The sequence below is a fragment of the Thermobia domestica genome, chromosome 1 (genome assembly GCF_964235325.1).
Source record: "Thermobia domestica chromosome 1, izTheDome1.hap1.1, whole genome shotgun sequence".
Lineage (NCBI taxonomy): Eukaryota > Metazoa > Arthropoda > Insecta > Zygentoma > Lepismatidae > Thermobia > Thermobia domestica.
In genome coordinates, this window is record NC_137454.1 from 120,841,421 (window position 1) to 120,985,599 (window position 144,179).

Genomic DNA, 144,179 nt, shown 5'->3' on the forward strand with positions numbered 1-144,179 from the left:
AAAGTTTAACATTGAGAAAGCACTTGACTTAATTGGTTGATTAGTTTATAATCAGCAACAAGGCTATATAGGAAGGAAGCTACAGTTTATAGTGGGATCTGAACTATTGAAAATCTCGATACTCTTCCACTGGAAATCGTGTATCAACGGCATACTCACTAACCACTAGACCAGGAATGAGGGCTCTGCTTTCAACTACCTGTAAGTAACTTAACCCTGACAGAGTTCCCTATAAAAGTCTCCCCCTAAAAGCATTAACTATGTATTTTGTGTACGTCTTATTTAGGACAGCGAGGCACTGGAACTTGATTCTGCTGCCACAAAACAGTCAAGGTCTGAATTTCGTCTCGGAGAAGTAGCAACTTCCTACCTTCAATAGTACAAAAGATATGCATTAGGCAACCGTATTTCTGACCTCGTAGGAGTACTCTTAATATTATTATACCTACGGCTAACAATGAGTATTTACCTATGTAAAGAAGACTCAGCAGATATTGCTGGACATTATGACGTACTGCATATATTAGTAAAATTTGTTAGTGTCATGTATTTTGATAAATCGATATTGCTCAAATGGTGAAGATTTTGTAGTTACCTAAACTTTAATACTATTTTTTATAATGATTTATGAATAATATTGTTTAACGAGTTTCTAAAAGTTAAACAGTAAACTCATTTTGCAATGTATTTAGAGATATGAACTAGTTCGTTTTAAGATACTACGACATATTGCGATAAAGCTACAGGTAGGTAACAGAAACATCTATTAAAGCTATTTAGACTGAGAAAATTAGCATCTAGAAAAGTGTTAGTGACGGATTCAGATTTTCCATTTCATTCATGATGTTGGAAGGCTTTTTCACACTATATATTTTTTTCGTGGTGAATACAAGGTGGTCCAAAGACGCAGAGGTAACCGAATAAAAGTTAATGAAGTAAAAATGTTGCAAACTACGGATTTGTAAGAGGGGCGGAGGAAATTGTTATACGGCAGATGACAATGACAGCCACCACTCTTGAAATCAGCCGTCTTCAGTTAATTTTGAAAATGATTGGTGGAAACCATAGCTCATGCGACTTCATTCTAATAGAAAATTTGAGTGATGTGCTTATTTTTCCTTTAGCATCAACCGTAACAAAATTAGGAAGCCTTTTAACAATATCTTTGCGAGTGATTTTCTAAGACAGAATGACTTTGGCGAACGATAGCGAACTAAGATCATGGTGATGCGAGGATGATTGCATAATACAATATCAGTTGCCTTTAATTACCTTTTCGAGACGAGGCTACTCCAAATTGCGTTTTGTGGGCAACACCACTCGTCAAATAGCTCAAGAAAGTTGTGTTAACTACCTCCACTATTCGCATTTGGTCTTGAATAATCTCTTACTTTACCAGCATCCTTCTAAAGATGACTCTGATCGGAATTGTCCACATATCAATAATGCAATATTCCTGCTTTGCTTACAAAGTACCAGACACTGGAGAGGCAAATTTTTATGCTTAGAAAAGGTGAACAACCTAAACAATTGATTCTGATCGGATAGTAACTTTCATTGGTGCACGAGTATCTGATGGTGTAAAGGGGACTCGTATCATGGGCCATCTCTTCGTCAACAGAACCTTAATGGCGGTAGAATATCATCGATTGTGGAAGAGGATATCTTGTCATCATTGTTGTCAGAGAATAAGTCACTTCCTGTATTTTACAAACACGATAGCATCCTTCCATATTACGATAATCGTATGCAGTTTCTAAACGTTTAGACGGCGAGGTGTCCTGGTGTGGCTACTTCGTTAACTTGAGCTTACTTCGCTTGACTTCTACCTATGGAGACTTGACACTCTCATGTATGCCATTAAAACAAAAGAGGTACTAATGCATGTGCTAACATTACCGCGGACATTTTAGGCAGAGTTTTCCAAAAATGTGCAACAAGAATGACATTAACACTTATTCGAAATGAATATCACATTGAATACATAATTTAGATGTATTAGTTTTAGGTTTATGAGTAGCCTATTTTGAGGGGACAAAAACAAACAATCGTAGTTTCGCCACAATTGGTGCTAAGAGTTAAGTTAGCATATGATTCAACTGGTGACAAAATTTACGATTAGAGTGATTTATCACAAGCTTTTGTTGTCAATAAAACATTCAAGGTGGATTCAAGATGGTGGATTTTAAAATGTCACAGTCCTGTCTTTATACATCATTCAACCTTTTATTCTGTTGTCCCTACACTTTTGGACCACTGTATACATAAAATGCATTGCATGTTGAAGAAGAAAATTTTAGAGTATACTCTACTATTGTTTCTTCCAGTTGAAGGTTATACCTGGAGTTGGACAACAACTCCCTCCCAGAGCTAACGTCAATTAAATAATTATCCAGTGAAGACCATTGATGACGCCAGAGAGGGAGTAAGAGGAAGAGCATCCCCTTTTCCTGGAAGCTAACACTGCTCCCAAACATGATGCATTTTAATGTAATTTAAGTAATTTAAGTATAAAACTATCCTTTTCAATGCATAATAAAATAGCTGCCCCCCCTCAAAAAATATCGCTTGCCTCCGAAAAAGTAAAGCTGGTGTCGACACTGGTGCAGACTCCATAATTTGGTCCCTCCTTGTACTAAGTTTTCTGGAAGAAAGCCTGCATTCTGGATACGTAAGTATTGCACTTGAAAGTTGAAATTGTGTGCAGGTATATTTCTGTGTATTTATATGTTGACCTTCACTGAGTCTTGTGTGTGGGTTTGTTCTTAATTAACTTGAAGAGGATATTTGTTTCTAATTGAATGAAACGTTGGCGACTACGTACAGGATATGTGAAACTATACTAGTAAGCTTACGTAAGACCAATGAAGATGTTTATCTTGGGAAAGCACGAGGAGATTTATGTACTCACTTAGGTGAATTAATTGTTTTTGTTGTTAAACATTTTTCATTGTTCATCACTCGCTTGGGAAAAAAGTTGTACTAAATTCAAGCCTAGGCTAGGCCACAATGTGTGGCGGTAGACAAACCCATCAACAATGTTAGTTATTTACAATATTATACTTTTATAAGAATTTATACCAGAATTTTGTTACAAATCAATTTTTATTGTAACTAGTGATGTGAGGTAGAAATTTTTCTGCTATATTTTCCCGGAAAATGTTCCATTCTAAGCAAATATCAGTGATCAAGTAACAATTCCTCACTAATCATAAAATTGATTGAATTCATGTATAGAAATGTTAAAAAGTGACAGATCGTTTAAAGAATCTGAAAATTTTCATGGCTCAGACAATTTTGAGGACTATGTAGGAACAAGTAAAACAATTTGTCATGAATCGAAATATTTTCTGTCGTCTATAGAAAAATTCAAGAACTTTTTATGACTCGGAAAATTTTCATCATTTTGAAGCAAAAAGTAAAACAAGTTTTTGTGAATCGGAAAGTTGTATTGCTCTGTAGAAAGAAGTGAAAGGAATTTTCATGGATCGGAAAATTTTCATTTCGGTGTAGAAACTAGGGATGGCCAGATCCGGATATTTTTGGATCCGAATATCCGGATCCACTTGGGTCCGAATATCCGGTATCCGGATATCCGGACACTGGATCCGGATCCGAAATTTCGGATCTTGGATCCGGATCCGAAAAAACGGATCTTGGATCCGGATCCGAAAAAACGGATCTTGGATCCGGATCCGAAATTTCGGATCTTAGATCCGGATCCGAAAAAACGGATCTTGGACCCGGATTCGAGAAACCGAATATTGGATCCGGATCCGAAATTTCGGATTCGAAACTCCGTGTCAGAAAATTCGGGTGTTCCGAATCAGCAAAATTTTCAAAATTATTGACAAAGTGACTTTCATTCCTATGCTTAAAATAAGATTTTAAGACACTTCTGGTATCTGATCGTGTGACAGCCTTGCGTTCTCTTCATTCTGTTGATATTTGGTTTTCGTGCCTTAATATGTCACAATTACTCCAAATTTGATTGAGTAAAACTGTCGACTTAGGTGAGAGCAATCTCATTGTCAGATTCGATTCTAGTAGAAATACTTGACCGAAAAGGTAGTAAATCTTTTTTAAAGCGGTCGTCCTGATGGAAATTTGTCCTTTGTTTTCTCTAACACTAGTCAAATGCTGGGATGAAACCTTAGTCTCAAGCCCAAGCTTCTTCATTAGACTCAGGCTGCTTACTTTTCTAATTCTTTCTGAGTTATTGTGGTCACTGAATGAGGCCATTTCCTAGTCATGATGGGCTAGGCCATTGCTAATGGAACAGCCCATAAAATATAGATCAAATCAAATTAAGGAGCAACTTTCTTTTCTTGCTCTTGGTGAGCTTTTTTTCTTTCTTTAAAAATACGTTTCTAGTAGAGATGAAGTTCTAAATGGCAATTAATGTATCAAAATCAATGTATTAATGTACTGTATGTGTATACAAAATACCATATGGAGCCTCAAGCAGTAACACGTAGCTTTGTAATTAGCAATCCACTACTATTAACTCTGCATAGGTTGTATAAGGAGCTGTATCATTCATGTAAACATAGGCGGATGCAGGGAGAGGGCGAAAAGTCGTTCGCCCCTACCCAGCGCCACCATTATTAGTGTACTTTAGTAGTAATTTGTGGCAATTTCAGATCATCTAAGTAATTTTTCACTGCTAGCATCCCCAACCGCCCCCTAAGAATCCATCCGCCCGCTCCAGGAGTCCGTTCTGGATTCGCCCCTGCGCAAACATAATATATAACTCATTCAAGAGTACAGTTTGGTAGTTTTTTAAAATTTTGATCTTAAAGGATTGTCATTTCTCGTGGCTACTTACGCAATTTTGTCCACAGGCATACATGCAATTTCCAGTCATTACGCAAATACATTTATATACTTAATAGACCTCGGCTAGTTGGGGGTTTCGCCACTAGACCCCCATTATTAGGGCCTCGCACCACAAAAGCCTCTAATCTTAATCAATTTAAAAAGAAATGTCTGGGGATTTGCCCTTAGACCCTCTGATATCTCATTTGATCGGCCTATGACCTCGTACCTCGTAAACCTACAACCATACCGAATCTCAGTTCAAATATCAAATTGTATCGAGACATACCGAATTTCAGTGCGAGTACATGGGGGCTTTCTCCCCAGCCCACACATTTGCTCGGTCTACGGCCTCGCACATCATACGCCTGCAAACATAACGAATTTTTTTAAGGGGCCGCGGTGGCTCAGTGATAGAGCGTTCACCTCCGGTGCTTGGGGTCCCTGGTTCGATCCCAGCTCGCGCCGTGTGGACTTTGTGGTGGACAAACACCATGCTCGTGAATTTTCTCGGGGTTTTCCCGTTCCTCCCACTTTCTTCATTCCATTTATTTTTCATAATCACCGTCTCCTTCAGCCTAACCGGCATATACGTGGGACGTAAAACTCAAGGATTTCATTTCATAACGAATTTTTGTTCAAATAACAAGTTTCATTTCTCTAACATTCCAGGATTCCGAGATATAAAAGTCTTTTCTCCCCGCCCCTTTTCTTTCCCTCTAAGACATACATCAAAAAACGCTTAAGTACATACCTAATTATTTCAAATGTAAAGTCCAAATACCAAATTCTATGCTTCTAACCTTCAGAGGTTCCTAGATATCGACATATTATTATAATAATTACAATCCCCACCTTCTTTCCTTTCCATCTCTTTTCTTTTCCTTTTTACTAAAACGTCAAAAAACACTGAAAGACATGTCAAATTATTTTCAATGAGAAATGCAAGTACCAAATTTCAAGTCTTTAACCTTAAAGGATATAACACATTAATACAATAATTGTAATCCCCACTTAATTTCTTCTCGCCCTTTTTCTTCCCTTCTGGGCCATATATATATATATATATATATATATATATATATATATATATATATATATATATATAGGGTCTAAACGTTGAAATACGTATCTAATTATTTTAAGTGAGAAGTCCAAATACCAAATTCCATGTTTCTAACCCTTTAAGTTTCCGAGATATAGGCATATTATTATACTAATTGCAATAATTGCAATTACCACCCGCTCTTTTACTTTCTATATCTTCCCTGCCCCTTCTAATTTAAATATCAAAAAGCACTTAAAAAAGTATCAAATTATTTTCAATGAGAAACCCAAATACCAAATTTGAAGTATCTAACGTCAAGAATCATCAATATTTTCCCCCCCATTCCCCCCCCCCTTCCTCGTCAAATTTCCCAAAGTCCTTCCTTAGTGGTATCCTACGTCACAAAGCCTATAAACTGTCCAAATTTCAAGTTTGTAACTTAAGCGATTTGGCCTGTACGGTGATCTGTCACTCACTCACTCAGGACTTTGCCTTTTTATATAGAGAGATTTAAGATTTTATGGAAAAGCCATGGATTTTGTCCTAAGGCCGCCAGTGTCTTAGAAATGTAATAGCTTTGCTATAAACTTTAAGCAATCAACTGACTGATCTGCGTCTATATGTATTATGTAAAATACCGCTTATGATATTTATTTTGCTCGTAATAAAAAAAAATAGAAATGATGACGAAAATTCAAAGACATCCATGATTTTGTCCAGGAGTCCATGATTTTGATCCAATGCTGCAGGAGTTCAGATCATTGAATTAACCATAAGAGCCGACTGTATAAGATAGACTACATTAAATTCCAATGTGGCACAAAGAAAATATGCAGCATTACTATGCAGTTTTTCAACGTTATAACTCATTCTGAAAATATTATCATAGGTCTCACAAACAATCGAATTTTAATCCTGACTCGATTCATATATAACAAAAGGCAGATCTGTACAACTACTGACTTGAGATGAAAGTGGCATACTTGTAGTACGTTTAAAGATATACTAAAGACTAAATGATGGGGTGTGCTCAACAATGGTCTAACCCCGAAAAATGTGAAAATGAGATTTTGATGTAATCTTTTGTCATTTAAATTGAATTGTCTTCCCACTAAGTTAGATAAAATTCACTTAGTAAATTTTATACATATGGATATTTTAGTTCTGGGTCTCAATCTAAGGCCTAAAATATTCAAAACAGGAGTCCGAATCTGAACTTCGAAATTTCGGTGTGGATCCAGGAACCGGATATCCGGATCCAAGATCCGAAATTCCGGATCCGGATCCAAGATATGAAACTTCGGATCCGGATCCAAGATCCGAAATTTCGGATCCGGATCCGGATCCAATATCCGAAATTCCGGATTCGGATCCAGGAACCGGATATCCGGATCCGGATCCAGGAACCGGATATCCGGATCCGGATCCAAGATCCGAAATTTCGGATCCGGATCCGAGATCCGGATCTTATAGGATCCGGATATCCGAGATCCGGATCCGTCTGGCCATCCCTAGTAGAAACAAGTGGAAAAAAACTTTTCATAAGCCGGACAAGTTTGGATATTATGTATAGTGGTATTTAACTGAACGTTGAGCTACAAAATTGAATTCCTGTAGAGGAAAGTTAGGCAATAACAAATTATAATTTTCCAATTAGCTTTCGGGAACGGGAAAATTTTCTAATATTTCAAGATGGGAAGTAAAAATTTACATAGTGTTTCTCTCTCTCTCTCTCTCTCTCTCTCTCTCTCTCTCTGTGTGTGTGTGTGTGTGTAAAGTGCAGATAACATACATGGAGTTCATAGAGTACAAATATCCCATTCTGTTATTTAAAATTTAAATTTATTACCAGTGATGAATATTTTCCGATTCATAAAAACATACTCCACTTATTCCTACATTGTTGTTTAGCCGTAAAATTTATTGGCAATAAATATTGTCTAAAAAAGTTTTATGCAGTGAAAATCTAACGGTTCTTCATTTCTTCAAAAATGTTTCAAAAATTTCAATGCATTCTTCCCTCAGAATCCACCTTTGATCTCACAAAAATCATATTTCGTCAGTTTAATACGCATAGGACAAAGTTTTCTCATTCCTTTATTACTTTTCTAGATTTACATACTTGCAGTGGCGTATTTACGATTTTGTTTCGGGAGGGGCTTTGCTAACTTTCGGGGGGGCTTTGCCTGAAAATGTGAAAATTCTGCAAGATATTTCGTATACTTTACTATAGTAAGTAAGATTTCGGGGGGGGGGCTTAAGCCAGGAAGCCCCCCCCCCCTAAATACGCCACTGCATACTTGCAACATTTATAAATAAGTAGAGATAATATAAAGTGCCTATTGTACATTTTTGACTACCCAAAATTCGAGTTTAAGTAACGCATGAAAGCAAATACTGACTATTTTCTGGAAATAAACATTTATTTATTCATATATTCATGCAAAAGAGAAAGTAAAATATAACTAATAAGGAAACTGATTTGTGTAATTGTTCTTCCAATAAAATAATAAAAGAAACGTAAAGAGCTGCAGTATTAGCGCTGCGTTCTGAAAGCAACAAGTAAATTCATTTTAGATTACAAAATAAAAATATGTTTCTTTTTTGTTATATATGTACTTGTTCTATCGAATCGTTATTATTTCTAATACATTTTTATACATAATAATGGTAGTTTTGCAATACAAATACCTGCTCTAAGATGTTGATTACACAAAATTCCAAAATTCCAAATTCGAAATTATGATTTACGAGTGTTAAACTCAATAAAATCAAAGCATTTCTTCTTATTTTTTATTACAAAAATAATCTTCATAAAGAACTTTTATGTAGTTATTTCATTACATAGGCGGGACTATATGTAAAGAAATAGTGGAATTTTCTGTTTTTGAAACAATTGATAAATTCACAAAGGTTTCTTTTCTACTTCTTGTTACATTTTAAATATTGAAATGGGATTTTTGTTCTCTACGAACTCGATGTATGTTCCCCGCACTTTATACACACCCACCCACCCACACACACACACACACACACACCAACACACACACACCCACACACACACACACAGAGACTGAGAGAGAGAGACTATGTAAATTTTTACTTCCCATCTTGAAATATTACAAAAAAAAAAAAAAAAAAAAAATCCGTTTCCCGAATATAACTGGAAAATTATCATTTCTTGCTGTCTAACTTTCCTCTACAGGAATTCAATTTTATAGCTCAATGTGCAGTTGAATATAGTGGAAAATTTTCCACCTAACATCACTATACATAATATTCAAAATTGTCCGGATTATGAAAAGTTTTTCCACTTGTTTCTATATTGCAATGAAAATTTTCCGATCCATGAAAATTCCTTTCACTTCTTTCTACAGAGCAATAAAAGTTTCCGATTCACAAAAAGTTGTTTTTCTTTTTGTTTCAAAATTATTAAAATTTTTCCGACTCATAAGAAGTTTTTCAATTCTTCCGTACAGGTCAGACAATTTTGCGATTCATGACAAAGTGTTTCATTTGTTTGTACATAGTACTGGAAATTGTCTGAGCCATGAAAATTTTGATATTCTTTAAACGATCTTTCACTTTTTAACATTTCTATACATGAATTCAATCAATTTTATGATTACTGAGGAATTGTTACTTGATCACTGATATTTGCTTAGAACGGAACATTTTCCGGGAAAATATAGCAGAAAATTTTCCATCTCACATCACGGCTAAACAACGATGTAGGAGTAAGTGTAGTATGTTTTTATGAATCGGAAAATTTTCGTCGCTGATTGTAACAAAATGCTAGTTTAAATTCTTTTTATTGTTGTGCTTGTGCTATCATGTGGCACTAACACTGTTTTCATAATTAAACATTTGACTGAGGTAGGGTTGAAATTTAAAATTAGTTTCGATGGTAATAAACTTATAACTTTCTGTTTTGAAATACAGCAATATTAACACTTGACATTGTTTTCCATTGAGTGAGTTTTTCGAGAAATAAGATTAGCAACTCTGTACAAAATATTGCAGTACATTATCGTTATACCGGTTAGTAATGTGCGTGTCGAATAAGTCTTCAGAGTAGTGTGACCACCCATTAAAAATATTTCGTACTAATCTATGAAAAAAAAATGATCTCGGGAAAAGTACTAAAATTTTATCAACTCCCGTTTTACCCTATGTGTGACATTTTGAGATATTACTATCTTATTAGAAGATTTCCAGCATCTCCCACTCCCCTGTGGGTAGGAGAGTGGCCCCCATATTATTGAAAAAACCCTCAACTTTAATTTTTTTTACATTCAAAATTCGATACAAACTGTGCAAATCACTTACATCCTCCCAATTTTGACTTTACTCCCCCAAACTAAATATTCTGGCGAAATCCCTGTTTAATTGTCGTATTAGAACTCACTGTAAAACCACTAAAGTAACACAAGTATGACAAATATAGAGGAAGTCGAGAGAAAACAACAAATACCATAAAATGGGCTTATTGAGAAAATCGAGTTTTAATTCCTTAGTGGTCTACTGTTTAAACGGATCACCAAGTATGTAATGTTGTTTACTGTGGTCATTTTTTTAGCTGGAGGAGGCGACTGGATGGCACCCATGTCCCACTTACGCTCTTGTAAATACATCTATTGAAAAAAAGCAGAAAAAAGTTACTAGAAACAGTGAATTTTCGTACATTGACAAATTTTCTTGAGATTCCTTTTTCTCTCCCAGATGTATTTATGAGAAAAGAAGAGTAGGAGAAAAGTACTAGATTTGCTGGTGAATGTACTAGAACACTAAAATATAAAAAGTACTAGATCTAGTACGAAAGTACTAGCGGGGCGGTCACACTGCTTCAGAGTAATGAAAATGCTAGAAACAGACGAAAGGAGCAGTGTGAACAGAACCTGTGAAGACAACTTGGAAAAGCTATCATGATTTCTATACCAAAATTTCTGAGAATTTGTTCTCTTCTTGATGCAGCGGGGAACTGATAGGTACCACTCTATTCTGCGCTGTTCTGGAATAGTAGCTTATGCCCTGATAATAGCCACAGGAAGGATAGTGGTATAAAATTTGTTAACAATTGAGTTACATGCAAATTAAAGGTAACAATATTAATTTTATTTATGCAGGACTAGCTGAACCAACGCTGTCTACACAGTGCATCATTCTAACATGAGCATGAATCTCCTTCCTATTTTTTCTCTTATAAATCCATATCCAAGTATGCCTCATTGCGGATATAGTCTCTGAAATTGCCATTGTACTGTACGAAAGGTTTTGCCATTCAGATTAAAGCAAAGCGCCTGTAATGTCCATCAACCAGCTATGTGTAACTCTTCTATGGTTGCCTGTCATTAGGATATCAACCTCAGCAGCATCCTAGCGACAATGCTAATCTTACGGGATACAAACGACGCCTACAACGTTGAACAGAAAAATAGCGCCACTTATTTGTTTGTTTGGAAATTCCAATGAGAATTGACAAACCTGCTCAAAATTGGAAATTTACCAGTGGATACGAATGTTTTTAGAGCTTGTGGTTTCTGAGATCTCATTGTCGATTTGATCTGATTTGAATTTTTGTTTAGCGTCCCACTCAGGCTATATGAGACATGGACCTACAGCTTAACATGGGATCCGAACCATATGAACTGCCGCCAGGAATCGAACCCATATTCAAACTATTTCTCTAACAATAACTATGTGATTCATACTAGCTTTGCTATATTCAATAACTTACACTAAAATACAAATGCTGAGCAAAGCAACGTTTTATTATAAAAATAATAAAATAATAAATGTGACAGTTTCGAATTTATTTGATAGTGTCTGAAGAAGGATATGTTAGATATCCAAAATTGTCACATTTATTATTTTATTATTTTATAATAAAACGGTGCTTTGCTCAGCATTTGTATTTAGTGTAAGTTCTCTAACAAGAATCGATTTGTGTAGGTTTACCATTCAATCCAATAAAATTCGATATTTTGAAACTCTACCTACCAATTCATGAAAAGTAGTCTAATATATGACTCATTCTATCATTTGATGAAAACCTATTCTAAGCTTATGAGGTTGTCAGAAGCTTTTGCAAGAGGAAGTTTTTTTTTATCTCCATAAATTACGACGTATATCATCATCAATTTTCCCTAAAAGTAGTACGCTACAATTTAGACAAAAGATGAAAATATTATTGATCTTCAAACTAAATTTCAATGTAAGTGTAGAGGATTTTTGGATTCAAGTAAAATATTGAAATTTATGCAATGCCAACGTTTCATAACTACTAGTTTTGTTCAAAAAGTATGAGGCTTTTATATATTTTTTAAAAATGTGTATTTGGATTACACTACCTTACATTAATCTCCTTCAAAATAATCCCTTCCTATCGGACTGCCACACACATCTCCCATCGGTTTTCTTACTGTTGGAAGCAGTGGTTGATTGCATCTTTTGAGCGCAACTGGACCGCATTCTGTACAATGTCTTCTTTGGACTAAAATTCGGTTCCTTTTAGAGGCATTTTCAGCTTGGGGAAAAGCCAGAAATCACATGGAGCTATTTTGGGAGAACAAGGAGCTTGATAAACTACGGGAATGCTGTGCTTGACCAAGAAAGTTTGAGCCTGTTGCCAAGGGCGCCGATCCTGGGGAAGGGGGGGAGCCGAATTTTCATGTGGATCCCCATGTATTTTTATGAATATGCATTTTATATGTATTTTTTACTGTTATATGTATTATTGTATGCATTTTTAAAAAATAAATCCCCCCCCCCCAAAGTTACAGAGAAATCGGCAGCGTTGCCTATTGCCTTCACTTGTATTGTGAGATGCACACGTGGTATCATCCCTGGACGCTTGCTTGATCTTGCGGATCGTTTCCATTTGGAATTCTCTAAACTTGACAGAAATTTAATGCAGTAGCTGTGTTCAAGTGTTTCAATCATTTTGTCAAAAACGGAATTCCGAGGCCGCTCACTTACATTTCCTCACTCATCGCTGGTCTACCGGCGACTAACTTCTTCTACAAAAACAGGCTGGAAAACAAATAAACAAGAGTGCGCATTAGAGTAATCTAAATACAGTAGAGCGTCGATTATCCGAACGTCGGTCAACCGAACGACCGCTTAACCGAACTGTGTACTCGCTCGCACCTGTTACTCTCCCACCCTACCGTCCATCATCCCCCTCACTCCCAAACCAAGTTTCCCACAGTAGTCGCCGCACTGAGCCACCGCTGGCGGAATATTGCTTCTAATGGGGCCTTCATAAGGCGCTGCTGACCGGCACCGCTAAAGTTGCCTTTGTACGTTACTTTGTAATACTTAAAGAGATGCCTGTTTTTATGAATAAATTTACTGTACAGTACTTCTTTTTGGCAAATAAACATGTACAGTTCGATTATCCGAACAAACCAGTTTTCCGAACACCCATGTCCCCCAATTACTTCGGATAATCGACGCTCTACTGTACATGCATCAAACCACACCTCCCTAATTACACTTGTTTACGTAAAAAATTAAGGTGAGATACTTTTTGAACAAATCTCATAGATTATAATGCCTGTAACAACTGAAAAATATTCAAAATATCTATATTGTTCAATCTTATGTTTGTGTATGGTATTTTACAGTCTGTTTTGTATAACAAGGTATGTTTAATTTACACATTCTAATTCGTCAAAATATCCCTTTGGTAAACTGTATAGACTGAATAAATCGTCCCTCTCGAGACAAAGGGGCGTATCTAATTTTTTTCAACTTTTCAGGAGACAATTTTAAAGATATCACAAGTTTATTTTATTGTGTTCTGTTAACATTTAATTTGATATCCTAAGTTGCATACCTGACACGAAGGATATCAAACTAAATTTTAAAATAAGACGCTAGAATAAAAGAAAAGGTTTAAACTTGTCTCCTGGAAAAGTTAAGAAAATGAGATACGTCTCTTTGTCTTGAGAGGGGACGAAATGTATAGACCAATTAAATGAGACAACTATTATAATTCCATTGTATGTTATTTTCATGGGCCATCTTCTGTTATGACCAGAAACGAATAAGCACAGAAATCTCTAAGAGAATTGAAACTTTTGATTTTTAAAGTGTAACTTATTTTACCCGCCGATTTATAACCATCGATGAAGCTATGTTACATTACAGGAACAAAACAGCAGTCAAAACACTAAAAACATATTGATTCTCCACTTTCCATGAAGATCACATGTTGTAAAGACAGCCGAAAAGATGGAGCTATCTGTCTTTTGCAACAGAAAAGGTATACCACTCACTGACTATCTTTCACCTGGTAAAGCTATCTCTGCTGAATGCAATGCAAAGCTTTTGGAACAAATATAGGGAAAAAGTAAAGGGGAGAAGGCTCAAATTTATTAAAGATGTAACTCATTTTGAATACTTATGTCATTACAATGGAAAGAAACAATGCGTCGGGACATAATTTGCTGTCACATCCATTTTATTCACTAAATTTGGCTCTATTAGCTTTCCACATCTTCCGAATGTTGAAAAGTACCATGTTGGGTTTTGATTTTCTTCTGACAAAGAGTTTAAAGCATCTGAATTAGAATAAATCTAGTTCCTTTGATGGTATAAATATTTAAGAGCATCGTTGGACCAAGGTATTGTTATTGAAGGAGACTATGATGAAGAAAATAACACAATTCTCAAGAGGTGAACCCGGGGTTTATACGTCATCCCGAAAACTCTTGAAGTGACCTTCGTACATGTAGTTATCTTAATTTTATATTAGACTCTCTTGGTCTCTCTTTTAAGTCGATAATAATAAAATATTGATTGTTTTAATATAGTAATCCATTTTTTGTTTGTGTCTTGTTAACAAGACTCAGACAGCACAATGTACGTACAGTACAAGTATAGTACATGTACAATTGCACAGATGCAACATGTGCATCATCTTTATAAATGCTCGCCTGTAAATCTGATGCACATAAGCGTCACAGGTCCTATTCAACATCTTGACGTGCGCAGTACATGTGCAATGCACACGTCCTGCACAAGTGATTTACACGTAGCAAGTATTCGATTTACATGTAGGACAGAGGTGATTTACACGTAGCACACAGGTGATATATACGCAGTACCCAGGTGATTTAGATGTAGGACAGAGATGATTTACACGCAGTAACCAGATAACTTACATGTAGGACACAGGTAAAGCTATCTCTGCTGAATGCAATGCAAAGCTTTTGGAACAAATATAGGGAAAAAGTAAAGGGGAGAAGGCTCAAATTTATTAAAGATGTAACTCATTTTGAATACTTATGTCATTACAATGGAAAGAAACAATGCGTCGGGACATAATTTGCTGTCACATCCATTTTATTCACTAAATTTGGCTCTATTAGCTTTCCACATCTTCCTCGTAGTGCAGAGGTGATGCAAAAGCATATTGAAGATGCTACGAAAAAAAGAGTTTATATATTTGGTGCCTTACGCAGTAACACCATCTATAACACCAAAGACATCACCTTCCAAGTATATCAGAAGTAACTAATAATTGTCAGTGAGAATTTTACTTCTGGAGTTGATCTTATATCCTAGCCCAGTGGACGTTACGGAGTTTTTACAGTCATTGAGCTGTCATTCGTTGAAAAGTCTCTATAACACCGCTTGGAGGAAAAACGACAACTTTCAATTAAAAATACTATAGCCATATTGCATGTTTTAAATACCAGGAGAGTGAAAGTAAAAGTATACACTTGTACGGTATTATGGACGTGTCATACACATGTGCAGTAGCCTATTTAAATGTGCTTCATCCACGCAAATGCACATGTATATATAACGGCTCAAGGACGGGTTATGTACGTGTGCTTCATCCACGCAAATGCACATATGAACATAACGGCTTAGGCACGAGTTATATAAATGTGTGCTTCATCCATGCAAATGCACATGTGCACATGCATGACTTAATCACGAGTTATGTACGTATGCTTCATTCACGCAAATTCACATGTATGGCTTAAGCACGGGTTATGTATGTGTGCATCATCCACACAAATACACATGTGCACAAGTACGGCTTATGCATGGATAGTGCACATGTGCCATACACGTACGTGTTGTCTGGGGACGTGCATTTTTTAATGCAGTACTCTGTATATCTATTACCCATATAGGAATCTGAAGTTCCAAAAATATGGCAATTTCACATCAATAGAGACGAAACTTTTTCGCAATAATTTTGATATTTAGTAGCATTAATTATCACAATTTTCGCACTTACGTCGCATTTATTTTTTTAATGTAGCACAAGTTTTTTTTTTTAAATATGAAACTTGTAAACAGTATATTTTTGCTAGCAAGGTGCAAAATACAAAAATGCATACTTAATCTAATACAAAAATGAGGATATACTTTGATTAGGTGCATATTCTAGCTAATGTATTCAAGAAATTAATGCAAAAATCTAAACACTTCCTCTAACCTCATCCTTAGTTAAAGGATAACAAGCAACAAGACATTACCAATTCTTCTTTTAAGATTGTTCTCCTATCATATTATACTTGGAAAAGAATATCTCGGCATCAACACCCGAGACTGGCAACCATATTGAACGTAACTAACTGACAGCAAAAGGACCGGTGATTAACTTTTAAACTGTTTAACAATGATATAAAAATATCAACTCCCTTGTCCTCACTGTTCAGAACTTCAATAACCTTACTTTTAAATTCACAGTAAGCAACCAACAGATCATGAACATTTTCATCACAAAACACAGTCAACTATTTAAACAACAGTTCAGTTTTGTTGATGTCTACATCTTTATGAAGTGAAACAGTTTCTGGATCAAATGACTCGTGGAGCTTTTTCGTAAATGCAACGTTTTTAAAGTTAAATAATATTAAGAAATGTGCTTTTTAGTTATTATTAACAATAATTAACAAGAATTCCACTTTTTCGTTTTCATTCGCAAGTAATGCCAAATTTCGCAAAAATTCGCTATAATATAAACGTGATTTCTGGCTCTGAAACGAAAAGTTTGAGGTTTCCTGAAACATATAAGAATTTTTAAAAACGTTTTGCACATATCGCATTAACGAAAAAGTTTCGTCTCTACACATCAATGATAGAATGGTCTCATATGTAAGATTAATCTTTTGTATTGTACATTGTTTCTTTCCAATGCACTTGAGAAGTTTCCTTAACACATCAAAATCATGTGAAATGTTTTCGGAACGCGTGCAAAAGTGAATTGCTTGTAAAAAAAAAAAAAAAAAAAAAAAAAAAAAAAAAAAAAAAAAACTTAGCACGTACAGTCTACGTGCTTTCTGGCACATTAAGCCTTATAAAAGCATTAATTCGAAACGCTAGTTGTAAACTATTCTTTTCCACTTCTGAAGATAAGAGTAACTAGATTTCCAGGACTGTGGATTGAATAATTCTAAGCCGTTGCCAACTTCCATCTTCGAGATTTTTAATTTATACATAATTTGAATTCGATTGAAGTATTTAGCTTCAAAATCTACAGTGGTAACATAGAAAATAATATGAATACGAAACAACTTTCAAGAAGGGCTATAGTTTCAATCCTCACATTTGAATTGAAGTGTGATTTTTTGAATAGAGATATTATCCAATGAGATTGTATTCGCCCATATGCTGTAACGGATCAGGATTTAACGTACTGTGAATGAAGAATGATATACTGGGAAAATAAATGTAAAAAAAAAAAAATGTGTATATGGGACAAGAGTGAGATCAATGAAAACATTGCACCTCATTTTTACATTTTGTTCACAGGAATGGCTACATAAAATCTTTGAAAAGTACTAACTTTGCCTTGTTTTTCCATTTTGAACTCTTCTATTATGAATCATAAATAATGAATCAAACTTTCTCACCTCATTGATTGTGCGAAGCTGTCGAATGCATGTGGTATGATGTGTGCCTAACCTGTCTACAATTGCTTGAATACTATTACAAGGGTCCGCTTCTACGGTCTTCCTGATGATCTCATATGAACTTGGGGTTGGTCGGTGGCTACAAGCACATTTTTCAATATTGCGTCACCGACACGAAATTTTGTCAACACACGGCGTATTCATTAACTATTTTTATTCCAAAGGCACTGTTGATATTTTTTGGGGCTAGATTTGCAGAATACATAAGGGATAATCACTTCCAATCGTATTTTCTCTATAGTGCACTTTCACACGACTCTGTTCAGTAATACAATGAATTTTGATTCACTAGATACCTCAGTATATCTTCTGAACACGCATGGAGGTGTGACGTCATACGTGAGACAGGACGACATCTCAGTCTATCTATTGGTTGCAATAGACTTCGTATCAGGCATAAAATTGGACATTTCATTTGCACCAATCCAATTTTGTATGTTCTTTTTTTTAAGTTAAATATTTATGTAGTGCTTGAGATGATATGTAATGTTTCATAGCTGTTTTATTCTACTTCAAATCCACACTTAAATGTTTATTGCGTGAAAAACTTCAGTGGCACCGGGTGTTATGGTATTCTATGCTATTGGATTCCGTGCCCGTTCGCATTTACTACACATTGGCAGGTTTCTACTCAGCCCTCAGTATATCAATGAAATGTTTGACCCGGTAGGTACTCTGTATTGTAGGTTTTGCATGGCATTCCAACAGGATAACACATGACCACATGTTGTATACAATGACCTACAGTTTCTGGATGGATAGGGACGATGTTTCACTGCTTCCTTAGCCTGCGTGTTCACCTGATCTTTACCGATTGAACATATCTTAAAAGAGCATATTACATCGTAAATGTTGGGAGTAAAATGTATCTATTTATTTTACTCTTAAAGATGTTGATAGACAAACTACATTATTTGACATACAGTTTGTGTGTGTATATAAAACAAGACTTCAGTTTTGACTAGTTACATGATTAATCTGGATAAAACCAAAAGCACAACACACCGCTAAAATACTCATGTAGGAGTGGAACATATCAATTGATTTAATTAATCGACTGTAGTATTTCCATTGCACTACGTAATATGTACAAACCGGGGTAAAAGTGAGGGGGAACGCGGGGGACGTCATCCTCCCACTTCCAGAAAATATATGTGGCGTCTCCAACTTTCCAAAAAATAAAAAACAATAACCAAAGATAGGCAATGCTTCCCCCTACATTTTCAGATCCACTTTTTCCCCTGTGTACAAAGAAAATTAAATAATAAGCATTTTTTTTGACACATTTAGAACTTCAATGGATATTTACGATATTTACATTACTGTATGTCTATGCTTCTTTTAAATGCGTAAATTCTTGTTTTTACACTCAATGACGCGGTACTTCAATAAAATGAGTGTGTATATGACTTACTTTTCTGTGTAAAACAAGAACACGTAAACAAAATGTTGGGTTTAACTTAGTGCCATGTTACTATTCAATTGAGAAAAATGTACCCTGAAATACGTTGTTACACCTGTCACGATTGTAACATAAATAAACTTCACAAATATAAAATATATCTGGTAAGTCAAAACAAGTGTGCCACATGAATCAGTATATGAAACAATTGCATTATAGGTATGTAGATCCACACCTTTTCATATTTGAATCTTTTTTTTTTTTTTTTGTTAAACGACACGTCAAAAAACCAAGTTTTGAGTAAAATGAGATTAACTGTACTACACAGTATAGTTTCTCCAAAAACGTCTATTTATTTATAATATACCAGGTATAGGCAACAGCTTGACAGGTGTAGATATCTCGTAAAATGTGTATCTACGTGCAGATATTGTCGTTAACTTTGTGTCTGGCAAAACTTGACATGTTTTTTTTTTTTTAATCAATTTTGTTACTTTCATTCAAAACAAAATGCCATTGATGCCACTTTCATTTCGTATGTATTCTATATGTGCTGACTAGGTAGGATGTGGTCAGGTTACGTAAAACTAGAAATATAAACATGTCCATAACAACATTTTGTACTTAACGGTTTATTTGCTTACAGTACACCATTAAGTATGAGTTCAGCTTAACAACATATATATAAAAAAGTACGAAAATGGCAAAACTAATGTGTTTTAGTAGAGATCCAGTAGTGTTGAGTATGCTTCTCATATAAATGTTTGAAAGAAATTCTTTTACGACACATTTCAAATCAGTATTGAATTCAGACTTTCGTACAAGGGGGGCAATTAAATTTTAAGGGGGGACTCTGTTCTAGATTGCAATACTGCAGCAGAAATCTGTCGCAACAAAACTTGCGACTTGTTATTGTCTGGTTGCTTGCAATAACCAACATATTGCCATTTTTCCCTAACTAACGTTGTAAAACGTTTGTGTGTGTCTCTATCTAATTTCCAAGTTTTTATTTAACTTTGACTTTATACGAGATCGTGGTTTGTTAATTAGAACAGTTAGGTTTTGCAAAAGAAGAAACTAATTTTCTTTAAAAATATCTTTGCTTTTAAGATTTTTATTTCCGAAAAAAATTAAACAGAACAAAGCAAATATTTCAATGCATGGTAATTATAGATATTCTGGAGGGGGGGCAGATATATTCTAGGGGCTCAGGCCCCCTTGAACATACCTGAATTCAACACTGTTTCAAATTTCTACTGTTAAACCAACGCATTCTATCCATCGATGCTATCCCATTCTATCTATCGTTGAATATGTCGATAGTCACTTTCAAAGTTGTATCATCTCCTATAAATTTCTTCCAAGAATATTTCTAAGTGAATAAACCATTGAGACTAGTGCTTTTTCTTCTTCAAATTCTTCCTCAAGCTCAGTCTACACTGTTTTTACAATTACAGTGGCGACTCTTGAGGGAAGTAATATTGATAAATATTTACATTTTATAGCTACATGCTAAGAAAAGAAAGCCTCACATAGCTTCAGAAGCTACATACAAGAACATCAGGTTAGCTTTCTTCCCTTCTTTGTAGCATTAAATTTTAATTTTTACTGGCAAGATAACTGAGAACCGCCAACACGTACAATTGTTTACTTTTCTTCTCCTTAAATCCAATAGTAATATTCTTATTACTTTGTTCTCTTCTAACATGTACTTACACAATACTATCAACTGTAATTATCACTATTTACTTGCTATTTCATGGACTCATTATACGTTCTTGCTCACAATTCAATTGTAACGAGTCTTGGAAACTAATTGCGGCTAGAAGTGCGTTACTACTGAAAATAACTATATACAGTAACACATTTCAATATTTTTGAAATAACGGTAATGAATAATGAGTAAGTACCTTCGTTTTGTTTGAAAGTTTGAACTGGAGAGAACGAGAACGACAAAGACAAATCTTCTCTCAGACTTTATTCGAAATGTTTTTTCCAAGATATATGATTAGAAGTTCAGTTACATTCACATTTTCTGTTTCTTAAGTAGATAAGATCAATTTATGAGTAAATATGCACAATGAAATTTCTTCTTGTTTCAAAGAACTTGTCCATAACTTAGAACTACTACTTATGATGGATGTATTCTGTTTCTCTAGTTAGTAAAGCAAGTGAAGAAAGATATTGTTTATATATTAATTTTTGATTTTTGTGAAGATATCTTGTGTAGGAAAAGACCTCGGTACAGGTACTGTACAGCAAAAGTTAGTATACAAAATAATCAAATATTCTATCTTGTCCCCATCTAAAAGTAAGAAGGTACTTTCCCATAATAAAGGACAATTCAAATGAAAAGACAATGAAGTGAAATTGTACTTCTGTATAGGCATAAAATACATAATTGTCCATTGTGAGGAATTCTTTTGTAAATTTAAGAAATTACAATTTTAATAGTTTGACTGGTACTGGAATAATAGTTAAAGAATGTCATGCAATCTTTATTTTTGCACAAAAGCAGGATCGAGATTCATCCTCCATCTTTCATCACCAATAATTTTCATCGATTTTTACATTGAACTTCCCATCATACAAAATAATGATATAGGTAACTGGGATCTAAGTCCGCACCTGAAGATATAAAACCTCAATGAAGGCTATGAAAGGAAAAAGAAACTAAGCAAAATATTGTTAGATAGATATTTTGTGACTATTAGTAGGCTTGCGTATGAAACTTCTTCACGCAATGTTGGAGATTATTCCATCTTTCATCATCTATATCATATTCATAAATTTTTACATTGAATTTACTATAATAAAAAATAATTATTAATAATATTACTTAGAGATATAAGAAACTGGGACTAAGATCTGCAGCTGAAGATATAAAACTCCAATTGAAGTTATGGAAGAAAAGAAAATTTCCTGATGGAAAACAGTACAATAATTAATTATATTATCGGCATTTATTCCGAAGTTGGGCGTCCGCTTTCGCCAGGTTTTTTCGCTGTTATCTCCTTTCCATATTTTCTGCAATTTGTTATTAGGTTCATTAATCCGTGCTCTTAACAAACTTTTAAAAGATTTTGCTCGTTGTCAACGTATTGCTTCATAAATGTTAAAACTGTTAGACCATTGCCCTTGTACTTTCGCCATGTTGATAACATAAATGCTCGTTTCTTTCCTACAATGCAACTGTTCAGTTACCTTGCGCCAAGTAGTTCCCTCAGCTCGCCGTATAGTCCCATGTTTATAACCGCTTATATATAACAAATAAACAGATTTCTCGAGACTCTTATATATTATCAAGCACACAAACGATCAAATTATCTACATCCTTCCTGTAAATTTTAAAAATTTTGCTGCAAACGGACGCCCAACTATGGAAATTAACCCATATTATCACTTGATGTATATGGAAATAAAACTATAATCTCGAAATAAAACGAAAATTACATGACACTCATCTTCCAGCCTCTGTAGCCAATCAAGCTACGTGTACTATCCAAGGATGTTATAAAATAGAGGATCTGCCCATATGCATCTTCATCCTATTAACTCAATGAAGCCAAAAAAACAACCGAGCATCCGGACATTTACTCTCATTTCCGTCACGAATGTCGGCTCAAAACATTGAGATCTTATTGGGCGGAGTAGGAGTGGTGAAACTGTGACGTATTGTTTCATGAGTTTGTTGTATGAGCAGATCCTCTATTTTATAACATCCTTGGTACTATCGTTGTAAAGTATATAAAGATAAGTTTCTCTTGAAAAGTAATCGATACATGTTTTCTTTTCGAGATGTAATGATAATACGTTACTTTCTGCGATGAAGATATATAATTGTAACGAATTATATCTTTTAAAAAACTAACTTATTCAAAATTGATTATCACATCACGAGGAAATGACCTTCAAAATGCTCAACTATGAGCAATATCTCAAAACTTGGCAAGCACTTTTCTGCATGGTATGTTGTAAGTTACGAACGTTGTCACAAGTGACGAAACAAGACTTCTCTCACTACTCTGAGACTCAGCAAAATCTTCATATTTATGAAAAATCTGGACAGCATTGGAACGGGATTTTAGTTAAATTAAACAATATTGTCCCATTCAGTTCTAAAGTTGTTGGAAAACAAAAATGCATCGATGTCCCCAAGAAATGAATCATAAGAAATGCATTTATCACATTGAGTTGTATAGTCTTTCATGTATTATCACAGCAATTTTCTGAAACATTAGATGACTAAAGAATACTATTTATTTTCGTTCACTTCACAATCGATGAAAACTATACTATCAGCACTTGTAAGTCTTTGTCTTTCAGGATCTTCTGGTAATACATTCAGTTTTGTACACGATGACTTCGTAGAAGGCGATGATATTGATGATGATGATGACGATGAAGTATAACGTATTGCTGTCTCTTTTAATTGTCCTAGAAGGTTTGTGTGATGAACACTCTCAAAATCTAATTCACACAATGAATACCGCGGAGGGGGAGTTTCTGCAGCCATCACTTTGTCGTAGCTTGGAGGTGGTTGAGAAGGCCTGGATCTTACTGGCTTCAATGCAGGATCCTGTAAAAGAAACAAAATAGTAATAAGACTCATTCCAGGATTGATTGTAGCAATTAAATAAATGGAGAGCATATTTTTAAAACAACAACGCTCATAACGTTTCGAGTCGGCGAACTTTGCTAGTCGTTTAAAACAATAACTGTATGGACTGTAGTCGTTACGTACGGTGAAGATTTAATTTATTAGCTTACAAGTATCACTAAGAAACAGGACAATTTTTGAGGTCGCAAAGAAAGGTATGGGTGAAATTTGGAATATACAATATTCCTTTTAAGCAAACTTTAAATGTTTTAAGCGAGATTATCATACTGCATCTATTAAACAGGAATTGAAACAATTTCTTTTTAAGAAGCACTATTACACCATTTAAAAAATATATTAGAAGATATTTTCATTTCCATAGATCGACTTAATAAGTATCACTAGGATCACAACACATATGAATACTAATAGAAAAACAAAGGAATATGAGATTTTTTGAAAAGCTACATATCTAAACAACAATTCACGCAGATATTCAGCGATATTTATTGGGCAATGGTAATTTTGTAATAACATTTTGAATGATATATTAAAACTAATTCTTTACCATTATTATATTTATTTGAGATAGCTGTTGTATTGAAAGAACGTTTATGTACTTTGTAAGAAAAACATAAATACATGCTCATAATACTAGGCATCAACATAACATTCATGTAGACTTAATTTGAAAATAGCTGATAATGGTCTAATTAAAAATTCCCTATATTGGAATAATACTGCAATACATCTAGAATATGAATTTCTATAACTGTCTGGTTTTTATTCTCTCTCCTTTCTACTCATTACTGCACAATGTTCCATTTTGATGAATTCAGAAAACTTGGAGGCCAGTCCATGCAAACGAGTTTTGAGTGTTCTTGTAGCCACGCCTAGACATGCATGGACGTATGCATTGCATTGTTGTCATGCATAAACACAAACTCCTCTTGGTCTAAAAAAAATTACAAGAAAGGATGGTATCAAGATCTTCCCCAAGACACCTATATATACCTGGATGGACATTCGCCCTGGCACTAGAATCAGTTCTTCTGGGCTAGCGGCTGCAATGTAGTCCTAGAAATGTGTCGCAATTATTCCAAATCACCCTGTCTGCACTACATGTTGAAGCATATACCTTGTTCCTTGTGACCTATAAAGGAGTCTTTTTCATTGATCGGACAGGAATACATCATTCCATACAGTTTGATCCCTATGTGCCTGTGCGAGTGCAATATTCCACTGTGCTCATTCTAATCGTCTCGTCTCGTATGAACAAAAGTTCATAGGAGCGCACCCCTAGTCTTTGTTGTGTGGTTTCGTGGGAATTTATCTCTCATTTACTTTTTCTGAAGTATATTTCTAGCATATTTCATATTCCTTATATAATTTGACATTTTTAACATTTTTCACTTTATGATTCTGGAAGGTCGCAGGTTCCCCATCCCTGTCCTAAATAAAAATATATGTTTCCATGATTATATAAACTTAGTTTTCATTGTCAAAATTATATTGTCGACGACAATGCCATTTCTCTACCTTACTTTAGAGTAAAATATCAAAATGTTTGGTCTATGAAGAATCGTAAAAATAAAAATGGAAGAATACTTCGAATGGGTTCGAACTATGGTCCTTCAGATTCGTATTCGGCTACCTATCATTAGGCCACGACCCACGATCACGTCGCTCTGTACACGTTATCATTGATGACTTTACTGCAATCGAATTCTGTGTCCCCACTTCAAATTTTTTATGATACTTTTCTTTGCTTCATAGAATCTTTCGCATTTCTCTTATATTGTCGCCACTTATCTACACTATGCATTACTTGTAACTACAACTTCTGCCCTCTTATGTAATTTATTCCAGACTTTCATTGCCTCTCTCCATAATATTCGGAGATAGCTTTGTCCAACTTAATTTTCATATGCTCCACGCTAGTTGGTGTTCGAATTTCAGACTCACAAACAGGTGTATATTTAAGTGTTTGATAGATAGTACAATAAGTATTGATTACAGCTGAACTTTCCATATGCGATCTCCCGCTGATCATCTTGCAGCTTTCTGCTGCGTGATATCTAAATAGAGCGACATGAAGCGCGCCTATATGATACACGCATATTGTACGTTTAAGCTTCTCTATCCACTTATACACATTCCTCTGCAAAAGAAAATTGACTCTGTGTTGTGCTACAAGTCTGTGGTCTTCGAGGGTATCTCCACTAACAACTTTTAACTATCTGTGTCACGAAGAGATATACGGAGAAAAGTTTAAAACAAAAATCCGCACTTCGCCATAACCCTCTTTAGACTGCACGTACTGCTTTCTGCCCTTTCATGTTATAATATTATACTGTTGTGGTAGTTATTGTTCCATTCTTATCTTTTTCTTTTTCTTTTAATAGCTGCTCGCTGTCAGTGTGCACTAAAGAAGAACTGATAGTAATGATACGATTTCTTTAGTAAACCTTCCATATTTTTTTAATGAGGATACGGAACACCTTTGATATCCTCCCTCATTAAAAAAAAAAAAAAAAAAAAAAAAAAACTTTCCAACACAATCCAATGAAATGTAGCTCTGGTTATGAACAACATTATAATAGACGAAAGCTCCCATAGCTGCAGCTGCCGTTCTCTCCTCGTTCCCTGAAATTAATTGTACGCAATATAGACAATCCAACTAGCTGAACCTGCGCTATTTACACAGCGCACAGTTCTAATATGAACGTGAATCTCCTTCCCACTTATCACTATATCTGTGCAAGTGCCTTTACGGAGACAAGTAAAGGACAGGAAGACTCTCAAAAGGAATAAATTGCTATAGACAAACATATAAAGGTAACATTTTAATACATAGAATGTTGGGGGAGGGGGGTTGCGGTAAACTTGGATAAGGTAATAGATGATACCAATGCAAATATTTTTTTCTTATGATTCCATATCTGAGTACGCCTCATTGTGAGTCCACAAGCCTTCAAAGTTGCATGCTTGCAATGTCTTCTCATTCAGATTAAAGCAAAGCGCCTGAAATGTCCATCCACCCGCTACACATAACTCCTCTACTGGTTGCCTATCACAAAGGTCAATACGGCCAAAACGATTTATGCCTGTTTCGCCTTATGCCTTCAAAACATATTTTGACAGACAACCGATAAGGATTGTTATCTTAAGGTGGAACGGGAATTCCCGTTTGGCCTTTTCCCGTTTCGCCTTATACGACGGAATTTTCACTCAGTATTTGTAACCAAGAAGGATTTATTTTATTCTTAACTACAGCCTCTCTCTTACTCCAAACAAGTTAAACTCAAATATCTTACAAGAACATAAATTTCATTATCACACTCAAAATAGCATACCATGTTTCTATGTTGATATAATATGAAACAACATCAATATATGAAATTACATCAATTTCACTGTTCTTAAGTCTATTATACCCAAAATATAAGATCAAATTTCTATGTGGATATAATATGAAAGAGCATCAACATATGAAATTACCTCAATTTCACTGTTCTTAAGTCTATCTTTTAGGCGGCGGATCCGGTCGTCAAGCTGTCTCAACTTTAGCTTTCTAAGTGTTCCCTGATTACTCACTTGAAGAAATACTCGCAGTCTCATTTTCACGATGCTCATCTTTCATTAATTCAATGAAAGAATATATGTCTAAGTGGTCCCTTGATGCTTTTCTTCGCAATTTGGCGTGCTACCCTTCCGCATTGTTAGTCGTTCGTTCATGATCGTTTTCAAAGTGATTTCGCAAGTCACTGACACTGTTTATGTGAGGTACAAATACAAGGCTGCATGTGCAATTGCTTCAGTGTGTAATATACAGTATGTTTGTAGTCGGTCAAATGTAAATACTACTAGCCTTACAAATATTCTGCAAAATTACACTAAATTTCCCTATCATAATTTGAAAATTCCCTTCTCTGGTGTAAGACGAAACGGGAAAAGGGCAAACGGGAATTTCCGTTTCGCCTTACAATCAAATTAACATACACTATTTTAGCATCATAGCCTGAAGTAATGAAAACAGACTTAAGGCGAAACGAGAAAAAGCCAAACGGGAAGACACCGGCTAAAACGACACCTGAAATAGGGAATAGAAAAATAAAGATAAGTTTTTGAAAATTTGAATGAGAACTGGCAAATCTACACAAAATTTTGTATCAATCAGCGGAAACGGCACGTTTCTAGCACCTGTGGTTTTCGAGATCTCACTGTCGAAAGGATTCGCCACAAACATATAAACTTTTCAAGCATTTTAATATATAGACTAGAAAAGAATCGCCTTAAAAACTCAATATGACGTCTTATAAAAATGTTTTACGGCAAAACAATATGCAAATGATCACGTTCTATTTAAATCAGTGATACAATCCACTTTCAATATTCTTCGCGCATTTAGCAATATTTATTTACATGGTTATATTTGCAAAAGTTACGTTTGCCAGTTAGCTGATTTTTCTCTTTACGTCGTGTGTAATTGTTAGGGCCGGATTTACATATTTCTAAACCCTAGATTAAAGCACAATTCTCTGCCTCTAGCCTCTCAAAAAGATTATTTATAATTCTTCTGAACTTATCTAAGAGAAAAAGTCGCTTATTTTCCCCGTGCTTTTAGTTTTAGAAGCACTCACAGCCATCTTATGTTTGCTTTTTTTTTTTTTTTTTTTTTGGGGGGGTGTTGCAGAGTGTCCTAGTTCCAACCAGGTGAAATGGAAAAAGTAGCATTGCAAATTTTGCAGTCAACTTTATAGTTGAACTTCATTGCTTGCAGAAACAGGTACTTCTTCAAATTGGAAGAAAACGTGCTCTTCAGTTTAGGCATTCTTGTTGATACAAAATTGGAACACTTCACTTGTAATGTATTACCAACGACAGCTCAGCTCGTGCACTTTTATCAAAGATTGCAAATCACCTTGACTGCTAACGGATAACTGCAACTCTGCGTTGCGAGTCTATTAGCTTGCTCACTATCAAATCGGAGAGGGTGATGTGACAATTTGCTCGAAGCTATTACATGTTACAGTTTATTGTTCATTTGCTAATTACAGGATTCCCAGCCAATGTCAGAATTTTTGATTTTTCACTTTTCGAATAAGCAGATATTGATTGCAGAAATGGGACGGGATTATAATACTGGACATATGGCTGTCCCGACGAAATTTACAGGGACGCGGAACACTCGGGCCCAAAATCAGAACTGTCCCGTTTTTTACGGGACGTATGGCAGGCTTATCTTTGGTCTAAAGGTGTTAGGGGATGAAATTCATTGGAGACTTGCAGCATAATATGTCAGTACTCTTCTGCATAGAATTGAGTAAAATTGATAGAGAATCTTAAAAGTGGCCAAATACGTGTGATGACCTAAGAAGAAGCAGAATGTCCGTCAATTTCTACTATTCATCAGACTGCTAGCACAATCAAGGCAACAAAGTTTTGAGCAGAATAGTCACAAAAGATGAATCGTGGGCTTATCATTATAAGCTCGAATCAAAAAGACAAAGTATGGATTGAGAAACACCTAGGATTATCAACGAAAAAAAATTCGAGACTTAAAATTCCCTGAGGAAAGATGTTGTTAGGCGTATTCTGGTACTCAGAAATACCTATACTGGAAGAGCATTTGGGAAATGGCATGAAGTTAACAGTGTAAGGTGCAGTGGTTTGCTTACCAACAATATAAAACCAACAATTCGCATCAAACGGCGAGGTTTGTTGTTGAAGACAGTATTACTGTTGCATAGTTACTGCCTTGTGTTTTTCCTTGATGCACATTTATGGCTAAGGAGCCTTGTTTCTCCTACAACAGAGGAAAAGTGGAGTAAAAACTTCCATAGCATTACTACAACAATATAACATTATAACATGCGAGAACAGAAGATAGTGTGCACAGTCTGAAAAGAATTATGCGAAAATGTCGATAATTTACGACTTTCCCTATTATACGATTGGAAATGCGTTGCAGACAGCACAAGAGACCAACAATATCAACGGACTTTTGAGCTTATTACAACCGTATCCTAATTAATTATAGTATGTTTTATACGCATCATTCTGCTGTGTATCCCTTTATTTAGTCGATAACAGCTCAGAATTAAGTATGTATAGCTCGTATTTTTTTTTTTTTTTCGTTAAATGAACAACGCTTAAGCGTGCACTCGACAATGCTTAAGCTTTCGCTGGTCGTATTCTCGTCTGTACGAACTCGTAAAGCGCTCTTCGAAGCACACTTGCGTGCGAGATATTTTAGGAACATGTTCTGGAAGCCGGAACACATCGGCATTCAGGAAAGCGATCGTGCTGACACAGGAAACAATCACAGGTAAAGATTCACTTACTCCATCTACTTAGCCCCCGCGTACCGTAGTCGCTAACGCTCTCGCCTTCTGTGTGAGCGGTCCCGGGTTCGATTCGAGGTGGGGGCACTAGGCCGAAAAAGTGTAAAACGCTTTTACAAGCCAGCCACCCTGAATGAGGTTTTCCTGGGTTTTCCTCATTCACACCAGACAAATACCAGGGTGGTACCTAACTTATAGGTCCCAGACCACTTCCTTCCTTCCCTAATCCTTTCTTCCTTCTCTTTCCCCGGATAGTGTGCTCGCCTACGGACGTCATCCCTTAAACGTGACGGGCTAAATGGCCTTAGATGCCGAAAGCCCAGAAATCTAAATCCTAATCCATTGAAGGATTTACTCTTTTTTCCACATCACTAACCATTTTCCTGACAGCTCTCATTGACCATCAGATGAACAAAAATTAGATACACTTTGCAGAGCTTCGTTTCAGGAATTAGCAGACGTTGTTGCGTGATAGTCATACAAATGGGATGTTCCTAGTACTTGCGTGTCGGACAACTGTAACTGACATACTTCTAATAGTTGTGAGGATTAATAGCGCTGACCGTTCGTATTGTGAGGATTATATCACATATCTGAACATTCGGCACTTTCTGGTCGAATGTTCTAACACTCAAGTATCAGGCAATGTCTTGTAGTGCCTAGCAAGTTTAGTCGGTACACAGAAGTAGATTGATTTGTGTTTAAAGTTGCTTTTTCAACATCGAGGCTACATGAGACGGGACCTATTGTTTAAAATATGATCCCAACTGCATTGCACCCCTATCGAGAATAAAATTCGGGACACGCGCACAGAAAGTACGCGCGTTAGTCACTTAGTCACTCGTATTTTGTGGTAGGACACTGTTTTCATTGTTCTGGCTTTTATTCGTAAGTATTCAGCGAGTGTTTATATATATATATATATATATATATATATATATATATATATATATATATATATATATATAAATTTATTCTTTGTTCTTAGCTTTCATTTTAGCATTCCTTTTATGCATAATATTCCAGTCATTGCCAAACATAATGACAAAAAGAAAATGGTCTTATAGGTACTTCCTTTAGGGACACACTGTTTCAGATATTCTAACAGCACAAGTTGCGCTAGGCACAAGGGCGCCGATCCTAGGGGGTGGCGGGGGGGCCGGGTCCCCCAAAACTCATGTGGGCCCCTCTATTGTATTTATGAATATACAATATTTGGCATAATTTGAATGCAATTTGACTTAAAATCCTCATATATAGACCTATACCTTCTGCATCTGAATGCCCCTCCCCCCAAATTTACAGAGGAATCGGCACCCTTGGCTAGGTATGTTACATTTAGGTGTTCTAAATTCATCTCCCACATTTGATGCATTTGTTTCTTCTTTTTCTAAGCGATTATGTACTAGAAACAACAAACGCATCAAATTTATTAGATGGCAACTGTGCCGATCATTTGAAAGTGAATATGGAAGAACCATGAAATAAAGTAAATAGACACTCGTCATTTTGTTATAAAATCACATGGCGAGTAGATTTTATGATCCCAAATGGTTATCGTCGAATATATGCGGTTAAAAGAGCACTCTGATTAGCCAAATTCAAAAGACCTCAACAATTTATCACTCTACAAGCGACATTGCCTTCACCACCTCCGTGGCCAAGTCGGTAGAGTACGTGGCTAGTAATCCAAAGGTTGGTGGTTCGTGCTCACCCTGGGTACTTGCTTTTTTTAAAGTTTTTTTAAGACTCGCCTTAATGTAAACGCATTACGCATATAGGCGATTTAACATAGTTTAGGGGTGTAATTTTGTGGTTCATTGACGCTTACGGCATGGGGAACATACTAGGGGCGGACATAGACTGTGACTATCACTTGCCATCCATGTGATTTCTCTCTCAAAGGTACATAAGGCACATACTGGACACATACCCGTGTACCTGAGGGAACATGATAGGCATATGCCTGCTATGTGATTGTGTTGTTAGGGCCTTTAAACTCTCAATCAAAAGTGTTTATATTTCATAATATGTATACTTGTATTTGAAATATGTCGCGTCATTATGGACTACTCTGTAATAAAAAAAAATCATATGAATCACATTATTCTTGGCAAAGTATTACTAATCCTGAATAGAAATACTAGAAATAGAACATTACCATCGGTCGCATGAAAAACACTGTCCTAATGCCCACTGAACACAGGCCAAAGAGTGAGATCACAGACAGAAGCATGGAAACACTGAGCAAGAAGTTGCTTCTATCTTCATCATCATCTATGATAGATCCAAACATTAAAACAAGTCCTACGAAAAAAATGATAACAAAGCCTCCCAAAGACTTTATCATCTTCTTCATTTCTCTCCCTCCTCCCAACAGGAAACGACTACACATTCATTGCTGCTACCCTAAGAAATAAACAAGGCATAGTTGTTAGAATTAGTCAGAATTAATATCAATGAACTCACAAAATATAAGACTTTCTTGAATCATTTTACGTATTTCATTATTAAGGTACACTCATGTCCAAAATTATTGTCGCATGTCTATAATTATGTTGTTCTAAGAATATAATTTGATAACGAATTCGTCCGGTATTTCTTATAATGTTAGTATGTGTATAATCGTAATCGGCAAAGAAATGTATGTGGTAAATTTCATGTCAAAAGAGCAGTAAATAAGAACAATAAACCGAAAATAAAATTTTATTCTCCATTTAGCAAGATTTTGTTTTACTCATTCGAATTTTCGTATTTATAATTCTTTCCCTGTGAAATTTACCACAAATATGCGTTTTCCGATTATACACACAGTATCAGTATTAAAAGTGCCCTGCAACATCATCATCAAATTATATTCTTATAAGAAGACAGTTATAGATATGCGACAATCATTTTGGACATGAGTGTATGTTCTTTAATAATCTAGAGTGAATCACAGGTTTGCAGTGTTATGTTAGATGTGATACTGAGTTCAATTTGGTCACATGGAAATTTTACCTCACATGCTGACACAAACATCTGTAGGCTCATCAACACAGACAAAATTATTATTATACCCATATACTTCTCTGCCATCTCTTGCTTAGGTCTATACGTTAAAGAAAGCGGACGGAACAATCTTCATGGATACGAATAGTATTCTGAATAGGTGGAAATATTTCTTTGACAATTTCCTAAACACTAACCAAAAAAGTAGGACGGAAATTTTTATTCCTCTATTTTTTTTCCTCCAATGCGGCTCTGAGGTTCACCTAGTCTATTTAAATGAATAGATTCGACAATCTAAAGAAGTAAAGGTACCAGGGGAACGTATTGACTATAGAAGTTCCGAAGTCTGAACAGTCATTTCCGACTAGTTGATGTACTGTACAGCAGTGGGCTTTTTGTAATTAGAAAAAAGCGAACAGGTTGCACAAAGAAGGGGAGGGAATGAGATAGGTGAAATGGAATAAAACTAGTGTTGTAATTAATGAATCCTCAAGCGGAGAATCTATAAAATCATTGACAACGCCTCGTTTACTAATAACCACTGTCTTCTATCAACGCTAGGTTTGTTCTCTTGTGTATAGTTTACTGAGAACATAACGAGAAAACCGTAACTTCACATATAATCCAGTTGTAAACGACCGGATGTGGATGGTATATAAATTCGTACCCTCATTCTTGACTCAATTCTACTTTAAATAATGAAGATGGCCTTACAAAAATGCCATATTCTACCATTTTTTTTGTGAAAGTAAAGTAGCACTCCTTTTTATAGAGATTGGGCTGTATTTCGTCCCTCGTTCTTGATCGATCTATCTATCTATCTATCTATCTATCTATCTATCTATCTATCTATCTATCTATCTATCTATCTATCTATCTATATCTATATACAGTGGCGGATCCAAGGGGGCTATAGGGGCTATAGACCCCCCCTTGACGCTCAGATATACACTGGATAAAATGGGCTTCAATCCTGCTTTACACTGGATAAAACGGCAAAATATGGTTTAACCCTCCCTTGATCATATCCTGGATCCGCCCCTGTATATATATATATATATATATATATATATATATATATATATATATATATATATATATATGTGTGTGTGTGTGTGTGTGTGTGTGTGTGTGTGTGTGGCATTAGATTTTTGTATGCATTTTCTTCATTCATACCAATCAGAGGTTGGTTAATTAGAGTTTGACATCTCTTTCAACAGCGATCCTATATGAGGCGTGGACTACACTACTCAATGTGAGATCCGAAATACACGAGATTTTACGGATAATCGAATCCTGGTCTCTTGCGCTCGAGAGGATAATAACAGAATAATGAACATACTTAATACCTTGTTCTCAGCTACGACATTTTATATTTATAATTCGTGTAATATTGTTTTCGTAATCAAATTTGAAAGGAAAGGAGTTGCCAAAGGGAGATTCAAAGAAATGTTATCAGTATTTGGGTTAAGTTAGGAACACACGATAAAAACAAAAAGTCGATCTACTCCAGGATTTAAACACACGAGCACATGATTAACAAAATATTCATCCAACCCGCTCGACTATTTCTTACGCTACCTCAGATCTGCTTTTGACTTTGTGTAAAGTATTTTTCTGCTGCACACTAGATTTTGTTTACGATCAGATATGACTGAGTTCGCGGCGAATAATTGGAAGTTACATTTCTTGCAATGTATAAACTTATTTTTCGCACAAATCATATTTCCTTTTACGTCACAACAACTCATTTAAAACCGATTGAATTTGTGAAATGGTGGAGCTTGAAATAATAATAATAAACAATAATAGAATTACAATAATAATTATCTAAATAAAATTTGATGAGGAAAATTAATTAACACAACTAATAATCCTCTCTTCATACGGATCCTGATATCTCATCTAGATTTTCATGAAAGCTTTTTTAACCAGCTAATAGTTTTTGTGTATCAAGTAACTAAACGCCGGAGATAAGTGATTACCGCATTGGATTTCTACCCGAGAGGCCCTGGTTCAAATTCTGCAGGTTGAAACTTACTCAGTGTGATAAGCAAGGTATTCTCCAGTACGTAGTGAAATAACATATTATACATATACATACAAATTTCTATGTCATTGATTGGTACTCTTTGGACAACACATTCCAAATAACAGAGAAATTTTTCGTGGATCATCAACTGCACAGCAAGATTATGTTTCAGTACTGCCCGTCTACTAACTATCTGCTAGAATCTTTACGTGTAAGTTGCATTGCATTTGTCCAGGCATTCCTGACATTAGTAAAAGGGCTGGATACGACTTATGGAGTTGTAGTAATCAAGAGGAGAGATGCTGCTGACAGTACAGTAACATACGAAAGTGCTCAAGACTTTGAGAGCCAAAGTGTTAATTTATGTTTAAGAAGTTTAACGAGCTTAATTTAGAGGTGAAGAATATTCGAAAATTGAGAATTTGTTGAAAACTCCTCTACTAGTTTATTCATATTTTGTTACTTAATTAACATTATTCATTCGTTTTAGGAAAATATACCAAGGATCTTTTTTTTCGAATCTAGTCATACAATCCTAGGTTAGTCGTTAGTTACCGGTATTGCTTTGCAATCGGGAAATCTTTGGTTTAAACCCCTGGGCAACTAGGCCCGTATCCAAGGGAGTCTAGGGGGGCCGGCCCCCCTAAATTTTTACAGGCCCCTCCTAACATTTTCACGGTAGTATTGCCAATGAACTATAACATAGTGATGAACTATAATATGGCTGGATCGGGGCTCCCTAACTTCAGCCGCCTTCCTACATTTTTGGGCTGGCTACCGGCCTGTGGGCAACTATGATTGAGATTTTTTTTTTTTTTAACAGGGTTCTTGGTCAGTTATACTAGGAAAATGCTAGCAGGTACTTGTATTACAGGTCTGGTTGGCTTTAGCTTCGTTTTCAATTCTTGTTGATTTAAATAATTTTTCTATACATTGGTCTCGCAGACTCAATCTGGAATTTTATTAAATAAACAATAACCATAATACACAGAGGTGAGTTCTCTTTAGTGGTTGGTGTGAGTTCGATGAGTAATGCCACTTAAGCAATAAAGTTAGTATAATGGACTATAAAGTCTTGTATTTTAAATTATATTACGCAGTTGTTGAAACTCATGTCTTGGGTGACTCAATGGTAGAGCATTAAGTTCCCGTGCGAGTGGTCTCTGGTTCAATACCAGGCTACGTGAGTTGTTGTTGGTCAACAACGTGTCCATTTTCTTGAGGCTCTCTCGTTTTTTCCCACCAATTCTTTTATAATCATTAGCACTGGTGCAAATCTCGGGGAGGATGAGGAGGATATATCCCCTCCAACCTTGGAACTGGGGGACTGACTCCCCAATAATCCGATTTGAAATGTGTTTTTTGGGGAGAAATGTGATGATTTGTGTCCGATTGCCACAAAGAAAGTGAGATAAAATTGATGTCCCCCAGAATAAGTCTTAAATCTGCCCGCCTCCCAATGTTGAAGACAACTCTGCTCCCCTGATCCTTCACAGCATAACTTCATTAATATTTTGAACATCGTTTTAAAAACAAAGAGTATGGGAACGGTCTTACCCGTCCCCTCTAATGTTGAAGACAGATTTGAGCCGTTAATATTCGTCTCCTTTAGGGTGTAATCGTGAGACGTTAACCTGGACTTTTTAAAATTTAATTCAAAGTTATACGTATCTAAATAGAAGGGTAGGAAACATAATATGATACTTTTAAACGAGAGTACAGAGCTTATTAAGGAAGATGGATGATCTAAGTTTTTTTTTTTTTTTGAACATGACTGTACAGTATATCGTGATTGAAAATAACTTTTTGTTTGCTTTAACTCTATTATGTAAAAGAATCAAACGTAACTAATACAAAGCATTCATACTTGAAACACCATATAAACACTTCATTAAACTCTTAGTATATTCAAGGAGTCGTTCCTTGAGCCACCACATCATATAATATCCAAGGTTAAGATCCTTTCCAAGGCAGTTCACTTTTCATGTCGCTCGTACAATAATACCGTATTGGACGCATTTTGACGTCCAAATATGTTAAAAGATATGACTAAAATTCCATCGTGATACAGGCTCAATTGTAAATAGATATGTAATGAATGTCCTGTAGAATAAATATTAGTGAAAATTCCGCAATTTGATACATTCGCCTGCATTATATGAATAGTTTTTCTATGCGTACTAGTCACACACGTCTCTATTTCAATTAATATGTGTGTGACACTGTTAAGAGAATGTTTGTCACCCTTAGAAAATAATAAACAACAATAGATATAACTAGACTTCCCGCCTATAGATACAATTAGACATAACTAGACTAATGCCCGTTTCTTTGCACGGGGAGAATACGTTTTATTTTGGACATGAAGGGCACCAAAACTATCACCAATCAACTTAGGAGCCCCCCAAAACCATGAATTCGACCATAATATAGGTCATTTTCAATTATTTTTACATGACACAATCCCCCTTTAGAAATATTAATGGGGGCTGAATTTGGATTTAATCCACATCGGAAGTGTCACTGTTCGTCTCGCGACCCCGAAAATTATCGATTCGACACTAACATCGGGGTTCTTCGATCATTTATATATATATATATATCCCCCTCCCCCAAGTTGCGATGCTGAATTTTGATTTAAACAGCATCAGAAGTGTCATTGTTCATCTCAGCGACCCCGAAAACTTTGGATTCGAGATTAATATAGATCATTTTCGATCATATATATATATAGAGAGAGAGGGGCTCAAAGTATGTATACAGACCTGCATCGATCAAGTACGACGTTTTAATTGATTAAGTTAATGGATTTATTTGCTTCGATTTTTTTCCGAGCTTGAGATATAAGTGAAAATAAATTAAGAGCAAATAATAAAGAAACTAAGTTAACCAAATTAAGTAGATGATATAAAACGCCATGATTCAATCAGTTGGGCCTATATATATATATAGCTAAGTTGTACCGTCAAAGTGAAATGATAAAAGCTATCCCAGCCCTAAACCTAATCTACATTGAAAATTAGATCGAGATCGGTCGGGTCGTTCAAGAATTAATAAGTCACAAGCATGTGACTTTCATTTTTTATTTATATAGAAGATAGATAGATGTGCGACTTAAAAGGTTTACTTTTGTACATATGCGGTATATAAACAAACAATTTATTCCAGTAGAATATTGCTGGCAACGAACAACATAATTTTTGCAGCCACAACAATTAGTTTTTCTCGATTTTCTCGAAAACTATGCAACTCAAGTATCTCATTTTGTTCAGCTGGATGTGATTTATCGTTTGATATGAGTCTATGCTTATCATCTCTTTGGACAATAATACAGTTAGGGAAAAATTAAGGTTTAAGATTTCAAATCATAATTTTGGCCCATTGAACATATTGTCCTTTTCATAGTATCATAACAAAAAGCTTAATGACAGTATGATTTAATCACTGTCGTAACTTGTGGGAGGACAAGGGAGCATCTGGTCTCATTTTAGCAACTCTGCTCTTCGAGCGGGACTCACTTGAAGATAAAAAAAAACTTCCTTATTCCGTATGATACGATACGAACATGAGTGTATAAGTAAAAGAAAGACTAGGTTCACCACAAATAAATAAGATAAAAAGAGATTAAAAATTAAATTAAACGAAAATGTGATCTGGGCTCATTTCAATAAAGCATCTACTATTAGGAGCCACTAGAAATGAGAGATATTTCTTAATGCCTTAAGTGGTGTCAAATATTATCTCCTCACAATTTAAGTATTGAAGCATACAATAAGACCACAATACTATTTCCAAAAGAACTGAAAATAATTTAATGAAGCCGTTCCATAATCTGAACAAAATATATTTCCCTAAACTGAAGCATAAATGTAATCTGGGCCATACTTTAGTAAAATACCAAAATACCACCTATATAACAAACAGAGGTAATAAAAGTGTTTATGTTAAGATTTCAAACCCCATGGGGGAGAGAGGGAGGAAATTTCATTTCGTATTTTATTAGAGGGGACCAACTTCACAGTTCGTATTTTTCTAAGAGGCCCAAACATGAAAGCTTGTTTCCCCCAGGAAAAGTTCCAGGTCATGGCACTGGCTTCAATATCATTTTCATTTTAATATACGGGGTGCTTATCGTGCAACGTCAATTTTTCAGTTTAAAAACATCTGTACTTATCGAAAACGACGCATGAAGATTTACAGTGACCTATATCATTTTGTTCTATCAATGAGATCTATTAATTACTATTTGTCTTATCTTACTTTTTTTTTCATTAAATGCTAATAATATTGGAGAATTAAAATAAGTAATATAGAAGCTATTTAATGTTTAATCTAAGAGAAACAATTTATTTTTAAGTTATATTATTTCCAACAATGGTGTTTGTTTTTCGCACAGTAGGTGATTAGATATTAATTTCTAATTATCTGAAAGGTCTAAGAAAACTCAATTTCGTGAGTTCGAAGTCACCGAGTTTCAAACTCCTTTCAAAGTTACTCATCAGTGAATTTTCAAGAAGTTGAGCTAAAGTTGGTTTGACGTACCTGATTTTATTTTGCACTTTACTCTATGAAATTCACTAGGCAAGTTTTGTTCTATAAGCGCCTCTAAAATGAATTTCCCCATTGCCATTTTTAAAAGTGGTTTTACCTTAAATTAACCTAAATTACTTTCAACTGAACAGCTTTCATTCCATATCATGGAAATTATTAGACAAAATCAGATCATTTGTTCCCGCTCCCCTCCCACCCATAGGCGTGCGCAACGTGGGTGCCATGGGTGCCTTAGCACCCCCATTAGACAAACTTTTTTTTATGTAGAATTATTACAAACTGAGAAGAGATTGCGTGTAAATTATTTCCCGTCTGCATGTGTGCCGTGAGTCGCCGACGCAGCGTCGGGTGCAATGACGCTATCTTTTCTTAGGGGAAAGGGAGGAGGAGGACGACATTCCATATGGTGGTACTTTAGATCTGGCACCCACATTACCAATGTCCTGCGCGCGCTAGTGCTCCCACCTCCATCTTTCAGTCTAGTTAACGTATCAGTGATGTGAACTTCTTGCAAGCGAATAACTGATTGACATATTATTATTCTATAAAACAGCGTTCTTCTAAGTCTTCTCAAGTGTGGACAACTTTTATTATGCATAATGCTCTATCGACTACTCTACTTTTGTCTCCTTTGAAAGCAAGTTATCAATTTCCTTAAGTATTTACTAATCAAGCGTTACCTTACAACACTGTAGCTCGATGACAATGTTCAGTATGGTTAATGAGACTGAGATACAACCCAAAATTATGTTGAACTCTAACTTTAATATGAGCTCCCTCATGGCTAAGCGGTTAGCGTATGCGCCTTTGGCGTGGGAGACTAGGATTTGATTCCCAGCGGGAGCTCAACTGGTCCGGATTCCACTTAAGCTTTAGGTCGACGTCTCATATAGTCTCGCTGCTGAAAGGGACACTAAACCAAAAATCAAATCAACTCAAAATCAAAGTTTAATTTTTGTTTCATTCTAATACTAGTCAAAAATAAAGACATAGTATATATCAATCGAAAGATCATATTGAGCAGAAGAAAATTATATATAGAATATGGATGGCCAAAATTTTCTGAAATCAGGATTCCGGAAATTTCACTTTCTGTATTTCGGAAAAATTTCGGATTTCAGAAAAAAAACCTGAATTCGAACAACTCCGGATTTTTTTCGAAATCCCGAATTTTTCTGAATTCCAAAATTTTCTAAATTCCGGAATTGTTCTGAATTCCGGAATTTTCGATTTAACTTTCCAGATTCCAGAATGTAAAAATTCCTGAATTGGCCATCCCTAATATAAAGGGTAAGTTTTAATGCGGTTTTCGAAAAAATAAAAAAAACTACTTTTTATGGTTTTCGAAAGTATCTCATTTACTGTCTATCATATACAATATAGTTGATTGTTTTTATTCCGCTGCAATAGTTTATTATTATTATTTATTAATTAGTTTATTTATTTGGGATATATCGCATTTCAAGGGGCCACATTTTATCATCTCTTTCAATCTTCAATAAGAAAGCAAAAGTCTTCCTTGTGCTCATCCAACCGAGGAATGTCGTTGAAAGCAATCAGATAAGAAATTTTGCAGATGTCCACTCAGCCGTGGACCCAACACTTCTTGTTATCTTTAGATCAGCGTTTTTCTTCTAAGATCACTATAAACATTCTCCAAGCAAGTGATTCCTTGTCACGCATTAAAAATAACAGGAAATCACTAACTAGTTCATTTTTAAAATACTGATTCCATTTCACAGGTAGTGAGGTATATAAAGGCACAATTATATAGGTATATGAATCTCCAAACTTCACTGCTATTCCAGTTAAAGTTGTCTAGTATATGTTTCAAATAAATATTCTTGCTTTGAATTTCTTATTGCTGATCATTGGGAATAGTTTATAAAAGTGTAGAAATGTATGGACGTTCAAGTTAGGGCTTTACGTTGATTGACATAGAACAAAAAGCGATAATACATGGCTAGAAGCTGTATTTTTAGAATTGAATCAAATTCTCAATAAAATATATCATCTCTACTTTTAACATTCTTCTAAAACCGAACATTTTTGAAATTCACTAGTACCTTTGGTTTCATTATTGATTTCCATTAAACAAAAACGGCGAGAGATACCGAGAAATGTTTTCCTGGAATCGATTAAACGTTCCAACAATACATGCTATCTACTCCGTTAACCTTCTATTGAAACAGGGAGTGTTAAAATCAACAATTTCTAATTTTAACGTTGATAGCCGTACCATAAAAACGGTAATAGATAGTTACAAACGGTTTTTGGAAATCGGTTCAGCGTTTCAAGGAATTATATCATTTGCGCTCGTAGCACTCTACAAAACCGGAAGAGTTTAATTTTTCTTACTTCTTCCGGTTTAAAATGTGATCACCGTAGATCAAAAACTGTAAAATATAGCGAGTAATGACTTTCTAATACAGGGCCGTCATTTGGGAGGGCAGGGAAGCAATTGTTCCTACTTAAGTTTGAGAAATACATTTTTTTTAATGTAGCCTATACCAATATATATCAAAAAACGTCAAGCTCTTGTCGGAGCATAATCTTGCCTCTCTGACAGAATCTGAAATGCCGCCACTGTTCTCATATAGATTCAATGTCCCAAGAAAGGATCGTATTTATTTCTCTATCCTCAAAGTTTTACATTAGTTATACTTGTCTATATGACAAGCTGTTGTGGGCCCTGTAATAAGACAAAAATATTTACTTTCACAATTTAATGCACGTTAATCACATCTCAGGTGCGTTTTAATCTAAATATATAATATGTATTGCACTTTCTAGAAATCAGTTTTCCTTAGTTTATTGCCAATTAGATTAGTGCATAAGTTTTGAGTTCCTTTTTCAAATCGAAGTATTGCTTTTTTCTTAATACCAACTTCCGTCTGCTCTTGTATTGTAGCTCCGAAAACTTAGGTCCTCTTTGATACCTCGTATTGCAATTCACATGCTTATGTCCAATCAAGTGCGAGAAGTCTTTGTTTTACGCTTCGCAGAATTTATTCGTACGTGATAGACAACATTCATTCTATGCTGACAGATATAATGCAATTACCGTTCGGTTCCTCAATTAGTTACTGAGTTCGACAAAAGATCCCCTCACATAAGTCAAAATAATCTATCAAGTCTGTCTGCTGTTCCTCATTCTTCAGTATGCTCTGCAATACGTTCTACATTACATATATATATCTCAGGCCACTTTCAACTTGGTTCACTGCTAGAAATGCTAAGCACAAATCATTTCACTACGTGTATGCACTGATTTATCTTCCTTGTATACAGCTCGTGAATCTAATGCTTGAATCTTCCTCCACACAGACTGCGACAAAAGGTAGAAACAGCCTTTCACATTTACACTCGGTCCGAAACTTTTTTTAAAGCATTTATTATCGCCATTTCGAAGCCCATCCAATAGTCAGAGTCAAGTATTATACTTAGAGAAACATATTTTTGATACTATGTATCTCTTATCTCTCTGAATAGTATAAATTTTAGCAATATTAGGTAGGGATGGCCAAACATTTTCGGATCCGGATATCCCGGATCCAATGAGATCCGGATCCGGATCTTGTCGGATCCGGATCTAGAACCGGACCTCGGATCCGAATCTCAGATCCGGATCTTGGATCTGGATTCGAAATTCGAATCTCGGATCTGGATCCGAAATTCGAATCTCAGATCTTGATTCGTATCCAAACCTACATCTGAAATTGTGATGATAAAATTGAATATCTAAAATTCGTTAAAACTTTTTTTCGTATTCACTAATATAGTAGGTTGCTGTGCTTTTAAATGTTTCCATAACACGTTTGTGCTACCTTTGTTCTTTATTTTATTTTAACCTTGTAATGTTCTTTACATGTTGCACTTTCTGACGAAGTCTAGTAAAATGTTTCCAAGTTTGATTTCTTCCCATTTCAGAGTATAGTGAACTGTCTGAAAACTGATGTAAATGGTAACAAATTCTTCTGTTTAGCTCCTCTTCAAAACTTAATGTTAGCTTCACATTGAAAATGTTTCTTTTATTCTTAGAAAATAAACTTTACTATTTTCTCACATACAAATGAAATATCTTTTAGATAAGGCCCTTCTAATCGCAGAAATACTAGACAAAACAAACTCTTTATTAATTGTAGTTTCTGACTCACTAGAGTCCAACAAATGTAATAATGAATATCTTTCACTTCGAAGGTACAACAAAAAATATAGACTGGTTGGCATGGAACAACAGTAGATTTTTAAACATACACATGAGAATTTCAGGAAAGCGATATGGTTATGTAGTAATATTAGTATTAATAAAAGTGTCTCTTGTATGACATTATCACGTACTTTATGGCTTGCCCATCTGAGGTCGGGAGTTTGTTGAAGGAGTAAATATAAAAGAGATTTCTGTTATTTTTCTTCACCCTCAAGTTTCTTTTATCATACATGGCAGGACGTAACCAAAACATATTAATGCATCGTATCATTGAAGCCTTTTGTGTTTTGTATATTAAAGTGTTCAAAAATATTTAACATATTCGCATTTGTTCATGTGATCTCAGGTTCAATTCTTGGTGGGAACATACATGAGACAATTGGAAGCTAAAACAATATAAAAATAGTATTCAAAAGTCAGGAAATTGATATTAAAACTTGAGCTATCTGTTGGGACTGTAAGGCCGTAGTTAAATTAACTCACACGTTTCGTAAAGATATATTATGTCGTTATTGTTTATTTACTATAAGCTACCAAATACATCCTCAGAGGCCACTTTACACTGTAGTAATCAACAGATGAACTCAGCATTGGAAAAGGAATGGAAGGAAGGTCTCCAGAACCTTAGATCAAGGTACTAACCTAGCATTTGCTCAGTATTTTGAAACGGAGTACTTTCCGATTCATAAAAACATACTCCACTTAATCCTACATCGTTGTTTAGCCGTGATGTGAGGTAAAAAATTTTCTTCTATATTTTTCCGGAAAATTTTCCGTTTTAACAAATATCAGTGATCAAGTAACAATTCCTCAGTATTCATAAAATTGATTGAATTTATGTATAGAAATGTTAAAAATGGAAAGATTGTTTAAAGAATCTGAAAATTTTCATGGCTCTCACAATTTTCAGTACTATGTAGGAACAAGTGAAACAATGTTTCATAAATCGAAATATTTTGTGTCTTGTATGGAAAAAATTGAAGAAATTATTATGAGTCGGAAAATTTTCATCATTTTGAACCAAAAAGTAAAACAACTTTTTGTGAATCGGAAAGTTTTATTGCTCTGTAGAAGCAAATGTAAGGAATTTTCATGAATCGGAAAATTTTCATCACGAAGTAGAAACAAGTGAAAACACTTTTTATAATCCGGACAGTTTTGGATATTATATATAGTGATGTTAGGTGGAAAATTTTCCACTATATTTAACTACACATAGAGATATACAATTCCTGTAGTGGGCCACGGTGACTCAGTGGTAGAGCGTTCACCTCTGGTGCTAGGGGTCTCGGGTTCAAACCCTACTCCCGCCAAGTGAACTTTGTGGTGGACAAACACCGTGTGCGTGGGTTTTCTCGGGGTTCTCCGTTTCTTCCGACTTTCTTCATTCCACCATTTCATTCATTACTCATCATCATCGTCTCCTTTAGCCTAACCGGCATAACCGTGGGACGTAAAATTCAAAAATTTCATTTCATTTTACAATTCCTGTAGAGGAAACTTAGACAGCAACAAATTATAATTTTCCAATTAGATTTCGGGAACCAGAAAATTTTCTAATATTTCTAGTTGGGAAGTAAAAATTTACATAGTGTTTCTCTCTCTCTCTTATATCTACTTATTTCTAAATGTTGCAGAATGTAAATCTATAAAAGTAGTAAAGCTATGAGAAAACCGTCTTATGCGTATTAAACTGACGAAATCTAATATTGTAAGATCAAAGGTGGATTCTGAGGGAAGAACGCATTGAAGTTTTTGAAACATTCTTGAAATGAAGAATCGTTAAATTTTCATTTCATGAAACTTTTTAAGACAATATTTATTACCAATAAATTCTACATTTAAACAACGATGTAGGAGTAAGTGGAGTATGTTTTTATGAATCGGAAAATATTCATGACTTTTAATAAATTGAAATTTTAATTAATAGAATGGGATATTTGTACTCTACGAGCTCATGTTCTCTGCTCTGAGCTAACGTCCCTTTCAGCAGCGAAACTATATAAGATGGGACCAACTGATTAACGTGAAATCCGAACTACATGAGCTCCCGCTGGGAATCGAAGCCAGGTCTTCCATGCCAAAGGCGCGTATGCTAACCGCTTAGCAACGAAGAAGCTCGCAGATGAAGAGAGAGAGAGAAACACCGTGTAAAAGTTTACTTCCCAACTCGAAATATTAGAAAATTTTCCGGTTTCCGAAAGCTAATTGAAAAATTATAATTTGTTGCTGACTAACTTTCCTCTACAGAAATTCAATTTTGTAGCTGAATGTGCCGTTAAATATAGTGGAAAATTTTGCACCTAACATCACTATATATAATATCCAAAATTCTCTGGCTTATGAAAAGTTTTTTCCACTTGTTTCTACATCGTGATGAAAATTTTCCGATCTATGACAATCCCTTTCACTTGTTTCCACAGAGCAATAAAACTTTCCGATTCACAAAAAGTTGTTTTACCTTTTGCTTCAAAATGATGAAAATTTTCCGACTCATAAAAAGTTCTTCAATTTTTCCATATAAGACAGAAAATATTTCGATTCATGAATAATTGTTTAACTTGTTCCTACATACTACTGAAAATTGTGTGAGCCATGCAAATGTTCAGATTCTTTAAACGATCTTTCACTTTTTTTTTTTTTACATTTCTGTACATGAATTCAACCAATTTTATGATTGCTGAGGAATTGTTACTTGATTACTGATTATTTTTTTAGAAGGGAAAATTTTCCGGAAAAATATAGCAGAAAATTTTCCACCTCACATCACTACATATATTGTTACAGATGGCTGTGGGTGCTGTTGTTCACTCTGAGAAATGCATCTTCTTAATAAATCTCTGTTAGAAATTCCATCAGACTAAATATGCTTTCCTGAGTGAGCGTCAGTGAGATGGACATACCATTTCGACGTCTAAAATGAGATAAAAATCATAGTTTAAACTGGTAGTTAAGTCAGTAGGCGACAAGAAAATTGGTCAAACGAGAAGACACCATTAGAGACACATGATCCTAGGTTTTAGCCCCTATGGTCTCACTGGCCTCACTAACTGCCTCCAATAAATAATTAGATATATTAGTACAACATGTGGTTATTTTTGATCTCTTGCGTACTATTACATCCAAAAGCTTCTTTCCTTTTACTTTTTTAATTCAAAGCTTTAAACATACTAAATGTTAGTGTTCGATTCGTGAGAGGAAGGTTGGGATACATCCGCTTGTATTTTTAGCCTACTTCTGGTACTTGAACCACATTCAAAAATTGCAATTTTTGTCATCTAGCATCTTCTTTTCTAAAATTTCATAAATCGTAAAGTATTTTAGTAATCTGTTCTATGTTTCCATTTGAACAATCTATTTATATTCTTATTCTTTAACTCTGTTTTTTTTATAGGTATTGCATTTATTTGAATCTGGTCTCTAAACTTACATTTAGATCATGAAAATTCAAAGTACGAGTATATACGTATATTCAAATGGATGTAAATGCTCCCCTAAGTCATCTCTTGGAAGCGAGAAACAGTAGTGAGAAAAATCTACCATATACTCATATAACATGATTTTTCATTTACTAATTAATTGTAGAGTTAATGGGCACATAATTATTGATGCATTTGTTCCCCGTTACGAGGAATTTGATTTTGTATGATTATTTATGTACGCACCAATTCCTCCGGATATTATTATAGAACCGTGTTAACCGGGGAAATACAAACTTGAGTAGTGGTTTAGATCCCACTTATGTCCCGTCTCGCATATCAAAGAAGGAATATGTATTTATCATATATATTAGACAATTTGAATCGAAATAGCAACTTGAGCTTTTGTTGCTTACGAGTGTAAAACTCATATAAACGAATTTTTTATAAATCTCAATGCACAGATTTTCTGTTTTAAATATCTAATTTATAATTCAATTTTGGAGATTTATATATAATTGTGTCTTCATATACCTCCCTGACTGTGAAATGGAATCAGTATTTTAAAAATGAACTAGTTAGTGATTTCCTGTTATTTTTAATGCGTGACAATGAATCCCTTCCTTGAAGAAAAAGCTGATCGAAAGATAACGAGAGGTGTTGAGTCCACGGCTGAGTGGACACCTGCAAAATTTCTTATCTGATTACTTCCAAAGACATTTCTCGGTTGGATGAGCAAGGGAAGACTTTTTGCTCTCTTGTTGAAGATTGAAAGAGATGATAAAAATGTGTCCCCTTGAAATACGTTTTATCCTTTATTTGTATACTTTATATAAAAATATACTCTATTAAATAGCACATGGAATCAATTGTTGTTTGTTTCCTCCTAAGAGTGAGACATATACTACTTATAAACTTTCCGTATCAAATTAAGCGGTTAATACAATAATTTACCTTTTGACTTTTTTCAAATATATTGAATGCAAAAAAAAAAAAAAAAAAAAAAAATCTGTTGAAACATATTACGAAGTTAAGAAGTTCACACATACACACAGAAAGAACACTATGAGAAAATGTTATTGTTTTTTGTGTTATTTGATAACTAAATAAAGCAATTGACGCAGTAAATACTTCAAGGTTAAGTGCACACGGTATTTACACATAGCCTAAACGTAAATGGCGTATAATGGCCTCGAAACTTAAGTTTAAAAAAAAAAAAGAAGTAAAACTTGTAAAATATGATGTAAGCAAATACTTATTTTTGAATTGTTGAAACACTAACAAAATTGTTCACACAGGCGTATCAAGCCGTGTCACGCGTACAGTGTTGAAGAAGTCGCTGTTAAAAATGTAAATTATCTATAAAATGATTAATATTTAGCTCTTGTCCGTATTTGACATACTTTCAGTCTAGCTCAATACTGATTATCAGTAGCATATTTAGGGGGCTATCATTCTCAAGCCCTCCCCCCCCCGAAATAAATTTGTTAGTTTTTCCCATTCCAAGTACAATAATAATCCTGACCATTTCTAAGAATTTCATTGACTTTCCATTTTCTTATGCTCTTTGTTCAGAAATAATACTGTATTTGTCACATTTGTACAAAATGTTGTATGTTGTTTACCAAAATATAGTGTAAAAATATTAATGTCCTTCTATTGTTCATAACTGTTTTATTCTTTGATTATTTCATTCAAACTTCACCTTTGTGTTTAAACGACTTACATTTATTTTCCTTATTGTGGGATCTTGCTTATTTTCCTAAAATGTGCCGCCACTGAATGTCATACCTCACCCCTGCGCACTTCCTTCTTGATAATTTAGGTATTATATCTTTCAGTTATTTCTGCTCCCTCCCCTATCTCACTCAACGTTTTCATTCCTCATATCTGGAAGTTTCATTATACAAATACTATTAAAAGAAGGAAAATGAACTTCATTAAAATTTGTCGGAGCCCAAAAGGAAAAATATAAGTGCTTATTAAAGTGTTGTGCATAGCTCCCCCCCCCCCCCCCGAAACAAAATCCTAAATCCGCCACTGCTGATTATATTAACATTGTTGCAACTACAGAAAAGAAACATGACAGAACAGTAGCAAAATAATTATTCATAGGTACGAGAGTTTTATCTTCGAAGTCAAGAACCCTAACTTTTGATGTAATATGAGCGAAATGCTAAAATTACCTAGGTATAATGCAAAAACGGCTTTTTAATTTATTTATTTATTTATTTTTTGTTCGTAATAAATCTACCTTTTACTTTGTATTTTAGGTAGTTTTCAGTGGTGACTCTTTAAACAACGTTACTGTATTGTTTGTTTGTTTGTTTTACGTTCTTATGTATTATCGATGTCCTGAAGAGTAGAACCTAGTATTTGCTTGCGTTGGGGCCACAGATCCGGTGCAGTTGGTGGGTTCAAAAACTATCATGTAAATGTATAGAACGTTCCCCACAGTTTTACCATACTAACTCAGCTCCACGAGAGCTAAATTAAAGGACCGCATCTACCAGTCCCGTCTCCCAACAAACGATTGCAATGTCACTCTCTCCACCAGTGGCGTAAGTAACTACAATGGAGCGAGTAGTGCAGTTGCTCCAGGGCGCACTCTAAAAGGGTGCAAGGGCGAAGAAAAAAGAATACAGAAAACTGTTACCTATGCAAAGAACGCTTGAAAATATTTCAAAAGTTACGCTATGACTATTAGCAGTTAATTGGCAACAGCCGATAGCGGGGTGGATCCAGGAATTTTTGAGGGGGGGGGGCATGACTGAAAAATAAACTTGAAACATTTTTCGATATTTGGTTCGCTAACTAAAAATGTGGACTGCGGTGCTTCTTAATACATATTTATCTCTGCCCTTCAGGGGGCGGCATTGAGAAAAGCCATGTTGTTCAACACGAGAGAATCCAGGATTACGGTGAACTGGAGGCGCATACATCATCTGCAATGAGTGGAGAACGCACTCAGAATCTTCCTTTTGAAAGAAATTTTAAAACTTTTTTTTTTCCCACAGCCTTTGAACAGGAACTTCATTAGGAAATAATTTATATATTTTACTCCTCATGCAGGGGCGCGCGAGCCCCGCGCCCCCTTTTCTGGATCCCCACTGGGATACCCGGACAATCGTCACTGCAGGGTCATTCCATGTCAAATCACCAAGAGCAATGTGCTTCAATGTCTCAGATTCTCTTCAATTTTTTTTTCATACATACACCCTGTTTCAAAAAGAATATACGTATTTCGAATGCATATATTTAATAAACTTTAAGACATACGAATATGAAATTTTACACACATATTTACGAACCTCTCAAGTTCAAATTACAGTTCAAAGTTCAAATTACAGATGTTCAATATGTTCTCCATCAGCGACACAAACAATATCACATCGATACTCAAATTCCTCACTTTGATGGCGCGGTGGCTCAGTGGTAGAGTGTTCACCTCTGGTGCTTGGGGTTCCGGGTTCGATCCCAGCCCCCGCCAAGTGAACTTTGTGGTGGACAAACACCGTGCTCGTGGGTTTTCTCGGGGTTCTCCCGTTTCCTCCCACTTTCTTCATTCCACCATTTCACTCATCTCTCATAATCACCGTCTCCTTTAGCCTAACCGGCATAACCGTGGGATGTAAAACTCAAAGATTTCATTTCAAATTCCTCACATATTCGGGCAAGCATGTCTTGCGTCACTGATGTTATGGCAGTACGGATCCGGTTCTTCAACTCTTCCAGGTTCTGTGGGAGTGGTGGTACATAAACGTTGTCTTTAACGAAACCTCACAGGAAGAAGTCACAGGGTGGCAAATCCGGTGACCGTGGAGGCCAGCTGAGACATGCTAAGTCGCCAGCTACTTGACGACCAATCCAACGGTTCGGTAGAGTTTCATTCAGATATTCACGCACTTGGCGACTCCAGTGAGGGGGTGCCCCGTCTTGTTGAAAAATGAAGTTGTCTTCGTGCAGCCTCGGAAACAACCAGTTTTGTAACATAGCGAGATACTGCTGACTGTTAACCGTGTTTCCATTAAAGAAGAATGGGCCGTAAACATACGATCGGAATATCGCACAAAACACATTGACTTTGGGCGAATCTCGTATATGTTAATTGACTGCATGTGGGTTCTGTAGGCCCTAAATTCGAACATTTTGTTTGTTTACCTGACCACTAACACGGAAAGTCGCTTCATCATTGAACACGATGCGTTGTGCAAAAGTGTTATCATTGTCAATAGCATGCAGAATCTCGTTACAAAATGCCACACGTTTGTGTTTGTCATTAGGACGCAGAGCTTGTAACAGCTGTAACTTCTATGGCTTCATAACCAACCGCGTCTCAAAACACGCCAAATTGTTGTTGTCGGCACTTGAAACTCCCGACTGGCATTACGAGTTGATTTTGAAGGACTACGTTGGAAAGCAGTTTGAATTCGTGTAACATTTTCTTCAGGAACACGAGGGCGACCAGGATTCCTTCCTTTGCATACACATCCTGTATCTACAAACTGTCGATATCATCTGCGAATGTTCCTCCCATTCGGAGGATCAATTTGGTACCTCAACCTGAAACGTCCTTGCACTGTAATCACGGAATTGCACTTCGCAAACTCGAGAACACAAAATGATTTCTGCTGCGGAGTAGCCATTTTAAACAATGACGGTTACCAAGCAAAACAGAAGACAACTGACATCTACCGGCTATTAATATAAACTAGACTATGTATTCGTTTTTCCAATAGCCGAGCTGAGGCGCAGCGATTGATAGTTTGGACAAAATAATACGTACCGGTATATTCTTTTTGAAACAGGGACCTATGAAATTTTGCTAAATTATTTTTTTTTTCGATATTTTGGTTGAGAAATGGGCCGGGGAGAAATTCCTTAAAACTGTATATATCCGTACATGTAAAACATTAAAACAAAAATAATAATTACAAAAATACAGAAAACACACACTATATTTTTTAACCATACCATGTAGTGTTAAGATGAATGTACAAAAAAAAAATTCAAACGTTTCCTAGTTGTAACTTTTGAGCAATGGCACAATTTATATACAATATATATATATATATATATATATATATATATATATATATATATATATATATATATATATATATATATATATATATATATATATATATATATAATTGCCTTATATGCCCATTAATGATTGACAATGTAACCTTTTGTAAGGTTTCTTAGAATCTACTCGAAGAGCAAAAATTAAGCTTTTATTTGACACCTAGATGTGCTCAATAACTTCAAAAATAAGGAAGGTATGGTAATTTTAGTTACATGATAAAATAGATAAATAAAATAGCTGGTCAAAAGAAATTATGCTGAATACCGGAAAGTGAAATTGGCGGCAAATTCACATTTTTCAAAAATTTCTCCTCGGCCCATTTCTCATCCAAACAATCGGAAAAAATAATTTAGCATAATTTAATTGGTATTTATGTATGAAAAAATTTTGAAGAGAATCTGAGACATTGAAGCACAGTTATGTTTTAAAATTAAGCGGTTTGACATGGAATGACCCTGCAATGTTTGTCTAGCTATCTGCCTGGTGAAAGTTTTGCATAGTGAGTCATTGCAATCAGCGCATATACTGTTAGTATATACTTTGTATACTGTTTATATATATATATATATATATATATATATATATATATATATATATATATAACACAGCAGCTGAAATGCGTGGGGCAGAGGCAGGGGGCGGGTATGAGTAAATCGATGATCGATCGATCCAGGCAGTAAAACTAGTAACGTCACTGTTTGTGACAGTTGCATCTTTACCATTTTTATTTCATTTTTTTAAAAATAAATCTTTTTAATTCAATTTTGCATATAATTATGAACAATTTATTTTCATTTTTGTGTGTAAAGAAGCAAAAGACATTCTTTATTTTTCCTTCACTATCCGAGAGTAAGATGTTTTCTTTTTTTTATTCTGTATACCTGTCGTTGCGGCGAGGACATTTGAAAGACCCTTCTATTGTCTCTTAATACCGCTGCCTAAGCCACATGCGTAGAAGACCACACATACAGAGGACCCTCCATGAGCTCAAAAGAAGGAAAACAAAACAGCTTTTAGCATCTTTTTGCGAAACGGGAGAAAAATAATAAAGTCTGCACATATTGAATAGAATCCAAGTGGACAATAATCTCTGAGAATTTGTCAAACGCGCGTACTCGTCACTTTGGCTCCGCGTAGAACCTAGATAAAATTTTGACACAGGTCTGTAACTTGATTCAAAAGCACGCACGAGACTACGAGGCGCCGAATCAACCCCTATAAAAAATTTCTATATAACATGTGAAATTTGAAGAAAGCACGTACGTCGGAGAGACGACGTTCGAACACCGTAAATAGGCGGAGACCAAGGAAATAAAAATTGAGGACACCAAAATAATCTGACCAATGAAAGAAAATTAGGGGGAGCAAAAACGCAGTTAGAGGCGTGTCCTAAACAATCGAGAAGGTGAGAATTCGAAATTTTCAGTCAGTCAGTGAATCATAGTCAAGAAGCAAAGTGTTCAAAAAAAACTTTTACCCGGAACACACACACACACACACACTACACTAAGTTTAACGTCAATTAAGAAACAATATGCGAGGCTAGGTTAACAAGTAGCCCGGTGGACGAATTCAGCAACATTAAGGTATAGACATTTATACTTAGATTTTCTTTTAAACATCAAAAACTTTGAATTCTAAAATCACGTAAACGTTTACATACATTTTGTGCGAGTGATATTATTTTTACGCATACATTTCTGAAAAATCTTGCACGGCACGCGTTGATAAACTGATTTTGCTAAGATGCTACAATTACCAACTAGACGTGAAAACAAACTTGAACGTTGCCTATACACTTTCCAACAGCAGTTAGACTAGCACTAGCAATACGAAATTAGTTTAAATTGTCGAGAACACTTCATAAAAACATTTAATATAATTAGTCCGTGCGACACAACACTCACGACACAAAGAGTGATGGTGCAGTGTAATAATTGGAATTTTTAGTGCGGAAAAGTGCATTGTTGGAGAGATGAATCAGCGGAACAGTGCTTATTTCGATGGACATACACAGACCAGAGCGCGTCGCCCCTGGCAGTTTCGGAGGAAGCCGAGGACAGAACTCAGGACCCAAAACATTCGTCGCGCAGGCATGGAAAGAGGAGACGTAAGGACCTCTGTGATGTGTTGTCAGCACCGTAACAACAACAAGAGTGGTCAGCACCGTAACAACAACAAGAGTGGTCAGCACCGTAACAACAACAAGAGTGGTCAGCGCAGTGGCAACAACGAGTGTGGTCAAGGCAGTGGTGACGACGAAAGGTAGGATCCATCTAAATTATTTATTTGTAGAAAACGGAAAAATTCTCAGCTTTAATTAAGAATGCAAGACGTTCTCTCTACGAAAATTAGAGTACGGAAATAGTTTAGACTTCCAAACATAATTCCATCGCATTGAGAATAGACATTATAATTCGAACTTGAGCTATCAACGATTAGATTTTTTTTACCTTAAAGTCAGCCTACATTGAACTGTAGACACTTTGCCAATTTTACTTATGTAGTATGTGATATTAGTGACCGCATCATTCTCATTCAAGAATTATTAATTCCTATATTTTTTTGTCACTTATGAAGCATAATTACGGATGAAAAGAGATAAACTAGATGTAAACAAAATATATGTAGATTTTTAGTGGCTCGAATTGTGCAATTATTGATAATATATGACTATTAAGTATTCAAATTAGAATGTTTAAATTTGTATACAGGGAAAATGCGTCTAAGCCATTGACAGGCACTCTTTTTAATGCGAGATAATTAAAAACCAAGATCGATATTTTTTTTAAAGTGTAATCAGTGTATTGTTTAAATTGTATGGAATCATTATGTCTGTAGAGTCATTTACAAAGGAGTTGGTAACTGAGTAAATTCATTTCAATCAATATGGTCATAGGAGCTTTATAAAAATCTGTATCATGTCCAGGCCCGTGCTGGCCCACCGGGACACCGGGACGTGTCCCGGTGCGCCCTCCGAAATATCACAGTATAAATAAAGGTACAAGTTTTTAGTAATAAATTCTTATAGTTTTTATTGGTAAAGAACCCGTGAAAGGTGCAGTGCGCCCTTTGCATTAGGCGCCCTTCCGAGACCACATCAAAGTAAACGATTTTTTTTACTCTTCTGCATAGCACAGTTCTGTACAATAAATACACACAGTTACTGTTGGCGAAGAACCCGTGAAAGGTACAGTGCGCCCTTTACATAAGGCGCCCTACGAAACACCACATTATAGATAAGTGGTTTTAGTTATCCTGTATACCAGCTTTGTTTAATAAATTCAAATACTGACTGGTAGTACAGAACCTGTGAAGAATACAAGGCGCCCTAAGATATCCCTGCGAAATATCACATTATTTTTTAAAATTTTATTCTTCTGTATTTCAGTTTTGTATTATAAATTCATACAGTTGCTATTGGCAGAGAACAGGTAAAGAGTATAATCACTTACAAAAATATTATAAAGTTATATAGCTATAGAGCGAAACAATGTGATACATCAAGAATAGTTCGGATAGTTAAACGTACGATGCATTTATGTAATACTACACTGACACTAGTCTCTAATTTACGATTTTTAGGGCATCGAAGCTTTCACAGTCTTAATATGCATCCATATATCCGAGCATATTGATTGTTACTGTGTGTTTTAAAGCAATGTTTGGATAATCAGTACCTGTTGTATTTCTGAAATATAGCTGTATTAATTTCCGTAAAATGTGGTCTTCCTGTCACCACGGCACGGCGCGTCCTCAGGTTGTGGATCGAGGAGAAGGCCTCTGGGATATAGAAGTTAGCTGCGAATATACTGAGTAAGCAGTCGCGGACAGACAAGGGGTGATAATCCAGCTTGAGAATTGGGTGTGAGGCTAACAACCTCATCCTATATATATTTAAAGGATTGTTCAGATAAGTTCGCAAAATCCTCGGGTCAGAACTGATAACTTGGCACGAACTCAGCAAAGTGAAATCGACATGAGATTTGGAACATGGAATATAAGAAGTCTCTATAGGGCAGGCGCGTTAAAATTTGTAAAAAAAAATGAGTTTAGAAATAGAGGTTGTACCTAGTAGGATATCAGGAAGTTAGATGAGAAGGAAATGAAGGAGTTAAGTCGGAAAATTATACGTTCTTTTACGGGGAACAAATTAAAAATTACCAACTAGAAACAGGGCTTTCCGTTCACAAACGAATACGTAATATCAGCAATTGCATAGGTTGAATTTGTTAATGATAGATTTTCTTTTACTTCTCTTAAGGGTCGGTGGAGTAATATTATTGTTTTAAATGCACATGTCCCAACAGAAAATAAGGATGTCGATTAAAAAAATAGTTTTTACGAAAGAATAGAACGGGTATTTGATCATCTCCTGCAATACCATATGAAAATTCTGTTTAGCGGTTTCAATGCGAAAGTAGGACCAGAGGGTATTTTCAAACCGATTATAGGGAATAAATGTTTGCATAAGAAAGGTTGTGACAACGGCGTTAGACTCGTGAACTGTGCAATATCCAGAAACCTTATCGTGAATATTACAAAATTCCAACATCGCGACATTCATAAATATACTTGGACTTCATCAGATGGAGAAACACATATTCAAACTGATCATGTTTTAGTAGACAGAAAAGAACAGTCTAGCACAACTGATGTTCGGTCGTTCAGAGGAGTTGATTGTGATAGTAAGAGAGAAACTATCGTTGAATAAAGGAAATATTCAATATCTGAAAACGGAGTGGTTTAATTTTTTTAAAATAAAGGAGAGTCAGGTGAGAGGGGAGCCAGATTGAAGTATCGAATAGATTCTCGGTTTTAGAAGGTTCGGACTGCACTAATGTTCAAGATACTTGGTTGAAATTAGAGATAACATTAAAATTTCAGCAAAAGAAATATTGGAGCACGCAGAAATACGTAGGAAAAAACCATGGTTCAACCAGAAATGTATTAAAGTAGCAGAGAAGAGAAAACAGAAGAAATTGCGTTGGTTACAAAATACGAAAGAAATAACTACATAAAATTTCATTGTCATTGGCAGAAAACTTCTAAAACTTTTAGAACAAAGAAACGAGACTTTTGAAAGTTAAAATTAATTAACTTGAAGATAATAGTGAAAACAAAAACATTCGGGACATGTATAAATGCATCAACGAACTTAAGAAAGGCTATCAACTTCGCGCTTATATATTAAAGAAACCTAAAGAAACTGATACAGATAGCATCTTAAATAAATGGAAAGATTTCTTTGACGATTTGCTTAACACATAGCCAAAAACTAATGCGCGTGGAGAAAGTGAAATGCATGCAGCATAACCGTATATTCCAGAACCTAACCAGACAGAAATACAAAATCGCTATTTAAAAAAAAATAAACACATATCTCCGGGTGTAGACGAAATTCTGGTTGACTTAATTTTAGCTGGAGGGAAAAATTGTAGATGAAGATACACAAACTCATTCTCATTATCTGGAACAAGGAGGAATTACCACAAGAGTGAAGAGAATCAATCCTTGTTCCAGTTCAGAAGAAAAGCAACAAAACAGATTTAATAATTATCGAGGCATTTCTCTTGTGTCAACATCCAATAAATCCTCTTAAACATTGTATTAGCAAGATTGACTCCATACGCAGATGAAATTATTGGAGATTATCAGAACGAATTTAGGTAAAATCTATCAACTATCGACCAGATATTTACCATTCGACTAATACATGAAAAGAAATGAGAGAATACAACATTCTGGCACATCAATTATTGACTTTACACTCTGGTAGGAGGGAAACATTGTACAACATGCTTACAGAAAAGGTAGATTAATTAAGATACGTTTAAATGAATCCCAAAGTAAGGTTCGAGTAGAGAAATTCTTGTTCACGAGTTTTCATGTTGAGAATGCGTTGTCGTCATTATTACTTAACTTTGTTCTGGAGAACACGATAAGGAAAATCGAAGACAGCAATCAAGTCCTAGAGTTGAATTGTATTTGCCAGGTTATGGCGTATGCTGATAATGTAAATTTAATAGAATAATAGAAAGGAATGCAGAAATCTTAATTACCGCTTGCAGGGATATAGGCTTAAAAATAAATGCAGAGAAAACTAAATAAATGGAAGTTTGTCGGGATCGTAATACTGTATTTTATGGATGCGTTAAAATACCAAATAATATTTTCTTTCGACAAAGTGGATACTTTCAAATATCTAGGATCATTATCAACAGACCAAAACCATAATTACTAAAAAAATTGATGTCAACTGAAAGCAGGAATTTCGTGCTATTATTCAGTTAAAAAATCTTTTTTGTCGCTAATTCTGTTGAGGAATTTGTAGCTCAAAATATAAAACGATAATCATTCCTGTTGTGCTGTATGGTTGCGAAAACAGTCACTGACTCTGGAGGGAATATCGCAGACTAAAAGTATTTGAAAAAAAAATCTTAAACCAATATTCGAACTCCAAAATGAACGGGAATGGGGAAAAGTGGAAACTTCATAAGGAGGAACTGCATAATTTTATACAGTTTACCAAACATTGTTAGGGTCATCAAGTCTAGGAGGCTCAAATGGTCAGTTTATGTAGCCAGAATGGAAGAAATTAGAAACGCTTTCGAAGTTGTAACTGGAAATCCAAATAGGAAAATGACCGTTAGGAAGATCGAGGCGCAGATGGGAGGACAATATTAAAATGGTTCTCCCAGAGATTGAAATATAAAGTAGAGACTGGGTTCAGTTTTCTAAGGACAGACATCAATGGAGAGCTTTTTTAAACGCAGCAATGAGCCTCCTGCGTCCATAGGCGTGCTATATTAAGTTGTTGATACATTTAGCTTCTTTTTATTTGACAGAAATGTTATTAAAGGAACTTAAAAGTTTTTCTGTCGTAAAGAGGATTTCGATTCGAGGTTAGCTATTTACGTTAATACTAAAACAAATTTGGTGGTGATTTTGATATAAAATGGCACCCATACTTTCTTTCAAAATCTCTCTCTCTCTCTCTCTCTCTCTCTCTATATATATATATATATATATATATATATATATATATATATATATATATATATATATATATATATATAGTAAACCTTCGGTAACACGAATTCCAAGGGACTGAAAAATCAGGAGTTCGTGTTAAAAGAATTCGTGTTAACCGGGGACCCAAATTTTATTATTCGAATACATTTTCTCCATACATACGCACTACAGTATACAGACTATACATACCACTACAGTATATTATGTATGTCATAGAAAACACTAGAGATGGTATCGAGACGAGACTGAGTAGTCTTGGTCTTGATACCATCCACAGAATTGTATACAGACGAGACTGAGAGTTTCGGTCTCGTCTCGATTTCGAAAAGCACTCCTCGGTCTCAAATTCGAGTTAAGATCGAGATCGAGACTAGTTTCGGTCTCGGTACCATCCTCTGAAAAGTGAAAACATTACGGTAAGTTTATTATCCTATCTTCGAAGATTAAAAAAAAAAGTTTCCACGCAGAAAATCCAGGTCAAGTTATAAAATTGATAACTCCGCTAGCAGGGTGAGTACCGCTAGTAACGGAAAGATATTTATGCTGTCACCAATTTGGAGTTACAGGGGAGAGATGTTTTGTCTCGAGCTGTCGCCAGTTCGTCTGCCAAGCACCTGCATGTTCAGCGCTTGACGGAGGACAGAATCAACACCTCATAAGAGAGGAAAGATACCTGTTTCTGGTTTTTCTCTCATTTACAAGGCAATTTTCGTCTGTATAAATACTGTATGACAAAACTGATCTGGAGTGAAATCTGAAATAAGAAAAATGATCTGGAAAAAAAAAAAAAAAAAACAAAGGATTGAAAGTTCGTTAAATCAAAACCTTTACTGACTCAAGGGACTAAAAATTAGTTCGTAGTTCGTGCTAACCGAAATTCGTGTTAACCGATAAAACTTACTATAAGGTAACGTACAGCGATGCCGGGACCGAAATTTTGTTCGTCCTAACCGAGTGTTCGGCTTAAGCGAGTTCGTGTTAACGAGGTTATACTGTATATATATATATATATATATATATATATATATATATATATATATATATATATATATATATATATATATATATATATTTATTTATTTATTTATTTATTTATTTATTTTTATTTTATTTTTTTTATTTATTTAACAATCAGAGGCCATTTTACACTGGATATCTAACAACAACAACAACAACAATGGAAAGGATTTAGGAAGGTATCGGCCAGGGCCTGTTTACTAGGTACCATCCCGGCATTTGCCTGGTAGGATTGAGGGAAACCCTGGAAAACCTCAGTCAGGATGGTCGGCAGCGGGATTCGAACCCACGACCTCCCGAATGCGAAGCCAACGCTCTACCATTTGAGCTACTTCGCTCGGTATATATATATATATATATATATATATATATATATATATATATATATATATTCCCGTTTGTATGGGCGCCCTTTTAGTAGACTTGTCCACCGCCCTCATTAGTATCCCAGCACGGCCTTGATCATGTCTCAATGAAAGTATTTGGCGTGGAGAACTTAAATGTTAATTACTAATCAGAAAAACGCGAATAAGCTCACGATTAGTCATTTTTGTTAGAGATACGGAATCCGTTATTAAGAACGGAACAGCTGTTAGATTCTATCATGAAAAGTATGTATTGGAAATAACCAGGAAGTAGGCTAAGCAAAGCCGCATTTGAACGAATTATTCTGATCCTCAAGCCAATAGAGCGATCAGAAGTCTATGCGCATAGACCAGACTAATTACGACAACCTACGGATACATGCGTATGTTACTGTTGCAACATAAGAGAAATCATAAAAAATAGATACATTTGTCTAAAAATTTCTTTCAAAAGACGTCATTGCATTTATTATGAATATTCTAGTATAAATTGTATTCTGTGTATGTATGCATGCTTATGTTTATGATTTATCTGTGTATATTTGTGTCTTCATATTTTGCTATATTCGCTAATATGTGTGTATATATGTGTTATGCATGGTTAAGTCACAATATTAATCACATTGATATTATGTATGAAATATTCTTGTTGTTTATGATGATATCAAATTTAATATTAGGTGTAATTATCTCTAATTCTCAGTGATAACTACGAACAACATTTTCTTTAGCTCATTCTGCTTTTCTCTCAATTTTCTCACTAAATTCTAAATCAAAGTCATGACTTAGTCCAACTTATTTCGACCTATTTCAACTTATTTCGATTTATTGCTATTTCAATGTATTCCAACTTATTCGGAAATATATATATTAATTTTACTTAACTTAAATCGTAGGTAATTAAATTCAGGTTCCATCACATTATACAAATCCTAAATTAATAATTTTAGGAATATAATTGATCATAAAGTATCAGCTGATCAACGCTAATCTTTTATTATTCAATGTTACGTAAATAGGTATTTTCAAATGTAAGGTCGTAAAATTAACCAGCTTGTATTGTACTCGTTATGAAAGGATAATCAATCGTAAATTTCAGATATGACTGTTTATGTATATCGATCTCACTAGTTTGTTTATGTATGTCAAGTTACTGGTAATAAGTCATTCAAGCTGGAGATCAAGAAAGAAAACAGATGTAAATTCACTTAAATTAATTTTGGTGCTAAGGCCTTCTGCCTTATTTTTCACGCTTGTTATCACATTATTCCAAATGCAGCGTTCATTTTCATCATACTCGATTTTTTTTTATCTGAACATTTTTGTTTGTTTTTATTCATTAAAGCTTTTATTGTTTTGTTAACCAAAAATTCGTGAACTTTTTCTTTCATAAACAAATTACATCCCTAACCTCAACGGTAACATTTTTTTTAGGTTAAACTGTTAAGGCAATATAGGCAATTTTCTGATTCTATCTGCCATGGACTGAATTGAACTGATTTTCATGATCTTTCAATCAAAATTTTAAATTCAGGATGTTTGTTTATTTCTTGCAATATTATCATTATTATTATTATTATTATTATTATTATTATTATTATTATTATTATTATTATTATTATTATTATTCAATTTTCGTAACAAGTGAAAATCAGTCTAGTTCGTCCCTACAAACTAGAAATTAGAGCAAGATTCTTTTTCAGCATTGCAGCATGTGGATACATGGATACAAGTGCGAATAAAATTAATTTTCGTTTGCTCTCGGTTTAGGGGATCTTATTTCCCTAAAGCCCTGGGATACCGCGGGGAGATAGGATTTTCCAAACCGTGAAATCAGTCTTTATCGAGTCATAAACCAGTTAATTCAGAGAAGGGAGACTTTAACGGTGGTGCACATGATAGCAATGGTGACACCCGGAAAACGAACTCAAAACAACCCTCTCAAATAATTTTTATTTTTATTTTCATTTCTAATTTTTACATGCTCTCCACATATTTAGTTTAATGCAGTTTATCATAATGTGTGTTTTAAAAAAGTAAGCCAACTTATTCCTCGTTTTAACGGACTAAAAGATGACAATAGCGATCCGATGTTGCTGATTGTCCTTAATTTCGAACACTATGTCTATAACGGTTAATACCCACAATTACATAACGAAGGAAGAAGGAAGGAGGAAAAAATACAATACTGTACTTTTAATCAAGTACACTATCCAATCTGACATGGCAAAATACCTGGTACACTGTTAGCATGGGCACCTAAAGGGAAGGCAGGGGGTCCAGGAACCACACGGCTGACGAAAATGTATTAATTATTTTAAGATTTTCTTAATACAAATAAAAAATACCAAACGTAATATTGCAATCAAGGAGATGCCCTCCTCCCTAGAAAATTTTCTTCGGGCACCCATGACTGTCAGTGACGTAACTAAGTGGGCAAACCAGGCTTGTGCCTCGGGCGCCGGATTGGGTGGCGGAAAAACTGGGCAAATATTTATTTTCACTATAAGGCAACGAAAGGAGTTTTAGCAAACTAAAGATCATAAAAGTTACCTCAGAAACTTAACAGGACAACAACGACTCCCAAACTTTGGATCATAGCCATAGAGCAACAGTTAGAAGTTAGCTTCAAAGCTATATTTTGAGGACATTGTAAAAACCTTTGCGGCTAAAACAGCCAGCAAAGTTAGATTTTAGTTCCAGGATTTTGTGTTTTCATTTAACTTACGATCGATTTCTCTATTTAATGGATTTGCAAAATGTCCAAGTGTAATACTTGAGACAACAGCTTGATTGGTTGTCATAATTAAATATTCTATTCTAAAGCAATACATTGTTGATTCATTCTACACATATGCACATCCCGATATAATTCCAAAAACATAGTGATTCACAGTTATTATGATAAGACTATAAGAATATGTCAAGCATGCTTAGGGATGGGCACGAGCGAGTTCGAGCGAGTTTTCATTGAAACTCGACTCGATTCGAAAAAGACATTTTTTAGCTCAACTCGAGAACTCGGTTCGAAAAATTTCCTCCAAATCGACTCGAATTTGACTCGAGTTTCGAGTCGACTTCGAGCTGAAACGAGCCAAATGCTGTGTGTAGTTTCAAGTACTTTCTTCAAGTATCCTACATAGACAGTATAATTAGCAATGATACTACTACTACTATAACTATTATTATTATTATTATTATTATTATTATTATTATTATTATTATTATTATTATTATTATTATTATTATTATTATTATTATTATTATTATTATTACACAACTAGTTTTTATAAGACTACTATGTTATAAAATGAAAAAGGACTATTATTCACACGAGTATGAATATTGGTTAACTTTTTGGGGACTCTAGCAGAAAGAAGAAATTTTATGGATATATACTTTATTCAAATGGTATTGGATAATAAATATAGTAGCGATTACTGCTTGAAAAATATAGAAATAAGAGTGACGAGTTATAGTGTAAGAAGTCAGTCGACATTGGTAGTACTAAATTCAAAACGTGAAATATTGAGAGAGGACTGACAATGTCTTATAACAGTTTAAAATGAACATGTGTTCGGAGAAACAATAGAGCAACTTTTTATTTAATTATATTTTTTCCAAAGATTAAACTGTTTTAACTTTATGACAACTGTCTTGATTTTATTGTTATTATATATCTTCAGAGTATCTTTAGTTATAACATTTTATTCAAAGAACCAATATTTTTTTGCGGAAATGTGACAATAGGGAACAAGGATCTTTTACATAGAGGATACGAAATTTTAAGCAAGGTTGACTCATTTAAAAAATAGTTAAATGAAGCTTTAATTTCCATAGTTCTGTAATAGTATTTTATAATACTGACTGTATCTATTTTAATATTATTTTATAATCAGTTTTAATCTTGTAATCTGAATATATTAAACTTCTGACAAGGGTCTTAACCTGCTAATATTCATTCTATATCACAAATTTTCTGGTCTGTTTTAAATGATTGTATAATGGTCTTAACATAGTGCTGTATTTTTGCCAATGAGCTGTTCACGGCTATGAAAATAAAGTTGTTATTATTATTATTATTATTATTATTATTATTATTATTATTATTATAACACCGTGAATAAACATGAAAGATAGGTGGTTTGTATTTGAGTACTAAAACCTAATTGACTGCTGACCAAGGTTGTCGTGAAGTCTAGGAGGCAAGGACATCGTTCACGAGGTTCTGGGTTTGAGTTCTGAAGGAGCAAGTATTTGAGCTCAAACCAAAAATCGTTAAAAGTTAGAGGACGCCGGCCAAACATGTTTAAAACTGCTCGGCCCGAGATTAGGGTTCTCAACGGCTCGACTAGCTCGGCTCACAGCTCATTCCCTATCGAGCCGAGCCCAAACCGTGACGAGCTGAAACAAACAGATCTGATGGCTCACCCCAACCGAGCCGGCTTGAGACGATGGCTCACCTGAGCAGAGTCGATGCTTCATCTCAATCAAGCCGGCTCGGGCTGTTCGCTCAGTTGAACCGAGCTGAGCTGGTTAACATCCGTATATGGGTTGGGCTTCTGCTTCGGCTCAAAACTGACCGTGTAGGTCTCAGCCTTGGTGGTGAGAACTACAGTATACACTTATGTTAGTGCTCACGACATTTGAGGTTGCCTCGTTATAAAAATGCATTGTCTTCTTGTTAATCGAGACGAGGCGAGATGCGAGCAGTGACTCACCTCGTGAGCAACACTAAAAATATTCCACATTACTGCTTACATTTCTCATAGCTTTCGCTTTCCAGTCTAATCAAGCAATGATTTCAAAACGAGTTAAAACGAGCGAGCCATTTTTCAAACTCGACTCGACTCGAAACTCGACCTCAAAACAGTGACTCGGCTCGGAACTCGACTCAAGAAAATTACCTTTGACTCAACTCGAATTCACTTCGAGTTTCGAGTCTAGTCGAGATTTAGCTCGACTCGTACCTATTCCTAAGCATGCTACTCTCAGATTATTTGGCAATCAAATACTAATTAATTTGGTGTTTTATCTTGCACTAAAAATTGACTGCAATTTTGAAATCAAGCATTATAATTTGAAGAAAAAATGGAATAGGAGAATTACTGTGTGATGCCAATATCAGGTGTAGTCGGGGCAGTAGCGTAGCCCGAATTTTTTCAGGGGGGGGGGGAATGAAGGACCCAAGAAAATTTTGAGGGGGCCATCTCCAGTGAATGAAAAATTTTATTCACTCACAACAAATTTCTTTATATATATATGTGTGTGTGTGAGAAATGTGTGTGTTTTCAAGGTGAATGTTTTCATCTTTGTTGTTCATAATTTTACACTTTTACAGTGAAAATGTAAGAATTTACTACCTCAAATAACTAGGATACATTACTACAATTGATTTCTAATATAAGTAAGTAATTATTTAATCACTGTGTTTAAAATATGTGTGTCTGGTTGATTTAAGTGGAAGCAGAGAATTACACTTTTACAGGTAAAGAAAATAATTTATAAGTTCATGCCTCTACTTAAAGAGGATTTTTCTATTCTTGTGGGCAGCAGCAAACTAATCAACAAACTCTTTAAGATCTAACGATCTAGCAATTTTTTTCAATATAAAGTAATCCTAAGTAATCCTACTTTCAATATAAAGTAATCCTAAACCGGATATGAGAGAAGAGGACATTTTTAGCTACCATACTTCGTAGGAAGGCCAATTAGATTGGACACATTTTGTGAAGAAATTGTCTTCTTAACACCGCCATAGAAGGAAAGATGGAAGGGAAGCGAGGGATAGGAAAAATGACACAGCTGATCGATGGTTTAAAAAATAGAATTAAATATTGGGTGTTAAAAGAGGGAGCTGAAGATCGAGAAATGTGGAAGAAACATTTCCAGGCCCAAATCTAAAATTGAAAAAAAAAAATCCCCCTTAGTCCCACGATCTGCTGAAAGGCAGAATACTTAATAATAATAGTAATAATAAGTTTTCAACCTATCATCAGTCATTGAATTGCGTTTATGTCTTTAATCTTTTCAAATTTGAGAGTAGCCTTTCATATGTAACACTAGAAACTGCTGTGCTATATTCACGGAGATATCTAGCTTGTAGGTTTCTAGGAGTGCATTGTTGTAGACGCAAAGATCAACGATATTCATCAAGGAATCAACTTTGGTTTTCTCTCGTCTTCATACAACTTAATTGTATTTGGGAGGATTTTAAGTTCACATTTGAATATTCTCAGATGACTTCCATAATGCTAGGCCATAGGCTCGACAATGTTATAATTTAGAAAGTTTTCACTTTTGGATGTGGTGATTGATCTAATGATTTTGCTACATGATCCTTATCAATAGTAAGCAGAAAAATGTCTCTTAGTATATTATCTTTAGAAAATTCGTTTTCTGCCTCCAGTCAAGGAAGAGATTTATCCAAAATGAATTTGTGATATTTCGATGGCGAATGTCTAGTTCGTTTTCACGAGGAACCCCTATAGTCAATTTGTTTCCGGCTCTAGAATTTCAAGACCATTTTCTTTGTGTATCTCCAAACATTCCTGATAAATTTGTTCGAATGTTGTTCGTTGAGTCATATTCTCCAGACCTCATCTTCGACAGCGTTTGAACTAATGAATCTACAAGAATCAAACTTTCCAACATGTATGCATCTACTTGAGATGAGACGACGCTTAGTTATAGCATAGCAGCAGTCATCTCAAATTTTACCAGCCCGGAAACATTCCCTACACTAATTTGCCGGATGGAATGATGGAAGTAAATAAATATCACAAACTCCAGATTTAGTTTAACTGCATAATAATATAAATAGTTGTTTGGTAGATAAACTGTATTAATAATAATAATAAAGTAAAAAGGGATGAACAAGGACAGATGTTCTTAAGTGGCAAACGTTGCACAGCAACAGAAACTGAAGACTGATTTAACGTCCCAGCCCACTTTAAAATTTAAGCCTTGCTCTTGAAGCCAAGTTTCACTTTAAAGTAAACTGCCATTAATTATTATGTATTCTTAATATTTCAGAAAAATGTACCGATTTCACGCTCTAAAAATATGGTAGCCTAATCAGTGACGAAACTAGACATTTTGTGCCCAGGGCAAATTTTGCGATTAGCATCCCCTTCATCTGCATCTACACCAATAAACACACAGATTAGTTTGCTGGCGCACGGGGCAACTTCTCCGGTTTCAGCATCTTATTTTGGTCTAGCCGTAGTTAAATTATTTTTGGTTACTTTTACCCTTGAGCTCTAAAACTGACAAGTAAACCTTACGTTTGGGTGAATCGAGTTGCTGACTGAGACACATATGAGAAAGTAGTACTAAATGTGGTCAGTATTTCAGTGAATTTGTAGGTGCGAAGCTCCAGGGGTTTAGGAGATACAGCTACCAGAACATCACATGCAAGTACAGAATAATCTTCATACAGTTGGAGGTAAAAGCTCTGTAAGACCTCTTGTAACGACAAAAGATGAATAACAGATATATGGGTACATATTAGAACTAGGGGGAAGTCATATAGTAAGGGTATACCTGACGGCGGCCATCTTGAAATCCGCCATTTTGAATTAAGGTTAAGTTTTTAAAATAGGAATAGGGTCATGTGATACATGATTTAAGGCTCAAATTTAATCAGAAGAACAATGGTGACGTTAATTTTGATTTACGCGCAATTGGTAAAAAGTTACAGAGAAATTAAATATTGTTGCAGTATATGGATTAGTCCTTTACCCCACCTTTAAATTTTGTGTTAATGATAATAATTAAATAAAAAGCAGGTGGATAAATATTAGGTCTATGGTAAGAGTTCCCTTGATGGTGGCCATGTTCAAATCCGCCATTTTGAATCAGACAAAAGTTTTAAACAAAACGCATAACAGTGACACCTTATTAATAGCAAATTTTACCATAACTCCAACGGTATAACCATTTTTGCTTTATCATTAACCAGCATTTGTTATCGCATAAACAAGTTGCTAATTTAAGGAAAAATGACCAAACTGGAATTGAGTCATAATTGAACTTGGGTCTTTCTTCCAGAAAAGTCCTCAATTAGTACAATCAATATGTAGTTCAGAAAAGAGTGCATGACTTGCACAAATGTTCTGCTCACAGTGAGCACACCTGACAAAGACAATCGAGTTACACATGACACATTTGTCGTTAACAATTCCGTCAAAGCAGTAGTCGTAAGGAGCGATCCATTTAATTTTGTGCTGGTTAATGATAAAACAAAAGTGGTTATACCGTTGGAGTTATGGTAAAATTTGCTATTAATAAGGTGTCAATGTTATGCGTTTTGTTTAAAACTTTTGTCTGATTCAAAATGGCGGATTTGAACATGGCCACCATCAAGGGAACTCTTACCATAGACCTAATATTTATCCACCTGCTTTTTATCTAATTATTATCATTAACACAAAATTTAAAGGTGGGGTAAAGGACTAATCCATATACTGCAACAATATTTAATTTCTCTGTAACTTTTTACCAATTGCGCGTAAATCAAAATTAACGTCACCATTGTTCTTCTGATTAAATTTGAGCCTTAAATCATGTATCACATGACCCTATTCCTATTTTAAAAACTTAACCTTAATTCAAAATGGCGGATTTCAAGATGGCCGCCGTCAGGTATACCCTTACTATATGACTTCTCCCTAGTTCTAATATGTACCCATATATTTGTTATTCACCTTTTATCGTTACAAGAGGTTTTACAGATCTTTTACCTCCAACTGTATGAAGGCTATTCTGTACAACCATGTGATGTTCTGGAAGCTGTATCTCCTAAACCCCTGGAGCTTCGCACCTACAACTTCACTGAAATACTGACCACATGTAGTACTACTTTCTCATATGTGTCTCAGTCAGCAACTCGATTCACCCAAACGTAAGGTTTACTTGTGAGTAATGAATGTACCTTTACTTTATTAAAATGATGAAGTGAACACTATTTGAAGCGAAAAGAGAAAATGTATTTTTCTTTCCCTAATATCAAACAGTGTTCAAACAGACATTTCAATTGAGACTCCTTACAGCAAAAAAAGTATACGTGGCCTTTTTTTCTTGGCCCTATGGCCCTATCGACTCATTTTCCTCATTTCTATCCTCTGAGTCTCGGATGTTTCAAAGCCTTGAAGTTCAAATGTAGTTGAAATAACTTAACGCTACCATCCTGTAGACGATGCTAAATTATTATTGCTAATTTTGAGATTAGATTTGAAGGAGGGGCGTTAATTAGTATATCTTGTTGAAAATTCATATCACCACTGATTTACTGTTCTGCATAATTTCTATCATGTAATATTCAAGAAATGCATATGTTAACGAAAAACAAATATAAATCTGTGACAAAAATTGGTATTCACTGACTGAACGTACTGAATGGAATATCTGTGGACCAGCCCCACAAAGTCCTGATATATCTCTGATTACTAAACATCAGATAACGGGATGATACAACCTGGTCACAGGAATAACTATCACTTTTACATAAAATAGCATTACTGCCGCGACCAAGTTGTGTCATCTCGGTATCTTACCTGATGGTTAGTAATCACGAGATTGTAGTACTGGTTCTGTGATAAACTTCGGAATTTCTCTACAAGTAGCAGTTTTGGGATTAAGCTAAAGTTAAAATCGTTTAAAAGAAAATACTTCTGAATTTATAAAGAATCACTGATTTTTGTTACGCTCATTTCCCCAGGCTTGAGTTAGTAGTATAGGTCCACAAAGCGCTGACTCCGTTTTCCTTAGAGCTCACTAGTGTCGCTTGTTAACATCGCAGCAGAAGGTTTCTACTGAGTTGCCAACGGTCAAGAGCGTTAGGAAACTAGACGTACTAGAGACAAGACCAGAAGGTAGTCGAGAAGGAGAACCGTATCAGTAGCAAATAGTAGGTGTTGGTAGTATTTAATATCTTAATTTTCTCGAACGATTGGAATTCAAACAACAGAGAGAATGACAAAATTAATAAACACTTCTGTTCTCTTTTTTTACTGTATATTAAAGAAGACGACTCGATATTATTAATAATAATAATAATAATAATAATAATAATAATAATAATAATAATAATAATAATAATAATAATAATAATAATAATAATAATAATAATAATACCAAATTATTTAATGGATGCATTTGTTCTATGTCGCCATAATCAATGGAAATTAATTACTTAGTGTACGAAGACATCTTTTGTCCAACATAAGTGTAATGTTTTACTGCAGTACATGCTATTTGTAAGTAAGCATCTCTTATTTTAGTATGACTTTCAACATCGAAGCGAATGAGAACGCCTACTAGTTTTGCTTTTTTTAAAAAAATTCTTTGCCGAAAACAAAGAACATAACCAGATAAGGTACAGAGGTTAAAAGGAACGTTGAGATGGTGAGGTCAGTACACGCACCTTACAGATTTCGAATTAGATCTTGCTTTGCTGTATTACAAACAAAAACGAGCCTGGAGCTTTTTACTCGGAACGGAGACTATTGCAACATACGGTATTCTGCAGTTGCTAGCTGTTGTCGAGAGATGTTTCGGAAGTAGTTTCACTTGTGGCCACTATCAACTCATCGTTTGTCGACCTATAGCAGTATCACTCTGTGTTGGGGAGGAAGGGCACTATGGGTGCCAAGAATTTGAGCAAGGGGGCCTGGCCCCCCAGGTCCTTCCTTGGCTCCGCCATTGAGTCGGGGAGCGTTTTGGTTTGGTTGGTCGGGGAGGAAGGGTGGAAGTATTGCTAAGGCGAGTTCTTGGCCTGGGCGATAAGTATCCTTGTTGCGTCACTGTACACTGTAAATATACATTATACTACAGTAAACTTAACAAGTTTAGTTTGAAAATTAGAACATTCAAACTAAATTTACAGCTACAGATTTTATCCGTTGCTTGCGAAATCCGTTAAATCGATGTCCATAAAACAAAGGAATACATTTTTTAATATTCTTGATCGCGAAGAGAGTGTAAATAATTATCTTAAATTTCCAATGTTGTGATCGATGTTACGAGTCCAGTAGAGTACATTCAAGAGCTATTATCCCTTCGATTAGAAATCTACTGTACACATACGCACTCACATGAAAACAAATTAATAATAGATTTACCATTAAAATTGATAAACAGTGAAAAGGTATAGCAAATTATGAGTGAGTATGTCCTATTTTTTCAGATAAACACTTAAAAACTTTAATAATTACGTACCTCCAAATATTCTAAAGACCACGATCCTCACTGTTGTAAACTTCTAAAATACTGATGATCCAGTGTTATCTATTTGATTTTCCTTTTTCTTCAAGGAGTTAAAATTCTGCATTCCTGAACGCTCCACGCAGAATATAATGAAATCAAAACACTAACGACAGAAGGTCACACTGATATCTGTAAGGAATGTAGTGAAAGAAGCATGTACAAACAATGTTGCCATCTGTCATCTTAAAACTACTATAAAGCTACTCGCATACTGTTAGAGCAAATTTCCTTAGTGGAGAAACGTTTACGTACACTCATGTCCAAAATGATTGTCGCATATCTATAATTGTCTTCTTGTAAGAATAAAAATTTTTGTTACTGATTTCGCAGGGTACTTTTAATACTGATACTATGTGTATAATCGGGAAATGTATATTTGTGGTAAATTTCCTAGGAAAAGAATTATAAATACGAAAATTAGAATGAGTAAAACAAAATGTTTCTAAATGGACAAGAACATTTTATTTTCATTTTATTATTCTTATTTACTGCTCTTTTGACACGAAATTTGCCACATAGATGTCTTTGCCGATTATACACATACTAACATTATAAGAAATACCAGGCGAATTCGTTATCAAATTATATTCCTACAACAACATATTTATAGTCATGCGACAATAATTTTGGACATGAGTGTACGTAGCAGTCATTAGATCAACCTCATGAACTAATGTCTTATGGTTCAGTGACGAACAAGTTGTACTGTCCGCATTGGTCACTTTGCACAACTTTGCCTTCTTGCTAGGTACGTTAATTAGAATTTACTTTTATGCGGAAATGCAAGTTAGGATACCCATTGCAACAAATCATTATAATTCTAAGAAAATTTGTTCTGTCAGAATGCGATTATCCTACCTTTTCATGTACGTTAGTCAAAGAACTTTTCAACTAAGTGTGAAGGTAATTAAAAAGAAAATATTTCGAGCAAATAAACATCTAAAATGTACTGAAACTTCTTGGTTGGTTGAAAGCAGACTTGTTGATTAAAAAAAGAAAAAAACATTGACAGTAGATTTAAATACACAAACTCTAAATCATCGTACACACTATAAGATGATACATAGGAAATAGTAAGTCTGTTAGTAAGTCCAGAAGTTGAAAGTGGTTTTTATACAAATTTATAAAAATAGATTATACACATTTAGCTGTATAATCTATTTTTATAAATCATGTAGCAAAAAAGATTATGATGATAATGATAATATTATTATTAATAATAATAATAATAATAATAATAATAATAATAATAATAATAATAATAATAATAATAATAAAACAAATAAATAAAATCATATGACCATGTGTCCTATTTACAACAATTTACGAGCTAAAGCTTGCGAACCATTTTTCCTTGCGTTACTTATTGCTTATCCTGTTGTTATTCTACAAAGGCGAGACACGCCACTGTGGAATAGTGATGGAATGTCCTTTCCAATGGTATGTAGCACGAAGCAGTGACTTTGCAAGGGATGTTATTTAGGGACATTTGGAAATCAGTGTTGCTGTTCAAATCCTATAAATATTTTTTTTTCAAAGTTTCTTCAATCGGGAAATACCTAGGTATAAGGAAATGTACAAGGAGGTGAAATCTATGGAACTTCAGAGGTAACAAGGGGGTATTACGATGGCAGTGAATCGTAGAAAGAATCTTTTAAGTGGAATATTAGGAAGAGGGAAAGCATATGTTCAGGACTTACATGAGAGTAGGAATAAACCGTGTGGGCAGCATGTTAAAGTAAAAATGAAGTATTACCGCGAGTATACTTCAGGATGAGTTTGAAAAAGCTATATCCGAGATTTGGAATGGAAAGGCAACCGGAATACATAATTTACAAATCGAATTCATTAAGAATACTGGAGAAAGGGGCAAGAAAGAATTGTTCCGACTGTGGAGTGAAATAAATGAAACAGACGAGTGGTCAAAAGATTTCCTGAAGATGATCATGATACCGGTGGCTAAGAAATCAAACCTAGAGAGATGTGAGAATTAAAGAATATTAGTCTTATACCGCATGCAGCAAAAATTTTATTTCGAATATTGAGCACAGGGCTGCATGGAAGAACAAATGAAAAAGTTGAGGAGGAACAGTACGGGTTCAGGCGAGGTAAGGGCACAAGAGAGGAAATTGGATTCTTAAGGATAATCAGTGGAAGACTTATGGAAAAAGGAATAGAGATGTATGATAGAAAGATCGGAGGATCATAAGGAACTCACATATAAACCAACAAGTAAGTGTTGGAATAGCTGAGGAAAGTGTAATTGGAAGCGGAGTTCGACAGGAATGTTGGCTCTCGCCAACATTATGATCTATCTAGAAGAGATAATGAAAAAGAGCCTACATAAGACTCTATTCGGTATTTCGGTAGATGGTACAACGATTAGGTATATATGGTTTGCAGATGAAATGGTGCATGTTGTGGAATCTGGAAAGAAAATCAGTAAGATATTAGAAAACTTGATGAAGGGCTGTGAAGAATATAATATGAAAATATATGTTAGAAAGACAAAAGTTATGGTGATTGGAATGAAGGGGTCGGTGTCAAATATAGAAATGGGAAGGGAAAAATAATAGAACAGGTGACTAGTTTTCGATAGCTTGGCAGTATTTTTAGTGCTGATAGGAAGTATGAATATGAAATAAAAGCGAGGATAGGAATGAAAAAGAAGCCTTTAGAAGAAAGAAAAGTCTATCTTATGGGACCTGGTATAAAGAATGGAGAAAAATACTCATAAAATGTTTAGTGTGAAGTGTTGTACTGTATGAGGCTGAAACTTGGACATTACGCAAAAGCGATGGAAAAAAGATTGGAAGCTTTCGAAATGTGGGTGTGGAAAGAAATGGAGAGAATTAGATGGGTTGAGCGGGAAACGAATGAGAGGGTGTTAGAGAAGTGGGAGAGAAAAGAACAATTTTAGATCTTATTAAGAAGATGAAGAGAAACTGGTTAGGACATTGGCTACGAAGAAACTTGTAAGTCATCGTTACAATGATTATAAAAAGTCTTTCTCACACTCTTTCCCTTTTCCCTTTTACACAAATTTTTCTTCTTTCTTCAGTGCTTGTGTACTTAAGGATTTCAATTTTACATAAAATTGTAATTTTAAAACTCCATAATCTTAAATAATATATTTAATTACGATTACATACGTTATGAACTGAAAATAAAATGTTTTAGACGTTCTATTAAATTTTATTTCATTTAAGCTTCCGCACTTTGCCGAGAAACAGAAATCTCAGTTAAGAAATAAACGTAAAAGGCCTGTAGCATCAAATTTTCTTTCTTTGGGGTTATAATAGTAAATTTTATCATTTACAGTATTCTTTATCATTATCAAGCCGAAATAACCAATAGAAAATTTTAGCAGCGATTCTTTTCTGCTTCGTCATTTTTTTTTTTTTTTTTTTTTTTTTTTTGTCGTCACATCTAGCACAGGTGGATGGAAAAGATGCGATTGGATAAATTACGGCTTCCAGATATCTAGTAACCGGGAAGATGAGATCAGGAAGCGTCTTTATTCTTGTGTCGTTTTTCTGCAAGGATGTGCAATTAGTTTATCGTCAAAATTTACAGTTTTAAAAGTCTGTTTAGTAAGTGCAATGAACTTCCAGAAAATTAACGGGAAAACATAAATCTTTTAGACAGTAAGTAATGTATGATATGCATTTGGAATCATATTTGCAGCCCACAGGAATTAAAGAATATTAAAGCTGATAATGGATACTGCGTTGGTTGAATAGGCAACCATCTTGGGAAAGCTAGTGAACATAAATAATGATTGCTGGAAATCTTCTTGTTTATTTTCTCTCGCTCACGGCTGATTCTTGTATATTTGGAAAAAAGAAACAAATTTTAGTTTTTTATTTGACTCAAAATTTTAAAATGACAAAATATAGTGTTTACGTGATGCATGTCCGTGTAGCCATGCGGGGCTAAATAAATATTTGTAGTAAGTGCTGAAAGGTGCAAAGAATGTTGTTGTAGTTGTATTAACAATTTAGTTGTAGTTGTAGGGCCCAAAAGTAGTATTAACAATTTAGAGTCATATATTTATACATATTCTGTGTTTACGTGCATGCTTTGCGAATTAAATATCTACCACTTCATTTAAAAAGCTTGAGAATATAAATTTTACATTATGTGCGGTCAGTTAGTTAAATTGGTGATATATTCGGATTCTCTTATGTGAAGTGTTGCAACCAAAAATTTTAATTTATCGGAGTTATTAATTTGAAAGTTTAAATAATTATTGAGTATACGTATATCGAAATATGAATACATATGGCATATAAATATGATATTGAAGTAAAATGTATAATGGTGAATTGAATAAACAAATATATGTAAAGGGTCTTGGTACCTACCTACCCCGAATGGTTGCTATAGTTCCATATCCAACGAATATAAAATGTGAATATTAGAAGATACCGCCGCATGATAGATATTCTCCAATTTTTGTGATATTATTAAGTAACATATGTAACAGTTAACATCATCTGTATCACACTAACTGCATGTAGCATGGGATTAAGGCAGGTCACCGTAACCATAATGTATTATTAAATCTACCCTCAAGTTAGTAAACTGAAATCCTTCTATAATATTACATTTCGATTCCAGTGTTTCCACCTCAGTAATCGTGCTCTCAATACAAACGAAAATCCTTATGGACTTCGAAAGTTCACATTCTTTTATACATTGAGTGAATCTAACGACAAATGTATGCACCTGGCAATACCAGGTGATAGTGATTTAAATATAGTGAATGCAATAATAAATGGCATGACTGAATAAGTAACATAGTCACTGTGATACCAGTGACGATACTTCGTTCTCTTAATCCAGAAATGGGAGAAATGTATCAATAAGTACGTCTACGGCTAGAATACGTGTAGGTTACAATTAGTAAACATAATCTCTTGTGTGTATACGAAAATGAAATGAAGTTAAATGTATGAACACCACAAAGGATGCTTTGATAATATGTGTGATATTATAGCTCGTCTAGAACTACGAGAGAGGACTCGTGTAATTACTTAAAAAAATTTCATATATGATATAAAGACTCATTTTAACCCTCAAGTTTTTTCTTTTCTCATAAAATTGTAGAATGTAACTATATTCACGGACTCACATCTAGGGATGCGCTCGAGTCGAGACATGTCTCGAATCTCGACTCGACTCGACTCGAATTCGAGTCGAGACACACGTTGTAAAATTCGAGACGAGTCGAGACAAATGTATTTCTCGACTCGATTTTTCGAGTCGAGACTGCTCGTGAAAATCTCGACTCGACTCGAATGTCTCGAAAATCTTTCTATAATTTTTAATATTATTTTGAAGAAAGTATTCACTCAGAAACAGCCTTGAAATCAATTACAGCATTTATTACTTTAGAAAATTATAGAACGCATAAACTTAATTGTTAATCTTTCGAGATCAAGATTTAATTTTCAGCTCAATTAAGTTAATTACAGCTAATGTCGTGATATTGATTGTACTTCAAATATAATAATAATAGTAATAATAATCGACTATCTACTTTGTATAGAACTATTATCCTTAGCCTATATGTAGTTTGTATAAAACTATTGCGATAAAGTGAACTTCATAAATTCTCTGAATGAACAATTGCTAGTCTATAGTAATTTAGCATAGTTATAATTATTGTTTTCGTTCCCATGAACGCAATAGGACTATATAACTTCTGGATTATTTGCTTTCCTAACTATTTTAAGGCTTTAATGTGTTGCACCGTATCACGAGTTACGAATAATATATTATTATTATTATTATTATTATTATTATTATTATTATTATTATTATTAGTAGTAGTAGTAGTAGTAGTAGTAGTAGTAGTAGGAGGAGGAGGAGGAGGAGGAGGAGGTATTCTGCCTTTCGGCAGGTCCTGGGACTAATGATGATTTTTTTTTTACTCAATTTTAGATTTTGGCCTGGAAATGTTTCTTCCACTTTTCTCGATCTTCAGCTTCCTCTTTTAACTCCCAATATTTTCTCCTATCTTTCAAATCTTAGATCAGCTGTGTTCTTCTTCTTCCTATTCCTCGCTTCCTTTCCATCTTTCCTTCTATGGCGGTGTTAAGAAGACAATTTCTTCGCAGATGTGTCCAATTTAATTGGCCTATCTACGAAGAATGGTGGCGAGAAGTGTCCTCTTCTCTCCTATCCGTTTTAAAACATCTCCGTTTGTTGCTCTCTCTGTCCATTTTATCTTCTCCGTCTTCCTCCAACAGCACACTTCGAAGCTCTCCAAATATTTCTTCTCTAACTTCCGTAATGTCCATAATATATAATGTGACATTTGTTGTACATCACATACGAGACTATTTTACATGGTATATTACAATAAATGGACTGCTTGGATGCCAAGAACTAGTAGAGATAGGTACCTTTCACTTCTATAGATAGATATTTTTTAAAAGGATTTTTCTAAACAGTAAATCATAAAACAATAAAATACATACAGTAGTTACGGTTTTGGTTCTCAACATAAAAGAAACTTGGATTGTCCACGAGATATTGAACTTCAACTTTCACTCCTGGAAAATTTCAATTTTGGAGTTAGGCCACTTGGCATCAAAGCAGTTCACTGTAAGATAAATACACTCCTTACTTTACTCTAGTAACATAGTTGTTCAGGAGCCTGGGATTTCCATCCTCTCAAATGACAGCTGAACGACTGCTTGATACATAGGAGTAATAGTGTATTAAGTTTTCGAGCTTTGGTGCGTCTCCGTATTTATACACTGATATAACTTTTAATACGAATTTATTTAGCTTTCTTTTTTGTTATTGACTTAACACCAACTTCTCTCTGTTATCATGGCGGTGTTCATTCCCTAGACATTGATTCTGCGCACTGCTGAAGGAGAAATGGGTTTAGTAATTTTTATTTTCCGAAATTCACGTCCGAAATGTATTTCACTTACTTATTAATCTTTTTGCAACGCTATTTGCTTTTCTTTCTTTCTTTTAATGACAATTCCAAATAGTTTTGTTTGGTGCTGGGAGTATATTTTATATTCGCCTAATGAAATTATGGGTTAATTTTGTAATCAGTTTTAAATTTACAGAAACTATTAAGTTCACAATCAAATCGCGCTAATTGTTTAATGCATTTCGAAGGCTTTTGTTTTTATGCAGCTCATTAAGGGAAATCTATTTAATAATCGTAACACTCATTACTTTAAATACTAAGAAACTATAAAGGTAAAGGCGACTCGACCAAGCCCCGGGGCCGCTGTGACTCAGTGGCACAGCTTTCACCCTTGGTGTGTGAAGACTGATTCGATCCCAGCTGGTACCAAGTGGGCTTTGTGGCATAGAAACACCGTGTGTGTGGACTTTCTTGTGGTTCTTTAATTCCCTTCCACTTACTTCATTCCACCATTTCATTCATTCTCAACATCACCGTCTTCTTTAGCTTACAAAAGACTGTTTACTTGCCCACTAGTTTTATTATTGTGAACTGGAACTCAAGTGTGCAGTTATCTTGGATATTTCTGTCCCTTTTTACTTTAGAACTTGTCAGGTGGGATGAGGGTCAGGATAGATCTAGTGATATACAGCGGAAAGAAATGCTTCAGTACACTTTCGGAAGCGCTATGTATTGTTTATGGTACTTACAATGTTACTTCCCTATAAATTCACCCTTTCAACCCTTCCCTTATTCGAATACAGTGAACAGACTCTTTTGCTGAAGAAAGATGCTAAGAGAAAACTGAACTATCTGTGTCTTAAAATTCTCTTTGAAGTACAGTCTTTTGTGTTTGTAAGGTTTTGCGAGTATGTTTTCACATCAATATGAAAAGATAGCGAGCCAAATGTTTACCATGGACTCCTGCTGCGAACTGACCGTGATTAAACACCTGATCTCGCTCTGCTCATTTTCTCTCGCACACGTGAAATGGGTTTGTTGTTTCCAAAACAAATAGAAAGACAGTTATCTGGTGCTTTTTGGGTATTTTCCCTGCACACATTGCTATGTTTTAATGATCAGAAGAAATATCAAAACCATCCGATACTCATGATACGAAAGAGCGAACAGAGGGAGGCAAATATTATAATAGACCAAGTTTTTCGCGTGGTAACAATACTTCATACTTCTATCATTTGGTGCACATCTCTATGAAGTTGTTTTTCACATAAGTATAGCTTACTTCTTTTCGAAGTAGCTTCTTCGTGTCACAGCTGTGTTTAGTTTTGTTTCGCGCTAGGATAAAAGGGAGAAATGCAACATTTGCTTCTCGGTGAACTTATATATATATTATTAAGATGAGCGGTAATAAGCGATGTTTAACAAAGGGTGGCTTTCGGATCTACAATTTAACGTGTAGTTGCAGTCAGTGTTGAGAATCGAACCAAATCTATGTAAGACCTGTTAACATTGAGCTCTTTTGTGGTAAAAGTGAACTTCAGAAACACACAAAAGACTTGAAACATCAAGCTAATGTAGAGGAATTGCAAAATGTACTGCATCTTTTCTGTGGCAAGGAACATGCGGTGCACAGCAATACAAGAATCGTGTTAAGGCCAATATTTTTTTCTTTTTGCCGAACTTAATATCCCCTTCCACACCATAAAAGAAAATATAATGTTTGTTAAAAGAAAGTGCACCTAATATTTTAAAATTTTGTTTGTGATCTTATCATGCATAATTATATATAATGCCTTTCATACACCGTCTCATTGTATTATGATTATTAACTTTCATAATCGAAATAACAGAACAGAAACGGGATTTTACTTATTTTCACTTTAAATTAATTTATTTCGTAATTCGATTTAAACCAAAGATTTAAAAAATCAAGTGATTTAAATCTTGATTTAAATCGTGATTTAAATCACACTGATTTAAATCAATTCACCCTGTTTCTTAGCAGAAAACATCTAACATTTTCACGGGAGACAGTGTCTGTTTATGAATATTGACATTACCACGTTTATTTAAGATTGCTAGCAATACCTTGTTTCCATAGTAATGAAGCAAGTCGTAGAGATTTTAGAGTGAGAGCTTTATTTGAAACGTGAGCAAGGAGGGTCCTTGTTTACGAGGTTCAAATACTTTTTTTAACCGTAGTATAACTGCATTCAACTGAGTGCGAACTTAAAGAATACTGGATTCAGTTTTCGGTGCGAGAACTTGACGACTGTTTTTGTAGAAACTTAACTCAAACGAAGATTCTGCTGAAGGCACTTCACTTCTCTGGTGAGAGAAATTTTCTTATATTCAACCAACTCGATCCTATAAGTAACAGAATTAGCCTTTTTGATGGAGAGTCTGTTTATAGACCATTCCATGTTTAGGCCAGACAGCTTTCTGATTAATGAAATTGCCTTTAAGATGTTGAGGGAATATGATGTAAGAAAACACATGTCCTGTTCTCTCATGATTAAAGCACAACTTAGCTGCGTTAGAGAAAATCGGTTTGAAGTTATGGTTTTATGAAGGCTTAAGTAGGCGACTTCACTCCGGACTGAAAAGTTGGTCTGTTATTTTATGACAGATAATTTAAAGAAACTCTTCTCAAATCAGAGTACCACTCTTAAGCACCAAAATATCCTGTATGGACTGTAGAAATGCTTTATTTATCAAAGTTTCCCTAACCGTGTGGTGTGTACTGCTCTGTGCTTGTTAATTACCCTACACAAACTTACCGGGTCGTTCAAATTTTTACAGGTAAAGAAGTACTATCAAATATCATTGGGCGCCCCCCACCTTTTTACTGATGTCGGACGTCCGTCATAGGCTGAGCAGACTGGTAAAACAGGACAGGCAGCGAACTGCGGCGGAACAAACATCAGACTTTAATGCTGGGCAAAGTACAAGCGTGTCTGAATACACAGTGCACCGAACACTCTCAATGATGGGCCTCCGCAACCGACGACCCATCCATGTGCGAATGTTCACAAAACGACATCGGCAACTACGAATGAAATGAACACGTGACCATCGGTACTGGAACTTGACGCAGTGGCAGAGCGCTGCATTGTCTGATGAATCCCAATACCTTCTTCATCATGACGATGGGAGGGTAAGAATCCGTCGTGTTGCAAGGGAATAACTCCTTGACACCTGTACTGCGGGACGGAGACAAGCTGGCGGCGGCTTAATTAAGCTCTGGGGAACATTCACGTGAGCATCTATGCGTCTAGTGGAGCTTGAGTAAGGCACCATGACGCCGAGGTGTATCGCACACTGCTTGCAGACTACGTACAGCCCTTCATGACGACCATGTTTCTCAACGGTAGTGGAATTTTTTGACAAGATAATGCACCATGTCACAAGGCCAGGAGTAATGGAGTGATTCGAGGAACATAGGGGCGAGTTCCAAGTGATGTGCTGGCCCTCCAACTCGCCGGATCGGAACCCAATTGAACTCATCTGGGATGTGATTGAATGTGACGTTAGAGCGCATCACCCCCTCCCTGGAATTTACGGTAATTAGGTGAAATGTGTGTGCACATCTGGTCCAACTCTCTGCAGCGACCTACCAAGGATCATTGCGTGCATGCCAAGACGACTCGCTTTTGTTATCCGTGCCAAAGGTGGACATACTGACAATTAGGTAGATAGTCATAATGTTCTGGCTGATGTGTGCGTATATTTTAATTGTCTCGACTCGAATTCAAGTCGAGTCGAGACAGAACATGTCGAGTCGAGACAGAAACATATTTTCGAGTCGAGACAACATTTTCTCGAGACGAGTCGAGACAGGCTTAAATCTCGACTCGACTCGTGCGCATCCCTACTCACATCCTATTTCCATTACATTGCTGTTATTCAATTTCGTATGTGGATTGATATAATTATATGTATGTTTGGCCAAATACCCATTCTACTTCTTCGTAAAGACTGTCTTTAATATCTTCATCCTTATCCTCTGTTGGGGCATGTGCATTTAAAACAATAAAATCACACACAGACCCTTAAAGGTAATAAAAGAAAGTCTATCATTATTCAACCCGCTTAATTGCTGATATGCGTTTGTGAACGAAAAACCCTGTTCCTAATTGGTTATTTTTATTTCATTCCCTGTAAAAGAATGTAAAATTTCCGGACTTCACTGCTTCGTGGTACACCACTTTAAAATTTATTATTATTATTATTATTATTATTATTATTATTATTATTATTATTATTATTATTATTATTATTATTATTATTATTATTTAGATAGATAGATAGATAGGTCCAATACTCAGTCAAAACATAAATAAAAGCTACAATCAGGGATGTAATTTTGCGTATACAGAACTATAGAGCATATATCAACCTAATATTTTTATAATCCAGCATATATTTACCTTGACTTTATGAAAGAACTAACGTATATTGGGTGAGTATACACTAACTATATATTAAAATGCTATGTTTATATGTTTGTTGTCAAGGAAAGTTTGTCTCCAATCCTTTCGACAATGAGATCTCGAAAACCACAAGTGTTAGAAACGTGCCATTTTCGATGGTCGATTCCAAACTTTGTGTAGATTGTCCATTTCTAATTGAATATAAAATAAATGTAGCCGTTATTTCTATATTACATTTTTTAGGGGTACACTGGAAAATTTTGAAATTTTAAAAAAGTAAAACATCATAACATGTAGGTTATATATTCCAACTCAACATAATTGTATACAGGGGTTGTATATCTGTCAGTATATTTGTTTCATGTCCAAATGATAATGAAAAACGAAGGATAACCATTTCTCCAGGCTAAAATGAATCTTTATTGTTTGGAGTATTTTGCCCAATGGACACCATATATCACTGCCATTATAATTAATTGTGCATGTAATTTATTTGCTTATTACATACTGCATGCAAGAAGAAAGAAAACACTGATCATACATGAATTAGAAACTCCAACCGGCAGTAGGATCACTGTTGCAAACAGTGGGAGACGCTGAAAAAATAATCGAAAAAATCTTCCCTTTATAGTACCCGATGCCGATTTTTATCAAGACGTCTTTCACTTGTGTCTGTAAAGGGACATGCACAGATAGGTGTTGAGAGGAATGACAAGGAGATTCTTGCTCATATGTGAATGATGCGCAACGTAGAAAGCTAGCATTCAGCTAGTATCCTTTAAAATAGTGGAACGTATATCTACCAAAAATTCTAGCCTTACATCACTGGTTAATATATACACTTGATAAGTCCTAAAACTAATAAACAATAAACAAGGCATTTCGATCCTTATTGCTTGCACTCTATCTTCGGTTAAATGCAAATCAATTTAATATTTATAACATAAATTGTTAGATTCCTGATCTGAGGAAACTAAGACGCGTCTTACAATCTAATTACTAATTTCATTTGTCTAGGACTTCATATAGAACAGTAAAAGTAACTCAATTAAACTGAACACTGTATGTATTTACTCTAAAGTAATTACTCAAATGTTTTCACACGGATTCAACTACACATATTTTTTATAAATCGAAATAACTACGGTGCACATTCTGTGATTATGGATAATTTATAAAATAAATTCTAATAAAATATTCAGAAAAGCATATTCTTAATTTTCTCAGAAAGTTTCAGCAAAGAGTATGTTATCCATTGAGAATTTTGATGTATTGGCCTATAGGCCTAGTGGCGGATCCAGAAAGGAGTGTGGGGGCGTCTCCCCTGAAGGGGACAATCTTTTTGAGTCATTTCAACGAGATGAGACGACATGAGTATTTTTATGGTCAATATTAGTCTATTGTTACGTCAAAATAACTAACACTCCCAAATATTAAAATGGGTAATGTTTTGGGCCTGCTCTGAACCTTCCATTCTTTTGCGCAAGAATAACGAAATATAAACCCTCTGTGGCAGTGGTCGAAGTGAGACGGTATGCGGTGGTATGGTATACCAGCTCTGGTTTCTCAGTGATGAAGGCATACCGCCTCTGGTATTTTAATGATCAAAACATACCGCCACGGGAAAGTAGATGCTAAATACCTTTAATGAATCCATTTTTATACACAGTAATTGACGAATAGCTTTGAACGTAAAAAGATTTTATTTCTTATGTAGAAATAATTTCTAAGTTGACAACATTGACATTTTGTTACCTTTTCCTACTTTTTGTTTTTAAAACGAGGCGTCTTTAAAGAAGTTAATCTAGTTTATATTTTGATGTGTCATATTGAATTATTTCTTTCGTATGTATGTCTGTATCTCGTCTTAATTCATATAGATATCGTGTTTTGAGCATGAGCGGATTTAGGAGTTGTCTGTTGTGGGGGCGATTCTTCCAGAAGTTTGAAATACCCCTCAGTCGAGTCTGAGGTCCGAGAGCTCTCTCGCAGGAAATTGTTAATGTAAAAAATACTGTTTTTTCAGCATTTTTGTATATAATTCTCTATAATACGACATAAGAGGATATTTTTATCTATTTATTTATTTATTTTTTTAGAAAGTTCTTGGCGAGGAATCAAAGTTATCCATGCCACTCTCACCCCCCGTAAATGAAAAGTTCTCCAATGGTTTTCAGTTGTTATGTAAATCAGGAGCGTCATTTCAGATTTTACTTGGGGGGGGGGGCAAAACCCCTCGATATAAGTAAAATTTCGCGTTTTTCACTCATTTACTACCGCTCTATTGATAAAATCTATATAAATCTCAAACTCAGAGGGGGCAAATGCCCCTCCCTGCCCCCCTAAATGACGCCCCTGATGTAAATAGAAATTCAATCTTTTAGGGAAACCCTCACTGTATTTCAACATTTAGATAGCCGGTATGTCGAGTTAAAATCGTAATAAATCATACCACCTCTGTTTTTTCTACTTCCAACACTGTTCTGTGGGCCAGCGGCGGATCCAAAAGGGGTCTTATCGGAATGTTGAAATACAAGGATTAATGGCGTTCATTCATCTTCAAATGATGTTTATATTATTAAAGGCGAATTTTAGAATATCTCTTCTTTCTTGGCGATAGGGACAATGTTCTTCCTTCTCCTCACACTATCTACTAATAAAGCTACTATATATATATATATATATATATATATATATATATATATATATATATATATATATATATATATGCAGAATTTGAAAAGAAAATCAATAGGATGTTAGAAAACTTGGGTGAGGGCTTTGAAGAATATGGGATCAGGCCCGTATCCACGGGGGGGCTAGGGAGGGCCGGGCCCCCCCTAAATTTTGGCTGGCCCCCATAAAATTTTACGGTAGGATTCCAAATTAACTATAATATGGTGATGAAGTATAATATGATTGGGTCGGGCCCCCCCCTAACTTTCACCGGGCCCCCCCTAAATTTTTGGGCTTGCTACGGGCCTGTATGGGATGAAAATAAATATTAGAAAGACAAAAGCAATAGTGATTGGAACGAAGCGGTTTGTGTCAAATATAAAAGTGAAAGGAGAGAAAATAGAACAAGTGGATAGTTTTCGATATCTAGTAATGATATAAAGTGTGAAGATGAAATAAAAGCTAGGATAGGAATGGCGAAAGAAGCCTTTAGGAGGAGGAAAAAATTGTTTTGTATGACCTTGAATAAAGAGTTGGGAGAAAGACTTATAAAATGCTTCGTGTGGAGTGTTGTACTGTGTGGAGCGGAAACACGGACATTACGTAAAAGTGATGAAAAACCACTGGAAGCCTTCGAAATATGGGTGTGAAGAAGAATGGAAAGAATTAGTTGGGTCGAGCAGAGAACGGATGAGAGGGTGTTAGAAATGGTGGGGGATAAAAGAACACTTTTAGATATTATTGAGAAGAGGAAGAGAAACTGGTTGGGGCTTTGCCTGAGAAGAAATTGTATCATGAGGGACGTGCTAGGGGGTATGGTGGCAGGAAAAAGAGGGAGAGAACGAAGGAGGCTACAATTAATGGACGTTGTAAAAACAAGAAATTCGAACGTGAAGACGAAGAGGTTAGCGGAAGACTCTGGAGCATGGCAGTTTCTCAGCTTCGGCAAGTGAACAGCTAATAAGGGCATAACACCTAAGATGATGATGATCCTTTTTTTTTTTTTTTCTTTTTGAAAAAAGAAAACGATAATAATATTTATTTCGTTCTTTAAAATGTTCCTGCGGTTCTGTCGTTAATATCAGGGTTGTACCCAAAATGGACCTAGCGGACATGGCTCCTATTCAATGATTTAAAAAGAAAAAGAGAGTCACATAGTTCGGAAGTTCTACCAAGATGATATAGCATTGAAGATCACACTCGAATTAATATTGCAACAATAGATTTAGTATTCTCTAAATAAGTTAGTATATAATGTTCGAGTGTGCTCCGCTCGAAGACATCCTTAGGACGACACTTACTCCGCCCCTTCACAAAAATTCTGCGTTTACGGACATGCTTCATATCAAGTTTTTCCTTCGTTTTCATTCCATGTAACAACTATTGTCCGGAAGAAAATATGGAATTGATCTAAGGTAAATTGGAAGTAGAAGCAAAGAAGGTGCTGTTTTTGTATTGATATTTATATATTGTACTAGCGTCAATTACAAACTTCGCTGTGTTAAAATAAGAAAGAAAAAAAAAAAAACTAGTAATATGTTCCGTGAGTCCGTCCCTTCATACCATTACTTAAGTCCATAAATTTTATATATTTCCCAATCCCTTTCCTCAAGTTACGAGGCTGAATCTGGATTTAATCGGCATTGGAAGTGTCACTGTTCATCTCAGCGACCCCGAAAACTATGGATTCGATACCAATATCTGTCATTTTCGATTATATATATATATAGTATGGCGCTAAATTCGTTGTACAAAGGCAGAGGAGTGATTCCTGAGAGTAAAACAAACAAAAAAGTTCCAATAAACATAGGGCGAAAACCCTATCGTTTACGTGTTATAGGCTGCCGAAAACATGAAAAAATGAATTCTAAAGGCCCATAGCTCCAACTATGGGACCTACTGTAGTTGGGTCAAGACTTCACTTAGGAACTAGTATGTGTTCTATCCAAAAATACATATTTTAGAATCCTAAGGTACTCACGCAACAATTTTTATGAAGGTAGTTGGAGATTACTTTATATCATAGGCCCGTAGTCAAACTCCCTCAATAAAAATTTGTTGTGGGAGCACCTCGGGATTCTGAAACACGCATTTTTGGATAGGACACATACTAGTTCCTAAGTGAAGTCTTGACCCGACCAAGATAGGCCCCATAGTGGTGGAGCTATGAACCCTTAAAATTCATTTTTTCATGATTTCGGCAGCCTATAACACGTAAACGATGGGGTTTTCGCCCTATGTTTATTGGAACTTTTTTGTTTGTTTTACTCTCAGGAATCACTCCTCTGCTTTTGCACAACGAATTTAGCGCCATACTAATATATCCCCTCTCCCTCCCCTAAGTTGCACAGTCAGTGAAATGATAAAAAAATATATCCCAGGTCCTAACCTCATCTGTGTTGAAAATTTGATCGAGATCGGTCGGGTGGTTCAAGAGGTAGGAAGTGGCAGACATAGGGACTCATTTTTATATAGGGTCTATACGAGAGTATTGTAATGTTTTAATTATCACCAGGAAGTTGTTAAGATATGACGAAATCTTGTCAGTGCTATTATTGGTTCTTATGTGTATGATGTTAAGGAAATTAGCTCCTAATCATTGTTATTTTTTTTACAGTGTGCCAAAATTGACGAAAGTGCAAGATGGATAAGAGTAAGGCTCGCAGTGTGATAAAGTTCCTGCATTTGAAGGGAAATAATGCCAGACCGATTCATGATGGGATGAAAGCTGTTCATGACGATGGTTGCTCATTTTATGACACCACTGTAAAGTGGGAAAGAAATTTCAAACTAGTCAATGTCCTTCACAGATGACCCACGACCTGGAAGATCATTCCTGACGAACGTTGTTTAATCGTTGTAAACAGACGTGTAACAATCCAAACGATTATGAATGAGACTGGTTTCAGTTACGGTAGCGTGTGGAAAATTATCCATGATGAACTTCACATGTCTAAAGTATCTGAGCACTGGGTTCCTCGTTTGCTGACACCTTTTCAGAAGCAAGGATAGCGTGACCTTTTCCAACAGATGTTGACGCTGGTAGAAGAGGATTTTTTCGGGCGTCTGGCAATCATGAATGAAACGTGGATATATCAGTATGATCCGGAGACCAAAACCATGAGCATGCAGTGGAAGCATGCCGATCATCCCCCCCCCCCTCTACCAAAAAGGAAAAGCTGCAAAATTCAGGGGAGGTCATGTATGCTGTCCATTTTTTGGGATTCTCGTGGCCTCACAGATTATCTTGCAAAAGGACAAACCGTCACTGAACTACTACAGTAATTTCCTGGACAAATTGCGCGATCTCTGAAAACGAAATGCCGCGGCATGTTCTCGAAAGGAGTCCTTCTCCTAGCTGACAATGCACCAGCTCACTCATCTCAAGTTGCTGTCGACGGCAAGGGCGTGTGGCTTCTAGGTATTGCAGCATCCGCCTTATTCTCCCGACCTGGCACCCAGTGACTTTTTCTTGTTTCCCCAACTGAAGAATCCATTGCGTGGTCACCATTTTGACAACACAGATGACGTCATTCATGAAGTGGAAGAGTGGTATAAAACCCAATGTGCAGACTTCTACAATGACGATATTCGTAAAGTGAAGGAGAAATGTGTAAATCTGGGTGGTGACTACATAGAAAGGTTAATAACTACAATCACAACAATCCCTGTATCCTGATTATTTTACTATAATAATTAAAACTTTACGATACTCCATTCTCTCTCTCTCTCTCTCTCTCTCTCTCTCTCTCTATTCTGAATAATAACCCTTGATTAAAATGGCAACACGAATTAAGCACAAGTACAGCGACAAGCGCTTAGCATGAGGCATTGCATCTATTATTGATCAACACTTTCGCTGCTGGACTTAATAGAGAAAATTCCTGTCAGCTTATTGCTATTGTTTACAAATTCACAGAAAAGAAAAGTTGAAACGAAGGTAGTAATTTCTGTAATTTTAAAGCAGAACATTACCTTCGAAAACCTTGTCGAAATATGACGTTAAAAAAAAAAATTCAACGAAGGAGGAAAACTCATGAAAGCACACCCACAGCAGGAAAATTTCTTAACCTGTTGTGAATGCAAATGTGATCAGAACAGTGTAAAGCGATATCTAATGGTGTATGACTAGGTAATAATTTGGAGGTGCATCCGGTAGGAAAATGGGACGAAAAAATAAGGAAAGAACTGAAGAAGAAAGAAAAATAGCATTGAGATGCAACCAATAGGACAAATCATCTAAAGAAATAAGCGAAATACTAATCAGGTCGATCGACACAGTGAAGACCATCATATGCAAATTTAAAAAAGAATTGTGTGAAAAATAAAGACAAAAAGTGACCGACCGGAAGTTCTGAAGTCGATAGAAAAACGCAACAAAGGGCAGAAAAACCTACAACACACTAAAAATTAGAGGTAATATGGGTAGGGAAATAGGGAAACATATGAATCCACAGACAATAAGAAATGTAATTCGTGAAAATCAACTCAATTTTCGTAGATTCCGTGAAAAACCATTTATCAATAAGAACAGAAGAAAGCGACTGGCCTATGCAAAACAATATCAAAACAACATCCACGAGCTTTGGCTGAAGGTAGTACTGAACGATGAAAACAAATTCAATTTGTTGGTCAAGTCGGATAGGCGCGTTATAGTATATGGAAACAAAAGAACCGTGAACTAGATGCTAAACATTTCAAAACGAGAAAACCACCGTGGGGGGCTATTAGTGATGTAGACGCGTATGAGTGTTAATAGTGTTGGAGGTTGGTGTTTTACTGATGGTACACTGGATCACACGTGCTACATTAACATTTTAAAGGCTAGTCTGCCCATCAGTGTTAAAATAAAAGGTCTTTCCGATGGCTATATCCTCACTCACGATAATGAAATGAAACGTATAGTATGGTTATTTTGCAATACGCCATGCTGGATGCCAATACCTCCGTAATCACCTGTCATTAACCCTGTCAAGAATGTGTGGCATATTTTCGAAGAATGAATTCCCAAACTCTATATTTCCAATAAAAATGACTCAAGCGAGTTTTGTAGGAAGAGTAGGCAAGGGCGCCCATGTTGTGGTTTCTACATGGGGGCAAGTATAAGCGACATTTCAAATATAAGTAGTTTCGAATTTTGCTATAACTATTCTATAAATTCTATTGGGTTTTCGATCTTGCAAACTACAATTTCCTCTAAGGGGGGGAGGCAAGCGCCCCCCTTTGCCCCCTTGATGGGTACTCTTGAGAGTAGGAAATAATTAGTGACAAACAACAGAAATTTTGATTAAATCAAACCCAAAAGAGTTACAAGAAATAACCAAGAGAGAAGGGACTCAACCATGTACTAAGAATGTCATCCTCACTCCTAACATTTTATGAACAAATGTTGCAGTTGAAAACACTTCTGAGCTAGAGAATTTGTGAGGAGGTTATTGCCCTCACTAACTCCCTCTGCGTATGTCCTTGTCACTACCTCTTGCTGATACATTGGAAAGTAATTGATAATTCGTTGTTTGATTGATCGGTTGGTTTGAGCTTAACGTCCTTTATCAGTACCGAGGCTGTGTAAGACTTGGACCTACAGTTTAAGTTGGGATCCGAATTATTATAATGCGTTTGAACTTAAGACTCTTTCACCGGGAATCAAACCCATGACTCCTTGAAGCAAAGGCGCGACACGCTAGCCACTACTTCAGCGGAGAGGGCAATTGTTTGAGTCTAGTGTTTTGTCAGCAATGACGCTATATGAGACGTCGATGTACTCACAACAAGAATCGATCCGAACTCTTCCGCAACAAAGACAAGAATAGAAACTACTTAGCCACGAGTTAGTTCTTAAATTTCTCGCGCCGCCACACTTGAATGGGCAGGATGGTATCGAAAAGAAATAGTTGAGTTACACAAAGATGGAATATTGACAATTGGCTCACAAATAATAAAATTGTAAAGTACAACGAAAAATACACTCCAGCAGACGTCTCATAACGACATGACAACAAAGCTTTTACAGCAAGTCTTGTGGAGACGAACTCAACACGGAGTTAACACAAACAATGCCAACATAATATGTAAATGTGGCACGAATACTGCGTGTTTATGTCTCTTAAGATCACTTGGGAAGCCCCAAGAACTGTATTTATAAACATGAATAACGTGGCGTGGCGTCTGATTACAATTGACGCAAATTTTAACAAATATACAAGTTACTGTAAGAAACAACAGTACTAAAAATGCAATATTGTAAGTAAAAGTCAAATACAAAGGAAAATAATCTTAATTCTAACTTACCTTCGCTGTACGTCCAACAGCTGGCTGCTGGCTGGCTCACTCGAGTCTACGTAGTTTGAAAAAAAAAAAAATGTTTAATGTCCTTGTACCGGTTTGCGATAATCCAACGAGTTGTTTTGTTTCTTCTGGTCGTTGTTTTCTTCTTTTCTGTTGTGTTTGTGTTGCTGCTGACAACTGAATAGTGCAAGCTCAAAAAAGTACAACTCATCCAATTTTTCCTTCCTTTTTCGTCGAAGAAAAAGCATAAGATTTTTTTTTTTAAAGTAAAGATTTGTATACAAAAGCAAACATAGTAAACGTAGACAAATATGTATATGAAAAGCCTTAACATTGCTAAATCCCCATAGCGATACCGCCTGCCCTTATGAAATTAGTGGTGTTTGGTTTCTTTAATTACTAGCTTCCATCGTTTTCTGATTCTTTTAGTCTTTATTTGACGCTGTGGCGGCGATAACGGCACAGCAAACCTCAGGATATGAGGGATGAAGGTGAGCGACTTTAGGCCCCTTCCCCACTCTTTCTTCCCAAGTGATTGGTTTCGTATTATGCTAATTAGAAAAAAACCTTTGTTTACCTGTATACGCTTTCAACGATAATAAGTTTTTAAATGGAGTAGATAGAAGTTCAAACGTAAGAAAAAAATTTTAACGTTTCATGTTCAAAGCAGAAAATACAAAGTGCATGATACGCTACTGGGTTCAAACTAGAAGGGGAAAAAATAATGAAACATGATCAGCATTCCAAACAGTTCATGCAAAACTCCTCTGTACGTATAGCCCTATATCAATATATGCCAAGCGAGGCTCGGAACATTTTATTTTTTTAAGAGTTCTCTTCTTGATTCAAGCTATTTGCTATTTATTCCTGATAGCAAGAAGTGAATTCAAGTCATGAATTTATTACCAACATCAATAATTGAAGCCATGATTTTCATAATCACACAAGTCCAGCCGAAGAGATATTGAGAAACTCAGTAAAAACTGAATATTTGTAGGAAATGCGAACTTGGAAACCAGATTTTTTTCATACTTACAAGGCATGTATGCGAACCGTAACAGCTAGATATTTATGACAATTGGTGCACCGACTAATTGTGGATCGCTAATCATCGTGGTGATAGTCATTCGGTGCGGAAATGCCTTGTTTACCCGCTACGTATAATACATATTCCAAGCAGTGACCGGATGAAGCTGTGCCGAGTTTTACCCTAAAACCGCCGGAAAAGGCAAAAAAAGAAAAATCTATATAGGTAACCTGATACCTACGGGAGGGGGACAGGTGAGGAAGAACACAACAGTAGTGTTACACAAGTAGTGTTGACATCCCAACACAAACTTATAGTTTTTCACATAGAACGTATACCATTTTATGGCATTAAAATAATTGGCATAAAACTTGAAAGAAAATAAACAAAAGATGGATTGTCACTATTGCCAAATAAGGGAGATATGAGGCTCTAAAGTTGATAAATTATGGGATCCGTACAGAGAAACGAACAAATGTACAACAAAAACAGACTGCAGAAGGAACAAATGTACAGTAGGGAGTAAACTACAGCATGCATAATATCCAGTGACTAACTGGCTTGATACAGAATTCACCCCAAAAGAGCACATGCTATAGTAGCCGTAGAAAGAAAAAGTCCCATGTGACATAATGCGAAAATGTGAACAGCAAGTCTTCCCGTAGTTCACAATTCCAATGGCGTTTGTGTGAAATTGATATCTCAAGCCGTTCTCAAGAGCTATAAAACGAACTCTCTTGGGGTTGCAACACTGCATAAAATCCTGCATGCCATCCAAACCACTAAAACGACGGCGTAGCGCTTGAAAAGAGTACAGAGAAGCTGTGGCACGAAAGGTAACAAAACGTGTGGCAAGAAAGTACTTCAAAATCGATTCGCAAAGATTAATGGACTGTGATAGGTGTCAGTCAAAAGTGTAGGAAACGTTAGCATGTAAAACAACGATGAAAATTAAGCACACTGCATTCAGGTTATCAGTAATATACAAGTGCAAAATATTTTAACATAATACACCAATAGAAACAGCAGAAAAGCTGTAGATAGCATAGCAAAATACATACATTTATCGCCCTAGCCACACACTCGATATGACGTATCAAGCCCGTTAGTCACTGGATGCTGTGCATGCTGTGATTTACTCTCTACTGTAGATACATTTACTCCCTCTGCAGTTTTGTTGTTGTTGTACATTTGTTGGTTTCATTGTACCGACCCTATAATTTCTCAACTTTAGAGCCTCATATCTCCCTTACTTGGCAATAGTGACAATCCATCTTTTCTTTATTTTCTTTCACGTTTTATGCCAATTGTTTTAACCCACAAACGCCCAAGACCAGTTTTATTCGTTAGCAACTGCCTTGAACAATACCGTGTTACATCGAAAACCTGAGAAGAAAACTGAACGAAATTCGTACAACAAGAGAACGGGTAGTGTGCCTGAAGTGGAACAACGGGGGTTTGGCTAAATGAATGATATAGCCCATGTAACGTAGTGAAAAATAAAGTGGGTCACTGGTGGCACAAGGAGCGTTTGTGGGTTAATATCATAAAATGGTATAAGTTCTATTTGAAAAACTATAAGTTTGTGTTGGGATGGCAACACTGTTTGTGTGACACTACTGTTGTGTTCTTGCTCAGGTGTTCCCGTTCAGTAGGTATCAGGTTTCTTGTATAGATTTTTCATTTTTTGCCTTTTTCCGGTGGTCTTAGGATATAACTCGGCACAGCTTCATCCGGTCACTGCTTGGTATATGTATTATACATTGCGGGTAAACAAGGCATTTCCACACCGAGTGGATACTACCACGATGATTAGTGATCCACAATTAGTCGGTGTACCAATTGTCATAAATATCTAGCTGCCATGGTTCGCATACGTCCCTTGTTAGTGGCATTTGTTATTCAGCAAAGTGTAAGTATGAAACAAAGTCTGATTTCCAACAAATATTCAGTTTTTATTGAGTTTCTCAATATCTCTTCAGCTGGACTTCTGCGGTTATGGAAGTCACGGCATCAATTACTTATTTTTTTCTTTCTCTGCTCAGTGGTATAGCGCTTACCTCTGGTGCGTGGAGTTCCTGGTTCGATCCAAGACCAAGTAAGTTTGTGGTGGACAACATCATGTCTGTGGGTTTTCATGGGGTACTACTGTTTCCTCCCACATTTCATTTCATCAATTCTTCCATCATCATTCACTTGTCTTAATCAATCGTCTCCCTTAGCCTAAAGGGTGTAATCTTGGGACGTAAGATTTCATTTTTATCTTCCTCACTCTCTCTCTTTCTCTGGTTATCAAAAAGATAAAAAAAAACTGACTGTGCGCTATAAAAGAAAGCAAAGTAAAGAATCTTTAAAATGGAAAATGGGTAATATTTGTCTGACATCAGAATCTTAAAAAAAAAACTTCAAACGGAGAAATCATTGAAGGCTCCAAAATCAAAGAAGAAGAAAAAAGTTTCCCTGTTGGAATCGAGGATGAAACATTTCAATTGAGGGCGAGTACAATAACGATTCCTCTAAATTGTAACCTACTATTTATTATTATTAGTTATTATTGCTTTTAGATAGGTCTTATAATTGAGTTAAGTTGATTTCAGTTTAGCGTCTCGTTCAGCAGCGAGACTATATGAGACGTGAATCTATAGCTTAACGTGTAATCCGAATCACATGAGCTTCCGCCGGGAATCAAACTCGGATCTTTCCGCCAAAGTTGCGGCCATTATTCACATAGGCACGAGGAAGTTCAGCTTTTATAGTTATTGTTTGTATTTATGGTTTACCTTAAATAACTCCTGATAACTTTATATCAATTTTTAGAAACTGTGTCATGAATGTTGAAATTTCAATAATTTTAGAGTAGATTCTAACATGAACTAACTAGTAAGATCCAGATAATTACCTGTGACACTTTGGAAATAATTCGTGTGACACATAATTCTTAAATACAATTATCTTTCTGACATAGTGACATGTTCATAACTTTCCTTGGAAATAGAATAATCCTGTTTCACGTAGGACATCTTTGTATGAATTTCATCATTTTTTAGCTAGAGGAATACTGTAATGTTATAGGGTATACGCTTCTAAAATCATCATAAGAATGTTTAGATAAAATAGACACTGAAAAATTAATGAGGATAATGAAGAGTGAAAGTACAACGCGAAACAGTCTTGGCTTGAGTGGAATTCGATCCCGCTATAGAAAAGTCTTGCGATCTCAGCCAAATGCTTTTGACAGCTCGATCATACGGCCAGCATATCCCAGTAGTATCAACTTGAATCACTGCACAGTTGGACAATATCGTGTTCTCGGAATTCTCTTGTTTCCTCCCACATTTTCATACTATCAATTCTTTCATTGATTATCCGTCTCTTTTAGCCTAAAGATCATACAACCGTCGAACGTATACCTAGAAATTTCATTTCATTTCATAGCACAAACTATGAAACTATAACATTTAGATAGTCACTCCTCTATCAGAAATAATTTTTTAATCGTGGTCTCTAACTACTTTAATCCTTATTGTATTATACCCAAAGTTCATATTTGTTTTCCTTTCTTCGAATTCGATTATGCTAAAATATAATCGAGAAATTTGTTCTGAGAATTAATAGCGTGGTGTTTTAACTCGAAATGAATCTGACTCTTCAAAAGCTTGTTAGTGGCATATTGTAAGCCCACTGGCTACCATCACCGCTATTTCTAGCTTTTGTTCAATTAATTTTACGATGTTTGAGAAAACGTCATATAATCTGTGCCCCACTGGCAACCGAATACGGGGCCCTACACACTTCAAAGTCAGGTGTAGTTGGTAACAATTTAGATGCACCACAACAGAATGATAGATGGACTCGTACATTTGATCTAACCTTTTACGTATAACTTCACTTACTTTCTGAAACTCTATCCCCTTCTTCAAACTTCTTACGTTTGAGAAACTCTTCTAAATGTCTTACTTATCTAAAGTGTTCCACAAGTAATTATTATGGCGAATAAATTTGGCAACTGGGGAAGCCGCCACACATTCACTGCAAACATTTCAAACATATTTAGTGAAAATTATCGTACATGTAATTGAGCTACTAATATTTCGCTTGATATTTACTAATAGCTTTTAAGCACAATATTTATGTGAATGTAAGATCCAGATCTTTTCAGCGAAATATAGCAGAACTTTCACTTGAAAAATTATATCATGATATTAGAAGTGCATTATATCATTGATAATACCTCAAAGAAAATTATGTTAGTCGAATTATGGTGATATACAATGTAGAATAATCAAATTTATCTATTTATTTGGAATTTATTGGTAGATACAGTATAAATAACTTGTAGGTATAATAAACTAGTTAATTTTTAGCGTACTAGAAAAGAAGAACTTCACAAGAATGCTTGTCCACTTATTTATTTATTTATTTATATCATAACTAAATATAAATAACGACTACCTTTAAAACAAGCAGTGAGAATTGAAATGATTATATTTAACTTAAACGTAAGGGTTCCAGCGATATTTTAAAATTAGCAATTTTTTACTTTTAGTCAATGTATGATATCATATATGAACATTCATGAATACGATTTTCTTATATTCTAGATACAACAAAGTATGAAACAACTTGATGTTATATATAGACACAATACAGAAGAAGAAAGAAAAATATAGACTGTTATCACACAAATCACTAAAATGTAATTAAATGTACAAAATTTGAAACAATTGAAATAGCTTTTACTAGTTTGTCGAAACGGCAGCGAAATGAATCTAAAAGTAAACAAAACAGATAAAACACTAGAAGAACATTTCAATTGATTCATATTTTTCTTTTAAAACTTTACAAATTACGAGAACAGATCAATGAGTAACGCACAAGAATTACGTAGAAAGAAGTGCAACACGTAAACATCAAGAATATAAATATAAAATAAGGCCATTAAAGCTATTTTTCATCAGAGTTACCAAGTCTCTCAATACATTTCTCCCATCGTGGCATAAGCTTCAAAATATTCTGTCAGAGAATTCCGTCTTTTGGGATTATAGTCACCTCCATACAATCGATTTAATTTCATCATCGGGATTTGAAACGTTGGCCTGTCATACACTGTAACATTCGAAATGCTGAACATGTTCGACAATTTTCGAGGATGGTTTGCTAGTCATTACGAATCGCCTCTTTTTCAATGGCAGTGACATTCTGTCAGCGTAATGCTGTTACTGGACGCACGACATATGAAAAATCCGCAAGGTTCACATGGCTCTTCTCAACGAATTTGCAGCATCTGTAGATGTTGCTACGGTTCATATAGTTTTCCCCATAGATACACACCATTTTCCTGTGAATTTCACTCACATTTTATAATTTTGACCACACACACATATACACATACAACGAAATTATACCCCTCTGATCTTCACAAATAGACGACTGTAACATACGCGCCATTTTCACTCAGTAGTTCACGCTTCTGCTGCTAGGAGTACATATCAAATGAACTGCCGCCTACAGTGCGGACTTTAAAGTACTTTTTTTAAAATTTTTACATGCCAGATTAGTATAATATCACATGAAAGAATTGTGTGTTATTTATTGATCTTTCCTTGTATATAATCTAGACATTTCTTCTGTAGCACAATAAATTCCCTTTCTCCACTATACTTTACTCATATCTTGAGGACATTGTAGGCATATTTAAGCCTCTTTTCTTTACGGTTAAATTGTGGTAAGCAACCAAAAACGTTGAACTTGTTTCGAGTTAAGAAACCTGAACTCTTCATTATTAATAATGGTTGTCATACGTGATGGCTGAAATCCGAGTCTGCTGTCCATGAAGAACCTGCACGGATTGTTGATAACGTCGATAATGCGGGCGCTGATGGTTTGAACTAGAAAGAGAGAACGAGAGACATGTCAATGCGTCACACATTAATAAATCACACATTTTGAGTTGACTAAAACAATGCAAGTCTAAAGCAAGAAAACAAAAGAACAATAGGAGATCTTACAAGGGAAGAGAGGGAGATTATATATCGAAGTGGAAGATGGTTTATACACCAATCGAAAGCACTAATGACGCCTATTACGAAACTGTAATAAAAATTTTCCGAATGCATATACTGTGCGAGTTATATGAATATATACAGGGTGTCCAGAAAGTCTTTTTCCACCCCTAGAATTCGCAAAGGGTAAGACAGATGCCAAAACAGTAAAACACGTGAGTCATCATTTCGAAAGTAGAATGATTAAAAGTAAAAATATTTGTCCTAGGGTCCTCCGGAGGGTCCCAGACAGGATCCTACTCAAAATTTTCAAATCTCAAGGGGAGCTAAATAAAATATTGTTTGAAAACCAACATGAAGAAGTAGTCATTCACTGTGCATATAAAATGAACTACGATTTAGAACTTTTGTCACAAAAATCTAGAAAATCAGTTTCAGACTATATTCAAACCAGTTCCGATGCGATTTGATACAATATTCGGTGAAAATGGGAAAACTTAAAATTAAACATGCATATGACTCGTACCGTACATGCATTCGGACCAATAATATTACAGTTTCTTAATGAGCATAGTTAGTGCTTTCGATTAGTGTATAAACCATCTTCCACTTTGATATATAATTTAGGTCCCGTTTCGTTTTCTTGTTCTTGTCGTTTCTTTTTCTGTTTGTTTCTTTTTTTCTTCACACATTAATGGGCCCCGAAGAGGAGAATCTCACAATAGGCGCATTTCCTTTCTTTGCGTTGCGTACACGAATTCAAGTGAAAGCAAACGAACACCCGACTACCGTAGAGCGTCCAGACTTGTTCCATCTGCTTTCATTTAACAACAGCTTTAAAACAATATGCTAATTGACCCTTCTTGAAATTTGAAAATTTTGAGTAGGACCCCGTCTGGAACCCTGCGGAGGACTCTTTCAATCATTCTACTTTCGAAATGATGAGACTCACGTATTTCCCTGTTTTGACATCTGTCGCACCATTTCAGATTTATAAGGGTGGCCATAGACTTTACAATGCTGACTTTTTGCTGACATTTTGGCCGGCCGCCATTCTGCACATGGTAATTTTAGAGAGTCGAGACTTTTTTCGCCTTCGTTCATTTCCCAACAGCTTTCCAACGATATACTACTTGATTCCGTCAACATTTGCAATTTTTGAGTTTAAATCCGCCTGGGACCCTGCGAGTGGCCCTGGAACAACAATTTTTGTTTTGGTACGTTGTACTTTTAAAATGATCAAACACGTGTTTTCCTGTTTTGGCATCTGTCTTACCCTTTGCGATTTCTAGGGGTGGAAACGGACTTCCTGGACACCCTGTATATTCATATAACTCGCAAAGTATATGCATTTGAAAAATTTTTATTACAGTTTCGTAATAGGCGTCATTAGTGCTTTTGATTGGTGTATAAACCATCTTCCAGTTCGATACATAATCTCCCTCTCTTCCCTTGTTAGACGTCTATACTAAGATTATATTCTTTTAGAAGTCGGATTACAACAAATTACTGAGCATGTGGTTCTACAAAAAAGGAAGAGAATGAAATAAAATTTTAAAAAAAGGGTCGATTTTCGAAAACAAATTATGTACGTATATTATAAATCTTCATGTAAGTCACCAGTATCATAGAAATTTTGGAACTTGTTAATACTGACTTTATTTAACCATTCACGAAAGAATGTTTACATATAGGAGAACAAGAAAGAGGAAGATATGATATCTGAAAGAGTTCAAAGAAGCTGAAGAACGGAGTTGTTTTGGCAACAATTTAACAAAGAGGATACACAAAGGAAAATGAATGTATTTATTTATTGGAATTTAAAACCCCTTTTGAGCAACAAGAATACCGGTACAAGGCCTGTCGGGAAAATACCTGACCATGATTCCAGAAAACCAATACACTCGTCGTCCTAATTCTCTTCAAACTATTGTAGTAGTCTCCTGCTTCTATGCACAGAGTTTGGTAGTCTCTCCACCACTCGAAAGAAGCCTGGATTTCCTCATCGCGAAACGCTACGAGAGCAGCCATAGCGCTGCAGTAGATCTCTCATGTTAGAAAGCCAGTTTCCTCTGGACATCTTTTGATTTTTGGAAACAGCGAAATGTCTCAAGAGGCTATACTCGGAGTGTAGAGAGCTTGACGAACCATCGAAATGTTCTGCTGGGCCAAAAAAAGACAATCGCATGAGCCACATGAATGGAATCATTATCCTGGCGCAGTCTTCCGGGCTAGGAAGGCGTTTTAAATTAATATTAAATATTTTTGATTTACCCTCTAAAATACTTTCTTAAGTCGCTTACGCTTTTTTGACATCTTGTGGAGAGATCTCTGAGATAGACCAGCAATACTCAGCAAGCATACTCTCAGTTCATTTTTCACTGTAACGCTTTTCAAATGTGACAATGTATTGGTGAAACTGTTCTCCGTGTTCATCACTTACTGCATTCAGTTTACATGTTTTGAGGGAAAAAGTCAAGATGTGAGTGCAAAAAATGCAATTTTAATGGCATATCACATTCCATGAATGGCGGAAACTTCATAACGAGGAACTACATAATTTATATGGTCTACCCAACATTGTTAGGGTCGTTAAGTCTAGGAGGCTTAGGTGAGCGGGTCATGTAGCTAGGATGGAAGAAAGTAGAAACGCTTTCAAAGTCTTGACTGGAAGACCAATCGGAAAACGACCATTAGGAAGACCTAGGCGCAGATGGGAGGATAATATTAAGATGGATCTCGCAGAGATTGGAATACCAAGTAGAAACTGGATGCAGTTAGCTAAGGATAGAAGTCAGTGGAGAGCTTTTGTGAACGCGGCATTGAACCTCCGGGTTTCATAGGCCATAGAGTTAGTTAGTTAGTTATCACATCCCATGAGTTGACAACTGCGCACCATGTCACTAACAACATCTTCATAATTTTCAGCCTTTATATTTCCAAGAAAACCTGAATATATCGATTTAAATGACAGCCAAGCTAATTTCTCAATTTCAGAGAGTTTAGTTTCCAAGTCTTCATCATGCATTCTGTTTTAATCTGTGGACCATCAAATACCGCTTCTTTAATTGTTGCCTCACTTCAGTTTTTCAATTTCTCTTTAAGGCGCATGGAAGCAATACTTTCTCTATTTGTGCTTTAACGAAAATCTTCATCAACCCAAGCTTGGTGGCAAAAAAACATATTGAGGGTTCATACGAGATATGTTCTTGGTGTCAAAATGAAATCTTCTTTTTGAGGCCAGTATTTACAGACGTGGTGGTTTGCTTTGTTACGGCTATCCCACTCACATAAAAAACAATACTTGGCGTATCCTTGTTGCATCCCTGTGAGAATACCAATAACTTTCAAGTCCCCACACTCATGTCATTTGAATTTTTTATATTCAATTAAGTCCAATATCGCACTCATAACTTCATACTTCTCCTTAGTATGAGTCCTTAGAGTGAATATTTCCAATTTAGAGAGGCACTACCTTCAGACTTAGTTTGGAGCTGTCAATAAAAAAAAAAAAAAAAAAAAAAACACCACTCAGTGGGATTATGTTCAAATCCCAAAAACTGAAAGAAGGCATCTACATCATTGCAGTAAATAATGCCTCCATTTTCAACAAAATAGTTCTCAAAATGACTGTCGTTTTCTAAACAAACTTATTTATTTTACCTTTCAGCTAAAAGCTTCTAACCTTGAAGCCTGGAGTCTAACAATTCCGGTTTTCTTTTAGGATGATTTAAATATCGTACAAGATCGTTAAGCTCTTCTTATGTGATCAAATGTGGTGATATTGACTTGGATGTAGGTGGCTGAAAATCTACATCTTCCTCTTTGCTTGGAACGTATGAAGTATATTCTTCTGAATCAATGGTGTAATGTTCTGGAGCTACTGGAAGATCTTCACTTTGGCGAACTGGTCGAATAGCTGACTTTAAATTAGGGCACTGAATCTGATGTTTAGGTTTAAAGGAAAAGCCCTTTGCATCTATCAAGCGAAAGTAACAAGCAGTTTCATTATCTATTCGCTCCAAGTCATAGGAACAGCAAATTTTATAGAACTACATTTTTCTTGTAGCCAGTTTCTCAAATTCCTGGACCACGTCATACAACATATGAATGGGGCTCAAGACCTGTTTTGGTCTCCAATTCTACAGCCAAAGTACAGTTAATAAACCTTTTTAACTAAAGGGTAAGGTTGCTTTTTTGAGTTTTAAACGTAAGTTCCCACACACATAACAAAATAAGACAGGTATATTTTTACACGCACGGGACATTGCACTTCACTGCACGTAGCTAAACGTTTAAGGTTAGTTTAAAGGGAAAAGTTTTGCCGATAGATGTCACTATAGTCTTCGTATCTCTCTCATGTATTTTTTACCTTTCACAAAAATTCACGATTTCTCTTACAAATTTCAACCTAGAGATTTCAAATTTTTAGAGAAGAGACTTCATAACCTATCGAAGGCAACAATCCGTGCCTATTTTTTATTTAGAATTTTTTTCATTGTTGAAATGGCTTGTTTGTTGAAAGGGATATCCAAACCTTTAACAATATAACTGTTTCAACAATGATGAAAATTCTAAATAAGAAATCGGCACGGATTGTTGCCTTCGATAGGTTATGGAGTTCCTTCTCCAAAAATTTGAAGCATGTACGTTAAAATTTGTAAGAGAAATTGTCAATTTTCATGGAAGGTAAAAAATACATGAGAGAGATATGAAGAGTGTAGTGGCATCTATTGGCAAAACTTGTCCCTTTACACCAACCTTAACCAGCACTTTCTTGAAACCCAGATGCACAGCACACACTACCACAAAAGGGCACAACGCGGCAAATCCGACCACTCCTTACGAAACACCACTCAGCAAATAACAATACAATTGAACCAAAAATTACTCAAATGCTAGAGCATATGGCAGCAGAGTTATGCTGTACAAATCTGAACTCGCTTATCTCTATACGCTGATAAAAAGTGAGGAGAAAAAGAGAAACTCGTGTGCCTCATCGTAACACAGAAACATTCTCTGACACAGTAGGAGAAAATTGGGAGATGAGGAGAGCCCCTCTTTAAACAGCATACTCCTTCTGTAAAGAAGGAAAATTGTAGCTTGGATGATGTTTTAATGAGAGTATATTGTAAGGTATATTATATATGCAACAATTTTTATCTTAAGTACATTTCTGCCCTCCCCGCTGGTCTAGTGGGTAGCACGTGCGCCTTCGGTGCATTGATAGAACATTGAACGATACAGTGTCTCGGATTCCTCCTTAAAATATAGGCCCACGTCTCATATAGCCTTGCTGCTGGAAAGGTACGCTAGATTTCAATAACCAAACCAAATAATAATAATATTTCATCACCATCCGTAAAAATACGGTATTTCACATTACAAAATTTCAAACTTCTCAATTTTTCACAAAATTGGTACGTGATATATATAAAAAGTAATTACATATTTGATTTTCCCATGCAAAAATACATAAGAAAAGCATATTTCCATGTAAAGAACAGATTTGGTGTTCCTCAGTGTAATTAGTTTTTGGATCACGTGCCACACAATTTTTGAACGGCACCTAAATTGAACTTTTGTATTTTCTAGGGAATAATCCTGAGTTAACTGAGTTAACTGATAATACTAGTAATAATACTGAGTTAACTGATAGTTTGGGTTTGGCTACACTGTATGTAGTTCTCCAGATATAAGACCTACTAGAAAATTTTTGATTGAAATATATTGGGTCTTTTGATCCTAAAATCACAAACTACCGTTCACAACTTTTGCATATTAAATATTTTAACAAAGAATAGAAAATTTTGTTCTATTGTAAAAAGCTCCATAAAAAATACTAAGCAGGAACAAGTAAAACAAACCTCGTGGAACAAGTAAAACAAACCTCGTGGAACAAGTAAAACAAACCTCGTGGAACAAGTAAAACAAACCTAGTGCAGGAAAGAAGGCAGAAGCAAAGTTGTACGTTTGAATTTGGTGGGGCGAATCCAAATTTCAGCCGAATTTTGACGACACTTCTTTTGAGACATGTTGACAAGCGTTCTTCATAATGTACGATGCTCACTAATTCCACAAGCTCGATACAACACATTAAATATAATCGATTGTAAATAAACTGGAAATTACTCACATTAATAGGTTTAGATGCATAAAATTCCACAGAATGCAACACAAAAGCACCAGAATTTCAGAGTCTACCTCCCACTTTCCGATTGTTTTGTAGGAAACGTCTTTTCCCCTCCTGTTGGGTTATTATTTTCTTCGTGTGAATACAGAGAGACACACTGTGTCCATCATAATAGGAATGTAGTAACAGCAATACCAATAGCTTATTATTGAAATGTCCTAACTTATTCGACTTTTCCTAATCTTCGGAATCATGAAATCTTTAGCTTCTGATTGGAAGATAATTAATTGCTGATTATTATTATTATTATTATTATTATTATTATTATTATTATTATTATTATTATTATTATTATTATTATTATTATTATTATTATTACTTATAAAAATCTAGAAGGTCATGAAATCTCAAACTCTCCCTAAATAGTCTATCACACTGGCAAATCTAGAAAAGCTGGGAAGGGGAGGCTAGCCAGAACTCAGAGTATAATAAGTACCTTATATCATAAGTTTACTATAAACTTTCGAAAATATATAAATAATACTCATAGCTTCAATTATTTTTTACACTGAAAAAACTGGGGGCTAGGCCCCCCTGCCCCAGGCTAAATCTGCCACTGATCTATCGTTTATGATCCAGAGTCCTCTGGAACCGAGAACATCCCCTGGAAGACGTTAACGCCCACGTTGAGAACCTGCATTAGCACAAAATTTAAATTTAAATCAAATCGTACCTGATAGGTAGCTGTTCCTCCAGCAGTTAAATTTTCTTGAGACTTCTTAAATTCTTCTTGCACCCAATCGGACGCTGCCCTATCTCTTCTTCGGATTGCTCTTTTTCTTAAAAATTCAATATAAGCGATAGCAACGCCTCCTATCAGTAACACTAGCACTAACAACACTGGTAAAAGTATCGCTGCTGTGGAAGTTTCTGTCGCCAGTATCACACTTACAGCGACTAAAATGGCAGTTAAGATAACTGCTACAACAACTCCCCATCGATAAAGTCCGTAACGTTTCTCTGGAAAAGAATAAGAATCTTCAATGCATTACATAAAATCAAAATTAATTCTTTATGCTCTATTACCCTAGCAGCACAGCCAGAAGGTCCAACAGTGGGAAACGGTAGGCTAGTTATCTGCTAACATTGGCTCTATGCTGTTGTCTACTGTGCTGAACATTTACCAATCAACTCAACTGCAAACATAGCACTAACAAAATAAATAAAATTGTGATTGGTCATACGACATCAATTCTTTTAAAATAAATGATGGCAAATCGTTGGTAGACCAACGAATATTGTGAACTACGTTAGACCAGGCCGGTGGCTGCTGACCTCAAATCCCCTTAGTAGAGTGGTATTGAAAATGGATTATGCTTACATGTTGTATGTTCTATTTGTGATCCCAAGTGTTACAACGTTTGTTTATGTACGGCCTACGTAATTTATCACAAACAAGCAAGTGTTGTATTCTTCGTCTTTTTATGCTCTTTCTCGTTAGTATATGCTATGCGAATACATAGCATTAAATAGGAAAATGGATGTTCACTCTTTTTCAAAAATATTACCGAGTTCCTGCTTAGCCTAATTGTTACCTCACGTGACCTCTGTTTGTGTTGTGCCTGGTTCTACTTCCGGTAGCAGTATTAAAACCCTTCAGTGTTGACACAGCATTATGAGGTAACTGGGGAGCTACCTGAATTAAGATGTATTGAATTCAGGCCCAGAAAGTCAGAAATAATAAAGCCTGAAACCCGATGCAATAACCACACGCCAACAAGATGAACGAGCGTCGGCCATACTACTTCATGGGCTATGTTAATTGTGCAATAAGAGTGGAAGGAACTGTCCCGGACACTCCGTAACATAAAAAAAAAAGACTTGTGCATTAGGGTATCGTAATTCCTAAAGAAACGCACCGTTATATAGTGCATAGGCAAGGTGACCAGGAGTCCCATTTTAGCCCTTTTTTTGGAATCGTTGTCCCTTTTTTTCTGATTCTCAAACGGGACGCCTAAATGTCCCGTTTTTAAGCAAAAATGACCCAAGTGTCCCGTAATTATTATTCTAAATATAAATAGTCAATGCAAATTCTACACTCTTCCCTATACCAACACTCATTCGGAAGGTTCAGCCGTGTCTGAAACTTCTGAATGTTTAAGTGGGAATTGAGTGTTCTGTGGTTCAAGTAGGAATTGAGTGGAAATTCTCTGAGTGTTCAAGTAGTTAAAAGTATTGTTGGGTAGTACTTAAGTTAGAAACGCTGTGTTAGCACTTTTACCTGTGTATTTTGTAAATTAAAAACACTACTCAGTCCCAAAATGCAATCTGAAAGTAAGATATTTAGCCGTCACGATTCGTATGCGTCCCGTTTTTGCAAGTAAAAATTCTGGTCACCTTACATAGGACAAATAGATGGGTGATGGATATATAAATTCAAATGTCCAAGGTATTCTTTGTTTTCATCCAATAATATATCCATAACGGATTTGAGATTTTCTGCGTTTTCTCAAACAACAATATGCACGTTAACCGTGTTATTTTTATATGTCCATATGTTCTGTTCGAACAGTCTGCTGAACTGGAAACGTTAAATTTCAGTTTAACATAGGGCGCGTTACCAGTGTAAAACCCAAACTACTGATGAGATTGAAAACATTCCATCATTTGTTATTGAAAACCATCTATTTTCAACAACTTTCTTTTCTTTTTATTTTTTCATATCTTTACTCATAATGAAGTTGGCCTAATGACCCCGGATTTTTGATACACCCGGTATATACTAATTCCAAGTATGCTTCTATATAAAAATTGTCCTTAGCTCCTAAAAATGATATTCCTGAGTGAAGTTTTAAATTATGCATAAATTTTAAATGATTCCATGAAGTATACGGTATGTAAGACATTTACAGAACAGTTACTGCTAATAGTTAAAATTTTTACTAAAACATTTTTTGTCGTTGAAACTTACACGTGTACTTTAATGGTTCTACAAATGCTACGTTTGAACTAGGAAACCCATTGCGTTTACTAAACTGTTCTTCATTTTTCCTAAAGAACGACTGATTTTCTCTTACTTTTGATTTTTTTTAAAGTATATTTTTTCTCTTCAAAATAAGCAATCAAATAAGTTTTTGTTTTTAATGGGAAAAGCAAGGTAGAATGTACTAATATGCAGTACATATCTTCACTGAAATTGAAACATTCAAAACGGATCTTTTTTTCTTTAATCAAAAGATCCGGGAGAAACTTTTTTTCTTCTTTTAAACATAGTCATTATTATTATTATTATTATTATTATTATTATTATTATTATTATTATTATTATTATTATTATTATTTTGAATTCTTAGATCTCTAGCTGCCATAGATGATAAATTTCTTGTCGGTTTGTATGTTTACAATAATAGTACGGTTAATAGCTATTCACCAAAGACGTGAACCTCGCAAAGCGTTAGAGGGATGATCTGCGATTGATCACGTATTAAAGTTTCGTGAAATATAATTACTACTAAAAAGAAAAACAAAAATTAGAATGAGCTCCTTCGCAATTAAATTGTTAGCATTCTGCTTTCGGTAAAAGAGAATCGCTTTCAATTTCATCTGGTAGTAGGGATGGCCAAAAATTTTCGGATCCGGATATCCCGGATCCAGTGAGATCCGGATCCGGATCTTGCCGGATCCGGACCTAGATCCGGATCTCGGATCCGAATCTCAGATCCGGATCTCGGATCCGAACCTCAGATCCGGATCTCGGATCCGGATCCGAAATTCGGATCTCGGATCTGGGTCCGGATCTCGGATCTGGGTCCGGATCTCGGATCTGGGTCCGGATCTCGGATCTGGATCCGAAATTCGGATCTCGGATCTGGGTCCGGATCTCGGATCTGGATCCGAAACTCGGATCTCGGATCTGGGTCCGGATCTCGGATCTGGATCCGAAACTCGGATCTCGGATCTGGATCCGAAATTCGGATCTCGGATCTGGGTCCGGATCTCGGATCTGGATCCGAATCTCAGATATTGATTCGTATTCAAACCTACATCTGAAATTGTGATGATAAAATTGAATATCTAAAATTCGTCAAAACTTTTTTCGGATTCACTAATATAGTAGGATGCTGTGCTTTTAAATGTTTCCATAACACGTTTGTGCTACCTTTGTTCTTTATGTTATTTTAACCTTGCAATATTTACTTTCTTACATAAACTTTATTTTCTCATATACAAATGAAATATCTTTTAGATAAGACCCTTCTAATCGCAGGAATACTGGACAAAACAAACTCTTTATTAATAGTAGTTTCTGACTTACTAGAGTCCAACCATCAACAAATCTTTCACTTCGAAGGTACAACAAAAAATATAGACTGGTTGGCGTGGAACAACAGTAGATCTTTAAACATACACACGAGAATTTCAGGAGAGCGATATGGTTGTGTAGTATTATTAGTATTAATAAAAGTGTTCGTTGTACGACTTTATTACCTAACTTATGGCTTGCCCTTCTGAGGTCAGGAGTTTGTTGAAGGAGTAAATATAAAAGAGATTTCTGTTATTTCTTCCTCACCCTCCAGGTTTCTTTAATCATACATTGCAGGACGTAACCAAAACATATCCATGCATCGTATCATTGAAGCGTTTTGTGTTTTGTATATTAAAGTGTTCAAAAATATTTATCATATTCGCATTTGTTCATGTGATCTCTGGTTCAATTCTCGGTGGAACATACATGAGAAAATTGAAAGCTGAAACAATATGAAAATAGTATTTAAAAGTCAGGAAATTAATATTAAAACTTTAGCTATCTATTGGGACTGTAAGGCTATAGTTAAATTAACCCACACGTTTCGTGAAAATATAATGTGTCGTTATTATTTATTTACTATAAGCTACCAGATACATCCTCAGAGGCCACTTTACACTGTAATAATCAACAGATGAAAACATTGGGAAAGGAATGGAAGGAAGGTCTCCAGAGCCTTAGATCAAGGTACTAACCTAGCATTTGCCCAGTATAACTGAGGAACAACCCTGGAAAATCCTCAGTCAGGATACTGGTCTCCGAATTCGAACCCGGTATAATCCAATTGCGAAGCAAGAATCCTAACAAGTAGCCTGAGCTCACTCCGTATTATTATTATTATTTAATTAACGTAATGTTCTAAAATTAGTGTAAATTAAACCCTACTTTCTTTATTGTTGATGATATAGTTAATAAGCCTACATGAGACATCAGTCTCCCATTAAATAGGCCTCGCTCAAGAAAGAATACCAGAACTAGAATTCAGGAAGCGGAGGTGAAGAGATTAATGAGGATGAGGAAACTATGTGCGATGCAAAAACTGAGAAATTATGACTTCATCACAGATATATTCACTTACATACGTCAATTAATATTTCTCTGATACAGGGCACTCTACTTTCTATAGTAGCAGGAAAATGGCCCGCTTTTGTAAACGAACAAATTAAGCACGTGCATATAGGCGCAATATCCGTGCAAAGAAACATAGGTAAAACTAGAAAAAAAATAGGGAAAGCGAGGGGAAAGTGATAAAACGCCATTCAGCTTTTAAAAAAAAGCTGAAAATAACTTAGAGCTACGAAAGACGCGAGGCGAATTTTATTGAAATGATTGTTTTTCCTTAGTGATTAGTTGTGCTAACTATGAACATGAATTAAAAAGAAAACAAGTAGCTAGCTCTGAGTTTCGCAAACTGGTTGAAAAGAAAATATTGGATAAAATTTAATAATAAAGAATGCATTTATGATAATTAAAACAAATTAAATTCTTGGCACGACAGTCCTTTGGTTCCTACCATCGGGCTTACGTTCATTTGAAGCGGGATTTGAATCCAAGACATTTACAGTAAAAGGATCCACAGCCTAATGCCGCAGACCACTCGACTATGGCTGTCGGGTTTTCTCGGCTAATCTGTAGCACATTTACAGTAACTGATTATTTTAAAAGTTGCTCCTAAATACTGACAATCTAAGTTTTATGTATCAAATATTTCCTGCGATAATACCATACACTCTCCGACTTCTATAGACGAAAAGCTATAGTTACCCACATTATCTAATACAGAAATAAGTTCTGATTCTCTAATAGCTGCTGATGGTGATAGTCAAGGTTCACCGAAGCATGATCCCAAATCCAAACTGAGATATTGATGTCACTGGAACGCCTGAAAAGTCATTGTGGGTAAGTGAATTGCCCACTTGTCAGGATGAAGGGCGATGGTGATGTGAAATGCAGGGCTGTCAGAGGTACTACTTATAATAATTGGATTTGTAATATTCTATGTTGCCGTAAACCCTCTTCAAGAAGATAACTGTTAATTTTAGCTTTGAAAATGTTACATAAAGAGTTTTATTGCTATCATTAGGTTGCATATAAATCTCTTTATTCTGGAATTATCGGATTTATTTTACCGCTTAACTTTCACATCTCTTCTGATTTACGAATATTTAAATCACGATTATAACCTTAAGGTCAATTAGTGATATTTTAACTTATTTCGAACCAACTATGTATATGGCTAGTCTTGTTATATGGGAATAATTGAGACTAGAAGCAGTCTACAGGCTACGTTCAAAAGAATCTTGTCCGACCTCCTGATAAACCACGTCTTTCAGCAAGGTGAATTGTGGCAATCCGATACTAACATGAGGAAATCTTCCGGTTCAAGTGAAAGCTTCCATAAGAATCAGCACCCTAATCAGTGGTATGTGCCTTGCTAATTTTTCTCCAATGTGAAAGTACCTAACTTTATTGTTAAAAATGAAAAGGTTTTTATTTCAGACAAGTTATTACAGTTTTCATATTTGAACACAACACTCATGAAAAGTCATGTTAAAGCGCGACTTACTCCTGAAAAAGAATATTTATCTGTTTTTAATTTCTCGTGTTCCTCAAACTACATGCGGAATTAGTGCAAGTGCCTTCCGCTCGCATTGCCTAGGTACAACGCAATGGCGTATTTAGGGGAGAGGCTTCCGGGCTTAAGCCCCCCCGAAATCGTACTTACTATAGTAAACTATATGAAATATCTTGCAGAATTTTCACATTTTCAGGCAAAGCCTCCCCCCGAAACAAAATCGTAAATACGCCACTGAACAAACGGCTACGATCTTGGTACTAGCACATGTTTCGGTTTCCAGATCTCAAATATTTATATTTCAGCCTGATTCTATGTATGAATCCGAAATTTCAAATCTAGATAAGAGGCACCAAAATTCATAGTTTATTCTCGGTGCTCATATTGTGATTTACTAAATAATTATTAAATCTAATTGTAGGCTATACATTTGATATTTTGAGCAGACTGAGCAAGATAATATACGTAAAAAGTAGTCAATACTTGTCTTAACTGTTTATGTTTTCTTAACTGTCAATGAAATAGGTGCATTGAGGAATTTTAAATATTCATCTCGATCCTGCAACCGAGTGGAACTAGATTCGACATTCGAACTCTCATCCGGATCATTTTTTTTCTTAAGTAAGCCAAACATTTGATCTTTAGAGTAGAATGAAGGAAACAAATAGACTTGTCAATATTCGTCTTAATATTCTGTTCTCTTCTTCACTGTCAGGACTCCGTGAAATTACTTTCGGCGAATTTTAGATATTCAAGTTTATCATAATTTGGATGGGATGTGGGTTTGGATAAGAATCAAGATCCGAGATCCGAATTTCGAACCCAGATCCGAGATCCGAATCCAGATCCGAGATTCGAGATCCGGATCCAGATCCGAAATCCGAGATCCGGATCCAGATCCGAAATCCGAGATCCGGATCTAGATCCGAAATCCGAGATCCGGATCCAGATCCGAAATCCGAGATCCGGATCCAGATCCGAAATCCGAGATCCGGATCCAGATCCGAAATCCGAGATCCGGATCCAGATCCGAAATCCGGATCCAAAGGATCCGGACCCAATCAGATCCGGATCTTCGGATCCGGCCAGATCCGGATCCGGCCATCCCTATCTGGTAGTACAAATCGTTATAGTTAGTCTTGTCTAGCTACGATGCGGAAAAAGAAGGACGTTAAACGATAACTAACTAACAAACGAACTTAGGAGCAAGAAAGAAAGTAAGCCAAATATAACTTTTCACGAGGTGGGTAACGCCACTCATCCAATCACAATTCTAGTTGGTAGAAGTGATGATAGTTTCCCACTTCTTTATTGTAATTCATAATTAAGCTATTAAAAAAAAGACAAGTGACGGGAAAATTGCCTAATTTTGACCTTTTGAAGATGTCTATCTTTCTTCCTTTTTTTTCCTTTTCTTTTTTTAATTTATATATTATTTTGCAGACAATCACATAACCTGTACAAAATCACTTGATTATTTATTATATGATTAAATTATTTGAATAATTGTGCATACGCTAGGCTGCTAGTTAACATATAATTGCCTTTGGAATTAATAAGAGAGTATTAAAAAATACGCGGAACAGGTACTTTGTTTGCATTAGCACGGAAACGATACATTACTATTCATTACACCGCGTCTAATACGAAAGGTCAAGTTTGCGAAGGTCATGATTATGAGTACTTAACGTTAGCGTATGTCTAAGCAGAGACCACAATTAAGTATACTCTGCCATCTATCGGAGTAATGCTACACTACGTGAGCTTTGCAGGAAAGTTCTAAAGTGAAAGTGTATCTTTAGCATACTCACGTCTTGTACCCGTACCATAGTTAGTTTTTGTTTGCTTGTTTGTTTGTTCTTTTTTATAGTCTACTGGGAATTATTTCCCTATTTTCTTTCAAGTGAATTGGAATATTAATGGTTTGATATTACTGTTTTTTCCTCGCAGAATCTATTTAAATGTTATTCGTAAAAATTAAATTTTGTTATCTATTATTTCAGGGTTTACAATCAAATTGAATTAATATTAAATTTAATATAATACAAATTAATTTGGAAAGAGCAAGAGGCATATAAATAGACTTTTCTTAACTTATAAATAATTTCCCATAGGTCTCTAGCCAGCCACAGAAGATTCGGAGGGAGGGAGGACAGAAATATGTTAGAGGTGGTACCGCACAAGTCGTTAAAAATTCTAAACCACACTATATCAATAACTACTCAGATTTTGTTTGCGTGATAACCATAATTTTCATTCTATCTCTTCACTCAAGCTTCATAATAATAATAATAATAATAATAATAATAATAATAATAATAATAATAATAATAATAATAATAATAATAATAATAATAATAATAATAATAATAATCATCATCATCATCATCATCATCATCATCATCATCATTTGAAAACTATTTTAACAGATTGTACATACAGTACATATGAAATGTACGAAGAGTAAAACTACCTCTGGTGCTTACCTCTGGTCCCTAGTTCGATCCCTGTCTAAGTAGTTTTGTGGTGGACACCATTGTGTCCGTGAGTTTTCTCGAGGTAATTCCGTTTCCTCCCACATTCTCATTTCAGTAATTTTTCCATCATCATTAATTTGTCTTAATCATCGTCTCCTTAGCCTAACGGGCATAATCGTGGTACTTTCAACTGAAAGATTTCATTTTAACTTTCGTATTGGATGCTTGAGAGGCTTCCTATAATGAAGATCTATTTACTGAAATATGTTGTAAGAACTTCAGTTCAGCGTTATAGTAGTGTAGTAGAACTTTTAACTTTTTCTCACACTAAATATAATTAAACTGTGTCTTTTTCCTTCGCCTCGGCAAGGTAAATGTGGGACTCTTATTAACCAAACGATTGTAACATGGAGAAAGATTCGACTAGATTAAGTAAGCAGAATACTTTTTACTATTTAGAACTATTTAAATAATATTATCTAAGACAGCTATTAAAATACATATTTAGAAAAGAAATAAAATAAAAAACTACAGACCATCGCCCTAAACTTTCTCGCTTCCATTTATTAAATTAAATTAATTCATTACGCAGTTCTCACTAATACATTTATTTATGAAGAACAATATTATAATAGGTGTCCGGAAATCTTCGAACAAAATTTACTTCCAAGGCTAAACTACTCCTTGTTGACTTTTCACATGAAATGACCTTTACCATGTTGTAAAGTTGCTATTGTCTTTATTTGTAAAGTGCGAAAAAATGCCAGGGTAACTTTTGAGAAAATTGCGTGAAAAACACACCTTAAGAATAAACTATCCGTTCTGAGTATTTTTAGAAAAAATTACTTACACCACATTATAGGGTTGCTTATGAAATGTAAACAAAATCAGCTAACCAGTTTTTGAAGAAATCATTCGAAAAACTTACCTCCAATAATAAACTATTCCTTGTGTATACAAGGATAAGCCATAAGTCTTGCAATATTCTGTATTTATTACAATACAACGAAAGCAATTTAACATTCAAAGTATAGTCGCTCGTGTTGGACTGTGCAGCCACCTTTATGCCAGTTTCTCGATTTCATGTCTATACCACGTCTTGTCCTTAGAAGCAAAGAAGTCAGTCACTTCTGTTTCCACCTTCTGTTAGTTGGCGGAATCCGTGATTTCAGGAAGTGCACGATGAACTGAAACAGATAGTAATCCGAAGGGACAAGCTCAGGACTACATGTTGGCTGTGGCATCAGTTTGATCCCACCAAGTTTCTGAATTTTTTGTTGCGTTTTTCGACCCAGGTGTGGTTTAGTATTATTCTGTTGCAGCAAGGCGAGGTTTTGACTCACAAATGCAGGGTATCTTTGGCGTAGTGCAGCATACCCGCGCTCCAACTATTTGGAATAAAATTCGGCCAATGTTTGACTTTATGCTCGAAACGGACCTGTTTGAGGACCGATTATAGAAATTTACTCAACCTTTGCTCAACCACTGTTTCTGTACATTCGGATTTCGGAAGAACACCCACTTTTCATCGTATGTGACAATTTGTCTCAGGAAACACACATCACGCGATTTTGCGGTAGTTGTCGGCGCACATCCACTCTTCTTCAAGGTTTTCATTTGAATCACCCTGGTAAGGTTCAATTGACATTTTTAATATTGGTTCATGTATAGTAATAATTGTAAGAGACAGCTATAAACTGTTTATTATTTGCATTCAGCTTCCAAAGAACTTGATCTTATCCCTTTGTAGCCACCGGAAGCTATACATCTACTACTTCCGATTTTAGCATTAAATTCTCATAGTTTGGAAGTGTACCTTCCGACATTCTCAGTATACACATAGTAGTGTCATGTAATGCAACACAGAAAGAAATATATAGCACTTAATCAGGAGAAATACCATGTATTCCACAAATCAGTTGGCATTAGCAGTTATTAGGCTTTGCTTTGAGTAGCATAGTTTTATATTTGACTAGAGAAGTGGTTCCCATAATTCACTGTGGTTCATACTATCAACGGCGAGACTCCTCAGCACTGCACGTTTATGTTAATTGGGAAGTAATAAATAGAACAAGTACAATTTTGCCAACTGCCTGTAGAGTTTTGTTTATTTCACAAACACACAACATTTAAAAGTACTAAATTACTAAATTAACTTATTATATATATAACGCTAGAGAGAACTATCAAGTACTTACGTGACTGGGAATTAGTTCGAGTGTTTTTGGTTATTGCCATGTTTCGAGCTTACAGTTGCATGTGAATATCCATTGATTCCACGCCGATGTTAACAATTTTTCATGGTTTACTTTAGAAGACAAAGACGCTTGCTTGTACTTTAATTTTCTTATCATGAAGAGATAAGTCGTTAGTATTAAAGATTTAATGTAATTAAACCAGATAACGAACAAAGCTTAGGAAGCTATCTTCAGGTCTTCCTTTATGTGTTACATGATTAGCTGTCTTAGTTACAAATTGATCAAAATACCTTCATTCTCTATTTAAGGAAAAAGATTTAGAAAGAAAATCACATCAATGATTATTTGATATTGAATGATTTTTAAAAGGTATATTTCTTAATTAGCATGTTGCTCTTTGAAATCTGAGAAATAATTCTGATTGGAAACGATATAGCCTATCCCTATGTATGAATAATGTTTTGATAATACCACGCCTAGCCTCATATGTGAGGATTAGCGAAAGATCAGAGGTATTGAGAAATTGATGTTGATCTAAAGAATATTGGTCTATTAAGGTTGGTGTAAAGGGACAAGTTTTGCCAATAGGTGTCACTACAGTCTTCGTATCTCTCTCATGTATTTTTTGGCCTTTCACAAAAATTGACAATTTCTCTTACAAATTTTAACGTACAGACTTCAAATTTTTGGAGAAGGAACTTCATAACCCATCGAAGGCAACAATTCGTGCCGATTTCTTATTTAGGATTTTCTTAATTGTTGAAACAGTTACCGGTATATTGTTAAAGGTTTGGACATCCCATTCAACAAACAAGCCATTTCAACAATGAAGAAAATTCTAAATAAAATATCGGCACGGATTGTTGCCTTCGATAGGTTATGAAATTTCTTCTCTAAAAATTTGAAATCTCTAGGTTGAAATTTATAAGAGAAATCATGAACTTTCGTGAAAGGTAAAAAATACATGAGAGATATACGAAGACTGTAGGGACATCTATCGACAAAACTAACTAACCTTAAGTACTTGAATAAATAGCAAAGACCAAATATAGTATTTCAGGTTTAACCAGTAATTTGAGAGGAGAACACTGAAATCTGGGATAAGAATAATCGTGCAAGGGTGGCATCCTGTGGCCATGACGGGTTGAAGTGAGGAGCGTCATTTCAGATTTTGCTTGGGGGGGCAAAACCCCCTCGATATAAGTAAAATTTCGCGTTTTTCACTCATTTACTACTACTTTATTGATAAAATCTATATAAATCTCAAACTGGGGGAAAATGCCCCCCCTAAATGATGCCCTTGGTTGAAGTGAGGGGGAACACGAGAGGACAGCGTTCCCTTAGTAAAAGTTTGAAAAAGGAAACAAAGAAAGAAAAAAATATTAGAATCACATAAAAATGTGGATACAGGAAGAATTTCTTCGGTTTTCTTTTTTTATCCCCTTAGGAAATAATCCTTTACACCGAAGGTTGGCAAATTTTTTTGTAGACCCACATTGTAAATAGCTCGCACAAGTAAGTGTTACAAAACAACCAAAATGAATCTCGCTGACTAGTAAAAAGAGATGGCGGTATACACGTTTTGATTCATGAGGCATAGTTTACCGGCTTTTTTTTTTTAAATAACGTACTTATATTAAAGAATATTTTAGATATTATATTGCAGTAATCGGTGATCTTGATTTTTGATTATTTGTTCTGTATCAAACGCTGGCACGATAATTGGTCGCCCTATGAACATTTGCTGGTGCCTCTGGCCCCTTGAGCTTGTGTTCTCGTGACGTATTCCGATCAGACTGTATCTCAACCATATGCTCATAGAAGTGTGAAGAGTGTTGTATACAAGTACGACATGTTTTTAATAATCTGAATGAAAATATCGGATACAACGTTTTCTGGAAAAAGATTTAGTGTAGTAGCTCTTTTGATTCACTTCCCAATATTATCATCTCTTCGATACACGAAGTAACTGAACTAATACTATTCCTGGAACCTTTCTCCTAATCCTCTTGGAAATAATGAAATTCCTTGGATTTTTGCATTTGAAAGTGTAATTGATAACTTCTTCAAAATTGATTGTCACTTTTTGTAGATTCCATTGCAATTCCTTCCTACTAATGACTTCTAGAATTATGGAGGATATATGACGGTACATTGTTTCTCTTTTCGAAGGAAGAATACAATAAAGAAGTGAAACATACTTCCATGAATATTCAGTGTGTATTATGTTTAACTGCACATTCGATGTTACAGTTCAATTTTGAAAGTGCCATCCACACCACTAAAATCTCTTTAATGAGATCAAGGACTATCAACGTATAAAAGTTAAAATAAGTTTGAAAGAAATCAACTTTCACCAAATAAGAACAGTAATTTTGGCCATCATTTTGATTAACATTTTTACAACTGAGCTATTAGTTGAATCTTGAATAGGAAAAATTTGAAGAACCGGTTTTCTTATTTTTCACATGTCAAACAACACTTGTGATATTCGTATGTTATATGAAAGTGAGCGTTGTTGACGTTTATGTTGTTGCTAAAGATGTGCGAACCATTTGTGGACAGAAATACTGGAATAGAATTTTGATGATATATGAAGATAATATATGGTTCATACCCGTTTGGCCTATTCCCGTTCCGCCTACGGAACTTCCATCAATATATATCATTAGCTCAAGCTCATCTTAGATGTAGGCCAAACGGGTATTCCCGTTTGGCCTATTCCGTTTTGCCTACTTACTCGACGAGGGATTTAGTGTCTGAGGGACTTTTTCTACAAAGATTTATGAACAAGTTTATTTCTCAACGTCAGCAACAGCTCTGATATGATTGACTGTAATTGTAGCCAAATACATGGCGTGCCACTAGTAGTTCCAAAGGTCACAATTTCAAAAATACTCTTTCTAAAATGGCTCTTTTTGAAAATGTTAAATTTACTTTTCAGATATACTATCTACTAGCTAAAAAAAGTCATTGTAAAAAGATTCATTAAAATCCACTTTTCAATGTAAACAAAACTATTACCCTAAAGGGCATTTCGTGGGACGTTAAACTGAAAGATGTTCTTTTCAGTTATTTGAGTATTCAAATAACAGAGTAAATATCTGATTAGTTTTAACAGCATTCGTATGAACTAGTACGTCATGGCTTCACGAAGGAGATAGAAATAACGACGTCGTTTGCGGGACAGAAGATTACATATTCGTCAAGCCTACTCCTCTGACTGCCCAGCACTTTCACATAATTTTGAAACTGCATAAGCAATTTAGGTTTATTCGTTTTGACATACAGGAAGCAGTTGGCTTCCAAAAGATTATATGACCCACCTCCAATGAATTAACTCTAATGAATTCAATTCGTTTTCATGAAATGGAGTGTTAGTCATCTCTGTCGATTTGTAGAGCTTTTTAGTACGAGTATTAAATGTACTACAATAATACATTTCAGTAAGATAATTTACACTATGTCGTTCGAAGATAAGAGATTAGGTTCTTTCTTTCTTTCTTTTCTCTTTTTTATGATAAACTTAAGATTGTATAGATTGCTTCTTCAATCTTTAGTCTGTTTAACGTCATAGGGAGCTAACAGGAAATTTGTCACAAACAACGCAACGATGCACTAGATATACAGATTTCAACTATTGTTTTAATTATCAATATGCACTTCAAGAACCTACCACTTAGCTATTCAAGATGTCTTAGGTTTCAAAAATAATAAATAAATTATTAAGTAGACATTTCTTTATTAGCTAACGATTATACACGTACAATACTTGTAAGAACGATGTTGCTGGGAAGGTCAAGTGTTATTAAATCATGACAAGACTGCTCATCCTGATTGGGTTTCTCTCTAGTTTTCGTCTATGGCTATAGATGAATGGCTATGCCTAGAATGGAAGTTCAATTCTATTCCTTTATCATGCCTTAGTGACGTGAGTTCAATGTATACTTTAATGTCTCAGAAGAAAGATGGTGATGTTGCAATTGATGGTAATTCGCTTGTGCGAACTAAGGCTCACTATTGTACATGAGGCTCGGGCACTCCAAACTCAAGGAGACTCACGTTAGCTAAAGCTTGCGTTCGCTGGATCCCGAACTCACTAACTCATTGAGTTCACGCTCACTAATCTCAAGGAGGCTCACGCTAGGTGAAGTTTGCGTTCGCTCGGCCCCGAACTCACTAACTCATTCATTGAGCTCAAGCTCATTATCCTCGATGAAGCTCATACTTGTTCGTGCACAAACTCTGCTTTGCTATTCATGTAAATCGTGCTCAATAATTGAGCTTGAGTCCACAAGCCGAGTTCACGAGTTTAGACATCTCCGTTTGAGAGTAAAGTTGAACTGAGCTCTTACAATCAGAGCGTTCTTTTGGTGCAACAGCATAGCAAATTCCCCGATTTGGGAGAGGCACAATTTCTGGAGGGATATTCTGTGTACTTCCCAGATATTTGTTAATGCCGTATTTTCTTTGTTTTCGAATTTGTTAGCTTTCCAAATAGGGAAGATCTTTCTGCCGTATCCTTATACAGTACAGATAAGATTAAATTCTCTGGATCCAGTTGGCTAAGGATAGAAGTCAGTGGAGTGCTTTTGTGAACGCGGCATTGAACCTCCGGGTTCCATAGGCCATAGAGTTAGTTAGATGGAGTGAGTCAGTGGGTTGTGGGTCAAGGGGGTCACGGTTTGTGAGTGGGTCATTGGGTCGTGGGTCAACAGGACATGCCTCACTACGACCCACTCTACTCAGTGCATTGTAGATATTATCTTCTAAACACTGGTGAACTTGTCTACGTGTTACTTTCAAGACTTTGATTTCTCTTTTTTATTTGTTTCTATTTACTTGCCTGAGACGAGTATATGTAAGTGAAAAAAGAACTTCAAATACTTTTGGATATTTACATTTGAAATTGTAATAATAGCAATAGGACTTACTATCGATACTTGGATTTTGAGACACATTCCAGTTCTTTACATTATTTTTCTTTTACGTTGGCCTGCTATACCTTGGTTTGAGACTTTCAAATTTCATCCTATTTTCCACTAAAAAGTATCTGTAATTCATCAAGGAAACAGTTATATATGATAACTAAATTGAAATTCATCGTCATATGGCCCCAGACAAACACTTTACCATTTTATATTGTAAATGTCAGGTCCATCGGCATTGTAACAGAGCGGTGCTTGAGCAATTGACTGTAGAAATTCCAACTCCGATTAGTGGTAATTTCACAACCTTGCCTTATTACAATTGTAAACTCTTTAGTCAGAGGAGAGGAGGGCGTGGATCATGAGTCAGAGTTGATGACGATGGGTTTTGGTGGGTCAGAGTGGGTCAAGTTTTCTTGACCCACGCCATCTCTGTATCCTGTTTAGTCTCACATTTTCAGTCCTCCAATTATTTCATAATCATTCATTTTCGTTAGTCATCCATCCGTTTTAGCCTAAAAAGTATAATCGTGGGATACAAATCAAAAAGATTTCATTTCATTTTTTTAAAAATATGACTTTAGTGTCAAGGTTACTTATAATAATCGAATAAAACAGCATGTCATGTATATTTATATAAAAAAATGTATTTTTAAATAAAAAATATAACGAACTTACATATAAAACATTAATGAGTTATTTACATGTGAAAATGATTTCAGATAATACACATCTCCTTACAAATAGTTCATTTGTATCACAAGTAGCAACAACAAAAATAACAATGGAAATTTTCGTAGGAAGATTATATCACATATATTATATTAAATACGAAACGTTATAATACTGAGTGAAAAAATCACGCAAGAGTCATGTACTGTCCATTGCAAGTAAAACATGAACAATTACTATATCTAGTAAATAAATAGCGCACCATACTGCATAATAAGTAAACCATAATTCGATCCAGCTTCGTACTATCCTGCTCATATACAAATTGTACTTTTGTTACGAAAATCACTTTTAAAGTCGTATTGAGACAAAGCATTAAACACAATGGACTGTGAGTTATACAAAAAAGTTTTTACGCAAACTGAAAGAAGTGTTAAAGTAATTACTGCATAACGTATTAACAGAAATGTCCACATCCACAATGAAATATAAGTTACAAAGCTTATATTTAATTAGTAAGTGAATTTATGTATATCCTGCTACTCAGAGAACATCACATTCTTGAATTTACTTCGTACTAATGTGATAGGGAATACCTTCCCCATTTGTGAACAGTAATTACATGGTATTAATAACAAAATAGCTGCCAATAATCTGAATATTTTGTTTTCTACAAATTCAACAAATGGTCTACTTTGCACATTAATAAATATGAATAATAAAGAATAAGAATTGTCAATATAGTCAATCTGTCCTAAACTGTTCAATATGAATGTCTATTATCGAACAATAGATTCATTGATGTTAGGACATAGTTTTACAGGAATTCCAAAACTTGTTAAAGATTATTTTGAAACAAAATCTGGTAATATTTTGATTAATATTTTCAGTAGTTAGAGTAAACAAATTTATAAGTTTGCTTGAAATTAAAATAATTTTGAAGTTTGTTTGAAGTTCTATAAAACAGAAGAGAACAATCTTCTCATAGTAGATATGTGATAGGCAACCCATCATAACTGAACCATGTATCCGACTGCTGTTCCCTAAACACAACATTCAGGAGGTAAGCAAATGCTTTTTCTCTATCTCTTCAGTTATTTCTATTAACAGATTCATCAATCAAGAAACCATTTAGCAGTTTTCTCCATTCTAACACTAAATCCTTCTTTCATTGGGAACTCCATTTACCATCAGTAAAAACGGTTGATACCGCTCTTTAGAACTCTATGCTTGTATTATACATCGAAAGGAGATAATCACACTTAACCAATCGTTGCTTCAATTCCTTACTATCGAGCAGGAATCGCTATACTGTCATAAAAGATTTTTCTTGCTACTAAAATCAACAGTCAACCGTACCACGACTCCAGGAATACACACATCATTGTTTATCTTAATGAAACAATTACTGAAGTTATTACTTGTTTGTTTTCATATATGCATCACATATTCATAAGGCGGTGGAGGTGTTTCCTTCATATTTACAACCTCGTCGTACGGTGGAGGAGGGTCAATATACACTGTGGGTGGATGGTCATCTTCAGTCTCCTGTAAAGAAAATCATATAAAAGCGAATAAATAAACAGTGCTAAGAAAATTTTGGGGTGTGGGCAATTAAGATACATATTTATCACCATATTTGAATCAGGAAACAAAACGCTATGTTTAGACTCGATCATGGTTTGAGAATTACAATTAACTTCTCAGTAAGAAAAATTTACTGCAAGGATTAACAAAATATTTAAATGTTTTCCGTAATATTTTTCTCTCAGCAGAAATTATTGTAGTAGCAATGTTAGTAGTAGACATTACACAAGATACGTACAATAAAGGGCGAGAAAAGATCATAAAACTTCTGAGAGTGAAAATGATCAGATAGATGCAGTTTCCAGAAGATGATGACTACAATAAGAGAAGTCCCCCTCTCTTTTTTTAGTTTCTTTCTTGTTCATTAACGAGATTTATCATTCCTTTTACACAAACGTATTTTAGCTATTTTGTTGGCCCAAAAGATAAAAAAATATTTCAATCAAAAATTTTGTTGTACGCCTTATATAAGGAGAACTATATATAGTGTAGCCAAACCCAAACTATCACTTAACTCAGTGTGATGTGCTTATTCCGTAGAAAATACGAAAACTAGATTTAGGGGCCGTTCAAAATTTTGTGGCCTCTGATCCAAAAACTAATTATTGACCAAGATTGAACTCTTTTGATGCATTTTTTGGGATCGTTCCTAAAATTCTTGGAGAAGTTCATAATCTTTTAATCCATATTTTTATCATTCCTAAAATTCTTGTTTTTAAAAATGTTGCCGATTCGCTCTTCCCCATGAAAACAAAATAGTTGTTGTGGGATGTCTAGCAATTGAAGAGAATGGCGTTGATCCGTTCATTGAAGGAGCACCAAATTAAATACTAAGAATAATGATTACAAGCATAAATAAACCTTGGCTTGAAAACCCACACTGGATTATGCACAGCAAATGACTTTTGATGTACTAATATGATCATCGCATTGATTCACATTATCACTATTTCTGGCTTTCTGGATTGCAAATCATTATCTCTTAATGGAAGCATCTTCCCAATTTCCTTACGATTCTAGATCAAGGCTCCGATCTAGATTGTGCCGGAAACCGAATATGGGTTCATGTATGTTATTTTTATTTTTATTGTATATTGTCTATTGTCTATTGTTTATTGTATATTGTATACACCTATTAATTGTTGGTTGGATTGGAGCTTTTAGTGTCCCTTTCAGCACTGAGGTTATGTGGGACGCCAGTTTAAGAGTAGAGTCTGTAATTTTTTTAAACTTCAATCCTTTCCACCAGGAATCGAACCTAAGACCCCGTGTACACCATTCATTGATAGTATTCAGTAATATACATATATTGTTGCAATTTATAATTTATTTTTCTGTATTTTACCTGTGCATATATATATATATATATATATATATATATATATATATATATATATATATATATATATATATATATATATATATTGTAGGATTTCTTATTTGGACAGTGCACATTCATATAATAGGCGATAGACCCGACATCCACATACGTAGTGACGTTTCGTGAAATATTAGTAACCACCACGAGTATGTTTTCCTATTCGGAACATATTAGGGGATTTCTGATAGTAATATTAGTGAATCTATCAAATTCTATTCTAAGTTTATTTTAAATTTTCAACAGAAAATTATCTCTTCTTCATTGAAGAGATTGCAATGAATAATTTGGTATAAGTACAAGATTTTTTATACCAAGGATAGATTCTTATGCCAGTCTGTACGTCACAATATCCTGAACTGTTATATAAACTACTTAAGAAATTTGTAATGATGGTTGTAGTAATACAAGGGTCACAATAAGAATCCTTATAATAAATGGTAAAACGCCTTGTCTCAGTGCGTCAATCCCTAATAATAAACAATCTTGCTAATAGATGTCGCTATATGCACTATCACTTGCTTGCCTAACACTGATAGATGTCGCTAGCTGCTGGATTGTTGAGCACGTATAACGAAGTTCTCGAATAACTACATTAAAGAATATGGCATAGAGTTTGGGATATTAAAAAAATGAATAAATAAATTTGTAAAATATGATCAAACAATTTGAACTTGCAATCAAGTACAATTTTAACCTATAGTGTACAACGAGCCGAAGGCTTGGTGCACCAATTAGTATTAAATAACGTACAAATTTATATTGAATTGTGTCTAGTTGGTGCACATAGTTTTGCACTAGGGTTCCAAATTATCGACGTGTATTCTATGTACATCAAAAGGAGTCGCAGGGGGCCGCGGTGGCTCAGTGGTAGAGCGTTCACCTCTGGTGCTAGGGGTCCCGGGCTCGATCTCAGCCCCCGCCAAGTGAACTTTGTGGTGGACAAACACCGTGTGCGTGGGTTTTCTCGGGGTTCTCCCGTTTCCTCCCACTTTCTTCATTCCACCATTTTCATTCATTACTCATCATCACCGTCTCCTTTAGCCTAACCGGCATAACCGTGTGACGTAAAACTCAAAAATTTCATTTCATTTTCAAAAGGAGTCGCACTAACCATTAGGAAATTAGAAGTACTGAAACTTGACATATAAGGAAGATACGAAAAAAAATCGTTTGACACCTGTTAATTGATAAATCTAAATAGGTTTTTGTGCGCTGCCAAAACTTATAATGCAAGCACAGAATTGAATTACTATATCTAAAGTGAATTGGAAACCAGATTAATAAAGGAAGCTAAATTTTTTACTTACGTTTTGCGTATTAGCAGCAGGTGACTTGAGTTTCCCGCATAATACCAGAAATGAGAGTATAATAGTGAGTGCTACAATAAATACACAAAACCCAACAAGGACGTTGCCCAACAGCTTAACGTCAGGAATCAACGACATACATATCACAGCAGTAATGAACATCACAGCTAGAAAAATACAAATTCGACTTCTTCGAGTAATTCGCCATCGAACGTCCGATCCTGAAAATAAAAAGATAGTTTCTGTTTAAGATATGTTGAACTAATAATATTTAATTACATAAATATTATGTAAATTACAACCTAAATCAGATAATGTTACGACGTATTAACTGGTCCAATTTAACCTGAATGAATGAATGAATGTTCTTTCAATTTATTTTTTTAATGGGTTGTTTGAAAAGTTTTCGTATTTTAATAAACATAGGGTTTTTAATGTGTGTCGAATTAGAAATTAGAACCAAACATAGGTTGGAATACTGCAAGTTTTAGAAATTTCGAAGAAAGAGAGCTAGTAGTTGATACAGGTAATAAGGTCTATGTGCTGTAATGCAGAGGAATCTTGTGCACTTGACTTAATTATTCACAACGATAATATTGAGAGAATGTTAAAAGCTATTTAGCACCAATCGTGAGTAGAGAAGCAAATATAATATATCAAAGTAACTCAACAATCAAATGCAAACTGGATAGAAAAAAAAATTGGAAGGAAATGATAAATTCTTTATGATAGGGAGATCTCAGTTGAGTTGAATGTATATGACTGTTATTAGACAAAAGTGATTCATACTTCCATGGTGCCGAAATCTTGATTTCTTCAATGAAAAAAGAAGGTATTATCAAAAAACATTTTAAGGCATAAGATCAACGTTGAACAATCATTCCTCTGTTATACGAATCTCGATTTAACGAACTTCAGAAGTAACGGATATGATCTGTAGCAGCTGATTCAAATGGAAAATCCTGATTTTTAAATTTAAAATGTTGAACTTAATGTATTATAGTGTATATTTAAACAGTGTATAGTCAGCGACAGAAGTTATTTCCATTTGGGAAAAAAATACTTTGGGAATAACGGTGGAATGTACACAGTTTCACCTAGTTTCAAGCCTGGAATGTACAGAAAATCACTTTTTTTTTAATTTACTGAAAACTGTACTCAAATTGTCCTACCATTTTCAAGTTATTTATGAAACTAATTTTATAAAACAGAAAGGACTTTTGTCGCTGACTGTACATGCATTTTAAACTGTCACATTGGGTAGTGTGCTTGATTAAAATTATAATACAGAATTGTTCCTATTTCTTTCGTAATGAAATTGTGGATATTAACTTCACCAGATTTAAAATCGAAACAAACGACATCAGACCACCGGTGGGACCTTTCAGTCCATTAAAACGAGGGATGAGTGACCTAAAGACTCTCTCTAAATAAAACTTCAAAATTTACTCTTTATTCTATACAAAGCAAGGATGAATCACGTAATTTTAAGTCCATTAAATATGATACGTACAATACAATCTCTCGATTCTCGGAAGCATCATTATGTGCTTCAGGTCCCATGTTACGCTGCCGATCGACGCCCCGCATTGCCTCAGTGCTGATCTTTTCAAACTGGAAATCAATAAACGAATTTACTATTTTCCAGGGAGAACGTTTAATGTTATTCATATGGTGTGGTGAATCACACATAGATCTCCTGTATAAACGAACAAAAAAAAAAAGTGTTTATAAATATGAACTATATAATGTTGTGAATCATGTGTTTGTGTTCTGTATAATAGGTCGCTGCAAACTAGGTCACTATATCTAATGTGGTTACCAATCCAATCCAAAGGCAAATGATATGCGAAGTAAGGTTATCTATTGTTTCGACTACATAAGTGAATAGCTCAGAAATCTAGCAAATACATTTAGTACAGTATTTACTTTTCAGCGCCATATGAAAGCCTTGCAGTTCTTATTGTAGGCTTTAAAAAAAGTGCTATAAATTTATATTGTTGTTATAACAGTACTTGAATCTTAATCTCTCTTGAAAAGAATACTCATTTTAGACTCAGACATACTTCTATTTTTAAAGAGAATGTTTAAATATCACTATGCATATTGAAGTATTGGGAAAGTATAGATCTTTTGTTTTGTAATTCTGATATTCTGGATACGATCTCCGGAATGTGCATAAACATGACTAATGATTTTTCTTTTGTTGATTTCAGGCAAATGTTGGAATAGTACTTTTGAACAAGGCTACTACTGCTTCGTTACTTACTTTGTGTCTAAATGATAAAGGTTTTCGCTACGCACTACTTCTTTCTTTGTTTTTGTTCCTTCACCAAACAATTTAATAGCAACAAATGGCGCGTTCAGTGTACAAGAAAGCTAAGTCCATTTGTGGTAATTTTGGACATATTTTATCTTTAAGAATCTACCTCCTTTCAGACCTTAAAAAATAGATTTCCAAACATTGTCAATAATTCAACATGATTCATATAGTATGTGTATGTTACATGATAGTGTATCTAGTATGTATGGATATGCTACATGATATTGTATGAATATGCTACAATATCATGTATGTATGAATATGCTACATGTATGAATATGCTACATAATAGTGTGTCTAGCATATTCATACATACATGTAGCATATTCATATATGTAGCATGATAGTGTGTCTAGCATATGCTACATGATAGTGTGAATATGCTACATGTATGAATATGCTACATGATATTGTATGAATATGCTACATAGCTAGTATGTATGAATATGCTACATAATAGTGTGTCTAGTATGTATGAATATGCTACATGATAGTGTGTCTACTATGTATGAATATGCTACATAATATTGTGTCTAGTATGTATGAATATGCAACTATAAATTGAAAAACCTGATTGTACGAACATAATGAAGAGCATTTATCGGCGTTTAAAGATACACAAGTTATTATGCAATAGATGTACCCCAATAATAAATATTATTTGAATGTTATTGTATCATTCCCTTCGCAGACTTCTCGTGACACGGAAGGGTTATGATAACTTGTAGATAAGATTAAGAAAAAAATATCATTGCATAAATTTTGTACATAAATTTACAAAGCGAGATTAGAAAAGCTTTTTTTCGAAAATCGAAACAAGACGAGGAAGAATTCTTCGAGAATGAAGACGAGTCGAGATTCTTAGAAAAAATATGTAACGAGACGAGCAAATCTCATTTCTCGTCTCGTCTCGTCTCATGAGTAACACTATTTTTAACTTATTATAAAGAAACTAAATTGTCCTTACCTTCTGGTGGCATTAGTTGGCTCACGTAAACAGCAGCGCTATCTCTTACAGTAGTTGTCTGTCTCATAATTTATGGTTAAAGTCTTCCACCTATAATAAGTAAAGGAAAGAAAATTTAATGTAAATATTTTAAAAAGCGGAAACAAATTACTCAAACTATAGTAAGACACTAGTCATTGAAAAACCATAACCTATTACACATTGGGAAAAGTTAAAATAATAGATATATCTACGGCTAAAATCATTTTGTGAGTGTGTCGTGTCAGGAAACATGTCATTCTATTATTAGTCGTTTCATTAATCAACTTAACTAAGCATTTCGTCATAACATGACTTCCTTCCGATTTAATCAAAAAGTTTTGTTCAAATGTTGTTTCCTGTTCCCGCTCTGTGAAACATTTTGTTATACTGTATTTAAAGAAGCAAAAGAAAAGAACAGCACATTTAATATAAAGCCTCTTTATATCTAAAATATATACACACACATGCACGTATTAGCTATTAGAAATATCACGTTGCAGACACACACAATGTTTTTTTTTAAATGCTATTCACACAGCACTCCACATATTCTAGCTATCGATATTACTGTAAATGTTATCGGTACTCTTTATTATTCACTCTCTACGTGTACATATAAAATACAAAATATATCAAAGGTTAAGTTTAACACTGATGTACTGTACGGTACATCATATGATCTATATACGTAAATTGTTGATTTTTTTTTTTTTTGTCTTTGTAATATTGATTTCACTCATCGCTTATGAATATACTGAATGAATCTTTAATACAGGGTGTTATAAAAATTTATCATCATATTTTGGGAAGAGATTCCTCATATGAAAATAAGAAAAAAAGTTCATATGGATCTGTGCTCAAAAGTGGACAGTTTCGGAGTTATAGGGTGCCGAAAACGTGAAGTTCATAGCTCCACCACTATGAAACCTATCGTGGTCGGGGAGGAACTGGTATGTGAACTATCCAAATATCCATGTTTAAGAATGCTCCAGTACTTGCACACCAATCTTTAGTGAGGTAAGTGGAGAGTGATCACTTACTTCAAACAACCTCAGTAAAAATTACTAATTTTTTGTAACACCCTGTACATTTTTAGCTCATTGATTTAAGTAGAGAATTATTTTTTATGTTTTCTTAGAAATCAACTGAAATTTTGATAGTTCAATTTTACTGATTTCTTCTTTAGATCTATTTTAATATCCCGTAAAAATAAAATTTAACTATTATATAATATTGTATAATTTAAGTATTTAATAACCGAATTTAATTTATTAAGTGATTTTTAATATTATATATAATCAGATTTGTTTGGTAAAAGCAACGATCGTTTAACTAGACGCGATGAATAAATCAATAAAAAAATCACTTCATTAAAATTTCATTTTATTTTAAAGAAAACAATTAATAATAATAATAATAATTTACATATGTATTTTTTAAATACTTGAACAAAATGGTAAGAAACATGGGTGTAGTGTCCATGAAAGATGTCAAAGCTCCTCTTGCCTTGAGTAAACATAACAATGCAATAAAATAAATGATAGAATAATGAATTTAAGAATAATACAGAATATTAAAGTAACACATCTTTCTCGAAGTACAAAGTCAAACTACGTTGTTGGTAAGAAATTTTGATATATCATGGAGCCTTAATTCTTTTATCTTGAATTCCATAAATACTATCCTAAATGAGTTCATAATAAATATTTAACTGTCATAATATATCTATTCTGGACCTTGGGATACAAAGGTAAAATTTTGGATTATATTGCTTTTTACTGCACAGAACACAAATATTATATTCATTTACATTTATTTAATTATTCTATTTCAGAGGGTAGATGACAGTAAAGATTTGACTACTACTCAGGCACGTAGCCAAGGGGGGGTCCGGGGGTCCGGACCCTCGCTTCGAAACCAGAAATGAAAAATTTAAGGAATGATGAAACAAAAAGAAATTAGAAAAAGAAGAATCAGTGTTAAAAATAAAAAGCTACAGCAAGCTTTTGGTTACTCTTTCTTGTGAGGAGATTTGTATTACTTGCAATACATGGTGGCGACGTGAGCGAGATAACCTGGAAGAGTCAGGGAATTTGAAATTTCTAGAAAAGTTACGGAATTCTCATAATTTCTAGTACAAGTCAGGAAATTTCAAGTTTTCGAAAGCAGAGTGCCGTTCTATAACAGTGTACATATTTTTTTTTTAATCATAATTTTTCGTCATTGCTTCTCTGCAGTATCAAACAGGTTATTTCAGAAACAGTTCCTACACTCCTATAACTACTATACTGCTCCTATAACTTGTTATTTGGAACAGACAATAGTTGGCGGAATAATAAAAACAAAAGTTATGTGGAAAGACAGTTGTCAACATTTGATTCAACAGAGAAAGGAACGCGGATATTATAAAATATTTTACAGAAGATTATTGCATATATACTTTTTATAATGGTAAATATGTGCTTTTTATAATAGTTGAGGTCATAATGAAAGGAAAATTGTTATATTTGGATGAGCAAAGGAAGGAAGGTTATTATTGTAAAATCTTTTTTCAACACTTTTTTTAAAAATTCTTTTAGTCGAGATTTCTTCATAGTTTGTAATTAAAATACTTACCAACATATCCTCATTTTATTGTCTCAACAAACCAATAAATATTGCCAGTAAAATAGTTTAGATTGATCGAACTCCTGATGTGATAACCACAGTATTTCACGTCAAGCCTTCCCCCTCCCCCGGATTACGAAATCATGGGTAATCGAACCAATATATGTTGCCAATAAAATACTTTTGAATGATCGAGCCCCTGGTGTGATGACCATTGTATTTCGTGCCACGGACCCACCCACCCTTTACGAAATCCTGGCTACGTGCCTGTACTACCGTACTACTCTACTGTATGATATATAGCGAGAACGGAAAGTAATAACGAATGTACTCTTATAAACTCTGATTCATCACACTTTTGACAATTCTCAAGAGAATCTTATTCTTATCTTATTTCCATCCCGGGGGTTCACTGATGGACAAGTACACTTGTAAAATCATAGATGAAACAAACAGATAACCGTATATCTATGAATAGATGGTTTGTTAAAGATAATGGATTGAATTCAGTAAATACAAAAACATCCGTTATCTTCTTCAGTATACGCCATTGCATTGACCTACAATCGCGAGAAAATGGACAATTGAGATAATATCCAAACTTTTCAATAATATTTAAAGTTGTATTATTGAAACACTATTGCCAAAAAGATATTGAATCATTATCCTTCTGACACGATTTTAATTTCTGTGTCACTACGAGAAAATACATCGTGAAAATATACACTGAAGAGTACACTAATGATTTAAAAGAAAACATAAATTAATTAAATTACAAATAAATGCTGGTAAACGTACTGGTATTTGATCATTACAAAAAATAATTAACTTTTACTACTAATAAAAACATTAATAGGATAATGCTAATAATGAAATTCGGAACATAGAGGTTTTTGATACACATAATTCGAATATCTTATTCTTTACACAAACTTCGAAAATTCCATTTCGAAAGAGTAAAACGCGAATTCGATATGAAGACCTTAGAGGAAGGGAAAGTTTTGTATTAACCGTTGACAAAAAAAGAAAAAAGAAAAGAAAAAAAGAAAACGAAATTCTTAATACACAGAATAGAATACGGATACCCCATAAACTAGCACAAATTTAGGGAATTCTGCCCCGAATGAGTGGAGAAAGGGTATTATAACGCATTTATGCTGAATTTCGAGACATAAAAATGCAAAATTAAACATATGAAGCAATTTAATTCACAATAAACGAGTGTAACATTCACTTGCAAGTAGGGGGGCGCGGTGGCTAAGTGGTAGAGCGTTCACCTCCGGTGCTTGGGGTCCCTCGTTCGATCCCAGCTTGCGCCGTGTGGACTTTGTGGTGGACAAACACCGTGCTCGTGAGTTTTCTCGGGGTCTCCCGTTTCCTCCCACTTTCTTTATTCCACCATTTCACTCATTTCTCATTATCACCGTCTCCTTTAGCCTAACCGGCATAAGCGTGGGACATTAAACTTAAAGATTTCATTTCATTTCACTTGCAAGTATTTTGAAAATTCCATTCTAAAAATTCCATTCCTAGTATTATTACATTTCTTCTTCATTAATCACAAAAATACAAAAATTGATATAGCTAGTAATCTTGTTTTTCTGATACGTAGAATATGTGCATTGCATTGAATTGTACAAATTTAAAAAATAGAGGAAATAGGTGAGGGGGGAGGCTTTTTTATACCTATTAAATTGAGGAGCGAGTTTGAGGTGGGGAATTTCAAGGACACTAATGAATTCGAGCTCCCATCAACGAGTTTTGTGGGACAGAAGTGCAAACACTGTGTCCATATTTAAATATTTTCTGCAATAAATAAAGAAGAAAAAGCTAAAGTTGGTTCAATTGAATCCTAAAAAAATGTATCAAATTCAGTTCATCTGCTTAATTCAAATCTCAAATACCAATAATATGAAAAAAACTCGTTTTATAAATTCAAAATAGATTTTAAATTAAACAAAATCCATAGCTTAATGTCCCATACTTATGTTCTTCAGGTTAAATAAAGGTGAAGGATTATGAAAGTATCGATGAAATAAACATGTGGAGTAAACGGTTGAGCCTGAGAACATTCACAGGCACGATGTTGTCTTACACAAACTTACATGGTCTGGGATTGAACCAGAGTCTCCTCGCACTTAGAGATAAGCGCTCTATCACTAAGACAACATATCTCCAAAATAAGTCTTTAAAATATCCAAACAAACTCTTTCCTAGTCTTATCGGTATCTTCCTGTTCTGGCTAATGACCCTCCAGCACTGGTAGCACATTTTTTCTTATCTTATCTTTAGACAAAACAGGAATTCCTGTTCTGTCTATCTTCATAAGAAAGGATATTTAGATTTCAGAGAAATTTCAGAGTAATTGCAGTTAATTTCAGGGCCCCTTGATTTTCGTATATCATTTAGTGTATCATACTATTCAACTTTAATTACATTTTAAACTGGGAGTCATACGAACTTATTTATTTATATATTTGCTTTTTTTTTTTTTTTTTTTTTACATTGGTCAGAAACTCTGATTGGTTAGATTCCCACATTCCGTAGAAGTAACCATATGGTGGACTGTGAATGGCCTCTCTTCCAATCGGTGTATTTGATTTGAAATACGTTTGAAGAATATTCATATACTGTGTAATTATCATTATTGAATCACGAATTAGTTTGAAATTCGAGTAGGTAATACGAAAAAAACTTGTCGATTTGTTTGATATTGTTTTAAAAGTTAGACGTACTTGCTCTTATGAAATAAACACAATGTTCATTCGAGATAATGTCGGAAACTACTCAACAATTTTGGTAATTCTTTTACAATGGAGGAGTTGTTTTCCCCATCGTAAAAAGCTACATATTATAACACTAGAACTCCACACAACTTATATGAGCTCTTGTGTGTGTTTATACTAATAATTTTTGTTTGGTCGGCGCGCGGTCACAGGTTAGTCCTATTTTCCCTAAAGATATAATAAGATAAAAAATGTGCTACAAAGTGCTGGAAGATCATTAGACAGAATAGAAAGACACTTTCTCATCTATCTGTAGATTTCTTAACAAGTTATTTTATTTTTGGATAAGAGAAAAACAATTTTAACACGATTAATAAAATGATTTATTCCGAAATCTAATATCTTAAATTGCTACTAAGCATTTTAACTTAAAATTTCTATTTCATTTCAATTTCCTTTTTTATATTTGATTTTTTTTACTGTTTTCACGCAAAAAATTAGATTATTGAAAATAATTGTTCATAAACTCACGTTTAAGTAAAATGGCTTTTTCAATTGAAATCTTTAATTTAGTAAAGTGAAATGAAATTGGTAATGTCCCATGGTTTAGGATCATTAATGTAGGGGCGGATATAGAAAGTAAAAACTGGGGGCAGCCAGAACCCAGACTATAATAGGTATATCATGAGTTTACTATAAACATTCAAAAATATATAAATAATAGCTTAAATTATTTTTGTCACTCAAAAAACTAGAGAAAGCCTAGGTCCCCGGCCCCGAGCTAGATCAGCCACTGCATACATGTAATTATGTAATAATTGGTGGAATGATAATGTAGGGGGAAAATGAGAAGATCCAATGATACTATATTGTTCATTCAAACTTGCATGGTCTGGAATCGAATCAAAGACCTATTGCGACAGAAGTGAGCACTATACCACTGAGTCGCCTTGTGTCCTTATATGAAATAAATGAAATGAAAACGTAGGAGGAAACCTCCGAAAAACTCACTGATACAATGTTGTCACCTACAAACTCACTTGGTGTGAAATAAAATTTATAAAATGCACTTGTACTTGCATTTACATTCTATATTTAATAGATCTTGTTTAGAAAACAACAACAACAACAACAAAGAAATTCGTGTCTCACTAATAATTTTCTTAATATTTTCAAAATAAAATAACTAGGAAGTATATATGTAAATAATAGGGAGTAAGTTTGAAATAAAATTAATCAAATGTGAATGTACTCACAGCGTAAATGAAATGATATCCGAAGCTGACCAGAGCACACTTAAAAGCGATTGATATACGTGCACTATTGCAGACAAAAACGAATTGCACACTTGTTTCCTCATCTAGTCTTTTATATATAGAAATACTTAATGAATGGAAAAATATGATCTTTGCCCTGCATCGTCATGAATTCAGACTGCTCGGAATAGAAAGACAAATGAACATCACACATAGAGATAGCGCGATATTTTTCTTGATGCTCGAAACTCTTCTGTGAAAGATAACGTATTTCCTTAAAAGGCAATTCAGTTGAAGTGCTATATTATTATGTAGATATATATTGAAAGAAACATATAATGTTACGAAACACGTAGCAACATCACAACTGTTCAAAAGTCTTATCGCAGTCAAGAAATAACAAGTAATACTATTTTTCCTTAAATAATAACCTTATATTTTAGTGATTTTAGGTTAACGTAATGCCGTATGGAAAGAGATTACGGATGCTTTTATAGTATTTTTGCTGCGTTCAATGCATTATCATGAACAAAACATCTATTTACAGAAGAGTATCTGTTTGTTTTCGTCCTTGGTTTCTAAGTGTATAGACCTCTGGTGGATCCCCCAGAGTGAAAAATAAAAGATGAATGAAGACTTCCTGAGATCAACGTCCTAAAAAAAATAAATCAAAATTTGTAATAGCGTTTCATTACTTATGGCCAGATGAACCTAATGGAGCACATTCTATTCAACCTATTGGAACTTTCGTTATAATTTTGGATGATGATTTATACATAGTTGAATGCAGTGGTGCCCACCCCCCTTATGTCCATGACGCACCCTTCCCCAATTGTCTATCCGAAGGTGTTCTTCCATGAAAAAATCTTCTTTTGGATTAATTTTTACACCCCCTCAAACATATTTATACAGATTTTTACCCCCCCAAATATTTCAATGACGCAGTTTGCGTCATAGCACCCCTTTGTGGGCACCCCTGGTTGAATGAATGAAACAATATATTAAACTAATGATACTGTGCATTGTCGTAGCAAGCATTTTTTTTAACATAAATGTCTCATCGCCTTATTCCTGTTTCTTAACGCAAAGCATCATATTTTGAAACGAAATTCCGTACAACATGTATTTTATATCGGATGTGGAAGGATTGAATACAGTTGCATACAACTAACTTCTTGTAATCCAAACAAAACATAAGAAAGTCTCAAAGAGCATATGTACCATATTGAATCCAAAAGGAATCATTTTTACGAGTTACCATGTATTTTTTTTTAATTGAAAGAAGGAAGCTAAAGTCACTCTTTCATTACAGGTTGCTTTTAAACCCAAACAGTGGGTATTATAAGAAAACTATGAAAATTTATACATAGTATTGCATCAAAGTTGAATAATATTTACGAAAGTTAGCGTTGATTTTTTTTTTTAAATAAAACTATTCTTGGGGGAGAGGAGTTTACTCATCTCTCATTCTTGATTGATTTTAACTCCATGTCACGGGCTATGATTCGGAAGCCCCACTCAAAAAATATGCACCGTATTTAATCGAAATTAAATATAGGCGATACTCATACTTTTAACGAAAATTATCGTGGAATATTATATATGGGGTGATACATGAAATCCGTAGCAGGGGCTTAACGCAGTTCCTAGTGAATACAAAGCTTTGAAACAAAAAATCATCATAGTTAATATCAAAGTGCATGTGCTGAATCACGTGGTGGTGCTTCTAAAAGCAGGAATAATACCTATACTGGTGACAACAACAAAATTTTGAATGAAAATAGGGTTTTAATTTTGCCCCATTGAAATAATCACTGAATTTTGAACAACTTTGAGAAGAAACACTTTGCCTATCTCTTACCGTTTGACAGCTATACGAGCTCAGTAATAATAGGTCAATGTGAGGGTTTCTGCATGTTGTAACTCAAAAGAAATAGTAAATATTTGTTTGAAACTAAAACAGAGTACAAAATTGCATATTGCGGAAACAAATGGTCTAAATTCCGGAAACATTGGAATCTCGGGAATACCTCTATTGGGCGCTGACCAATATCAAAATGTCAAATAGAAGCAGGGGTTGATTTTCGTTGAGTTTAAAAAAGTGCGAAATCGGAGAGGGGGTAAATTCACCCCTTCTTACTTGACAGATTTCAATGTTAAGAAGTATCGATGATTGAGAATATATAAAGAAAATGTACGCCATATTGTGTCAAAATCGAATAATTTTGGAATAAGTAATCGGTGAAGGAAGAATGTTATTAATGCATTTGAAATGATTAACGAACTCAATATTGCGACAAAGTTTCGTTTCCGTAGTGTTGATTCTACCAGACACAGCACACGATTCATTCTAAGTTTAGTAAACTCGGTTACCACGATTTCAAAACTAACATTCGTACACTATGCCCCGGGTGTTGCTTGCATGTACAAATTATAGGTTATAAATTGATGTACCCATTTATCCTCGAAAGAAAGGTGTTATGAAAGGTGTGTTGCAAGTGGAAAACGAAAGAAGTCGTCAATAGTTTGAACACTAACTAGATAAAGCTTATATTTCGTAAGTATACTTCACTATGACTTACTTTGTGGCAAAGAGGCCTTTAGCAAGAACGAAAATATTGTGGAGTGTTAAAGAAGGCGCTAACAAAAAGAATAAAAGATACGGGGCTCACTAAACTTTCTGGTTCCAATTTCTTAAACTAAATCCCTTATGATACAAATATTATTGAAACATTTATTTGGAAAATAAGAACAAAGTTACAAAGAATTTTAGGAAAACTTCATTGAAAGAAAACTCACTTCCAAAAGTAAACTATCCCTTCTGGATTTTTTAAGAATCCGAAATGATTTATGTGAAGTAACAAAAGCTCATATTAAAAAAAAAAAAAAAAAAAAAAAAAAAAAAAAAAATGGGGAAAGCACGTGAATTGTTTTTGTGAAAATCGTCCCAAAAATTCACTCTCAAGAGTAAAAAGGATAATGTCATGAGAAATTATTTATACAAACTTTATTGGGTGACTAGCTGAAATGTCCGTTCTTCGCACGGGTAGAATAGATTTATAGGCGATATTTGTATCCCCTTCCTTCTTAGGATATGCCAGTGAAAGTGTAATAAAAAAATGTAGAAGATCTCTACTTTTAACATAATATTTTAACACCCTAGTCCCAGATTGAGGTGAGTACTCCATATACGAGGGTCGGCTGATAAGTTCTCGGCCCGACCCCCTTCCGAATGTACTACCCTGATGTAATTGATGTCATGTTTAATGTAGATCTTTTATATGTTTAAATACAAGATTTCACGATTCTACCATGAACGTTTTTTTTTTATTTTACAGGTAATTGAATGAACCATGGCGGATCCAGATGTCACAATCACCAAAGAGGAGTTGCGAGGTGTAATGAAGTTCTTTTTCCTGCAACAGAAGTCGCCCAAGGAAATCCATGGTTGCATGCTAGACACATTGGATGGATAGTGCCCTTCATACTCCACTGTGAAGAAATGGTGTACGAACTTCAAGCGTGGTGAATTTTCAACAGAAGATGGTGACAGCTGTGGCAGGCCAGTGTCAGTGTCAACTCCGGAAAAAGTGGATCAGATTCATGACCTGATTTTGAGCAACAGACGGATTTCGCTTCAGAAGATAGCTGACAAAGTGCACATATCCAAAGAACGTGTTGGGTCAATAATCCATGATCAGTTGGGCATGCGCAAGGTTTCTGTGCAATGGATTCCGAAATGTTTGAACGCGGATCAGAAACGCGAACGTGTGAGATCATCGCAGGGGATTTTACGGCATTTTGCGAACTAAAAGGACGATTTTTTGAATCGGCTTGTTACCCAGGATGAAACGTGGTTGCATTACTTTGATCCGGAAACCAAACAGCAGTCATGCGAGTGGCACGACTTAGGATCTCCAAGGCCCAAATAATTCAAAACACAAAAGTCCGCAGGCAAGGTGCTTGCCTCAATATTCTGGGATAGGGATGGTGTTTTACTCTCTGAGTACCTTCCAAAGAGCTAAACCATAACTGCAGAGTCATTACTGCAGTCTGTTGGCTAAGGTAAAGGACGCTATTAAAGAAAAGCACCGGGGAAAGTTGACATGAAGTGTCTTGTTCTTGCAGGACAATGCTTCCGTCCACAAGGCTGGCAGAACAATGGATTTTCTGAGGAACCTAGGGTTTCAGTGCATTGACCACCCAGCTTACTCGCCAGATCTTACCCCTTCTGATTATTATCTGTTTCCAAAACTCAAAACAGCACTGAAAGGAAAGAAATTTCCCAGTGATGAAGAGGTGATAACAGCTGCGGAACAGTTTTTTGCAGACCTTAAGATTTTTTTTGAGGGGTTGGAGAAGTTGCAGCATTGAAGTGCCAAGTGTGTTGACCTTCGAGGGGACTATGTTGAATAGCTCTCACTTTCATGCCTGCAGCTCAAGTCCTTCTGGGTCGAGCCGAGAACTTATCAGCCCACCCTCGTACCATTTTACTCTATATACGATACGAACATGAAATTATAAATGAAGCATCAAACAGGTTCGCTACATTACTTGAACAAAACAGCACACAAAAAGTCAATAAAACAAAAATGAGTCGTGGGCCCATTTCAGTAAAAAAAATGTCTACTATAAGGGGCTCTAGAGAAATATTTATTTGTATGGCTTTGAGATGTGTCAATATTGTCTCCTTAATTAATTTTTCATGTACGGAACGGGCCCAGGGGCATAATTAACAGAACTGCAGTCCTCGCCGTACAGGAGGGCCCACAGTCTCCGGGGAGCCCATAAGGAGTAAGAGAAAGATTAAAAGAGGGGGCCCCAAAAATTAGACAACAACTTTTCTAAGGGGCCCAAATACACGTATTAATGCTTCCTCCCACCAGAAAAATCTAAGTTACGGCGCTGGTATCGACTATCCTTTTCTATGTTATACTGAAGTATTCTTTCTCTTTCTTTATTTGTTGCCCTTCACTATCTTATTTGCATGTACCTTATAAACATCATTTCCACTTATTTCATAACAATTTTAGCTTTTGCAAAAAAAAAAAAAAAAAATGTTCAACATTAACAAAATGTTTAAATATTCATTAACTGCAACATTTTATTCATTCGTAAAGTACAAAAAAAAAAAAAAAAAATCGGCTAAATGCAGCTGTTTTTTTTTTCTTTTTTATCACATTCTTGTAGCAAATCGATCATAGATTATACGCCAATACAAAATTTAGCGGAATGGAGCGTCATATATAGCTTTTGAGTTGAGTTTTTAATCCACTTTGTAATAATTTCAACCATTATTGGATATAAAAATTAATGAAAATAGATGTATAATAAATAATGTATTGCAAGTATATAATATATAATGTTAAAATACTTTACATACCTTCCAGAACAACATCCATTTTGATTTAAATAGATCGGAAAAGTAAACAATGAACTATTTCATATGAAACTCGAGCCATATTTCTCACGCGCATCAGCTGTTACAATACGCACAAAACTAGGCTTACTTTGACTTTCAATACTAGTTCTGGTGGAAAGTTTCCATGAGTGAAGTTTAGGAGACGAACTGTCACTGTAGCCAACCTGATACTTAAAAATAACCAAATTGGAACTTTCACATTTTCATTTTTGGCCACATTTTAGGCATTTCGTACCACTGTGCGATACCAAAAACCATTGATTCAACTCTAACGGTCTTTTTCGATCATTTTTATACGTCTTCCCGTAGGTTTTTTTGGGTGGATTTATACCAACAGTGTTCTTTTCCAGATTGTGAGTAGTATGTGTACCAATATTGATTAATATTGCTCCAGGTGTTCCAGAGCAATGCTGGCACACACACATAAACATTTAACTAATATACAAGCGGCTCAGGAAAACGTACTGGTATATCACATTTTTTACTTTCGACTAACTTGGGAAAGGAAGTTCAATGTTCCCATGCAATTAAATACAAGGAAACATACTAAACATGTTTCACCTGCCATCTACAAGTACATTTCCGAAATTAAGCTACCTACATACTGTTGTATGGTTTAATCTCAACCCATTCCACCTAATAACGCAAATTCAATGGAAGTGGCGTTTAACATTATGTTCGTCCGAACCACTGACTCACACACACACACACACTAGAGGTCTGCACCGGCTCGGGCCGAACTCGGGCCTTAAAATTTTAAATATACAACCATATTTCTCGGGCCTATTCGGGCCGAACTTTGTAAATATACTGTACAACGATATGTATCGAACCGTTCTTTCTGGAGAACTTTTAAAGCACGACTGCAAAATTAAACCTCTAATTGCTGTAAATTAGAATACAATTTGGAGTTAATTATTAAGTTTGTGAAATTCGGGCTTATTTCGGGCTCATTTGATTATCACACGAGCTCGGGCCTAAATGCTAAAGCATATTTCGGACTCGGGTCGGGCCTCACATTATAAATTCACGGGCCGGGCTGGGCCCGGGCTATAAATTCCGCCCCGTTCAGACTTCTAACACACACACACACACACACACACACACACACACACACATATATATATATATATATATATATATATATATATATATATATATATATATATATATATATATATACAAGGTCTGTATGATAAGTAATGAGACTCGCCGCGCCGCGGCGCGCGTGTCGCTGGAGCGGGTTTGTCGGTGATGGAGGATGTAGGGGGGGGTCCGAGCAAAGCAACGCACCGCGCGTCAGTTGGCTCCGAGCCTTAGTGGAGCGCGGACAAGCCTTGGACAAAGCCCTTGTGAACATTCTTGTCACGGCGGAAAATCAACAAACATGGAGGGTTCCATCGAACAGCGTTATGCGATCAAATTTTGCGTTCGCCTGGGGAAAACGGCTACTCAGACGCTTTCTCTCATCACGGAGGCCTACAAAGAGGAAGCCCTATCCAAAGCCCAGGTGTTTCGTTGGCACAGTGCGTTCCGGAACGGCCGGGAAAGCGTTGAGGATCTGGAGAGGGCTGGACGCCCGACAACAGTGACTACGGACGAAACTGTGGCAAAAGTGAGGGATCTCCTGAACTCAGACCGTCGATTATCGTTGAGATTGATTGCTGATGAACTCGATATGAACCACACAACAGTGCACAAGATTGTGACGGAACAATTGGGAATGAGAAAAATCTGTGCGAAACTGGTGCCGCGAGTGTTGACTGACGAACAAAAGCAACGACGTGTTGATTGTTGTCAGGAACTGTTGAACCTCATGAACAGTGACCCTA

General features: G+C 35.2%; 2 protein-coding genes across 3 annotated transcripts; both read right to left on the reverse strand.

Moving 5' to 3' along the window:
- Nucleotides 1-21,441: 21,441 nt before the first annotated feature.
- Nucleotides 21,442-92,860, reverse strand: LOC145688473 (uncharacterized). The gene is made up of 4 exons (XM_081762749.1): nucleotides 92,436-92,860; nucleotides 72,087-72,263; nucleotides 32,319-32,566; nucleotides 21,442-23,789 (listed from the first exon to the last, which is right to left on the reverse strand). Exons 3-4 carry the CDS (start codon nucleotides 32,550-32,552, stop codon nucleotides 23,466-23,468), a joined length of 558 nt encoding a protein of 185 aa, XP_081618875.1. The 5' UTR covers nucleotides 32,553-32,566; nucleotides 72,087-72,263; nucleotides 92,436-92,860; the 3' UTR covers nucleotides 21,442-23,465.
- A 29,862-nt stretch (nucleotides 92,861-122,722) lies between these two features.
- On the reverse strand, nucleotides 122,723-137,119 carry LOC145666560 (uncharacterized). Of its 2 annotated transcripts, none has more exons than XM_081733911.1 (4): nucleotides 132,953-133,266; nucleotides 130,316-130,405; nucleotides 127,026-127,246; nucleotides 122,723-124,298 (listed from the first exon to the last, which is right to left on the reverse strand). In XM_081733911.1, exons 2-4 carry the CDS (start codon nucleotides 130,380-130,382, stop codon nucleotides 124,182-124,184), a joined length of 405 nt encoding a protein of 134 aa, XP_081590037.1. In that variant the 5' UTR covers nucleotides 130,383-130,405; nucleotides 132,953-133,266; the 3' UTR covers nucleotides 122,723-124,181. The 2 variants fall into 2 exon arrangements, with proteins under 2 accessions (XP_081590037.1, XP_081590030.1); XM_081733904.1 differs by lacking the exon at nucleotides 132,953-133,266 and adding an exon at nucleotides 136,926-137,119 and having other exon boundaries at nucleotides 122,724-124,298.
- Nucleotides 137,120-144,179: the final 7,060 nt, after the last annotated feature.

Coding starts and splice junctions, on each gene's coding strand:
- LOC145688473 (XM_081762749.1), bottom strand. CDS start 32,552: ATGTGTAGTCGTTTCCTGTTGGGAGGAGGGAGAGAAATGAAGAAGATG. Junction 23,790..32,318: donor TGTTTTTCATGCGACCGATG/GTAATGTTCTAT, acceptor TTTCTTTTACAG/GATCCTGCATTGAAGCCAGT.
- LOC145666560 (XM_081733911.1), bottom strand. CDS start 130,382: ATGAGACAGACAACTACTGTAAGAGATAGCGCTGCTGTTTACGTGAGC. Junction 127,247..130,315: donor CCAACTAATGCCACCAGAAG/GTAAGGACAATT, acceptor TTTTATTTTCAG/GATCGGACGTTCGATGGCGA. Junction 124,299..127,025: donor CTGCTGCTAATACGCAAAAC/GTAAGTAAAAAA, acceptor TTTTCTTTACAG/GAGACTGAAGATGACCATCC.